The 144,179-nt window shown below is 38.4% G+C and overlaps 1 protein-coding gene across 2 annotated transcripts; it reads left to right on the top strand.

The window, feature by feature from the left end:
• The first annotated feature begins 36,386 nt into the window (after positions 1-36,386).
• Positions 36,387-108,361, top strand: foxo3.S (forkhead box O3 S homeolog). Of its 2 annotated transcripts, XM_041564629.1 has the most exons (4): positions 37,389-37,692; positions 54,748-54,832; positions 101,508-102,937; positions 106,840-108,361. In XM_041564629.1, the coding sequence occupies exons 1-3, from the start codon at positions 37,535-37,537 to the stop codon at positions 102,906-102,908; spliced, it is 1,644 nt and encodes a 547-aa protein (XP_041420563.1). In that variant the 5' UTR covers positions 37,389-37,534; the 3' UTR covers positions 102,909-102,937; positions 106,840-108,361. The 2 variants fall into 2 exon arrangements, with proteins under 2 accessions (XP_018120891.1, XP_041420563.1); XM_018265402.2 differs by lacking the exon at positions 54,748-54,832 and having other exon boundaries at positions 36,387-37,692.
• The last annotated feature ends 35,818 nt before the right edge of the window (positions 108,362-144,179 follow it).

Below are 144,179 nucleotides of genomic sequence, written 5' to 3'. Positions count from 1 at the left end.
CGCCGCGAAACAACATTTTTTTAACACCCATAGACTTTAATGGGTGTCTGCGAAATTTCGCCGGCGGCAAATTTTTGGCGAAATGAAACAGGTGAAATTCGCCCATCCCTAAAAATAATAGTGGTGTGGTGTTCAGTTAGTGAGGTCATTCATTCTGTCAAAAACAGGTGTCAATTACGGTCCTTATTTAAGGAAGGAAGACAGCAAATGTTGTGCATGCTGGTTATAGTGCATTTCTCTCTGAAAACGGGAGTAAAATGGGTCGTTCTAGACATTGTTCAGAAGAGCGTACTTTGATTAAAAAGTTGGTTGGAGAGGGGAAAACATATAAAGAAGTGCAGAAAATGATAGGCTGCTCAGCTAATATGATCTCCAATGCTTTAAAATGGCAACTGAAACATGAAAGAGGTGGAAGAAAACTACCATTCAAATGGATAAAAGAATAGCCAAAATGGCAAAGACTCTGCCAATGATCAGCTCCAGGAAGATCAAAGAAGGTTCTATGTTAGCTGTGAATACTGTTACACTAAGGGTAGGACTACATGGATATTTTCGGAGCAATACGACGCGCTGCGACAAAATGCCTGCCACAAGTTGCATGCGACTAAAATAAGGTAAGTGAATGCACTGTCGCATGGTGTCGCAGCGTTGATCCGACGTGAAACGACTGTCGGATGCAGACGCACCGTGCATCGTCTGCATCCGACAGTCGTGTCGCATCGAATCAACGCTGAAAACGTTCATGTAGTCCTACCCTAAGAAGACACCTATGAGAAGCCAAACTATCTGCTAGAATGCCCCGCAAAGTGCCATTGTTGAAAAAAAATACTTGCTAAAGAGGTTACAATTTGCCAAAGAACACTCTGTCTGGCCTAAAGAGACATAGTGCAACATTTTGTGAACTGATAAAGATTGTTTTTTTTGGGTCTAGGGGCTGCAGTTTGTCAGACAGCCTCCAAACACTGAATTCAAGCTACAGTACACTGTGAAGACAGTGAAATATGGTGGCACAAGCATCATGATATGGGGATCTTTCTCATACTATGGTGTTGGACCTATTTATCACATACCAGGGACCATGGATCAGTTTCAATATATCAAAGCTGAAGAGGAAATACCCTTGAAATGAATGTTTCAACAAGATAACGGTGCCCAACACACCAGTAAATGAGCAACATCTTGGTTCCAGACAACAAGATTGATGTTATAGAGTGGATAGCCCAATCCCCGGACCTTCATCCAATAGAAAATGTTTGGGGTGACATCAGAAATGCTGTTTCTGACGCAAAAATAACCAAATGCAGAAGAATTGTGGAATGTAACAGGTTGGTCGACCATGCAACACAGATGTGCAGCAGTTCTCAGTAACAGTGATTATACAACTAAATATTAGTTCAGTGATTCAAAGGAAAACAAAATCTTGAAACATTTTTTCAGTTTATACAGAGAATGTTTGAGTTTGTATAGAAGAATGCAGACACTGCTATTGTTTTTGAACAGCCTAATATTCCCTTTTCTTCACTTTCTGTAAAGGAATAAAACAAATTTGATACATTTTTCATCACATTTTGATTTGGAATAGAATGTGCAGTGTTCCTAATGCATTTGAGTGTATGGAAATAAAAGCTATTACAGGTGTATAAAGATTTTGAGATTTATTCACTTTTTAAAAACACTGCTTTTATTCTGAACACAACTTTATAAATGTCTTTTACTGCTCCACAGAAGTTATTGGGTCCTCCTATCCATGCTGGTTTTGATTACAAGATTGCTTGAGCTACCTCATAGAAAGTAGAGCTATGAGTACAAAAGAATCTAATAAGGTTTCTACAACAGGTCTTTATCTAAATGAATCTCATTGAAAGCTGTAATTATCATGTTTCTATCCACATTTCTCTCTTTCAGTATTTGAAACCCTTTACTGAGATGCTCGTCTAGCTAGACAAGTTATCACTACAGATAGTCTAGCAGTACAGATAGTTACCAGATACACTTTCCATATTAAATTATTAGGCTCTCTTAACAAAGCCTTGTCCTCCATCTGCAAGGTTGTTCTCCAAGCAAATCTAGTAACAACTGCATTTACTTTGATCTTAGTTCATACTTACACAGATACATGGGGTTACATTTTTTGTATAACACTGCTGGTTGGTTTTAAGTCTCATCCATTTTTCAGCAGAAAATCATGAAGATGTTTGAACTACTTTTTTGGGACATAACTACAAACGTTGTCTTAATTGGCACTCATATTAGGACTCTAGTCACTGCTCTGAGTTTGACCCAAGTAGGCCAGTTTGACAATAGAAGAACCTCTGATGTACAAAATATGGGTTATAGAACCTTTCAGTTGAGTGTTCAACAAGACTAGAAAAATTGAGAGCTAAGACAACTGAGCCACAAATTATGTGATCCCACCCATGGCATTTAAGTAAAGGCATGAGATTTAGCCTTTAAAATTCCTGAGAGAATGGTATAGGTCCAGAGCTTGTGGTAACCCTAGTGCAGTTAAGTTGAAGCTAGTGGTCCATTTAAATGTGAAATAAGCCTGTGCATTCTCTATTGTTCCCAAGTGTTAGTGCTGTCGAGTTATACTCAACTAAAAGTAGGATAAGTTAGTACCCTAGTAGTAACCAGCTTAGGGATCCAAATGTTGTGGACTCAACTGAGCAGAGATGATCCCCAGTAGTCTGCTTGATGGTCTGTACTGTAATCCATGGTCCCCAAACTTTTTTGCACCCCATACCAGTTTCATGGACCAGGTGGGGCAGGGCTGATGCATCGGTGCATTTCAGGGTCACCATAAAAACTGTCCAATCAGTATTTTGGTCCTTGTCGCAATCAGTAGCAAGTTTCCTGGGATTTGCTGTTGTCATGGCATTGGAGAGTCAGGGAGTTGGGATTGTGGGTAATTGGGGTCTTTTTAATTGTTTTTGCAGATATTATAGGCTGCAGCCAAGACCAGTTCAACTGGCTCCTTCAATTACCCCATCTTAAAACACCCCAAGGTGTTACTCCAAGATTAATTAATATAAATTAAATAGAATCAAAGTGCTGCTGAACTGGACAAAATTGCTACCATTGTCATTTGATTGCTCCAACAACCTGCTTGCATTTCTTGAATTTCCTCTTATGGTGGATTAGCAATATTGCCATTATAGCATTGTAAATCTGTCTGTAACATGGAGATACTATGATAGGTCAAAGAGACTTCCATATTATTGTCACCATTGTGCAATCACTGGAATTAACCAGTAACACAAAGTTAGTGTAAAAAAATGGCTGGTAAGCAGGACATAGGTTACGGTAAGGACCTCGTAGCCCAATAAGCAGAGAAGTCCGGACCAAGGAGGAAGCACTAGGAACAAAGTCCGATACGTGGTAGCCAAAGGGTTAAACGAGGATCAAGGTCAAAGTTCAGGCAGAAGATTCAGGGGCAGGCATCAATGGATCTTTGTCAGGTACAAGGCAGAATGTCAAGAGTCCAGTAAACAGTAAATATAGAATAGTAAAGCTCCCAGGAACACCAATCAATGTGTCCTATATTCAGGCATTGAACCTGCGTCTTGGCTTTCCTTTCTTGGCTTTTGAATTTTTGTGCAGTTTTTCGATAAAATGATGTCATGTACATGGTCTGGCACGATGACATCCAACTTAGATGCGAAGCGGAGTGCTTCGCAATGGAGAAATCCTTTCTGTGAAACAATTGTAACCATATCTAGGCTAGGCTAGACCTTCCCTGGCTAGGAAACAGACAGAGCACCTGTTACATTTGACCCTCTCTCCACAGGATGGGCTTTTGCTACATAAAAAGGATGAAGAGTAGGTGCATCTCACTTGTGCTGCGTGACTAAATAAGAAAATTGGACACTTGAACAAAACAATAACGTAACAGGCTTTATTCTCTTTAAGCATAAATCAGGGTTTTCATACTCCTAATCCATGAGGTATTCACATACATGTCAAGTAATATCACAGCAAATTCAGAGCCAGCACCTTGTGACATTCCTGTGGAGATAGTGTACCACATTGCAAGATCTCTGTACTGTGACCTGGATCCTCACACGTTGGATCGTAGGAAAGCACTAAACCTAAATCCCTATTAGGCTGTTATCCCCACTCTATAGGCCAGTGCTGCCTGAGGGGAGAGCTACCCATTTGCTATCCCTCCTGGTCAGAGCACAGTGCTCTTGCTCACTAGTTCTTTCTACCTTACTTTCCTAACAAAGTACTTTACAGATACTACACGACCTGACTACACATTATTCATGGGGTCCCTGTATCCTCCGACTTCACCAAGGGCTTCACCACCCTTGGGGCCTTCCTTTACTGGGAGTCACAGGCTCTTAGCAGCATTCACTCCCTCCTTGAGTGGAAGGCAAAAGAGGAAGACCAACCTTCTGCCCATCACTATACTGAAGTGAGACAAGAAATGGTCAGCAGCCTCTGGGCCTCTGAGGAAGCTGAGAACAACAGCGAAACGCGTTAGGCAAGGGTGAACACACATCGGTCCAAGAGAAGCACCATGAGAAAGTCTAAATCGAGCCGGCAGGACCATCCTCTGGGACTTCTTGCAAACATTTGAACTGGACTGAATGCGAACATCCTAAGGGGGTTAAATGTGAGTGTATTTACTGCTGATTTTAATTATCTTTTTAATAAAACGTTATTACACTATCTTTGGTTCTTATACCTGTTCTGGAGCCTGGAGAGTGCCAATTCGGAGGAAGGACCAATAAGGGAATTTGTTACATGCACAACGCCACAGGAGTGGTTTGTAAGTAGGCAATTTACCCAGAGGGTGGAGGTGCTTCGCTTTTGGAACACAATTTGCTGCATAGGAAAACACCTTTCACTCCTTATACCTACCCCTGATATGTCGTCTTTTTCTAACTAACAGTTGCCCAAAAAAAGGGGAGCACATTTGTTAATAAGCCATTTGAAACACAGGGTGACATCCCTTTTAAATGAACGTATTACGCTATGGTGGTTTTTAATTTCTGTTGCCACAGGCGCTGATCTCCCTATATATATTTCTTTGTAAATATATATACTCGTTCTGGATCTCTGGGCCAAGGATACACATCACGTATTATGTTAATAACTCAACCTAGATACATGGGCTTCTGCCCAGCAACTAGGGGATAAGGAAGTGTATGGATTTAAAGCCATAGGGGAGCATTAACTCTATAGGTCCCTACACAATGCTACTAATCTTTTATGTCCCTGGTTCATACTGATGCACTAAAGATCCAGGAGGATAACTTTGTTATTATCGGTCTAATAACATAACTGTACAGGGACAGTCCTACCAACACAGCCTAGACGCACCGATGTGCATGAAACTGTGGGTTTATTCATTATGAAAATAAAAGAATATTCATACCATCATTATAATTTTTCTGTAATAATAGAAATGGAGATACATTTTAAAATTCAACAATCCATTTTTATTTGAAGTAGTTCAAAAACTTACTAGGAATGACTCTCTTTTAGACCTAGTGATAACTAATAATACCAAACTCATCGCTAACATTTGTGTGGGTGAGCATTTAGGGAATAGTGATCATAACATGATCTCCTTTGAGATTCTGTTGCAGAGGCAACTCTATAAGGGAGCAACTAAAACACAAAATTTTAGATGTACAAACTTTGACAGTATAAGGGCATCTCTGCAACACATTAAGTGGGAAATGCTTTTCAAAGGGTTAAACAATGTACAAAAATGGGACATCTTTAAAATGATAGTTAATAAATATACATGGCAGTATATTCCCCTTGTAAGCAAAAGCGTTGCAAAGCAAATCCTCTGTGGTTCGACAGAAGTGTTGGGGGCAAATTCACTAAAGGACGAAGCGCCTAACGCTAGCGTTAATTCGCTGATTCACCAACGGACGCTGGCGTAAATTTGCTAGTGTTACTTCGCACCCTTACGCCTGGCGAATTTGCGCAACGGACGTTACTACGCAAATTCACTGACGCACAAATTTTTCTGAATGCTACCTTTTACGCCAGACTTCCTTTGCCACCTCAGACCAGGCGAAGTGCAATAGAGTAGATAGGGATTGCTTCAAAAAAAGTTAAAAAATTTTCTAAGTCCGCTGGCATTTTTTCTTTTTTTATGGGTGATAGGCTGAAAAAGATCGAACATTTTTTTGGGGCTACCCTCCTTCCCCTCTACATTTCCTAACTCATGGCACCTTAGCTATACAGTGGGCACATATGTAGGGCAAAATAAAAAAATTATTTGTTGTTTTAAAGGTTTCCCAGGCTTGTGTAGTGATGCTACATATACCTCCATTGTAACTTCAAAATGAATCCAATATTTTTTTTTACTTTGGCAATTTTGATGACATTTCAGAAAATCACCTCAAAGATTCCACTTAGCAGCATCCTATCTCCCACATATCATTAGGTATCAAGATAAACCACCCTAAATCTGCTGAATCCAACAAAAAAAAGACACCTTTGTGTACCAAAGTACCAAACTGCACAGCTATGCTAAAAAAACACATAAGGAACGATAATGCAGTGATAAAATTACAATAAAACCACAAATATTTAGCAAACCAATGAAATCACAAAACACAGTAACTGGTCCATCAGTGTAATACTTATTCAGTAGTCAAGCTGTGAAAAACATAAGATAAAAGAGTACCGTAATATAAATAAGTAAAAAGAAAAAAACCCTGTTTGTGAGTTTTTTTACACTTCTAAAAGTTGTCTGAGTGTGTAAGTTTGTATGTAAATGTCTGTAAGTGTGTGCAAGTGAGTAAAAAACCTAACACTTTTTTTTGGAGCAGGAGGGGTGCTGGACCATGGGAGGGGGTCCCGGAGGTCTGTGGCGCAGAACGTTACACAGCAGGAAGTACATGCCCAGGGCTGGTGGGAGGAAAAAAGCCAGGAGAGCAGCAGACATGCAATCCGATCACATCAGCTGCTTGGAGGTCGGCCCTGCGATGATCGTGTTTGCGATTGCGAAATTTTATTACATACACTGCAAACGTTCGGAAAAGCAATTTGGTCGCAAGTCGTTGAGGTCTTTAATCAGTCAAAAATGGCGCACACATGGTCACTAACGTTCACAATTGTCTTTGCAAATGTTTTTTGTGCTAGAGAAACATATTACATTCCTTATATTACATATAAAATTCTATACAATTTCTGAAATAATCAAGATAATCTTGTTTCTAGAGAGTTTGTTATTTTAACAAGCTGAAGTTAATATTTTTTTATTGTGATTGTTCCCCTTCAAGTTGTGTATTCAAATTTAACAAAATGACCCCTTTCGAAGCTGAACTTAGTTTCCTTGGAAGGAAAACTGGCAGATCTGAGGCTGTATGTGTGTGTATGTGTGTGCTACTAGTGCAGACTAAGGCTAATGTAGTTGTGATATCAGTTCAGCTGCCCTGTAATTTATGAGATCTAATTATTTTTCTTGCCACATCCATCTTATTTTGTGCAAGGAAATGTTTAATTAATAAGAATGTTATGTCTCAGCATATACCAGTATGCCACACCCTATAATTAGTTAAGTGACCGCATCATTCAAATCTTCAACATGTGTGGGTAAAAAAGGGAAGTGACTGTACCAGTCCTGTAAAACCAGTTCAGCATCCCTAGCATTCCATGGGTTAAAATAAGCAACCAAATCATTCAAAAAGAGTTCGGACATGGGTAAGCACAGATAGTTTGTTGCACCATGGGCCCAGGTGGAAAACCTGTGCCCGGGTCACCCCCCTATCTGCGGTGACTGGTGGGCACTACTGGGGGGAGGTCTTTGTTGCAACCCTTCGTACACAGTAGTAATGCCACTACATAAAAAAATAAAAAGAACATAAAAGGCCATATACAAGTATGAGAAAAAAACGACTGCCCGGGCTGTCAGTCCAAACAAAGGGATCTGACAGAAACTGAAGAGGAGCAAGTGTTCCTTACAATTCCTCACTCACTCACTCACTCCAAAACCAAAGTGGTTTTGTGGTATATCAAAATGCACAAAATTAGAATGTTAAAACAGAACATTTCAGGATGAAATTTTCCCTTTTATGAAGTATAGGCATTAACCAAGTCCGATAAAGTAGTAGTGTCAGCCACCAAGAAACTTTTCGTTAGCTTATGTGTGTAATAAAGCAAATATTGTTAATTTATTCAAAAAACAATTCCTTTACACAAAGTCTACTTAACTGCTAAGGACAAAGCATTCCTAGTAGAGCAGGGGTCCCCAACCTTTTATACCTTTGAGCCACATTCAAATGTAAAGAGATTTGGGGAGCAACACAAGCATGAAAAAAATTCCTGGGGGTGCCATATATGGGCTGTGATTGGCTATTAGGTAGCCCCTATGTGGACTGGTCTGTTTAGCAGTAGATCTTGTTTTTATACAACCAAAACTTGCCTCCAAGCCTGAAATTAAAAAAAAAATAAGCACCTGATTTGAGGCCAGTGGGAGCAACATCCAAGATATTGGTAAGCTCACGAGCCACTGGTTGGGGATCACTGTACTGGAGGGTTGATATAGTGCCAGTATGTAGATTATTGCATATGAAATATCAACTACTGTGTGAACTTTGTTAGTGTCTGATGAGGTTGACAGCCACAGTCCAAGTGGGTATAATGATCCCCAAAAATGTTATATCCCTGACTGAATTTGAATGTTGGAAAACCTAGCATTATACAATAAATTGTATTGTAGGGGGATCGGCTCTATGATGTATGTGGAAAATACAGAATTAAACTGAATTCCTGTAACATAAATATTCCAATATATTTACTTTTGTGGAACTGGAAGGTGAAGCATCCTGGTTTAAAGGGGTGTTCACTTTCCAAGCATTTTTTCTGTTCAATTGTTTTCAGATTGTTACCTAGAAAAACTTTCTTCAGTTGCTTTCCATTCTATTTTTTTTTAACCTTTTTCCAAATATTAATTAACGTATAGGGGTAGATTGATCAAGGGTCGAAGTGAAAATTAGAATTTTCAATTTGTTTTTGGCCAAAACTGTGAAATTTGACTAGGGAACTGTTAAGATTCGATTCAAGTTTTTTTTAAAAAAAAAATCGAATTTGATTTTTGAGATTTATCATACACTGGCCCTCAAGAACTCAAATTTGACTATTCACCACCTTAAACCTGTCGAATTGCTGTTTTAGCTGTCCTGGAATTAATTTGGAGTTGTTTGCAGCCTTCCTGACATTTCAAGTTTTTTATGGAGAATTCGATTCGCGTTTGCAGGTTGATCCTATTCAAAAATGCGAATTTTTTTTTAATAAATTGCAATTGGTTGAATTTCAAGTTCACGGGAATAACTTCCATGAAATCGAAATTCGACCCTTGATAAATCTGCCCCTTAATGTTGCTGGTGTCTCTGGTGTTTCAGTCTGGCAGCTCAGTTATCCAGGATCAGATTCTGAACTGTTACAATTTGCTGCATTAGTTGTATTTTCCACATTTCTCAGCAGTATCTGTGAAATATCAGAACCCTCTTCTCCCACAGGAGCTACTTTAGAAACAAATGAGAAGGGAAAATTAACTTTACATTTATCCAATGGGTTTTTTTTGGCCAACAATTTCTGACAGCACTCAAATCACTTTATAATGAGCAGTATCCTTTATATGCACTAGATCTAACAGCTTCTCTATATTATGCTGTTCTCCTGGACAGGGCTTAAGACTATCAAAGCCTATTCTACCATTTCCTTACTTATCTAGGAGGTTGACTTACATATTATTAATTAATTAATAATGTGTGTTACATTTGTCTGATGGGTGTGAGGAGTGTGTGCCTATAATTAAATGCCATTTTGGATTGCACGAGTAGTCACATAAAATGCACACATTGTATAATTCAAATATTGCAAATATGCAGTACCTTGGGATTGCTTTATTGCATGATTATTATTTGGCTTAAAACATTGCAATTTGCATTCAATTGTGTTTATACCAAATGCTTTGTATTGTGTGCAGCTTTTTTCAATGGAACTTGAATTGTCTTTATACTGTGTAACAAGTATAGCTGGGATTGTCGTTGTGTCTACTGGCATGTATACGCAATTGGAGAAAATGACCCTTGTGCCGAAGTTTTCCTTCACCGTTGCAATTTGTCAGACAGATTCTGCAGAATAAAAAGATGATTAGACTAAATTGCATGATGAAATGTTCCTACAGGGTTTTTTTTTTACACATTTTGCAGTGAATGGAAATGTTTGAAATAAAATCTTGTGTTGCATCACTGATGATCTGGCATAGGGTTGTGCTGTTTTCTTAATTTTAATTTGCTTATTGTGTTTGTTCTTTGTGTCACAATTTTTACAATTTCTCCATTATAACTGCCTGCGGTCTGCCTGCAAAGAAACACGGTGGCTGAATAAAGGTGGCCCTACATAGGCAGCTCATTTTATCAAGCTGTTGCAGCTTTTGTCGGCCGTGTATGGCCACCTTAAAGGGATACTGTCATGGGAAATCCATTTCTCAAAAGAGCAAACAGATTTTTTTATATTCAATTTTGAAATCTGACATGGGGCTAGACATATTGTCAATTTCCCAGCTGCCACAAGTCATGTGCGTCAGTGCACCCAGAGACATCTTAAGGTGGCCATAGATGCACAGATAATATCGTACAAAACTGATTTTCATATGATATTCGGTGCGTGTATGGTGAGAAAAGAGCCAACCGATATCGGCAGAAGACTTTGATATCGGTCGGCTCGTAGATCGGGCTGGACGGAAAATTTTAATTGGGTGCCTTTGAAGGCACCCAAACATCAGCCATTGTTAGTGCTGAATCGTCAGATACAGGTAGAATTATATTGTTTCTAACTGTATTTCTACCTGTATATCTGACAATTCAGCTCTACATGTGTGTACTGAAACGAACAATCTTTCTTGGAAAGATCTTTTCCATGAAAGATCGTAATTGTTACCTGGGTCCCAGGTCAAGTTGAAGTTTTGGTAGGCAGCGGGGACAAGTAACTTGAGAGCAGGCCAGCAGTCTGGGTTTGCTTGTAAATTGGGTCTGGTTTGGGCACAGGTCTGCCTAACTGGACCCACAGGATACTATAATGATGTGCCTATAAAGCCACAATAAGCGAACACTTGCAACTATAAAGAAAAAGACAAAAGAGGAACTGCACAAGGCACTCCAGCAGTAAATGAATGTTGGAATACAAGATTAAGCAACAGCCAACACAAAAAATTTCAAAAGAAATATCAGAAATTAAGGAATAATAGAAGAAACCGCTATTTATAATTTGTACATTCAATCTGTAAAATACATATACAGTACACCAGTAGAGCAATAGGGCTACTGCCACAATGAAACATCAGCTAGCAGCAAAGCTTCAGTATATCCATGTGCATTTTAAAGCATTGGACCACTACAACTACAACTAACCATTCAGATGAAATAAAGTAAAAAATGAACAAATAAGTCAATGTTCAGGGCATGAAATGACAGACAGCAATTGTATGAAAGTTATGTCTGGCAAATAGTAGTGAAAGTCACCCACTGACATAGTCAGATAAGCAATACATACAGGGATATTATTATTAGCGGATATAAATCTTCTAACCTGTCCGAACGACTAAGCGATTGATCGCCATGGCACGTTAAATGATCGTCATCAGACAGATGAAAGAAATATGTCAACCATCTGACTGCAGAATTGGTCTGTTTGCGAACACCATAGGAACAGAGCCATCTAACGCCACAAAAGCTCTACCTGAAGTAATCACAATGTTAGATGAGTTTAGTAGAGTCTCAAGCTGTAAAAAAAACACAGGCTATTGGTAATAATTCCTAGAACTGTAGAAACATGTCTCAATAGGAGCTTCCACTTGTGAAAGCTGATCATATTTATACAAATCTTTTTAATACTCTCCCAAAGGTTGTTCTTTAATTTCCCCTGAAATATAAAATCTCTTGGCAATGTAGAATAGGAGCTATAAAAATTATTTTTTTTAATAAAAAAATCTTTATTTGCCAAGACCCCTACCCATTTCTATACCTAAAGCCTTTTAAAGGAAAACTATACCCCCAAAATGAATACTTAAGCAACAGATAGTTTATATCAAATTGAATGACATATTAAAGAATCTTACCAAACTGGAATATATATTTACATAAATATTGCCCTTTTACATCTCTTGCCTTGAGCCACCATTTCGTGACTCTATCTGTGCTGCCTCAGAGATCACCTGACCAGAAATATTACAACACTAAGGGGCTGATTCATCAAGCTCGAGTGAAGGATTCGAAGTAAAAAAACTTCGAATTTCGAAGTGTTTTTTGGGCTACTTCGACCATCGAATGGGCTACTTCGACCTACGACTACGACTTCTAATCGAAGGATTCGAACTAAAAATCGTTCGACTATTCGACCATTCGATAGTCGAAGTACTGCCTCTTTAAAAAAAACTTCGACCCCCTACTTCGGCAGCTAAAAGCTACCGAAGTCAATGTTAGCCTATGGGGAAGGTCCCCATAGGCTTGCCTAAGTTTTTTTGATCGAAGGATATTCCTTCGATCGTTGGATTAAAATCCTTCGAATCGTTCGTTTCGACGGATTTTATCGTTCGATCGAAGGAATAATCCTTCGATCGTTCAATCGTAGCATTTGCGCTAAATCCTTCGACTTCGATATTCGAAGTCGAAGGATTTTAGTTCCTAGTAACCCTCGATATTCGACCCTTGATGAATCGGCCCCTAACTGTAACAGGAAGAAGTGAGGAAGCAAAAGGCAGAACTTTGTCTGTTAATTGGCTCATGTGACCTTACATGTGGTTTGTATGAGTGCACAGTGAATCTTACGATCTCAGGGGGCGGCCCTTATTTTTTAAAATGGCAATTTTCTATTTATGATTACCCAATGGCACATACTACTAAAAAAGTATATTATTATGATAATGGTTCATTTACATGAAGCAGGGTTTTACACATGCGCTGTTTTACTCAGTATCTTTTAATAGAGACCTACATTGTTTGGGGGGTATAGTTTTCCTTTAAGAAAAAGCACCTAAGCTATTGAACAGCCTCATAAGTAAAGGATACAAAACATAGCACCGCATTAACAATCCTGCAAAGAAGTATGGATATGGGTGGCACAGGAGTCACCAGCACTACAATACTACAGCATGTATCTTGAATCAATTAGCTGCAAGAAATGTAACAAATCTAATAAAAATAACTGGGTGAATAATGAAATTTGCTACAAATATACCTACTACCCCCTTACCATTGTGTGAGAATACCTGGTGTTCTTCAAATATTTGAAGTGGCCATGGGCAAATACTCACTACCCAATGTAGGTCTACTTTCGTTCCTGGGTGCTATTTCTAGTTGTCTTGTCTATTGCTGATCTTGCCTGTCCTTGACCATTCCTGCCAGCCCTTGCCCGTTATATGACTACTCTCTAGGATCCTGTTTCTGTTCTTCGATATTGGTGTATTTGACCTGGCTTGTGACCTTGACTACTCTCTCGTCTCCTGAATTTGTACTGATTCTCCTGATTGGTACGACCTGGGCCTGTCACTTGACCATGATCCTTGTTCCTGTTGTAAAGGTTTGGTTCCCTTGTCTGCCCAGAACTCTGTCCTTGGTCTTCTCACATTAAGACCTAGAGGAATCTAAATAGTGGAGGGCTCCTCCCGAAGCGAAAGGCGGCTGTTATAGGCGGAAAATTGAGCCGTGACCAGGACCTTTGCGTTAGTTCTGGGTTTGGGATTCCGTTTGTAACATTGCCTACAAAATTAGACACAGGGAAAGGATTGTCTTTATCCTTCTTCATCCCATATCTACAGAAACCCTACAGTGTGTATTATAGCCACACATCTAAGCAGCTGAAAAGATTTGGGAGTTCAAAATTATGAGCACAGGGAAATGCACAGAGACTGTATTTATTATTGGAACTGGATCATAGCAATAATTCACAAGGCATTTGTGATTTCTGCAGCAATATTTGTACAGGTATGAGATCACTTATCTTGAAACTCGTTATCCAGAAAGCTCCGAATTACACGAGGGCCATCTCCCATAGACACCATTTTAATCAAATAATTTTTTTTAAATGATTTCCTTTTTTTCTGTTATAATTTAGGTGTAATGCCCCCTAGCCTTCCCTACTATACATAGGACAAATGGGGATTGCCAGAAATTACCAGTCCTCAAACATTCTTAACATTAAACAAATTAATTTGTCATTGGCAATTTTATGTGCAAGTCCTGTGCCTCTTACATTATGTGCATGTGCGTGACATGATTTAGTTGACTCATTATTTGATGGATTCCCTTATTCTACGTTACACACGTGTGCATAATGCAGATCACTCCACTACAGTAGCCTACCTTGTCAGTGAAAATAATTGACTATTTTTAGTTTTTCAGGAACACATGCTGTGCTTAGCAGACTATAGTTACAGTTACAGTATATTTTATTACAGGTGCAAATGACTTTTGCACTTCTAAACCAAAATGATGAATTTACCAGAGGTGATATCAGCAGCATTTTAAGTTCTGCATTATAGTTCCTACGAGCGTTTAAAAACATACTGGTAGGTTAATTGGTTTCTTATGACTAGGGTTGCCACCTTTTCTGGAAAAAATACTGGCCTTCCTATATATTTATTTTTTTCCCTATTAATAACATTGGGATCAGCCATAATTTTTACCGGCCAGGTGGCAACCCTACTTATGACACTGACGTTATGTCTTCCTGTGGTAAGGATTAGAATGTAAACTCAACTAGGTCAATGACTGATGTGAATGATTACACATTCGCAGCAGAATTTGTTGGTGCAATAAATAATTAAGGATACTATAATGAATCTGGTATGCATCTCATGGAAGTCAGTAGGGTAAATCACATGCCATTCAAAGCAAATGTAATCAGAATTAAAATAAAAACTTTTTTTTTTCCTTCTCTATTTTCTGAATTCATAGTACATTATTTCATGTGTTGTGCCCAGATGCCAGCTATAAATAAGCTCCACGTGTTGTTGTAAATAATCAGGAGTTGCCATCAATAGCCTGCTGGCTCTTTCCAGCATTCAAATACGCCCACTAAAATGTGTTGGCTTTTAGGAGGCGTGAAGGAATGAGGGAAGGGGGGTGGAAAGAGAGAGGTCTTGCGAATGCATTAAGACATCTTCAAATGTATTAAGCCGTGTTTTGGAAATGTGAAATGAATTCATGAACACTATGCAAAGGGCATTGTGCGTGTGTATCCAGTACTGCTGAGATAACATAAAAATAGGGGTTGCAGAGCAGCTGAGAGAGCTATGTTGCTGTATGGCTCCCCTCCCACAACATGTAATATGTCAGCATGAGATAAAAGGACAGTGGCCATTTCTGTTAAGAAATCTATGCGAGCTGCGTGGGGGAAGGGAATCAAGCTCCATAACTGCTGCTAATTTCACACTGTTCTTTGTGCTCCTGCAAAAGGCAGAAAAGAAAAAAAGATCCCATCCTCACAAGATAGAAATTATACAAGTAAATATGTGAAGTGTTAACTGTTAAACCAGGGAATATATGCAGGAAAATAGGCAAAACAACTTCAATTATTTCTCCTTAACTGTGACACATTCGTAAGCCAGTCAATGATTTTCATAGCTCCATTGGCACAAGCCCTTGGCACTGAATTCATGATAACAGGCACTCACTGCTGGATGGTCTGTGGCTCCACTTTTTCTTTATTACTGAAGTAATTACTACTGAAGATAGATTTTACAATAGTATTTTTACCAAAGTCCAAAGTCAGCCAAAGCACTTTGGTAAAATGCGCCGCACGTGCCATGCCGCAAGCGATTTTACATTATAGCTGGCGCAAGACAGAGGTAAGGCGTTCGGGGAGATTGGTCGCCGCAAAGACAGGACGATTAGTCGCCAGGCGACTTAATTCCCCCCAAATCGCCCAGAGTGCCCCTACCCTTAAGTAAATTCTCCCTGTCTCTTCAAGTCCCAATAATCTGTAGTCTGGACTCCACAGAGATAAAGCTAGCCATACATGACAAGATAAACTTGATCCTGGCCTGATTTAGTTACCGACATGGTGGACAACCAGATTGCTTGGACTCCAAGCCAAAAAGTGTACCATAATATGAGCCTATGAAGACTTGTCAGGAGAAAACCACATCAATACATTGATGTGGTTCTCTCTCAACTGAAATGTTAAACCTGCCCAAACAATTGGCCAGATACTGGTCAGGTAGGCCCCATACACAATCCATGTCACAAAGTTTTCCTTCGTGACATTCGGCGCATGCGCAGTAGATCCGTACCGGTAACTGTTCCTACTGCGCATGCGCCAGAAGACGCTGGTCAAAGCAGGAAGAAGACGCGCGTGGGAGAAGATGGCGACTGTGAACTCCGTGGACAGGACCTGCGCAGAGGGGTGAGTAACAAGTTAGGGGCATTTGCCCAGGGGGACAGGTAGGCCAGGGGGAGGAGGGCAATACAGGGGAGGGGTTTTGTGCCGAGGGGGTTTCCTTCTCCTTTATTGAAGTTGTTTGCACATGGATAGGAAACTGGCTACATGATCAGGTATAGAGGGTGATTGTTAATGGTACATTCTCTACTTGGAGTAAGGTTCTTAGTGAGGTCCCCCAGGGCTCGGTATTGGGTCCACTTTTATTTAACGTGTTTATTAATGACTATGGGGAGGGTATTGTAAGTAATTTATCAGTGTTTGCAGATGACACAAAACTATCCAGCCCAATTAATTCCATCCAGGATGTGACATCCTTGCAACACTATATTGACAAACTGGTAATCTGGGCAGCTAAGTGGCAAATGAGATTCAATGTTGATAAATGTAAAGTCATGCACCTGGGATGTAAGAATATCCAAGCCACGTATACCCTTAATGGGACTGCACTAGGAAATCCATTATGGAAAAGGACTTTGGAGTCCTTGTAGATAGATAAACTTGGCTGTAGCAAGCAATGCCAGTCTGCAGCATCAAGGGCAAATAAGGTCTTGAGCTTTATTAAAAGGAGCATTGATTCACGGCAGTCATTCTTCCACTTTATAGAGCACTGGTAAGGCCACATCTAGAATATGCCGTACAGTTTTGGTCTCCATCACTCAAACAGGACATTATTGTATTAGAGAGGGTACAGAGAAGGGCAACTAAGCTGGTAAAAGGTACCGTATATACTCGCGTATAAGCCGAGTTTTTCAGCACCCAAAATGTGCTGAAAAACTCAAACTCGGCTTATACGCGGGTCATACCTCCTTCCGCGGCCCCAGCAGGACTGTCTGTGACTGACTGTGTCGCTACCCACGTGGCGGCCATGGGCGCCGCCATTTTGGGAGCGAACGCCGGCAGGGAAGGACGCGCCGCCCGGAGCTCCTGGACCTGCTCCGGGCGGCGACACAGTCAGTCACAGACAGGCAGGGAAGGACGCGCCCATCACTAATAGCAAACTGTGTGAGACTTTCCAGTGACAGAGGGATCATTAATTACGGTAATTAGTGAAAAGTAGATGCCCACAGTTTTGAAATTGCATCAGTTGTCGCTGTTTTGCTAATCATGACATTTTTGCCAATTTTGTGTCACTCAAGCTAGATCTGCTTTTAGCATGATTTGCTGGCAAACTGGCCTGATTTGCACATCCGAAATCAATATAATCACAGGCTATTCACACATTCCTAGCAATACCCAAAAGTGATTTCCAGTTTCATTATTTCATTTAATTGCTGATCATCATTATAGCTAAGTAAGTGGCTGTAAGATATAAAGCACCCACTTTGCAGTTTAATGACAAAGTCATTGATAATGATATTTGAACTGAAATTAATAATGGTTTAGTTCTAATAGCTTTTCCATTATTACTATTTGAAAGAGCAAACAAAAAAGTAATAACAATGACAATCTCACCAGGCTTAAATGACCTAGGCTTATACACGAGTCAATACATTTTTCCAGTTTTCTTAGGTAAATTAGGTACCTCGGCTTATACACGGGTCGGCTTATACACGAGTATATACGGTATGGAAAATCTTAGCTATGAGGAAAGACTGGCCAAATTGGAGATGTTCACACTGGCGTTTAAGGGGTTATATGATTACTATGTATAAATATATAAGGGGATCATATAATAATATCTCTGCTTTATTTACCAGTAGGTCTTGCAAGCTGACACAAGGTCACCCATTCCGTTTAGAAGGTTTTGCCTAAATATTCGGAAGGGGTTTTTTACAGTGAGAGCTGTGAAGATATGGAATTCTCTCCCTGAATCAGTTGTACTGGCTTATACATTAGATAGCTTAAAAGGAGAATTCAACCCAGTAGGGAAAACAACCCTGTACCCCCAATCCCAGGTAGACCTCCCCCCAGGTTAACTGCCCCCCGGAGAAATGCCCCATACTTAATACTCTAATCCTCTCAGGGCAGATTTTGTCATCGGAGTTCCATGCATCTATCTCCCGGGTCCTCGGTAAGCTGACTGGGAGATTGGCATTCTGGCGCATGCACAATTGACGGAGATTGTCGATCTCCCAGTCAGTTTACAGAGAACCCGGAAGAGGGAGGCGCAGAACTCCGCTGGCAGAATCTGCGACGAGGGGTAAGTATAAAGTATGGGGCATTTCCCCGGGGGGCAGTTAGCCTGGGGGGAGGAGGGAGGTCTACATGGGGTGGGGGGTACGGGGGTTTTTCCCACAGCATTGAATTATCCTTTAAGAAGGGGTTGGAAGGCTTTTTGGCAAGTGAGGGAATACAAGGTTATGGAAGATAGCTCATAGTACAAGTTGATCCTGGGACTAGTCCGATTTGGCAGTTAGGCAGGTTAAAAAAAAGTTAAAAGGTTGAACTTGATGGACGTGTATCTTTTTTTAACTTACTTACTATGTTACTATGTAAGGATGTCAGTTGGTTGTGTTATATTTCTTATACTGAAAACAAAAATTGGGCTCACCACTACAAATATGTGCAATGCAGATGTAAAAGCAAAATGTTATTAAAAAAACTCTACAGTGATTATTATACAGGTATGGGATTGGTTATCTGAAAACCCTTTATCCAGAAAGCTTCGATTTACAGGAAGGCCATCTCGTATAGACTCCAATTTATCCAAATAATTCAAATTTTTAAAAATTGATTTCCTACACAGTACCTTGTGCTTGATCCAAACTAAGATATCATTAATCCTTATTGGCAGAAAAACAATCCTATTGGGTTTATTTATTGTTTAAATAATTTTTTAACAATAGGAGGGGTTATTTACTAAAGTCGGAGTTTTAAAGGGAAAAAAAATTTTCGTTGAAAAAAACCCATAATTTTTCGAGATTTATTAAACCATGAGACTGCTAAAAGTCCAAATAAGACAATACTCCATCTCAAAACTGTTAGGGGCACATTTACTTAGCTCGAGTGAAGGATTAGAATAAAAAATACTTTGAATCTCGAAGTTTTTTTTGGCTTCTTCGACCATCGAATTGGCTACTTTGACCTTCGACTACGATTCGAACTAAAAATCGTTTGACTAATCAACCATTCGATAGTCAAAGTACTGTCTCTTTAAAAAAAACTTCGACCACCTACTTCGCCACCTAAAACCTACCGAGCACCAATGTTAGTCTATAGGGAAGGTCCCCATAGGCTTTCCTAGCTTTTTTTGATCGAAGGAAAATCGTTCGATCGATGGATTAAAATCCTTTGAAGGAAATGCGGTAAATCCTTCGACTTCAAGATTCGAAGTCGAAGGATTTTACTTCGACGGTCGACTATCGAGGGTTAATTAACCCTCAATATTCGACCAATAGGAAATGTGCCCCTTAATGTCATGTAGAAGTCAATGGCAGATGTCCCTTTTACAATTGGACATATCATAATCTGCACTGGGTTTCGTTCAATAATCCAAATAGTTTTTAGTTTTCGGCGTCAAATCTGGAAAAATCGTACTATTAGGATTTTTTTACTATTTTAGTTAGTCTTTTCCCACACCAGATTTTTTAAAGTTAACTTATTGATAAATAAGCTAAAACTGTGTATGGGAGTTTGGTCGAAGTGGTTTTACTAAAATAATGAGATGTTTTCAGATTTTAGTAAATAACCCCTTAAAATATGGTGATTCTAATTACAGAAAGATTCCTTATCAGGAAAACCCCAGGTCCCTAGTATTCTGGATAACAGGTATCAAACCTATACAAGCAGATGATGCCAACTCCTTCTGTCTATTCCTAGCATACCCCTCTGCACAAATCTATTCTCAATTGTAATAGATAGAATTATGAAAGGGGTTATTTCTTTGTACAATAACAGTTACAAACCGTTTTAAAGTGATACTGACACTAAAGGGGATATTTATCAAAGTCCGAATTTATCTCAATATTTTCTGCTACAAACTCTGATCAAATCCGCTAAGGTTTTTTATGCTTATTTATTATTACATTTTCATGAAAATTATCTTGTTGGGAAAAAAAACAGATTTTCGCAATTTTTTCATCAGATTTTCACGAATTTCACAATTTTTTCAGGATTTTGACCCGAAAACTTTGGGGTATTGCACAAAAACCCAATGCACATCAAAAAATCATTAGGACTTCGACAGGTCTGAGATGCGGAAATTCACAAGGAAGTGCTTAAAACGCCAATGGCTAAACCGTTGTTATGCCTGTAAATATTTTGATGGATTGTCTTAATGAGCAAAACAAGGGAACTTCTTTGTACAAGAGGTTTTAACTTTTTACATGTTATTGCTCAGTAAATGCAGGCATTTCCATTGTATTCACTGCAAGTGGAAAGACAGTTACATTACAGTCTGTAAATAAGTGTAATATTCAGAACATATATTGTAAAACAAACAAAATGTAAACCTACTCATAAACATGGCTTATTTTCCATTTAAATGAGCTAATTCTCTTTTTGATCAAAAAAAAATAAAATACTAGTGATGACAGTTCAAAATGCTGCACTGAAAGATTAAAACTTTAAGCTGCCAAAACTATGGCCTATCCTGCAAATAAATGCCTGGGAACTTGATGACACCGCTGAACCTTCCGCTATATGTGTTATTTGACCCTCTCTGGACCTGCCCAGTGTACTTTTGATTGCTTGATGCTTTCTTGCCTTCAGTACAGAACAGTAAAACCTTTGAATACAGTGATGCTGAACAAAGAATATATCCAGATATGCAGGTGGTATAACTACTTTGTAACCCATGATCCTTATTGACTGAGAGAAATGGATCTTTCTGAAAGCTCATACAGCATCTACATGCATTAGGCACAGTTCATTATTCCTAACCAAAACAGGAAAATTGCTTCCTTAATAGAGGCCAGTGAAATTTAAAAATAAATTCTTAAAGGGCACCTGTTGGGCAAAAATATTATCCCCAACCAAAGGTAGGGACTAAAAGAGGCCGCACTCCGGTGGTAACAGTAGTTAAATAAACACAATTAGTTTGGGGCAAGTTCAAGGTACTGTTTTATTATTACAGAGCAAAGGGAAATCATTTTTAAAAATTTGAATTACCGGTATATGGATAAAATAGAGTCTATTGGACATGGCCTTTCAGTAATTCACAGCTTTCCAGATAACAGGTTTCTGGGTTACAGATCCCATACCTATAGTTCATATTTAATTAGTAAGATAATTGAGAGGCAAGTCTCTTGTTTTTTCCTGACCTCTGTATTTTAGTGCAGGACCACATACGTATAATGAAACAAGTTATCATCAAAAGATCTGCATTTTGGGCACCAAACTTTTTCTTAACGTCGGATAAAAGTCGGATAAAGTTTATTAAACTGATCTGAATTGCTGATCCAGTTTTCAGTTAAAATTATTTATTATTATTTTGAGACCTATGAAAGGTCTTAATGGATTTCTACAATACTGAAGCAACAATATTTTAATCCAAAATCATCTGACAATTTAGGAATTTACCTTCTGAATTAAACAGTCCTATTGAGGTTAGGTCAAAAGAAAAAGAACAGCTTTGATGCCCGCACAGGTACAGAATGTACTAGTAATGAAATACAGTACACTGGACTCACAGTCATCATCATTTATTTATGAAGGGTCAACAAATTCTGCAATGCTGTACAATAAAATCCTGAAGACATAACACAAATTTGATGGTATGGTAAAATAAAAAAGAAGAAAGATATTTCTTAGACATATCATGCATACTAGCATCTGAGGTTTGTTGGTTGGTTGTGGTCTGCCATTTCACAGGGAGCACTACACTGTCATTGCCACCTTTTTTAGATAAGTTCACCTTTTAATTAGCTTTTACTAGGATGCAGATTAGTAGTATTCTCAGAAACGTTGAATCTGGTCTTAATTTTTCATTTTTTCCTAAGGACTAATTAACTTGAAATATGGGTAGAGGACCTTAATACAACTATAAGCATTGCAAAAAATTATAACAATAAAAAATAAGTCATTCAATGTTATCATCACACACAAATTATCACTGCCATAAAACAAATGAATTGCAGCTTTTAGGACATTTGTTGATTACAATGAGAAGCAATTTGTGACAGTTCTCCACATGATCTCTGAGGCAAATCACCAAGTCATATGACCCTACTTGTTATTATACCTTCACTTTATCCCTCTCACCAAACCAATAATTATTTGTATGCAAACCCCCAGAATCTAAAAGCCTTTAACTGTCTCTCTCACCCTAGGGCCAATGATCAAATCATCCATTGGGACAGATATCAGTTGAGTAGGCCGCATACACATAGGGGCCTGAATCGTCATCTTAAATCTGCCCTTGTAATTGTATGGCTACCTTAGACATTTTTTGTGTGTTATTTATTAAATAGGATATTGGATTACCTTGCCCAGCAGCCTTCAGCTTTGATGGATGATATAAGCTGCAGCTAACAAAAGATAGAGGTTATACATGAACATCACTGTCATAACATAGGGAGGCACATTTATCAAGGGTCGAATTTTGAATTCATGTGAGTTTTTTAAACTCCCTTAAATTCGATTGAATTCGATTTGGGGTAATTTGTTAATAAAAACAACTTGTTAGAACTCATTTGAATGTTGTGAAGGCTACAAATATCACCAAATTGATCCCTGGACCTCTCCCATTGACTTATACAGTAATTTGGCAGGTTTTAGGTATGAATAGTCTAATTTGAATTCTTAAAGGGCCAGAGTATGATACATCTCGAAAATCTAATTTTTTAAAATATCGAATCGAGTTAAGATAATTCCCTAATCAAATTTGACAGTTTTCACCATAAAAAATGTAAGACAATACCCAGCATGCAATGGGACCGAGTTGTGTAGAAGTTGGGTGTTACCAGATTTTGGGCTCTGTAGCCCAGTCTCCCGTCACTCTTAAAGGGCATGTAAAGGCAAAAATATAAAATCCCATTTTTACTTTCTTTAATGAAAAAGAAATCTATCTCCAATATACTTTAATTAAAAGATGTCTACAGTTTTTATCATAAACCTGACTGTATGCAGTGCAATTCCCCCTTCTTTTACTGCTGTTGATAGGAATTGTCAGATGGTCCCCAACTGCTGTGCAGGTAAACGATCATACTTTCAAATGGCAGGGGGAGCCCCCCCACCTTACTTCCCAGAACTTGAGCAGCATTGTTGGATTCCCTGTAGAGATTTGTATCCAGAGACGCAGTGCAGTCTCTACATTATGATTATTAATCAGTCTTGCTGTATTGGCTTCTATGGCAGATATTTGACTTGTGCTGTTTTGATAATTTATGACGATCCCTAAGCTTAACCTCCCAACTGAAGCCCAGACCACACTGAGCATGTGCGAGTCTTGATATTGCAGAAATGTCTAACAAAGTTACAAGATGACAGCCCCCTGCGCCAACTTTGAAAGCATAAATCATTTGTCTTATTAGGCTGCTGGTGCAGTAAGTTCATGTTTATATTTAGTATACATAATACAGCATTTCTAACATTATTCTATTTTAGACTTTAGTTGCCCTTTAAGCATTCTCGCATTTTCCAGTTACTTTCCTCCGCCACCAAAATGTCTAGAGGTTGACCTGTTTTACCAATATTTATTGAAATTGTATATGTATTAGGGCCTTATGGAGCCCCTATACCTCCTGGGCCCCCTCTGTAATTAAACCCCCGATGACGGGCAAATCTGGCCCATTTTGCTTCATGGGATAATTTGCGAAACAGTGAAAATTTGAAAAAGGCGAATTATCCAGGGGCGCTCCGTCAATGAGGCGAGTTGAGGAGAGTTGAGGCACTTGCCTCGGGCGGCAGCGCCCCCTGGTTTGCATGGGCGGCAAAAATGCCACTCCTGGCAACTAAGAGCCAAATTTCCGGTTTTCTACCCAAAAATTCAGGCTCTTCTAGTGCAGAGAGTGCAGTTGTGCTCTCTGCACTAGCGACGTGGACCCCTTCAACCCCCATCTGGCACTGAAGGTGAGTGCCGTGGTGGAGGGCGGTAAAAACATAGGCCGTCTTGGGCAGCAAATTGGGCAGGATCGCCCCTGCTGGTATTATTCATATATTCATTTATTTTTTTAGCCTTTTTTCACTGCACATATTGTGCTATTTTTGAGCTACTTTTGAAGTGCCTCTTGGCTAGTCTTGGGCTGGTTTCCTAGCTGACTTTGGCTGGTTGTGAAAATTAGACCTGGCAACCCTGTCTTCTATAAAACCTTGGGTGCTACAGTAGGACTGTCTGCATATGAATGAGTGTTCTTAGTGCCATAAAACAAAAGACCATAGGGCGCAATTCAGCCAGCTACTGACACCACAACTCGTTTGTTAATCCGTACCGCACGCACATGCATTACAGCATCTTTGTATATGTACTTGCCCCGCCCTCTATACGTCATCTCAGAGGCTTTGCAGCTTGCTACAACAGTCAGGATCGTCTCTAACACGCCTTTCCTTGCCTGTTACTAGATTGTTTATTATTTGGGACTGGCGGGATGCTTTGGGCGTGGTTTAGCCCCCTCTCTCTTTCCCACCAATGGCAGCTGTCTATCCTATCCGTGGGCAGGGCAAAGGCATCCAATCTGTAAGAACCCCATGGGGGTCTAGCAGGTCACGGGTTTATTAATAGAATGACATCATCTGTTTGAATCCGTCAGCCTAACTTTGGTAAGAGGGGGGTGGGCGAAGAAGAAGGACGGACGAGCAGGGAGATAATCCCCTGACGTCAATAGAGTGACAGGCGAGAACGAGAACAAGAGGTGTGAGTTAAAGGTGCAATGTATGATACTAGCGTAAACCGTGATGTATTAATTTCAGATCGTTTACTAACACTGGGTAGTAATCAGCAGCAACCTCACGGCATTAGCTTTGTTCATACACCTGTCCTAAGAGAAAGACTGTGAAACATTTTATTGCACTAATCCAGATTTTTCCATTATCACTTGAAGCAGGGATGGTTCTCCTTTGAGGATTTATATATTTATAGAAATAAATATAGAAATGTTACACTAATATTTAATAGATTTTGAGTTATTTGCCATTTTCTTCTGGCTCTTTCCAGTTTTAGAATGGGGGTCACTGACCCCATCTAAAAAAAAACATGCTCTGTAAGGCTACAAATATATAATGTTGCTCTATTGAGCCCCTCTGCTATTCATATTCCATTCTTGTATTCATATCAGTGCATAGCTAAGGTTATTTGGATTGTAGCAACCAGATTGCTGAAATTGCAAACTGGAGAGCTGCTGAATAAAAAGCTAAATAACTCACAAACCACAGATGAAAACCAATTGCAAATTGTTTCAGAATATCACTCTCTACATCATACTAAAAAAGAATTTAAAGGTGAACAATCCCTTTAATAAATCACCCTCACTAACATTACAGACTCTTTCCCCATAGCCTATAAATATCACTTGTATGTGCTGTAAAAAACAGATAATGGCCCCTTTATTCACATCAAGATGAGTTTTCCCTCTAAAACAGATTAAGGGCCCACTACTAGTTATCCATGACCACATCCTGTCCCCCTGTTTTCCTTTATTTCCTAATTTGTGTTTACTGTGATTCTTTTTGCTTAGTTCAAGTTTATTTTAGGGTTGCTTTACCTCTCATGAGGCTATTCACATTAGGCCACGAGTGCCTCATACTCAGATTAAAGGAACAGTAACATCCAAAAAATCTTTAAAAAATTCGTTAGTATACAGTAGCCGGTGGGATTAGTGCGGAGGCTTTCTAAAGGAAAAGCCCCCCGGTGGTGTCATCCCCAGTGAAGAGACTGTCGGCCGATAAGGCCAAGTACGTAAAGACGGCCCGGCAGCAGCAAAGTGTTTGCTATTTTAAAGTTAAAATTGTCTTGGTGGTTTTTTTTTTGTTGTATACTAACTAATTATTTTTAAAAAAAATTTGATGTCACTGTTCCCTTAATCTACATAGGTAAAATGGAGGTTGACCCCAGGCACTCCTCACAACTAACAGTACTCAACATTATGGTAAGGGGATAATCCAGGATATTATGTGTTAGCAACACTCAATGATCAACAATGATCTCCATGTATGGAACTGGAAATTGAAATAATGGGAATATTCCCAGTTATCACAAACATTCTACTAATGTTCTCTTTTGTAATGTATACTACAATAATACTCAGTGCACTGTTGTACCATACAATTGTTTATTTGTATGATAAGTCTCGAAAATATTTAAAAAAAGAAAACAGATAATGGCTGTTAACCTGCATGTTCTGTAGGTACCATCTGCTTATAATCTTTTTCTTTAATTTAAATATTAGGGGCTTGTTTATAATTGGGGTGTTAGAACTATAGATGGTAAAACTGAATGAAGGGGGTACTGAGAATGAGTGGGCAGCAGCCCTATTGGACCTCAGCCACCTTCAGCTGGTCCACCTGCTGACTTAACCAATACCCCATACCAGTGAGGATGTTGAATACAGCTGCTCTGTTAGAATGAAATACAAATATTGTGTAAAATGTCAGTATTAGGGCAATGACAAACAAGATTTGTCCCCTGTAGAGAATCTGCTGTAGCCATGGTCAACAAATCTCCTAAAATGTGTAATATTGGGATTTCCACATGTAATACACTTGACATGTAGGGATCCAGCGTTATTGTGGTAAAATGCCTTCTCAAAGACTTACACTGGATTGTCGCATATAATCTGTTTTACGTGAAGCGATCACAATGTTAGTTAATGGAGAGGTATTTACAGAACATTTGCTGTCTGTGGACAGTGCAGATTTCCCGCATGGAACCAATTTTCTTGTGTGCAATCACCCTAAGCATTGGGATACAGTGTAGGCTGTGTTCCTTTGTGCTCATGCTTTAAGCCTTTTACAAAGGTTATACACATTACATGGAATGCACAGCACCTATAGGTATAGATGTAAGACTGTTAACAACTACTTCAATGCACATAACATGGTGTAAACCATATTCCTACAATACAAAAATGCATATTCCTAAATGCAGACTTTGCAGCCCCTTAGTACATTAGCCCAATTAATCACCATTACAACCTTTTATAACCATTATGGTTCCTGTAGGCATAACTGTAATTGTCAGTAAATCTAATCCTATTCTATAACAAATTACTACAATTTCTTACCAAATGACGAGCCACTTTTTCAAGGGAAATAGGGATTGTGCCATCTACCATTATCATTCTCCAACCCCTCCCCACTGCAGACCTCTGCTTGAGAAAGAAATCTCTTAGGATTATAATATACTATGCTTCTGCTATTTGGAATTTCAGATGTAAGAATTCTAAGAAGCTAATCAATAGATTGTTAAGGCTTTTCAGAGACAATAAATCAAACAATAAACGGGGTATTTTTTACTTGACTAAAAATAAGGTTTACTGGCTAAACCGTAGCCAGTGGTATAACTATTGGAGGGTTGTGGGTGACAGTGCATGTGAAATCATTATGAACCCACAACGCATGCAAAATAATAGGTCTCCTGCAATTTTGTTCTGGGGGAGGGACTAATTATTATTATTTTTTTTTTGCAGTGGGGGCCTGGCCCTTGAAGTTACACCCCTGACATCAGTAAAATATTTAATGTAGTAATTTAACTGTTACAGATGAGGTTCCTATATCCAGGCAAATCTCAGGAATCACTGACATTTTTAGTACAATTTCTGTTAAATCTCATATCTTATTAAAAAGGCAAATGCTAATATGCAAACCTAAAATAATAAATCCCACCCAATATTCTTTCTGTCTACTACATGTGACAGACTACGGCATGTAACGTGTATCTAGACGTAAGTATCTTAAGGCCTGGCTGTGCAGAGCTTTCATAAGTGAACAACTATCAGGAAATGTTGGTTGGGGTTTATGGGAAACGATACATTTACTAATCAATGCAATTACCTCATTTCATTCTGTGTCACTAGTGTGCAGGCACTCTAGATGTAAAGTTACGAAGGGAATCAAAGTGGTGATTTATAGCCTTGTCACAAACACAATTTATCTGCGTAGTTGTTTTTTCAATGCAGCAGACAAGTGATCATTTTAGCACTGAAGTTGGGCTCTCTAATTCTAGCTCTCAATCTGACTCTCCATTTCCCATCTCTTCTCTAGGGATGAGAGCTGAAAATAAAAAAACAGCTTTAAATTACATTTCTCTAATTCCCTAGAAAGCAGCTTTTCTCCTTTATGACCTACATATTTAGAGTATTGACTCAAGGGCTCCCCGCGTGCATCTCATTCCCCACTAAAAATTGCAATATAAATAAAACTGTTAAAATCGGTATACTACTCTATCTTCAGCACAAAGACTTATTTACAGTCAATCCATTTTTTTAGATGAGTGCATAGTATATAGAATGAATAAAATAAAGAATTTTAAAATTCTAGTTTCCACCAGTCTAGATCTCTACATGAATTGCACAAGCAAAATGTAATGTATATCAATATGTGTACCAGTAAAAAAAAAGGCGTTAAAAGCTGCAGAGGTAGTGTGATGCATACCTTCAAGTGTTGGGGACATGCTGTAACGACCACGTTGTCAGGAACCTTGTTCGTGGCTGTACCTTGCAGACGCACAGGTGTCCACCAACGCCCTTTTGGGGCCCTGGGCTTTCTGCTGCGGAATCCAACAAGGAAGTACGTGGAAAAATCGTAAGCGAGGTACTGGCAGGGTTGAAGAAAAGACACAAAAAGAATCAAGGCAGGCGGCAGAAATTGTAGTCGAGGGTCAGGCAAAAGAGTCAAAAACCAGGAATTCAGTAAGAGTAATAAAGCTTAGGCAGGAACAGTAAACTGAAACCAGCTTGGGCAATTTTCGTCACTGAACGCCAGCGTCAATGGAACTAAGTAGGTGGAAGTTCTAAGAGAGACACGCCGGGACGTAAGGGAACGCTGGAATCTCCTGGCACTGATCTGGGTTGAGTGGGAATGGGTAAAGGTTGGAGAAGACCACACGGTAAGGAGCGAGGAGTCTTCTGTTGTGCAGGCCGAGGCGAAAAGTTTAACATCATTAGCAAGTGAAGGCAACCTACAATATCTTGAAACAAACTCGTGAATCTTCTGGCAGAAGAGATGTATTCGAGGTTTTTATGATCAGTCAGAATTGTAATCAGATCCTTAGCTCCCTCCAGTAAATGACGCCACTCCTCCAATGCAAGTTTAATGGCTAAAAGTTCCCGGTTACCTACATCATAATTCCTTTCAGCTGGAGAAAGTTTGTGAGAAAAATAAGCACAGGGATGAAGGGTCCCTTGGAACTCTGCCCATTGAGACAGAATGGCCCCAACTCCAACTTAGGAAGCATTGACCTCCATAAGAAAAGGCTTGGAAGGATCTGGATGACAAAGAATAAGAGTAGAAGAAAAAAACTTCTTGAGGTTTGAGAAAGCCTCCTGTGCTTGAGGAGTCCAGGAAGGGTTTTTTCGTGAGTGCCATAATGGGAGCCACAGTCTGGGAAAAGTTCTTTATAAACTTTCGCTAAAAATTGGCAAAACCTGAGAGTTGTTGAATGGCCTTCAAACCATTAGGAATAGGCCAGTCTAGGACAGCAGAAACCTTCGCAGGATCCATCTCGAACCCAGAGGGAGAAATGATGTAGCCCAAAAAAGGAAATAGTAGTCTTGTGGAACTCACACTTCTCGAGCTTTGCGTAGAGGCGATTCTCTCTCAACTTGAGCAAAACTTGCTTAACTTGAGCTTGATGAACTGCCAAAGAAGAAGAATAAATAAAAATGTCATCCAGATAAACAATAACACATGTTAGTAGGAAATCACAAAGGACATCATTGATAAAATCTTGAAAAACTGCGGGTGCATTGCACAAGCCGAACGGCATGACCAGATATTCATAATGACCATGCCGGGTATTGAAGTCTTCCACTCGTCCTCCTGATGGATGCGAATAAGGTAATAAGCACCCCGCAGGTCTAACTTGGTGAAGACTTTAGCTCCCCTTAACTTATCAAATAACTCTGGAATGAACGGAAGAGGTTAACGGTTCTTGATTGTTATCTTGTTCAGGGCGCAATAATCAATACAAGGCCTCAGAGAACTGCCTTTCTTCTGAACGAAGAAAACCCCCGCTCCAGCAAGAGAAGTAGACTTCCTTATAAAACCTTTAGAAAGATTCTCCAAGATATAATCCTTCATAGCTTGTGTTTCAAGCACAGACAAGGGATAAGTTCTTACCCTCAGGAGAATGGATCCGGGGATCAAATCAACAGGGCAGTCATAGGGGCGAAGAGGTGGAATTTTTCTTTTCAAAAACATCAAAGACGTCTTTGTATACTTCAGGAAGAAGAGGATTGGACACTGGAAGTAATGAGGAAACTGGGACAATGGAAGAAGACATACAATTCGAACGACAGAACGAACTCCAGGCCGTGAGCTCCCCAATGGACCAAACAATGGATGGATTATTACTCCGAAGCCAAGGAAAACCCGAAATAATGGGAGTCTCTAGACATTCAATGAGTAAAAACGAGATCTCCTCCACATGAAGGCTGCCAACTCACATAATGACTGGATCTGTAGCAGAGGTGAGAACACCTGGAGAAATTGGTCTGCCATCCACAGCCCGGGAAGAAAGTGGAATCTTGAGAGCAATGGAATTCAGACCACAGGACTTGGCAAAAGAAAAGTCAATGAAATTTCTTGCCGCTCCAGAATCCAGAAAGGCTTGGCAGGAAAACTTACCAGACAGGGTGGAAAGGGAAGCAGGGAGAAACATACGATTCTTGGGAGAAACTGGGAGTGCAGAAATCTTGCCTAGGGGAGACTCCCCCCTCACACCTAGGCTGGAGCGTGGATGGCTGGAGCGTTTCCCTGATTCTGGGGTCTAGTAGGACAAGACCCGATGAGATCTCCAGCAAGGCTGCAATACAAACAAAGACCAGCCGCTCTCCTACGTGTTCTCTCCTCAGGTGTTAGCCAAGTGGCTCCAATCTGCATTGGTTCATCTTCAACCGGCGAAGATGAGGTAGTTGGAGAGGAGAACTCAGGTCTAAAAAACGTGGAAGGCTTGCGGGTATGACACTTAAGAGTGGACTTCTCCCACATACGGGAATCAATTTTGACGATGAAGACAACAAATTCATGCAGCTAAAGTCCAGAAATTGATGGCATATTCGGAGGCAGTACTGGATCCCTAATTGATCTTCATGAGTCGGTCAGAGGCATTCAATTTACAGCCCGGGACATCAAAAATCTGCCAAAAAGAAAGCTGTAGAATCAAGTACCAGAGGATCATCTCTATCCATTAACAGTGAAGTCCAAGCAGGGGCTTTTCCCTGAAGCAGAGCAATAATATAGGCAACCATGGATCTCTCGGTCGCAAATTGGTCAGGGGCCGTATCGAACTGGATCTTACATTGCGTAATGAATCCTTGGCAAGCATCCGGATCACCTCCAAAACGAACCGGAGCAGGAATCTTGGGAGGCTTTGGAGGTAAAGGCAAATGAAGCAAAGAGGAAATTTAGAGGGCCTCTAAGCGAGAGGTAATATGCTGTAAGGCCTGAGCAAGATGAGCCTGTTGAGCCTCTTGACTGTCCAGACGTTTCATCATAATATCAAAATATCCCTCCATGGTCGCTGAAGCAGAGGCCTAGGAAGGTTCCATACTGGCCCAAGCTAACTGTAACGACCACGTTGTCAGGAACCTTGTTCGGTGGCTGTACCTTGCGGACGCACAGGTGAACCCTGTGGGTTGCGGTGTTCACCGATGCCCTTTTGGGGGCCCAGGCTTTCTGCTGCGGAATCCAACAAGGAAATGCATGGAAAAATCGGAAGCGAGGTACCGGCAGGGTTGAAGAAAAGACGTAGTCGAAGTCGGGCAAAAGGATCAAGGCAGGCGGCAGAAATCGTAGTCGAGAGTCAGGCTAAAGAGTCAAAAAACAGGAATTCAGTAGGAGTAATAAAGCTTAGGCAGGGACAGTAAACTGGCACCAGCTTGGGCAATTTTCAAAATGGAGACTGGGCCTTTAAGGAATAGATTGGCGCCATAATTCAAAACCTGCGCCTACTGATTACGTCATGATGCTGGGCGAACGCTAGCATCAATGGAACTAAGCAGGCGGAAGTGTCGGACTGGGACACCAGGGGCCCACCAAAAAACCTTAGACCAGGGGCCCACCAAAAGTTTTTAGACCAGGGGCCCACTCTCAGTACTATTTTCTTCCTCTCCTCACTCAACCTCTATTCTCCCGTTCTCTTTTCTTTATATACTATAATCTCTTATTCTACCTATTTAGCCACTTTGTTCTCATATAAATAGGGAATAACCATGAAATAAGACAAAAGTTTAGCAGCATGAGGGCCCACTGACACCTGGGCCCACTGGGAGTTTTCCTGGTATTCTGGTGGGCCAGTCCGACACTGCGCCAGGAGGTAAGGTTAAAGCTGGAATCACCCAGCGCTGATCTGTACAAGTATGTCCATGTTTTCCTCTAACTGCATTAAAGGACAAATAAAGTGAAAATCACTATTGGTCAGGCAACCACCAGTGATAACAAGCACTGACCTTAATCTCTAGACTGGTGCTTCTCTTTTGTGAAAAATGCATTTTCTGGGGGTATAGGGTCTGTACCTTTGCTGCTGGCAAAACCACTGGCAGTTCAGGGAGATTAGTAGCCCCTAAGAAGAGGAGATTTGTCACCGGGCGACTAATCTCCCCGAATCTGCCAGTGTGCCCTGACCCTTAAAGATCAGTATTGTTAAGGAAAACAAAATATCATAAACATATATGTCAAGTTTATAGATTGCTAGACAAGGTTTCGTGAGTTAATGTGTGCTAACCCTATAGATGTGTTAGATATCTGCATTTCATTATTATTACTACTACTACTACAGGTATGGGATCCGTTATCCAGAAACCCATTATCCAGAAACTCTCTAAAAAGAATTATGGGAAGGCCGTCTCCCATAGACACCATTTTAATCAAATAATTCTAATTTTTAAAAATGACTACCTTTTTCTCTGTTATAATAAAATGGTACCTTGTACCCTTGATCCAAGCAAGGTTATAAATATCACTTAATAGAAGCAAATTGATCCTGCCGAAATTAATGTTTAAATGATTTTTTAATAGATTAAGATATGGAGATCCAGATTATGGAAAGATCCATTATCTGGAAAACCTCTGGTCACAAGCATTCTGGATAACAGGTCACATATCTGTATTATTATTTATATAGCATCAAATACCTACTCCAGTGGAACTTACAATCTAAGTTCCCTACCATGAATTCAACCTGTGGGGAAAAAAACCCACACCCCCCACCCCAGGTAGACCTCCCTCCCTCCTCCCCCCCAGGCTAACTACCCCCCCCCCCCAGGGAAATGCCCCATACTTTGTACTTCCTCCTTGGCGCAGATTCTTACAGCAGAGTTGCACGCATCCATCTTCCGGCTCCTCTGCAAGCTGACTGGTAGATCTGTATTTTCTGCGCATGCGCGGTTGGAGCAGTTTGCTGGTTTGCGACAACTGCGCATGGAAATTATCAAACCCTCAGTCAGCTTACCGAGGAGCGGGAAGATGGATGCGTGCAACTCTGCTGGAAGAAGCTGCGCCGAGGGGTAAGGGAGGGAGGTCTACCTGGGGTGGGGGGGTACAGGTTTTTTCCCCCACAGGTTGAATTCACCTTTAAAAAGCCCAGTGCAATAAGGCAGCAGTGCTAATCACATATCCATCAGGTCGACCCTTCAAACTATACAAATGAAAAACGTTCAAACGTGTCTGTGTACTCTGGGCATGTCATGACTTGTTTACTCAGACATACAGTAAGTGACATGGTGTGACTTCCAACTTGGTTGTTAGCCAGTGAAATAAAAAGGCTTTTCTAAATTAAGCTGTGCTGTCAAATAACCATGCATAGTTTCAGCTTCAGCAAACTCTTCTCTGCATGTCCTTCTTTATGACAATATTCATCTATTTTTAAGTGGTCATCCAAAAATTTTTTTTTTACATAATTAAAGAAATGTGGTTCTGCACAACATTCCAGTATATAGTAAGTAAAAAATATCAGTAATTCTAATATATTAATAAATGTAATTGCAACTGAAATCCAAAATCTGTCTGGCCCTTTGTATTCTTTGGTCTGCTTAAACAATGTAGCAGAAACCAGCTGATTAACAGACCTTGTGAAGAACTTGCTTATGCACAGAAGGGGATACACAAATAACTAAGAATTTACTGAAGATTTTTTTTATTTAATGCATATTGAAAAGTTGCTTAGAATTTTCTGTCATTATAAATAAAGAATCACTATCAAATGTTTATAATAAATCTTTATAGTTATTTTTTTAGAGAAAAGGCTACATCCACATTAACAAATGATTTACATAGTAACATTGTAAGTTAGGTTGAAGAAAGACACGTTCATCAAGTTCAACCTTTTTAGTCAATATATAACCTGCCTAACTGCTAGTTGATCCAGAGGAAGGCCAAAAAAACCCATTTGAAGCCACTCCAATTTGCATCAGAGGGAGGAGAAAAATTCCTTTCTGACTCCAAGATGGCAATTGGACTAGTCCCTGGTTCTGTCTTCCATAACCCTGTATTCCATCCTTTGCTAAAAATAGATCTGACCCCTTCTTAAAGCTATCTAATCTATCAGCATGTACCACTGATTCAGGGAGAGAATTCCCATCTTCACAGCTCTCACTCTAAAAAAAACCCCTTATCTTGAATATTTAGCCGGAACCTCTTTTCTTCTAATCGAATTAGTGACTTCATGTCAGCTGGAAGACCTACTGGTAAATAAAGCTTTAGAGAGATGTATGATCCCCTTATATATTCATACATAGTTATTATTTCATCCCTTAAATGCCCCTTCTCCAGCATGAACAACCCCAACTTTGCCAGTCTTTCCTCATAGCTAAGATTTTCCATAACTTTTACCGGTGTAGTTGCCCTTCCCTGCACCCTCTCTAATTCAATAATGTCTCGTTTGAGCACTGGAGACCAAAACTATGGCACATACTAGATGGGGGTCTAACCAGTGCTCTGTACAGTGGAAGAATGACCTTATTTGCCCTTGATGCTGCTGACTGGCATTGCTTTCTACAGCCAAGTTTATTATCTACAAGGACTTCAAGGTCCTTTTCCACAATGGATTTGCCTAGTTCTGTACATTCTATACATACAGTATATATATATATATATATATATATATACAAGTCTTTGTGTGTATGCACTCTTACCACATTTAAGATCACTTCGGGGTGCGTAGGTCAATTTTGGTCATACAAGTAGACAGAAGGACTCACACACCATTTTCAGTGAATAAAACAGTGTGATTTTATTCTTAGATGCATTTCCAACGTTTCGGCCCCCATTAGGGCCTTTATCAAGGATCCTTGTTGGAAATGCATCTAAGAATAAAATAACACTGTTTTATTCACTGAAAATGGTGTGCAAGTCCTTCTATCTACTATATATATATATATATATATATATATATATATATATATATATATATATATATATATATATATATATATATATATATATATATATATATATATATATATATATGTATATATATATATAAATACACAGTATATAGCTGGATATTACTCTGCTGACACATTTTTAAAATAGCTTTTAGAGATAGCCTTTAGGGCTTAGGCAGTTCCTTTCCTAGAGAAGCCCATTTACATTGAAAGTAAATGTAATAGTATAAATTCTATAGCTACATTATAACATCATTATGTTCTACAGATCTTATCTGCTGTGTAACCTGAGCCTTTTCTCCTTTGAATGGCTGCCACCATTGCTACACAGCAGCTTATTTATATAAACAATAGTAGTGTTTCTGAAGCAAACACACCAGTTTTATCATTGCAGGCCAACACTGCATTATATTTAAAACACTTTAATTTGTTGATGTTACTGTTTCTTTAACAGCAGAGTGGGGCAGAGACAGCAGTACCAGGGCTCCTCCCCTTCTTGCTCTCTCTCCTCCCATTGGGCAATGGCTTGCAAGGTTAGGTTGTGTTCCCTTGCGTGTACCTCTCGCTCTCAGTAGGAAGAATGTGGAAGTGAGCAGAGGCGCGCAGGGTGACAGGCTCTTAGTAAACATAACCCCCTCCCCGTGTGCTGTCACTTTTCTCCCTCCTCTAAGCAGATAATCGAGAAGAGAGATAAAGGCAGTCCGCTAGCATTTCAGCAGCAACCTTTCAGCTTCCCGGTTGCTTTCGGACAGCTATGGAAGCTCTAATGCATACTCAGCCAGCCTGGCTCCCTTTTACGCGGTGAGCCTGGGATTCATTCGCTGCACTGTGTGTGTGTGCGCGTCTGTGTCAGTGAAGCCCTTTCCTCATTGCACCAAGGAAGAGGGACCTGGGAGAGGTGCGGGGGGATTGGCAAGATGGCAGCAGGAGCGAGAAGGTTATGTGCTTAGAGCTGGATCGCACCTAGGCGGATAGATCACTGGGACACTACGAATGACAACGGAGATCTGCTACGACGGGACACGCGAAGCCGCCTGTGTGAGCGGTGCTACTGGGGGAATGCGGTAAGCAAAGAAGAATATCCAGCCGCTGACAGGGGCGAATCTGTGCTCAGCGGGGCTATGGGAAGGATCTAAAGAAGAAGCGTATGTTCCCTGAATTGGGGGCCGGTGCTAGCGGCGGGGCAGGACGCTCTAGTGACACAGGCGCAATCATCCCCGTGCATTGTGTGGGCTCGAACACAAAGTCCGCTTAGCTAGGGGCACCCTTGTGGCAAGAGAGTTCACACACCATGGCAGAAGCCGTGCCTCCCCTCTCTCCGCCCGGGGACGTGGACATAGACCCGGACTTCGAGCCGCAGAGCCGACCTCGATCGTGCACGTGGCCCCTGCAGAGACCAGACTCCCAGGGTAGCCCGGGTAAGTCGAATAGTGGTGCGGGGGAAGCCGGAGACTCGTCCTCTATGATCCCAGAAGAGGAGGATGATGACGACGAGGAACCTGGTACTACAGCCACTGTGCTCGGGACAGCGGGGGACAAGGGGACAGTGGTGCTACTGAGCGCCGGAGAATCGGGACAACTGACCGTGCTGGCCTCATCTGTTGGGGGGGTGGAAACGCTGCAGGCTTCACTTGGGGTCGGAGGAGCAGGGGGTGCCCTGAGCGGTGCAACGGGACAACAGAGGAAATGTTCATCCCGCAGAAATGCCTGGGGCAACATGTCCTACGCTGACCTTATCACTAGGGCTATCGAGAGCACCCAGGATAAACGACTCACCCTATCCCAGATTTATGATTGGATGGTCCGCTCCGTGCCCTACTTTAAGGATAAGGGAGACAGCAACAGCTCTGCAGGCTGGAAGGTGAGCAGCTTTTCACAATCCTTTATAGTTGCAACAAGTTCTTTTTATATCAACTACGCACATAAAGGGCAACATCCATGTGTTTTCAGTAGGGCCTGACTGTTTTGTAATAAGAAAAAACAATATACAAATGCATTACTTACTGTCATACTATTTTAGTGAATTTTACTTGGGTGTTAAACTGGTGCCATTGGGACTGTATTTCTACAGTTCTCCATGCAACAGCTGTATGGATGATTTGGGGAGTAAAGATGTGAGTGACTTGTTCTTAGAGCATGAAATGAGTCCTGCAGCTCCATAAAACTAGTGTGTGTACTGTCCCATTGGAATCAATGTGATCTACTAGCAGTTTAGTCTGTGACCTACATCTAAAACATACATTTGGCTTTAGATATGGAACCTGTGTCTCATTGGCTGTTGCAAAAGTACTCCTTATGTTTGTATGAACTGTCAAGAGATGCTGGTTGTTGAACAGACGGAGACTCACAGATTGGAAATTTCTTTGTGGTACAGAGGCAATAGTTTCTGATACCCACTGCAGTTATACTACGTCACTTATTATGATTCCTGACCATTTCTGATAATTTCCCTGAAACTAATCCTTATCTGTTGTTAAACCCAGCTGTATGTTTCAGTAAGATTATAGCTATGCAACTGGGCTGCAGAGCAAGGAGCCCAGAGCCAAGCCTATGGCTCAATAATTGTCCTTTATATAGCGCTGATATTAAAACAGAAGCAACATATTTGCACTATTATAATACTATACCATACATGGTTGTATACCTTGATCATACACTATTACATAAGAAACAACCAATATGTGATAGTGAAGTGAAGAGGGCCATTCCCAAAAGAGCTTACAACCTAAAGGAGAAGGTATTGGGACATTAGGTGTGGGTATGGGCAAGAACAGTTGTTGGCAAGATGAGTGATGTAGCACTGAGCGTTGAATTTAGCAGCAGTGCTTTATAGAAATGGTTCATGTATCTCAGTGTATTTTCGTGGTGCCAGACTGCACAGTTACAATGTTGCACTAATGATGAAAGTGTTAGAATGTACAATCCAACTTTGTGCCTTTTAAAACATTGTTAATCATCATTTCACTGAGCTTGTCTTAAATAAATTTGAAATAAAGAAGGTCTACACAAAGAGGCTACACTTTAGCGATGTTTTGCTAACCCCACTTAGGTATTTTATAGTATATATACAGGACTTTAATATGTTTGCATGCAAATGTATGCTACACAGACTTTTTATTTGAGTATGTCGAGTATACTGAATTTGCCAAACAGTATGCATTGAATATGGATATTGTAGTTCAACCTACAAGTTAATTGAACTATAGCAACCAGAGACTTGTTTGCACAAGGTGTGCATTTTGCAGAATTTTTGTGTGGAATGTGTTATAATTTCATAGCCAGACCTAGGTAGTATATGTTATGTGCACACACATGATTAGCTTTTTGCCTCTTATGTACAACTGTACAATTTAAATTTATTTGTCCTCTGATTACTTGTGGGTGGTTATAAATTATTCTATGATTATTATTCCATTATCTGTAGATAAATGAATAGAAAACTGACTTTATGGTAAAACCTGTTAAAAGTAAAGTCTTTGTCTCAGTTTTCACTATTTGGCCTGCCTTGTTTCTGTGTAGAAACACAGAAACTTGCGATAAGTAAGTCCTTTTATTGCTGTACTTTTACTGTCTGGAAGGGTGACTTGGCAGAAGATAAACATAGCATAGTTATAGGGCTGTTTATATGTAGGAAGGCTTAGGGCTTTGTTTAGATTTGTATTTGGCATCTGAATTCAGCTGGACAGGCACATGCCAATATCCAGTGATATGGGTAGGTATGAGTACATATGTATTTTTTTAAAAATTTATATTGAGGACTGAAGAATGTTTGCAGGGTCGGACCGGGGGGGGGGGCAGGCCCACCGGAGCTGCCATATTAGGGCCCTGCTGACCTCCCACTGGGCCCCGCACCCTCTCCTCTGGCACTCCACACCCCTCACAAGGCACCCGCTCCAGCCGCCCCCCCCACCAGCACGTACCTGGTTCTCTCTTAATGTGGCCACGAGTTAGATCAGGAAGTAGCGGCAAGTGCATCTCAGGCAGAGGGTCGGGGCTGATGGGGGCCCACTGGGTTTTTTCGCATTGCCCTGATGGCACAGGCTGACCAGGGTCAGACTGGGCTGGCAGGGCAAGGGGAAAAATTACGGTGGGACACGGCTCTCGTGGGCACCACCAACTAGGGTTGCCACCTTTTCTGGAAAAAAATACCGGCCTTCCTATATATTTATCTTTTTTCCCTATTAATAACATTGGGATCAGCCATAATTTTTACTGACCAGGTGGCACCCTTACCACCGACCCGCTCCCTGCCCTTGCTGCCCCAACCTCTGTCTCCGGCCCCGGTTGCGTCAAAAGCAGGTACACGTATGCCGATGGTGGCTATGGCCGGGGTCGGGAGGGAGATTGTGGCAGGTAGGGGTTCAGGGCGGGCCCTGAGACAGCAGCCTGGTGGGCCCTGGGCCCCCAAGTCTGACCTTGAGTCCGGCCATGAATGTTTGGGATTTTACATGTAGTCTGACAGTCATATTAAGGTTGCATTGTGGTGTAGTTTTTCTCCAGCAGTCTGTGTTAAATCTTAATACTAATAACTTGATTCTGACATGTTCTGCTGTTGTAACCTAGTAGCTGCATCAGACTGACAGTAAAGACAATAAGCATGCTTGCAGTCAGAATACAGACACAAGTCCAAACAAGCTGTAAAACAGCAGGGAACCTGCATTTTTTAGCTACACAAGGATTGAACTGCATGGTGCAATCTAAAATGGCACTAGGGAGGAATGTAAGGACTCGTTCGTGCATGGGCACTACTGTATGGCAACAATTACCAACACTTTATTTGTATTTTTTTCTAGAACGGTTGTTAACTAAAATAAAAATGCACATTTAACAACAGCTGTAAACTTCTCTGTTTAGTGAAAGCTGCTTTCATATTATTTTGGCTGTTTGAGTCTACATATATCATATCAATACATGTCCCTTCCCACAGTTTTCACCTGTATAAATAACTCTTGCTTATTTGCATTACATATGCTAATGTAGTTTACTCCTTGGATTTTAGTCTGAAAATTGGCATTACATGGCTCTACAGGCTTCCTCATAGAAAACAAAATTGTAGTAAATCACCCATGAGACATTGCAGCACCCAGCTGTATATATGTGATGTAATTTGTGCCTGTCTTCACTTTGGTTGCACTTTGCTGCACATTCTAGTAAAGCATGGAAGTGACAAGGGACACTGGGGGGTTATTTATTAAAGTCTGAATGCCAAAAAAACTAGAAAAATTTGAGTTTTCGAATTCTTATTATAAAATCCAAATTTTTAGTGGGAAAAAAACTAGAATTTTTCTGGATTTATTAAAGACCAATGCTGCAAAAAGTCTGAATTCAAAAATCCGGCATCTTGGACCTGCTGAGGTTGTATATAAGTCAATGGGAGAGGTCCCTATCCTATTTAGAAGTTTCTGTGGTCTGTGATGGAATTCGCCTGAAAATCCAACTATTTCGGACTTTTCTGGCAAAAAATCGGAAAAATTCAGGCTTTTCGGGAGTCATCCCAAAAAACTTACGATTCGGGAAAAAACTCCGGAAAAATCATATGATATTATATTTCATATAAATATTTCATTTTTTGTGGGTTTGTCCCCGTTCCGATTCATTCGTACTTTTTTTAAATAAATAAGGTCACATTGTGGATTCTAGTTTGGTCTGACTTTTTTTTTTTTTTTTTTTACATGGGGGCTCAGTTTGGGCTAGTGCACCTATATAATGTGCCAGTGTTGCTTTCTGGTAGGCCAGATTCCATAGCCAGTGGACCATGAGTTGTGAGCCTGCAGAAATTGACAGGTATTTCATCTGTGCTCTCTGGTTTTAGTCTTTTTCTTTTCTGCTTATGTGTGATTGGATGGAGAGCGTATGAGGATCAGCAGGAAGCAAAGATGAGCTTTTGTCCACTTCATCATCTGCCAATACACCATGAACTGACCCACGTGGTGCATCAGCAGGTGGAATGCTGGTGCCTGAATGCCTCATCCTGGAAGCATTGCTGAGTGATGTAGCCCGCTCGCACACCCTGGCCTTCAGAGTATCAGCGCCTGGTGCACGGTGTTGGGGGGATCGGCACCCTCCACAGCAATTCAGAACAGAGTTAACGCTGGCACTCACGGCAGGTTCAAGCAGGGGTGTACCCATGCGTCTTTATTTAGCAAACGTGCAACGTTTCAGGGTTGTACCCCTTTGTCAAGCAAAGGGGTACAACCCCGAAACGTTGCACGTTTGCTAAATAAAAACGCAAGGGTACACCCCTGCTTGAACCTGCCGTGAGTGCCAATGTTTACTCTGTTCTCGTTCTGGAAGCATCCCATATCCTTATTTGATATTTTTTGGGAGCTGCGGGGCACCATACTTGTACGATACAATTAGTACATGTGTGGCCAACTTTAGAGAACATCTCATTCAGTGTCTATTTCTACAGCTTTCCATTTGTGGTTGTGTTCTTTATTGCAAATATATCAAGGTCTTATATGTAGAACTCTGTGATACTCGCAATTGATTGTTCTCATACTACAAATTCTAGTACTTTTTTATTTTTTTTTGTGTCCAGCTTAGGACAGAGAAGGAAAGTACAATGATAGACTAAGAGACTTTATGGAACTTAAAGGGGAAGTAAAGTCTAAAATAGAATAAGGCTAGAAATGCTGTATTTTGTATACTAAACATAAACTTACTGCACCACAAGTCTAATCAAACAAATGATTTATGCTTTCAAACTTGGCCACAGGGGGTCACCATCTTGTAACTTTGTCAAAAATCTTTGCAAGACCAAGACTGTGCACATGCTCAGTGTGGTCTGGGCTCCTTAGGGATCCTGTGTTGTCATGTAATCTAATTTATTTTATAGTTTTTGTATTGTTTTATACAAACTTTCTCCAACTCTGCAGAACCAGTGGCATCAGCAAAATAATCCTCCAAATAAAATCCCAGTTTATCTGTTTAAGGGTTTTGTCGCAGCATGTCGGATCTTGCCGAAAACCTCCGTGTAGTCCTACCCTAAATCTGGCTCCATGATCTTTGTCCCAGCAGTAGGAGTTGGAAACAGTAAAGGCAAAAATAAAATCCAATACAAATCTCTACACAGTCGCCGACTGCTCCACAGGGAATGAAAAACAAAGCTGCTTGAGTTCTGCATGGCTGGGAAGTAAGGCGGGGGCTCCCCCTGCTGTTCATAGGTATGATTGTTTTCCTGCAGAGCAGTTAGGGACCGTCTGACAATTCCTATCCACAGCAGTAAATGAAGGGAGAATTTTACTGCATAGTCAGGTTTCTTATAAAAACAGTGCACATTTTTTAATTAAATTATATTGGAGGTTTCTTTTTCATTAAAGAAAGTAAAAATGGGATTTTATTTTTTTGCCTTTTCATGCCCTTTAAAGGGGAACTGTCACCCAGATATAAAAGCTGTATAATGAAAGTCCTGAAAGTTAAACATGAAACCCCATTTTTTCATTGCCACATATATATATATATATATATATATATATATATATATATATATATATATATACCCATTATAAATATTTCATCTGTTAATTATATATTGTCTGCCCCACCTCTATGCCTTAGGCATTGAGGCAAGGCAGACAATTACTTTCATTTCTATTCTACACTTTCTATATTGAATAATGGGAGCGTGAACTCTGGATTGGCAGTTCTAGACAGGATTGATCTCTCTAACAGCCGGGAGACCAGTTTCTCTAGTAGAGGTTTCACAAGCATGATTCCCAACTTTCCGTGCTAGAACACCTAGAATAACCCTTCATTGACTTTAGGGATCTTTCTTGTTGTGTTTTTGTCCTGCACACCTCCCCCCCCCTTTTTTTTTTGCTGGGTCGTCATGAGTATTCCCCCATCAGAAGTATCTCTCTCCCCCCCCCCGCACTGTGTCACCACTGAAAAGATCCCCTTTCCCTCATTACACCCAGTGCTGCAAGTTTAAACTTCAGTAAACATTTACATTTTAAGGCTTAAAATTTGAGCCCTTTCTTTGCCTACTAAGTATGACCGTCTTGCTCCATACAGAATGATGTGATATTATAAGAGGGAGCTGTAGAGAATGTGTCTGGCCATTCATGTTTCATTTGTTGTATTTAATCTACAAATGGCTAAAACTATGCCAGCATAGGTATCAGGCCCGGACTGGCAATCTGTGGGTTCTGGCAAATGCCAGAGGGGCTGCTATAATGTCCCATAGAAAGTCAGTATTTAGTGGGCTGGTGGGGGCTGTTTGGGCCTCTGTGTGGGCTGATTGGGCCTCTGTGTACCTGAAATGCCAGGGCCTATTTAAATTCTCAGTCCGGACCTGATAGGTATTCCCTGTACTAAGCACAATTCAGCAGGAACAATCCCCTAAGTTTGCTCATAGTCTGTACAGAGAGATACCATAAATTGTAGTGGCTTCACAGTTAATTTTGTCTGGGATCCAGCATGTCAGGCTGAATGGTTGGCCCACACACATTTTCACCTCACCAAATCTAGCCCTCGTTGTAAAACATTTAGACACCCCTGGTATATAGGAATGGGAGACTTCCTAAGGCTGATGAAGATGGTGATATGCTGCAAATAAAGTATGCACAAAGCAGATGTCTGCAATTGTCTTCACTGTAAATTGCTTATATACGCATATAAACAATGGTCAATGGCCATTTACTGTTGTCCTTCAACATAAAATGAGAAATAAAGCTGACTCCCCTTTATTACAGTGGAAAGTACTGTCTGATAGGTGGTAGTGATCAGAAATAGTAGTAGTGAGTAGTGAATGCCATGTTAGCCTGAGTACAGTTTATTTGCTTTGACCTTGCATACCAGTCAGCAAAGGACCATTATCATTATGTGGGAGGTGCCTTAAATGTCCAAATAGGTGGAAATGGTAGCTACCTGCCTGTGTTCTTTGCAGTTTGGGTACTCTGTCTACATGAATAGTACAATTGCACATGATCAGGTCTTTTGTCTGGACCATGACTCCATTCATATGGGGAAATGTAATAAAAGGTGCAGTGATTGCAAAGTTATAGTCACCATAGCAAGCTACCAGATGTTAATAATTTCAGTGTAAAAATAAAAACTGGGTAAATAGGCTGTGCAAAAAAAAAAAAAAAAAAATTCAATATAGTTAGTTCATCAAAAAAGCAATCTATAAAGGCTGGAGTGACTGGGTGTCTAACATAATAGCCAGAACACTACTTCCTGCTTTGCAGCTCTCTTGGTTTCCACCGATTGGTTACCAGGCATTAATCAATCAGTGACTTGAGGGGGGGGAGCGGCACATGGGTCATAACAGTTTATTTTGACTCTAAGCTGCATGCTGAGGACCAATTGCAAACTCACTGAACAGTTATGTCCCATGTGGCCCTTAAAGTCGCTGACTGACTCAGAGTTAAAAAGCTGAAAAGCAGGAAGTAGTGTTCTGGCTATTATGTTAGACATCCAGTCAATCCAAATATTATACATTACGTTTTTGGCTAACTATAACTATATTAGAAACATTTTTTATTTTGCACAGCTATCTATTAACCCAGTTGTTATTTTCACACTGAACTGTTCCTTTAAGTAAAAGCTGTCTAAACCATTGTACTTCATCAGAAATAGGTTTTTGCTGTTGTCGAAATACACATGTAATGAACACATGTTTTTGCATCTTATAGATGGTAGGCAGTTCAGTTTCATTTTTACACTACAGGAGATTTATTCATAGTCACACTATTCTAAGTTTAGTGAACAGGGCTGAATGAACTAAAAGATTAAATGCGCACATGACTGATTTTAACTTTACATAAATATCAAAATTGACAATAACCAAGCAATTGAATGCTGTCAAAGTAGTTATATGATTGCCCTGGATTTTAGATCCCATTAATATGTTCTGTTTATGAAATAACAACTTTGTGAACTACCTCACCCTGACATGACAGTTCCTGAACACTGTGTATAATACAGGTATGGTATCCATTATCCGGAAACCCATTATCCGGAAACCCATTATCCAGAATGCTTCAAATTACGGAAAGGCTGTCTCCCATAGACTCCATTATAATAAAATAATTCAAATTTGTAAAAATGTTTTCCTTTTTCTCTGTAATAATAAAACAGTACCTTTTACTTAATCAAAGCAAAGATAGAATTAATCCTTACTGGAATCAAAACCAGCTTCTTTAGTTTATTTAATGTTTAGGCTAAGGCCACACTAGGCGATTTTTCGGCGCGACTTTTAAGCAATCGCTGGGGAAACTTTTGCGCTGGCGTCTATGGGAATCGCGACAAATCGCCAGCGTAAAAACACACGCGGCGATCTTTTCTCTACTGTCGCTCGAAAATTGCCTCGCTAGGCGATTTCGAGCGACAATAGAAAAAAGATCGCCGCGTGTGTTTTTACGCTGGCGATTTGTCGCGATTCCCATAGACGCCAGCGCAAAAGTTTCCCCAGCGATTGCGGATTAAAAGTCGCGGCGAAAAGTCGCCGCGAGTCAAATCGCGGCGCTATCGCCTAGTGTGGCCTTAGCCTTACATGATTTTCTAGTAGATTTAGGTTAAGGTCACACCTGGAGATTCGGGGAGATTTAGTCGCCCGGCGACTAATCACCTCTTCTTTGGGGCGACTAATCTCCTCAAATGGCTTCCCCCGTCTTCTGCCTGCTAGAATGAGGAATCGATTTTTTTTCTTGCAGAATTTCCCCATTGAGAAAGTCTTGCTTTTTATGTTCTCATTTATATATCATTTATGGCATTCTTGACAACTCTCAAATTCCTGAATAAATGTAGTGATAGAAAGATATCCATTTAGACATTTTGTGTCCATTGCTTTTAATGGATGTGAAAAATTGGATCTGTGGAAGACCAAACAAAAGTTCAAGAAATCACTAATCGCATAATCGCACTAATAAGCATATGTATGTTAAGCAACAAGTCCTATTTATTGAACTCATGTTAAATTGTTGATCTATGATGTCAACAATGATTTTCCAGAGGATCGCCAATCACATTTTTAGGAACAATCTGCAAAAGGTGCAGACACACCAGGCAAGTATGAATGCATATCAATACTCCTAATCAGAATACAGTCTGGTGAGCCAAGTTTCTAATACTGTACTCTAATTCAGGCCACATTTCTTCACATCAGTTAGATTACAAATGTATGGAGACTGCCATGGGCACTTTTCAGTGAGTTTCCTAAGTATTTCACAACTGCACAGACAGAAGCAAACTTTTAATTTATGGACAGAAACATCACACAAATCCATATGACACATGCTGTGCCTTAAATGCAATAGTGCTTGGGAGATGAAGGGGTAAAGTGATTTTGGGTGTGAGAAAGGTTGACGTACTTATTTTAAAACTAAATATAGCAGCAAACGGTACAGATACACCTTCTGTGTCAACACTGCCAACATCTCTATTAAAAGAACACTCGGCAAAAATAATTTGTTGTTTCTTTATCTCAGAAAAACCATACTGCTTTAGAGCTATGTCACCCTAGGTAGAAAATTGCTGCTATAGCCCCACGTGAGTAGTAACTGACATGAATGGGATAATCCTTTTGAGGGTTTCTGCCAGTATTCACAGTTAAGCTTTTTCTGCCCACAATCCCTCTTTGTGTGCAGAGACCAGCGGGTAACATTCATGTGAGTTACTGCACACATGGAAGGTGAGCTGGCCTTATTGGAAAGTGTTTCACAGCTGGGAAAGGTAATTTCGGTGCGGGACTGCGTTTGTTTTCTCCATAAACTGGTCATTTTTTTCCATCTATTAAGGAGGGGAATCTTTCTGGCAATACACCTAAAGATCCAAGTTTGTTTTTTCTTTGATGTTACTGTATCATAAAGCAGTGTGCAGTTTTCCTCATGATTTTTGCGTTTCTTTAGTTTTCCCAGTTCGCTTTTAAGCTGATGAAGTTTCCATGGTGCTGGTCATCATGAACGACCAGCAGCTATTGCATTCTATACACATTGAGTCTGGTTTTAAGCCACAACGCTCCACTGAAACTGCCCTGACTAGACTAACTAATGACCTTTTAAAAGCCAACAATTATTTCTCACTACTAATACTGCTTGATCTCTCAGCCGCATTTGACACTGTAGAGCACCCTCTCCTCCTCCAGTCCTTCCATTCGCTTGGCCTTCGTGACACAACCCTGTCCTGGTTCTCTTCTTACATCACCAATCGTTCCTTCAGTGTCTCCTACAATGGAGTAGCATCTCCTCCCCTACCTCTTTCTGTTGGAGTTCCTCAAGGCTCTGTTCTGGGACCATTACTATTCTCCCTCTATACTTCCTCCCTTGGCAAATTAATCAACTCTTATGGTTTCCACTGCCATCTCTATGCTGACGATACTCAGATCTATCTCTCATCTCCTGATCTCAACCCAGAACTCCTAACTCGCGTCTCCTCCTGCCTGTCCGCTATCTCTACCTGGATGTCGCAACGCTACCTTAAATTAAACCTCTCTAAAACTGAAATGGTTCTCTTTCCTCCAACTAACACCAGTAACATCCCGGAAGTATCCATCATAGTTAACAATTCCACTATCACCCCCTCTCCCCAGGCCCGGTGCCTTGGGGTTATCCTAGATTCTGCCCTGTCATTCACTCCTCAAATCCAGTCACTTATTAAATCATATCACTTCCACCTAAGGAACATATCCAAAATACGATCATTTATCACCCAAGATGCTGCCAAAATTCTTATTCACTTTCTCATCATATCACGTCTAGACTACTGTAACTCTCTTTTAATTGGCCTTCCCCTCTCACCTCTCCAGTCCATAATGAACACTGCTGCGAGGCTCATATACCTCAGCAACCGCTCCTCCTCTGCCTCGCCATTCTGTCAATCCCTGCACTTGCCTCCGTTACCTTCAGAATCAAATTCAAATTAATGACACTGACTTTCAAAGCACTTCATAACTCTGCCCCACCCTACATCTCTGAACTCATCTCTATATACTCACCCAACCGCTTACCACGCTCCTCTACTGACCTGCTACTCAACTCTTCTCTCATTACCTCCACACATGCTCGCATTCAAGACTTTGCAAGGGCTGCACCCCTCCTGTGGAACTCTCTCCCACGGTCTGTCCGACTTTCTCCCAACCTTTCAGCTTTCAAGAAATCTCTTAAACACACTACTTTCGAGAAGCCTACCCTCACTCTGCTTAACTACCAAACGCAACACCACATACAGTACCACATTTCTCATCCACTTAATTCGATCTTGCCCACTCCCACACCTTGTGTATTACTCCCTTCCCTTTAGACTGTATGCCTATGCATAGGGCCTTCCTCACCTTTTTGTACCTGTATTGATTGTGATGTATGTAACTCCATATGTTCTATGTATATAATTCATGTGATTTAGTTGTATAATCACATTTACTTTACAGTGCTACACAATATGTTGGCGCTTTATAAATACATGTTAATAAAATAATAAATAAATGGCACACAGAATTATTCTCTGTCCGTGTTTTTTAGATAATGCTCTAATGTTCTCTAGCCACTTTCCATTTTTTTCTGGCTAAAATGTTCCAGCTGCTGTGCTGCATTCCCTATTTTGTCCCCCAACAAGGAAACCAGAAAGGACATGTCTTAGCAACTAAACAGAGCTGTAAGTGAATCTCTCCATACTGGCACAACTTACTACAAGGTGTTCTTTTTGCCTGTACAGATAGATACCGCAAAATTCCAGATAAGGCAGTATTCCCTTATGTAAGCACGATTCTGCAGGAATTCGAGGGTATGGTGGTCCAAGTACAGACCTTAATAGTTTATGCTGAATTTGAAATGGTTTTTCTTTAAGTTCTTCATCCAAATATATTCTAGAGTGTCTTTACACAGTAAGAACTCTTCTGTAACATAAATGGTCATAAAAACTATTCTGCCTGGCAGTAGTTAAAGTTTTACTGAATATCATTGACTGTCATTTGTCCTTGTAATAATTAAAGGACAAGAGAAGTTTGGAATCAGGTAAGACTTGTTTTGTGCAGAGTTTTTGTTTTGTTTTGTTAAGTTACCTTTCTTGAACAAAGACTATTATTAAAGAGCATACCAACCTGTTATAAATGCTGTGTAGTTAGCAGATATAGATGGGTATTTATAATATGCATGTTTTAAAGAAGTCACTTCGTTTTTATAGTTGTAAAAATAGGAAGAATATGTGCTGTTAAAGATTATGGATAAATCTTATCTCATATGTGTGTGTGTGTGTGTATGTAATAAAGTACCCCCTCTTGTAAAATATAAGGATATTAAAAGTTACAGAGGAGCCGAGTGTTTTTATACAGGTCATGGAACTCTGAGGTAACTTCTAATATCCTCATATTTTACAACTGGGGGTACTTTATTTATTATAATACACAAATTTCAGTGAGTCATGTGACAGAAATGACATCAGAACTCACCGTTATAAGGATATAATTTACAAGGTATTCATAGCTTTTGTGTATTATTTATATATATTCCCAGCTATAGTCAGGTGATCCCACTTGTGTCTAATAAAAGGGCAGCCAAGTTTGGGAGTTTTACTTTGAAAGCAGCAAGTAAGTTGCGGGTAAAACTTAGTCCCTTTGTAAAGTGTATAATGAAGCAATAGAATTCTTAATGAATCAGTTGAAATTTGAGCATAGGACTGGCCAGATATGGGATGACTTTGACGTAGTTGGCCAGCTTAAATATATTGCAATATATGGACAAACAATCCTTGTTTTGTTTAAAGGGTAAGGCATTTTTCAGTAGCAGTATGCACAAAATGTCTCTGTCTTAAATATATTGATAATGGGTTGAGTGCAGAGGAATCTTGTATTTTTCCATATATAGAGAGAGAGAGAGAGAGAGAGAGAGAGAGAGAGAGAGAGAGAGAGAGAGAGAGAGAGAGAGAGAGAGAGAGAGAGAGAGAGAGAGAGAGAGAGAGAGAGAGAGAGAGAGAGAGAGAGAGAGAGAGAGAGAGAGAGAGAGAGAGAGAGAGAGAGAGAGAGAGAGAGAGAGAGAGAGTATTTAAGAGCACTCACGGGATATTGTGAAAAAAGGCTTTTATTGGAGTATTACAATCTACCCCACATCAACGCGTTTCGGTTCTCTCTGAACCGTCGTCAGGATGTGACTATATATATATATATATATATATATATATACACACACATATATATATTTAATTTTATTTAAAACTACATTCCTTATATATTATGCGTGTGTGTATATATAAATATATGTATATATAAAATATAATCTTCAAATGTGCTATGCTTTTACTTCTCAATAATTCAACATGAAAAAACTAAAAAGTTTACGGGTCTTATGCCCTTTTCTCAAATCCAAGGTAACCATTTAAAAAGTTATGTTGTGTTTGACATTTGTACAGGGCTATATTTAGGTCCAATGCTGCCCTAGGCACCGGATCTAAACATGCCCCTTATGTCGTACACGTGACATCCCGTGCCATATGCCACGGAAGTGACGTCACTTCTGTGTGATTCCTCGGGCCCCACCCCTCAACCACCCAGCTCCGTCACCGGATTTCTTATGGAAATCCAAGACAGAGGGTGGGGGAATTTAAAAAAAAAAACATACAACAAAACCGTGCCTTAATGTAAATATGCCCCTGCATAGCTCTTTAAGCCTTGAACTTAATAGGCAGGTGTGTCCAATCATGAGAAGTATTTAAAGTGGCCAATTGCAAGTTGTGCTTCTGTTTGTCTATCTTCTGAAGAGTGACTGCATGGCATTCTCAAAGCAACTCAAGAGATCTGAAAACAAAGATTGTTCAGTATCATGGTTTAGGGGAAGGCTACAAAAAGCTATCTCAGAGGTTTAAACTGTCAGTTTCAACTGTAAGGATCTTAATCAGGAAATGGAAGGCCAAAGGCACTGTTGCTGTAAATCCCAGGTCTGGCAGGCCAAGAAAAATACAGGAGTGGCATATGCGGAGAATTGTGAGAATGGTTATAGACAACCCACCTCCATAGACCTGCAGGAACATCTTGCTGCAGATGGTGTATCTGTACATCGTACATTTACATCTGTATGGCAGGGTAATGAGAAAGAAGCCCTTCTGCACTCACGCAAACACAAGTCACTTGTATGGAAAAGCTCATTTAGACAAGCCAGTCATTTTGAAACAAGTGCTTAGGACGGATGAGACAAAAATTTAGTTATTTGGTCATAACAAAAAGCGTTTTGCATGGCGGAAGAACAACACTCCATTAAAGAAAACACCTGGTACCTACTGTCAAATCTGGTGGAGGTTCCATCATGCTGTGGGGCTGTTCAGGGACTGGGGCCCTTATTAAAGTCAAGGGTTGGATGAATTCAACCCAATATCAACAAAGTCTTTAGGATAATGTTCAAGCATCAGTCACAAAGTTGAAGTTAAGCAGGGGTTGGATATTCCAATAAGACAAAGACCCTAAACATACTTCGTAATCTACAAAGTCATTTATGCAGAGGGAGAAGTACAAAATTCTGGAATGGCCGTCACAGTCCCCCAACTTGAATATCATGGAAAATCTATGGGATGATTTGAAGCAGAATGTCCATGCTTGGCAGCCATCAAATTTAACTGAACTGGAGAGATTTTGTATGGACAAATAGTCAAAAATACCGCATTCTGAATCCAGACACTCATCAAAGGCTATAGGAGGTGTCTAGAGGCTTCTACATTTGCAAAATGAGGCTCAACTAAGTATTGATGTAATATCTCTGTTGGGGTGCCCAAATGTATGCACCTGTCTAAATTTGTTATGATGCATATTGCATTTTCTGTTAATCCAATAAACTTTGTCACTGCTGAAATACTACTGTTTCCATAAGGCATGTTATATATTAAAAGGAAGTTGCTAATTTGAAAGCTCAGCCAATGATAAAGAAAACTCCAAAGAATTAAGAGGGGTTCCCAAACTTTTTCATATTACTGTAAGTTGATTCCTGATACATAGCTTCTGTAGTCTGGCAAACTACTAAGAAAATAACATAGTATGGACAGAAACGGATTTCAGTGCAATTTAATTTTCAATTAACAATCAAATTGTAGCTCATATTGGTAAACTACACAAGAAATTTTGTTAGTTGATGCTGAATTGACAGATCGCATCCTACAAATCGGATATAGATGGGTCAAAATATAATGGGAAGAGAAATATAATCTCAGAAGAGAACCCTGCCAACTGTGTCTTCATCCAGCGGGAGAAAATCTGGTGGTTTCTGACAGATGCATGAACAAACCACACTATCTGATCTGACTTAACATTATAGTTATGGGGATAAGAATTTACAGGATCCAACATAATCTTGTGGTGTTCCATGAGCAGATCAGATAAAATATGGCCCACAAAAACCTGACAAAATGTCTCATGTAGTTTAGCCCTAATTAGGAAGATATGGAAGCAACACATTTTGCGTGCATACATTACAACAAGTGTTAGACCTTTTGGTTGGTTGATTCAGTACAGCTTTGCTGTAAATTCTTGGGTTCCAGGCAATTTGGATACTTGCTATTTAAAGACCTGCTGCCTTTTTACTTTTTTGTTACCTTCACAGACAGATGAGCCAGAAACAACTTCTTCTCATTGGTCTGACATTCCTGTCTTGGAAAATTTCCTGTCAGTGCAGAACCTTTATAGAATCCTCCAGCTCTTTCAACACTGGAGGAGGGAGTGTTTGTGTGTCAGATGGTAGACATCTGTTTCTAATCCTTCCAGTGCATTGGGCTCCTAAAAGGTATATAACTTGAATAAAGTCTCTTAAACAATCCAATAAATTAGGCTTTGATTACATTTAATTAACAAAGCACTGGCTAACTTTTGGCACCCCCAAGTTTATAATGACTTTCCCTCTCCTTAAATGTATATATTTTTCATACAATCATGCATTTAATATTGCCAGAGCTTGGTTTCCTTGTACATTACTTGGCTTGCATATCTCAACAACTGGGATTGCCTTGTGGCATACCTTTTAACGTGACTTTTCTCCCCCTAAGAAGTAGTAGCAAAAAAGCGCTAGCCGGCTCAGACGCCGAGCTTAGCATACCTTTTTACGTGACTTTTCTCCCCCTAAGAAGTAGTAGGAGAGTCCCGACATTTTTCGTCCGGTGTAGATCGGTCGTTTGGTCGTTTGGACAGGTTAGAAAATTTCTGTCGGCTGCCGATAATATCTCTGCATGTATTGCCGATCGTACGATTTTCAGTGAGAGACTGTCACTAGCTTTGGTTGGACATAGATATCGTACGATTGCTGTCAGGGGCAGAACATTGCTGATCTGTTCTTTAACTAATCTGACTGGTAAGATTTTGATCTGAATGGTTAGTGGCGGGTCGGGAGATGGGAAAGTCTGATCGTACGATGATTCATACGATCGGATCTTTGCATCTACGGCCAGCTTAACCACAGGCCTGCTTATTTCACCACCCAGTCCGCACATTTCCACTCCCATCCACCTTTCTTTCATCCAACCTGCCTGTTTTTCCCTTTCTAAACAACATTACGGCCCAACCTGAAATCCGGTAACAGACAAGCAAAAAGGTGGCAACCCTATTAAGAACCCAACAGTTCTGACTGGATTCACTAATTTTGCTAAATTTGCAGTGTCAGTATTTGATGAGGAGCAAAGTGCAAGTGTTTTCACTCAGGAAATAAATAATTCAGATTAGTTTTTAGAATGCTTAGCCTGCTGTGTTATTCCCACATGCAGATAAAGTAAAACTAAATTTAATACGTTTTTACATTTGGTACTTTAAATATTTTTTTGTTTATGGGATGACCCAAGTCCTTTCCAATGATTATATTTTGATAGTAGTGTTTCTTTAAAACTAGAAATAAAAGCCAGCTGGTAATCTGATGTTCCTTCCCCTTTTGCTATGATTTAAGGAAAAACTTGTGCTGCCAAGGTAAAGTGCAGACGCTTGCTGAACTAAGCCTCTGTTACCGTTTTCTTTGGCTAGGAGTCAACTGCAGCTAGCAACTGGGGACCTTTTGACGTATGCCTCTCATAACTCAAGTGGAAAAAAAATCTGCAACCTAGCAAAAGTGAGTCTTTGCACATACAACAACCATGCTTACATGTGCAGATCATTGTTTACTTCCTATTCAAGTCCTGGGACATTCAGTACTAAGAAATCTAAGTCGTTCACATAAACATTAATACCAGAGCTGCAGTCTAATCCCATTCTATAAAAAAACAAACTGTTAATGTGCAACACACTTTTGTTCTTGGAGAGAATTTTATTTTTCTTTGTTTTTTTTCCATGTGGGAATGTTTTTTTCTGACTTCAAGGATCAAATTAAGGCCAATGAACTGCTAGAAGAAGGGATAGTTATGGTTGTAATGTTAAGCAAGGGCAGGTATGTGGTTAGTCAATGCTTATGTTACAATCTCTCCTGGCATGAAGCTGACCATACATGCCAATATTTTTTAGTTATAACTAAATATGCATGATCTCTTTAAACTGTTACAATGTAATACTGTACATTATTTGCTGTCATGTCTCAAGTTTTACTTTAGTCTATTGCAGAGCAGCTTTTCCAGTCTGACATTTAGATACAGCATGATTAGTAGAGGCTAAAACTGTTGCTGCTGAGAAATTTAACAGTTTAAACAAATGGCAACAAGGGTTAGTGAACTGGTACTGGAAAACACAAGACGAAATAAAGAGAATTCATTTTTAAAATGTACAACTTCAGTTTCAAGTTTTGTAAAGATGAAATACTACTATAATTGTAAAGATCAAACTGGTTAGTCAACACAGGATGTAAAGCCTTTGCCCATATTAGATCACTATTTCTCTTTTACACTGAGAAATGTCATATTTACTGGTTAATGAACTATCCTTTTTGCTTTGAAATGTCCCCTTCACAGACAGTCATGTCTAATGACAACAACATAGTTGGTGATGCACAGAGTTCCTGATTCAGTTCAGGATCCTACAAAATCACAATTTTTTTTTCTCAAAGTTCAGCTGTTCCTAGTATCTATCTATCACTTGATTTTTAATCACTTGGGGGGGGATTTTGTTAATTTGCATATCCAAGTTAGTTACTTAGGGGATGGATTCAGTTCAGGATTCAGCCCCAATCATTAAAGATGAATTTAATATTTGGCAGAATCCTCCGTTCATGGACTACGTGCATGCCCCTAGACTTGTACATAAATGTACTATATGTATTTTAGCTATAGCTCTCCTTTACATTTTAGCTGGAATGGCTTTGTCAGCAGTATTCTGAAAATAATACATTTGCAATTTGTGTTTGTGTATTTTATGGGGCCACTAAATATTCTGCAGACAAATTATTTGTGATCTATAGTAATAAATACATATGGCATAATAACACAGCGTTAAACTGCTCTGAAATGGAAAACTACACAATGTTACCTTTGCCTGTTTAAAAAACAAAAAAAACAAAAACTATAGCATTATTAAATAGTATTATTAAATGGAAAATAATGGGATGCTTGCATTGTTTAACTAGGCCAATAATGCTGTGTGTGATTTACAGTGAGTGGGGGGAGAAGGGGAAGAAAGCTGCATGTTTGTGTGTTTCTGTCTGGCCTAATGTTTCTGGAATAATGAGGAGTGGTTGGTGGAAGACAAGGTGTAGGGTTACAGAATGTTCTCTGCTTGTGAAAAAATGAGAACAAGTTATTGGCTTTGCATGGACTAGCTGCCAGTGGCTGATGCAATAGCTGCATGCGTACAAGGCCACACCGAATATTACTAAATTGCTTTTCAGTTTGCTTAGTTTTCTATGTAAATGTTCCTTCAGGTTTAGTGTACACTACATTTGAATCTTGTGTAATCCCAGACCACTAAAGTACACAAAATATTTAAATGGATATATTAAAGGGATAGTTCACCTTTACATTAACATTACATATTTTGTAGTGTCCTATTCTTAGCAACTTTTCAGTTGATCTTTTATTTTTAATAGGTTTTAATTTTTTAATTGGTTTTCAAGACTAAATCTGTTATTCAGCCTACTGCCTGTTTGCTATGGTAAATTGGAACCTAGCAACCTGATGCTGAAATGCCAAACTGGAAAGCTACTGAAGGAAAAGTTTAATCAAAAAATTGATGACCCTTTGTATGTTGTCTCAGAATGTTACTTTCTACAGTAGACAAAAAGTTAATTTAAATGTGGAATAAGTTCATAAGTTTTCTTTATGAATAGAATGTATTATTTTTAATATTTAGCTTTGGCAGTCTGTCTAGGGATTAATTAGCACATTCATGTATTTGCTTGTCTGTGTTTCTTTTGATTTGACTTTAAATTTGCAGTTTATATCTCTGAAATGACTCCGCTTTTCACTATAATGTTTCAGAGATTTTTCTAGTGGACATTTATAATGTCTTTGAATCTGGGATTCTCCTAGGTATATGACTTATGGGTATTTTAAGAAAATCTTCGGATTTTGTAAAGCATTTTGCAGCTGCCCTTGGCTAGGCACATCTGCGTTTCATTATCGCATATCATGATTGGTATTTTTATCTAGCAGAATTTCTGTTGCATTGATAATCATAGCAAAAACCATTACAGAAAGTACTATATAGTCTAAAGTAAAATTATTTGTAAGGTAAACGTCTTTTCTAGTTTACTTTGCCTGTGCCCACAGGTCCACACTGAACCATTGAAATGCAGGTGGCACAAAATTCAGTGGCTCACTAGCTTTTACTGGTTCCTGGTTTATGTGAATAAAGTGTTTCATGAACTTGTGTTTCTGTGTAATAAATGCATAAAAAGCCACCACATGGTAACATCAAGAAACAACCAGTTTAAGAACCCTAACTGGCCATATTTCTGAAACTAAAAAACATTAATAGGTGCAGGTTGTGTTTAGCAGAATGTATTTTTTCCTTGTCTGCCTAATAATTATATCCTGGCCACTAATATGGAAAAACAGGCTTTGTGTTTTAATAATATATCCTATATATTATTAAAACACAAGTCAAGCCCCTGTATTGGTCATGATCATCTAAGTGAATTTCAACAACCAATGCAGCTGCTTAGTTTTTATCTCAAAACCTGCCTATATATTAGACATACCCAACTAGGATCTCATGCATTTGTGTGTGTGTTTTATCAGTTTGAAGTGATTTATCAGTGTTTTATCAGTTGCAGCCTTACCATCATAAGAATCTGTATCTCCACTGAGCACAGACAAATAATTTTTTTAGTTTGATTAATCACATCCAATATTACAATGGCAAAATGCTTCACTTTAATAATTGGTTCTAGTTGATTTGTTTGAAAGTCACATGAAGTAGCGTGGCAGTTTTAGCAGGGCAGTTGCATTAAAAGTACAAAAGCCGATGGGCATGATGCTATAGGGCAGACATGATTCTTCTATTACTTATTTCTTCCAAAAAGGTCTCCAAGCATTGTAAAGTGAGAATTTACCTCTTAATTTAGGAATTGTGTCTTTTTGCATCTTGATTTAGACCAAAATGTATTTCTCCTTCCCTTTCTGCATTGCCTCTGCATTCACTGTTAACTGGAAAACCCTTGCATGCTTGGCTGTGCACTGTTATGCAATATCCTTCAATTCTGCAGGAGTTAACTGAAGCTTATTTTTTTTTGCTGTGGTGGCTTATGTTCCATAGGCGGTCCTGCCTTCCCTCCCCCTGTCCTGATTGGCTCAGAGCTCTCAGCTGACTAGAAGTTAATATAGGTCAGCACAGCAATGTGGAATTGACTGGTTGTCTTTCTGCCCGAATCAAGCAATGTTTAATCTGGAACAATTCCAGCACTTTCTAAATACTACCCTAAGCATACAGGACATGCAACGTGACCGAAATAGGCCATGTCAGGGCAAAGTTTACCACATTCTTTGTGCTGAAGCTCCTGATACCTCACATTAGCAACAGAAATTGAAAAAGAAATTGTTTTGGCTGGTGGTGTACACCTTGCATGTTTAGATATTACTTAAGTGCATAGGTGTTAGAAAAGCCGCAGGCTGTTATAGAAGCACTCTTAGCAGTCAGAATGAACAGTGCACATCATTCAAACTAATTATTCCCCTATCACATTTACTTCACTGTCAGTATTTTCAAATGGTTTTCTTCCTCTGTTTTAGGAAACATTTGTGGCATATGCTTAACCAGTTAACAAACTGTCTAGTTACTTGGGTCATTTCATGAATCATCACTTGATTACACTTTACACCAGTGTTAAAGGCTATGGGGGGAGTTGTAGTGCAGCAACATCTATAATGGCTCAGACGGCTTGTTCCTGCCAGATATAGTTTGTAATATACCAGATTAATTGTACCTAGTACTTTTTCTGGAGGAGGAGCAAGATATATTTAGTTCTGTATCAGCCATGTTACCCTCCCCCATGTCTATATTTTAAGCTCTCTCCCTGCCTCCATTTTTCCCTTAAACTCTGATTAATCACTTTCTCTTGCTCACTTTCTCTTGCTCACTTTCTCTTTCCTTGGTTTGTTTCTCTCTTCTGTCTGTGTTTTAGATTTATATATATACAATAAGGCAATATAACATCCTGTTAAGAGAGTCTCTCAGTTGATGCACTAATTACATAGCCTGAAGGGTTTTTTAGTGGAGTAATTAAAGAGCACGCATGTCTACCAAGTACAAGTTTAGTTTACCTTGTTCAATAATTTGCTGGATTTAGCTCTGTAGCCATTGTTTGGTTATTTACTATCAAACTAGTGGTTATATTAATTGTGCTATGTATCCTGCTGGGGCTATATAAATTTTGATGGGTGGTGTTAACCCTCTCAGTAGTGAACATGGCTCTTACATTCATACTGTGGTGTATGATCCCAGCATTGACAGCAGGATTTATTATACAGAACTTTGGTGGATGGATAATTGTGTGTAACACAGTGTGTTTGTTGTCATATTTTTGGTCAAAGCATAGCATATCAACACAGTATCTTGTTGCACTGTCTCTGAATAAATGTTGGCCACGTTATGTAATACGCTTAGCAAAGCATAGTAAATGCAACAAAAGTTCTCTTGCTGAAATTCCTAGAATTGTTGTTATATGGACAGTCTGTCTACTTATTTTAAACTACCATGGGCGTTATTCCAGGTCACAGACATTTATGTCTATTGGGAATGTTTTCTAAAGGAGATCAGTATCATCTATCTAAAGCTCTCAAAGCATCTTAGGGACCAACATGTTCTCAATAAGGAACTGGCACTGATCCAGGGACTAGTAACTGAGAAACATTGTTAGAAAATGTCAATATCCCAAACTGTTTATACCTGCCCATGGTTGCATATAGCAATCTCTTTGGCTTCTAGTGGTGCTTTCAATTAAGACGGGCCGTGCTAACTAAGACTACATGATGTTGATGTTAAACTGAAGTGCTGTAGTGTCACTAATCCATTGTCTGCTAGCAATGCTAACTGGTGGACATTGGTGGTGATTTTTCACTGTGGCTACATAAAACCCCTACTGCATCTAGTTTGGCCAAATTCTCTGTATCTGTAGCTATGCACTGGCGAATCAGAATGCTTTATTGCACCATTTTAACTTTTTAAATGTAATATAATATTTTTTCATAATAATGGAATAGTTAATTCATGAACCTGTAGCAACTCAAAACCAGTCTATTTTTGGTTTGCTTGCGAGTTTTACAAGAGTTCTCATGTCTTGTAAAATCATTATTACCGTAAGGGTATATGACTTCTCTTGTAAAGTGATTTCTGTAATCATATTTACAATATGTTAATAAACTGTGTGCAGTATAAGTATTGATAGGTTTTCTGATGCAGGAAACAATGCACAGTATGCAGAGAACCCATTAGTGAACAGCTGTTTGTGGCAGGGCACGCTACTTATTAAAAGAAGGGAAGGGTTTAAAAACAGATTCTGTATACATTTCTGGTCATTATTCCATCTATCATTTGTATACATGATATGCATAGCACAGATCAAAAAGCCAACAGCTGCCATAGAATACATGGTTTCATACATCTCATTAACGCCATAATGACACACAAACGAGAATTATTTTGCATACGTTTTTTGCGTGTTTGTGCATATTACTATAGGTATAACTGTATATTAAAGTGGTAGTTCACCTGCAAGATAAATTTTAGTATGTTATAGATTTATATATAAATAGATATAGTATGTTAAGCAACTTTTCAATTGTCCCTCATTTTTTCTTTTTTATAGTTTTTGAATTATTTGCCTTCATCTTCTGACTGTTTCCAGCTTTCAGATGGGGTCACTGACGCCATCTACAACCCAAATGCTCTATGAAGCTACAAATGTATAGTTATTGCTCTTTTTATTACTCATCTTTCTGTTCGTGCCCTCTCCTATTCATATGCAGCGTCGGACTGGCCCACCAGGATACCAGCAAAACTCCCGGTGGGCCCAGGTGTCAGTGAGCCCTCCTGCTTCTAAACATTTGGCCTATTTCATGGGAATTCCCCATTTCTATGAGAACAAAGAGGTGAAATATATTAAATAATAGATTATAATATGTAAAGACACTAGGAGAATAGAGGTTGATTGAGGAGATGAAGAATAATAGTACTGAGAGTGGGCCCCTGGTCTAAGGTTTTTGGTGGGCCCCTGGTGTCCCAGTCTGACACTGTTCATATTGCAGTCTCTTATTCAAATCAATGCATGGTTGCTAGGGTAATTTGGATCTAACCAACCAGATTGCAAATTGGAGAGCCGCTGAAGAAACAACTAAATAACTCAAAAACCAATTGCAAATTGTCTCAACATATCCCTCTCTACATCATATTAAAAGTTAACTCAAAGGTGAACAAACTTTTTAATGTTTCTCCTGTAAATAAAGCACTTCAGTAATGTCTTATCCCATGGATGTTTGTTGCTGCTGGACTACAGTTCACTGCATGCAGTTAGAAGCATCACAGCTACCATACAATGTCTATAGAACAAAAGTGCATAGCTCAAATGTCATTTTTAACTGATACAGACAAGGAGTTGTTCTGACACTGACATTTCATGTTGTGTTATTTATATAAACATAAATTGATAAACAAAATCGTCTGGTTTTCTGCCATTCAATGTCATGTTTCCTTCAAAGCACCTTTTCACTAATAATCTTTTGTGGTTGATGAGTTTGTGTGGACCTGCTGCACCCGGTCATATTTTATTTCAGATTTGTTTCTAGAATTTTCCCAAACTATACAGGAGCATAAATTATGTTGTTTTTTTTTTTTGGTCTTCTGTGTATACAGGGTCACTGATGACCTTATAAATTGTTTCTTCTGGCAGGCCCTGGATCAGAGCTGGCTTTAGATTTGTTCGAAAACTAAATGCTCTATTTTTTAATTACACAAGGTAGGTAGGCATGGATGGTGGTCAAAGACATACACACACACATATATATTTGCTACTAAATCTGAGGTCTGGTCAGTTATTTCTAAGCATAATAATACAGTGTATATATATATATATATATATATATATATATATATATATATATATATATATATATATATATATATATACATATATATACACTGTATTATTATGCTTAGAAATAACTGACCAGACCTCAGATTTTAGTAGCAAATACTTAATTAACAGTACTTAATCAATTGTAAATATTAGTCATAAATTCATCTTTTGAATCAAAAGTTCTGACTGTTAAGCCGTACCAATAGCCAGGCCCTTGGAACTGCTGATGCCAAATTGTCCTAATTGTTTCAACATTGCACTGGCCAAAACTGTCAGCCAACACTTTTAAATCACTTATATTCATACACAATAAGCCACTGCTTCATTGCAACTTTATCGAATACCAATTTATTAATGCTTATACAGAGTGGGACGCAGGATTGCACTTGTAGTCCCCAGGCTACAAACAGTTCCTCAGGTCATAGGCCTTTTATAGCTTTGTTTCCTGGACTTATGTGGCAGGGTGCTGCTGTTGACCAATCCCATCCAGTTGCAATTCCAAGTATCTGGGCAGAAAACTGTCCCTGTCAGCAGCAGCTGTCACAGCATTCTAACCCTGCCTTTAACTGGAGCAATCCTAAGTATCCCACCATCCCATGCACTGCTAAAGGGGGGATAGTTCCCACCCCATATACTGTGTCTCGGATGCTCTAAGTGACTTTGTGCTAACTTAACTAAACAAATAAAATTGTTTTTAGCCATTCCTAGTTCTATTATGATCTAGCACAGGGGTGTCCAAACTTTTTGCAACAAGGGCCAGATTTGGTGAGGTGAAAATGTGTGGGGGCCAACTCAGAGTTTACTGTACTGGCACCTCAGTACTATTGCACCTTCAGCCCTAAAGAAGCATGTGAATCGGTGCGTCACTACGTTCCAGTACGTGTCTATTGCTAACACCTTCAGCACACAGACAGCAGTATAGACCAAGTGGCAGATCATTTCACTAATGTGCCCAAATATTACTGCTACAGCTACGCAATTCCTGGTCGCACTGTGCTGGGGGGCCACATTATTATTAATTTCATGATGGATTCTGAGGGCCGCTGTAAATTTGAAATGGGCCACAATTGGCCCCCGGGCCTGACTTTGGACATGCCTGATCTAGCATGTGTGCATGTATGTAGTGCATGTATCATTTTGTCTTCAACACAAGGATTCTGAAATTAGGTGCTCTGCACAAATAGCAGCAATTCCTCAAAATAATTATAGGCACATGATTCTATCCTTAGAATCCTATCTATGCTTTGTCTATCCTACAGTTACACTCCAGAAATCTGGAAAACAAAAGGGTTCTCTCCCTCATGGAGCTGACTAGTTAAAGGGATTGTTCACCTTTGAGAACTTTTAGTATGATGTAGAGAGTGATATTCTGAGACAATATGCAATATTTTTTCATTATTTAAAGGGGACCCGTCACCCCGATGTCCATCCCCATGCCCTGGCTACACAATTAAACAGTGAAGAGAATGGGGGAATGTATGGAGAGCTGAAAGTGCTGAATGGATAGTGAAAGTAATTGTCTGTCCCGCATAGTGCAGACAATATTTGATTGACAGCTGAGATTTCTAAATGAGTTTACAACAGCTATGAATGCTAGAAAATGGATTTCATGTTTAATTTGAAAAGGACTTTTATTATACAGATTTGTGTGTCTGGGTGATAGGTCCACTTAAAGGAGAAGGAAAGCTACGGTGCCTGAGTCTCTCCCTGCTCACTTATAGCTCTGGGCTCAGATTACAGCAGAGAAGGGGGGGAGAGGAGCAAACTGAGCATGCTCACACCCAAGGCAAGGAAGTTTAAGCTAAAGGCAGGAAGTCTGATACAGAAGCCCATGTGTACACAATAGAAGGAAAGAAATGCAGTGTTTCTTTTGACAGAGGACTCAGAGCAGCATTACTTTGAGGGTTTACTGTTATATTTAGGTGGACCTTTCTGATAAGGCTTACTTAGTTTTAACCTTTCCTTCTCCTTTAAAGGTTTTTTAGCTTTTTATTCAGCAGCTCTTCAATTTGCATTTTAAACAATCTGGTAGCTAGGGTCCAAATTACCCTAGCAACCATGCATTTATTTGAATAAGAGACTGGAATATGAATAGGAGTGGGCCCGAATAGAAATGAGTGATAAAAAATTAGCAATAACAATACATTTGTAGCCTTACAGAGCATTTGTTTTTTATAGTGATGCACCGAATCCAGGATTCGTCCTTTTTTTAGCAGGATTCGATTCGGCCGAATCCTTCTGCCTGGCGGAACCAAATCCTAATTTGCATATGCAAATTAGCGGCGGGGAGGGAAATCGTGACTTTTGGTCACAAAACAAGGAAGTAAAAAAGGTTTCCCCCTTCCCACCCCTAATTTGCATATGAAAATTAGGATTCGGATTTGGTTCGGTATTCGGCCGCATCTTTCACAAAGGATCCAAAATAGTGGATTTGATGCATCCCTAGTTTTTTAGAAGGCCTATTTGAAAGCTGCAAAGAGTCAGAAGAAAAAGGCAAATAACTATAAAACTAAAAAAAAAAAACAATGAAAACAAATTGAAAAATTGCTTAGAATTGGCCATTCTATAACATACTAAAATGTACCTAAAAGGTGAACCACCCATTTAAGAGTGTTTCTGTAAACCTTTAAAGGGGGTCAGTCACCCAGACATAAACATGTATAGTAAAAGTCCTTTCCAAATTAAACATGAAACCAAAATTATTTTTGTTTTTTTTATTAACACATCAATACCAGTTATAAAGTTATTTATAAGTCTCAGCTGTCAATCATATATATGTCTATGCCTCATTTACTATCACTTTTTAATAGGCCCTTCTTAGATGCCACTGCACTCCTCACATGCCCCTTCTCTTTTTACAACCTATAATTGCGTATCGAGTGCATGAACATGGGCATCAGGTCCCCATTCTCGTACATAAACAAGATTTTTGGATGATAAAAAAAGATTGCCTTAATCAAAAATAAATGTCACTTGCCTATGTGTAGTAATTATGGATTTATTAAAAAAAGAAAACAATATTGAAGTTTATTTTGCTTGAAAACACAATAGAAAACAAATTGGAATACTTTTGTAGGGTCCCTGTTAAAGGAGAACTCAACCCCTCCACCATTCTCCAGCTCTCCATTAGGCTCCCTCCCCACACAGTCTTATTACACTCAAAAGGGGGTCCCTATTTGTGACTTTGCTATAAAAATGTTGTGTAGCACAGCAGAATTTAAAAGCGCCATCTTCTCAATGTTGAGACCCCACATGTGGCTGTACTGAAACACACATCATACTTCAACATACATTTAAGTGTGAAAGGATACTGGAACTTGTAGGAGAAAAATATGTGGGGGCCCAGTGTTCAGAAAAGGGATTATAGGTAGACTTGATGTTTTTATATAAAGTTATATTTAGCAACATTTTACCTGTAAAAGTAGAAACTAAGATAGTTCATGTAATAGATCATGACAACCATAACACAGTTCCTTTGTGTAAGTGGTCAGTATTCTATTTTTATACCCGTAAGATGTTTTAGTGCTCTAAGGAAGTGATTCATTGCCTGGTTTATAATATTTTTAGCAAATGAAGCTAAAAATGTATGTATGAACATTGGTCATAAACGTTTGTGGCTAAATCACACTGACAAATACTACCTTGTACCTCTATATTATTACCATGCAGCAGGCAGTAAGAGATTTGACCAAAAACATACTGGGATTCTGGGATGTTCATCATGCAGCTGTCTACATCAGCAACAAAAGAATTAAAGGACAAGCCAACCCCCAAATCCAAATTTGCATAATAAAAGAAACATTTGACGCAACTTTCCATTATACATTTATTATATTTTCAGTGCTTTTGAAATTATGTGTTAACAGTTGCTATTGCCATTCCTAGTTCTTACTTTTTAAACAATGTTGCAAAAGATTTAAGCTGGCCATAGACGTGCAGAGTTTATTATTTGCGCGACGAACGCCCGTTCATGTCGGTCGGTCGCTCTACAACTAGCCATTCAGATTAAATAAGTAGGAAAAATAACATATCAGACAATATTCTGCCCATTAACAGACAGCAATTTATAAAGTTATGCCCGACAAATAGTAGTGACAGTCACTCACTGATATTGTCAGATAAGCAATACATGTAGAAATCATATTGGTAGCCAACATAAATCTTCTAACCTGTCCAATCAACTAAACGACCAATCCCCATAGTATGAAAAATGTTGGGACACTCTACACACGATCCGAAAATCTTACTAATCGACTGTATCTTTGCATTTACAACCATCTTTAAGGTGCCCATACACTGAGAGATCCGCTCGTTTGGCAATGTGGCCAAACGAGCGGATCTCCCTCCGATATGCCCACCTTGAGGTGGGCAGTATCGGGCTGATCCGATCGTGGGCCCTAGGGCCCAACGATCGGATCCTAACGATGCCTAACGGGCGGTCGGATCGCGGGACCGCATCAACGAATAGATGCGGCCGCGATCCGACGGGATTTTTTGTCCCATCCGATCGAGATCTGGCCGACTTTCGGCCAGATCTCGATCGGTGAAGCCTGTCGGGTGGCCCCATACACGGGCCAATAAGATGCCGACACAGTCTGTCGGCAGATTTTATCGCCCCGTGTATGGCCACCTTTAGTTCCTCAGCTCTGTTAATCAGCTGCCTTGTCTTACATTGTTACAACAGTCTGAGACATCAGAGCAGAGAATAAAAAGAGACAGACAAACACTACTTTCAATAAAATACATATAACTTAAAAACCATATAATATATATTTATTTCATAGTCGCTTAGAATTCGGTTTTCTTTTATTAGGCAAAAAATAAATTTTTGGATTTACATTTCCTTTAAAGGCTTTGAGTACAATTAACTTCAGTGTTAACAGTATATAATAAATACCTTTGTGGTATAATAAAGGCCTTCGTGGTAGTGGACAAATAATATGTCAACTGTCTGATAATCTGCATGGATTAAATTAAGATATGACAAGATAAAATGCTTACCCATCAGTGCTACTTAAAACAACATTGTTTTAAAGATACATGGATCTTAAAGCACAACATTCACCTAAAATTGCTTCCCCCACTGGAGGTGTAGGCAAGCAGAGCCTGAATGAGGGAAACAGAGATATGGGATCTGGAAACACCTTATCCAAAAAGTTACAAGTTACAGAAAGGCCATCTCTATTTTTTTAGTATGAAGCTCCAAATTATGGAAAGATCCCTTATCCAGAAACCCCTGAGCATTCTGGGTAACAGGTTGCACACCTCAGTAATTTCCTAAGAAAAGCCCCCCTATTGAGCACTCTGGCCCCCATACTGACAGGGAACTCTCTGTTCAGGCGCCATGTGCCAACATGCATTCACATAATGAGTAATTGTAATGTATTTTGGTTTGTAATGTTGAAACCTTTACTAAAAAAAAGTAGGTCACATTTTTTTTCCTACTACAGGTATGGGACCTGGTATCCAGAATGCTCTGGGGTTTTCCGGATAACAGATCTTTCCATAATTTTGATCTTCATACCTTAAGTCAACTAGAAAGTAATGTAAGAATTAAATAAACCCAATAGACTGGTTCAGCTTCCAAAAAGGATTAATTATATCTTCGTTTGTATCAAGTACAAGTTATTGTTTTATTAGTGCAGAGAAAAAGGAAATCATTTTTAAAAAATGTAGTTATTTGCACAAAATTGAGGCTATAACAGATGACATTCCCGTAATTCGGAGCTTTCTGGATAACGGGTTTCCAGATAACGGATCAAATACATGTACTTTACAGCAATGTGCACCAATGTTTCCTTTTTTCTACTATTTTCTATATCCATAAAACGGACTTTATACATCCAGGTAATTATATACTGTATCTAGTACTGTATCTAGTAGTGATAAGTCTAAGGGTAGGACTTAGACTTATCGGATGCGATAAAAATAAGGTAAGTAATGGAAATGTCGGATGGTGTCGCATCGTTGATCCGACGCGACACGGCTGTCGGATGCAGACAGTACACGCTGCGTCTGCATCCGACAGTCGTGCCCCGTCGGATCAACGCTGCAACACCATCCAACAATGCATTCACTTACCTTATTTCCGTTGCAACCGATTTGACGCTTGCGTCGGATCGCGCGGAAATTGTACGTTAAATTCTACCCTAAAGCAACAGAACTTGCTGAGTATTCTAGAATAAGTTTTACCACTCATCAAGTGGCTGCTTCAGTTCAGCTGAGTGGTAGGGTGTATCCTGGCATTTTAAACCCTTAAGGGTAATGCATTCACCAACACCCAATCACAATGATTCCATTGAACTCATTCAGGTAGGTGAATGTCGCAGCTGTAGTGAGTAAATGCTACCAATTATTACAAATCAAACTCTCAAGTGCTGAATTTATTCAGATTTTTGTAAAACTAAGGAAATAGTTTTTCCCTCCTTCACAATGTTTCCAGTCTCTGAGACTGTGCCTATTTATCTTGGAACCACTGTGGTTCTTGATCAGACCGAGAAATATTTTCCAACATTTGGAATGTAGCGTTTCCTCTGTTTACTTATATAATCCTAGGGGCATGGTAAAGAACTGGCAGCTAATGAGATCTTTCTTGCACTATTAAAATTCCTGAAACTAACTACAGTGCAATTTATATGTGAAAGAAGGGCTTAATATGGGCATTTTCTTACTGTCATAAATTATCTCCTGGGAACACAGTGAGGCCAACTTCCTTATTACACCTGATTTTTATTACATTTCATATTTTTATTCAGGCTTTTTTTTTTTTTTAAACTAGAGTTACGAACACATAACTTTTGCCCATCTCTGTGGTAAGTATGCACACCTGTTAAGATATGGTCACAAAGGCAATATTATTTTTGTTACATTGTTAAAAAGATTTGATTTTATTTGTGACCATTACAACTACCAGTTTTAACATATAAAAGGGCAGTTATATAAGGGCTGCTTATTTTGTGTTTGTCTTGAGGAAATATTAACAGGTTAGTTCCTTTTTATGTCTCGGCTATATATATATATATATATATATATATATATATATATATATATATATATATATATAAAAATCTAAATATATATATATATATATATAAAAATCTAAATATATATATATATATATATATATATATATATATATATATATAGAATCCAAAGGGCTACCAGCACTCTCGACAAAATCAATTTGCATGCCTGGGTGCAGAAACATCATACTTCACGAAGGATCTGCACTCTCAGGACTTATAAAATAAAATAATCACTTTGAGAAACGCCTTGGATAGGACAGAAACGTCAGATTGGAGTCCTGTTAATAAATTATTTTATTTTACAAGTCCTGAGAGTGCAGATCCTTTGTAAAGTATGATATATATATATATATATATAGTGAATAAAGTACCCCCTCTTGTTTTTATACAGGTCATGGAACTCCCAGGTAACTTCTAATATCCTCCTATTTTGCAACTGGGGGTACTTTATTTATTATAATACACAAATTTCAGTGAGTCATGTGACAGAAATGATATCAGAACTCACCGTTTATAACTGATGACAGAACTCGCCGTTTATAAGGATATCATTTACATGGCTTTTGTGTATTATGTATATATATAGATATATATAGATATATATAGATATATATAGATATATAGATATATATATATATATATATATATATATATATATATATATATATATATATATATATATATATATATATATATATATATATATATATATATATATATATATATATATATATATATACAGAGGACTCTTGTATTTGTCCATATGTATTTTGTGGTCACAGCCTCATTGCACCCCCGCCTAATGTTTTTAAAAATTAGTGGTGAGCACAACTTTCCCTTGTTTGTCATAGTTATACAGGAGCAGTGACCAGCTCCATGTTGTAGCTCCCACCCTTCCCATCTACAGTCAGGTGATCCCACTGGTGTCTAATAAAAGGGCAGCTAAGTTTGGGAGTTTTACTTTGAAAGCAGCAAGTTAAGTTGCAGGTAAAACTTAGTCCCTTTGTAAAATGTATAATGAGGCTATAGAATTCTTAATGAATCAGATGAAAATTGAGCATAGGACTGGCCAGATATGGGATGACTTTGACGTAGTTGGCCAGCTTAAATATATTGCAATATATGGACAAACAATCCCTGTTTTGTTTAAAGGGTAAGGCATTTTTCAGTAGCAGTATGCACAAAATGTCTCTGTCTTAAATATATTGATAATGGGTTGAGTGCAGAGGACTCTTGTATTTGTCTATATGTATTTTGTGGTCACAGCCTCATTGCACCCCCGCCTAATGTTTTTAAAAAGTAGTGGTGAGCACAACTTTCCCTTGTTTGTTGTGTGTGTGTATATATATATATATATATATATATATATATATATATATATATATATATATATATATATATATATATATATATATACACACACACATACACACACAACAAACAAGGGAAAGTTGTGCTCACCACTACTTTTAAAAACATTATTTATATATATATATATATATATATATATATATATATATATATATATATATATATATATATATATATATATATATATATATATATATATAGGTCATGGTACTCAGAGGTTACTTCTAATAACCTCCTATTTCAATAAGGGGTACTTTATTATAATACACAAGTTTTCGTTAGTCATGTGACAAATTACATCACTAAGCTCTGTTTATAAATGATGACATCACTAAGAGCCATTTATAAGGATTTCATTTACAGGATATTCATAGGTTTCATGTATTATTTAAAAAGTATGGTAGATGTCTCTTGGGTACAATGGTCTGAAAGCGGCCTAACATGTAAAAGGAACGAACATTTTGTTCTACAGTACTTATAGATGTATTATAACTTGTAGCTGTATTTCATCTTGATGAGTATATTTGTTGATGAAGAAGATATATATCTATAGGGCAGGGCAGAAAACTGTTTTTCTGTGCCACTTTTTAAGCTCTTAAATATGCCGGTTGGTGTTTTTTTTTTGTTTTATTTTGACTTTTGACTATAGTCATGTTACTTCTGATATGCATGCTATACCCCAGGTCATGTAGAGAAATTGGCTAAGGTGTTGCTTACAATTGCAGTTCAGTTTGTCATGGTGGTTGTATTAGATCTGATGCTGGTGGCTGACTTTTCTGCCAAGGGGTAAACTACTTGATACACTTGCCCTTCATTAAAATGGGCAGATATGCAGTCCTGGAACTGCATTCCATGATCTTGTTGTTATGATCATTACTTGCTGACCTTTGAGCAGTGTCCCAGTGACTTCATTTAATGACTGACTGTGCTTTTTTTTCCAAGTTATTATAAGGGTTGTGTAATAAATGGTACAAAGTTTGCTGCAGGTCTAATTTCCTATAGAATTCAATCAGCAGGAAGTACTTAATGGTCACATATTTATTGGGCTGGCCTGGTGTTTTGTATCCTCATGGTGTTTTTGTCTCCTCATCCCCCACCTGGACGATTTGCTTCTCCAAGCCTCCTCACAGGGATTTCTCCCTTCTTTACACTAACAGAAAGTATTCTTACACTTTCCATTGTTTTTATTTTTGAATTGGGTCCTCTTTGATTCCCTATGTCGGCGAGCCTTTCTCACAAAAAGCCAGTGGCTTGCTCCACCATTTTCCCGACTCCCCTCTATAAGAGATTTCATGCATCTATTGGCCCATGATGGCATCCATAAACATACTTCCCTTTGCACAAGTGGATATGTGAGATCTCCAACTAGAGCCACTTTGAAAGTGTACAAAGTCTATTCCTTTCTTTATTTCCAATAAAGCACTTGCTTTAACAGTGGGCAAAGGATCCAAACTAGGGTTGCCACCTGGCCGGTATTTTACCGGCCTGGCTGGTAAAAACGATGGCTGATCCCAATGTTATTAATAGGGAAAAAAGATAAAAATATATAGGAAGGCCGGTATTTTTTTTCAGAAAAGGTGGCAACCCTAATCCAAACCTGTCACCACAGGGGCAATCCTCTTCAGCAGGCAAGGTGAGGATATAAATGGGTTCACTTTAATCTTTTTTAGAGCCATAGCCCAGACTCTATGTGTGTCCTTCAGCATTGGGTGGTCAAACCTGAAGTTGCATACTTTCCTGTATTGTAAAGTTGCTATAGAGCCTGCAATGGTTGCTTGCAGGGCCATGTTAGGGTTGTCCGGATTAGGTTTGAACCACCAGGAGAGGTAGTACAGTTGAGAGGCTATGTGATATTGGTATAGGTCGGGCAGGCCCAGGTCTCCATCCTCCATCCTAGCAAACCTAGGGGCTTTGTAGTTCCACACAAATTAAATTTGCATACTTTCAATTTCTAGTATTTTTTGTTTGGGTATGAGCCTTGGGGAATTGTGTAATATATACAAGAATTTGGGAAGGTACACCATCATTAGCATGTTCACTCTACCCCCACATTGTCAGGGGAAGTTTAGACCAAACAGGTTATACTATTTTAAGAAAGCAAGTAATTGGCTGCAGGTTATCTATATTGTACTGGGTCATGTCTTGCTTTATTTTCATGCCTAGATATTTAAATTGATGTATCCATTTAAGCGGGGAGGGGCGAAAAGTTCTGAGGGTAGACATTGTCGTCAATACGGAAAATGCTGGATTTATCCCAGTTGATGTGTAGTGATTGTGTAGGGAGTTCCTCTACGCTCCCCATCTTGAGGCCTGGGATGTTGGGAGCCGTTCTGAATTGTATGGAGATAGGCTATATAGCCAATTCAAACAGTAGGGGAGATAGGGGGCACTCCTGCCTTGCCCCCCTAGTACTAGTGAAGGTCAGTGAGCAAGTGTTTTTTACTCTCACTAGTGCCTATGGGGCTTGGTACATCAGTTTGGCCCATTTGAAAGTTTTCTCCCAAGCCAAATCTGTGCAGCACTTCCCATAAGTAGGGTCATTCAATTGAGTCAAAGGCCTTATCAGCATCCAAAGATAATACCACTCGTGAGCCCCGATTTGTGTGATGTGGAAGATTTTGGTGTATAACCTGCGAATATTTATATTTGTGGATCTGCCTGGCATGAAGCCTGATTGATCAGGATTGGCAATGTTAGTAATAACTTTATTTAACCTGGTGGCTAGCAGTTTTGCAATATTTTTGCATCTGTGTTCAAGAGCGAAATGGAATGATAGGAACTACATAGAGTTGGCTCGTTCTCTTCTTTGTGAATAACCACTATCATTGCTGAGTTAAAGGAGTCTAGGAGATTCCCATGTTCTATGGAATAAGAGAAAACGTCTTTTAAATGTTTTGCTAAAATCTCTTTCTTGTTTATACCAGTCTGATGGAAGTCCATCAAGTCCCTGTGTCTTCAGACCTCCCAACATTTTGTAAGTAAAAAGAGGGACACAAAATATGTTTACACACGTAGAACAGCAATTCTTTGACCATGCCCCTTTCTGTGGCCACACCCCCTAATTACCATGTTCATTTTAGGTTATGAAAGTTTGAAAATATTTCTCCTTATCTAAACTGTTTTTTTTGTGTCTCAAAATTTTTATAAATCTTATGTTATGTATCTTATTTGCACCTGTTAGCTGTTCTGTGATCTCTGCTAAAAGCCAATTAAGTGAGAAACAATGTTTCAATTTCTGGCTGTTCAGTGCAGAGAAAATAGGGACTTTCCAGTACAAATGAGGGACTGCAGGATGAGCTGTCAAGAGGGAATGTCCCTCCGAAAAAGGGACAGTTGTGAGGTATGTGTCTTATTGGAGGATAGGGAGGCTATAGCATCAAGTATCTCTGCTTTAGTAATCTGAGCGTTGAGTTGCTGTTGCAGCTGGAGTGGCAGAGTTGGTATATCTATATCGTCTAGATACGATTTAAGCTGGTCTGGTGTATACCGTATGTGACCCTTGTTGTGTATCGTGAGGCATAGTGTTGAGAGAATGTGGCAGCTATTTGCCTGGGGCATGTGGTGGTGTCTCCTGTAACTTGGTTAATTGTGGCTATGCACGTTTGTGGGCTTTGCATTTTAGAGAGGTAAGCGAAGGTGCTCCCATTCTTTTCCCCCTTATCAAAGGTTCTCTGCATGGCATAGAGAAGCCTTTTCCTAGTGGTTTCAATTTGTGCTTTATGAAGCTCAGTACGTTTTGCTTGAAGCTGTTTAAGTGTTTAGTTTGTGGGAAGTAATATATGTTGTTGTTCCTCTATGGTGAGGTCTTTTTGGGCATTAGTTACTTTTTCATTTGATGCTTTTCTCTCTCCGGCTACCTGTCAATGCTACCTCTGAGGGTAGCATTACAGGCGTCCCAGACTAGGTCAGGGCTTGTGGAGTTTTTGTTAATATTCCAGTACTCCTTAAGGGACTTGAAGTTGGCTTGAGAGACTGTCTCTTGGCATAGCCAGAGTGGGCTGAGTCTCCAGATTTGTAATACCCCTTTAGGGAGCATATGTAGTTGTAACTCTAGTGGGGAGTGATCTGATATAGCTCTTGGGAGGTGTTGATCAGGGTTACCTGTGGGAGAAGGTCAGTAGATGCTAATGCTAGATCTATTCTAGTAAGTGTATTGTAGGTGGTGGATTGACAGGAATATGCTTTAGTAGTTGTGTGTTCCACCTTCAGACATCTGTGAGGCCCATGGCTGTTGCCCACTGCGAGAGCTTGTTGTAGACTTGGGTATTATGAATTAGCCTGTCTAAATTGGGATCCATGAGTGCATTAAAGTCACCCATGAGGCACAGTGGGGCAGCTGGGAATCCTGCTATTACTCTAATTATCTGTTTTAGTGGAGGGGTTTGGAAGGGTGGTGGTATACTTGCTAAGGTTAGCGGCTGGTTAGCTATTGTACAGGAGGTAACTACAAATCTGCCTTGTGGGACTGAGCATAGGTCAAGTAGCTTAAAGGGGATTTGTTTCCTGGCCAAAGTAGAAACATGGCCCAGGTGCTCCAGCCCCAGGCCCTCAGCTCAAGGGAGCAGACAATCCGTATGCAGAGAATAAATGTTGGTGCAGGGCACACTGGTAACTCGATCAGACCAAATGGATACTTTATTTATACAATCATCTCTTGCCTGATGCATTTTGTGTCACTAGGACATATGTGGAAAATGTGGTATGGTAGGAGTGAGCTACCCAGGGTTTCTTTAGAGCCAGTATACGCTGGCCCTCCAAGTGGGTTTCCTGCAATAGGAGAACACAAGGCTTTGTTTTTTAACATAGTCGAAGACTAAGTGGAATGTTTGATTTTAGAGTTTAGACCCCTCACATTCCATGAGACAAGCACCAGAGGTTTGTTCTCAAAATCAGCTGGCATTTGCAGTTTGTGGTTGTAGTGGTGTGGCAGTTAATGCACAGCAGGTGACAGTGGTCTGTTCTTGATCTAAGAGTAGCAGTGCCAATCGATTGTAGTACATTATAATTGTGATACATTGCATATAAGAATGATTGAAAAGGTAACATTTTCACTTTTTCAACCCCCCCCCCTCCTTCCCTCCCTGCCCACCCCCCATACTGTAGAAAATCTGAGAGTCACTAAGTCTCTTCTTAACTGCAGTGAAGGTTGCTCTCTGCTTATGGATGGCTGGTGAGTAGTCCGGGTAGATTGATACGTGACACCGGTAAAGGAGAGGGGCCCTTTAAGTCTGGCAGCTCTGAGTGCCGCATCGCGGTCTCTGTAGTTTAGCATGCGAATGAGAAACGGGTGGGGAGGGGCACCCCGGAGGCAGGAGTCTGGTCAGGACCCTGTGTGCCTATTTCAAGTATGTTTAACTGAAGGCCCACAGTTTGGATGTGCCCCTCTGAGAAATTGTTATGGCCCCCATACTGCTCAGTCTCCAGATATTGCAGCGGCCCCAAGCTCACAGCCTCCACTTACCTGTTTTGATGACATAATCAGTTTATTATACTCTCACCCTAAACACATAGTATAGCAAACAATTGCTCCACTGTATGGAAAACTGTATAGTCCTATGAGAAATGGCACTCCCCTGTGGTGTTGCACATTATGGGGTTTAATAGGATTTCAGTTGAACAAACATTGTGCAATTACACATCAAGGGGCATTTATATATTGAATTTACAGCCTGGAGCTGCTGTTCACATTTGAGATCTCTGAATGTTTTATATCTGCATTAAAAGTATTTTGAATGTTTTTTTCTCTTTTCTTGACCCAAAAGCAGAGCAAAGGTGACAGAAGGGTGGGAAGGGTGAAGATGCTTCTGAAATTGCTGACTGCTGCTGTATATTCGTTTTATAGCAGCTTACTGCAACAAGTGTTCCCATGAAGTAAAAGGGGTTTGGCCAGTACCTTTAAAAAAAAAAAGGGGTTTGGCCAGACTTCACAAATGTCTTATACCCTGTTCATATCTTAAGTTGATGTCTGCTGCAGTTATCTATGATGCACCAGAGGTTAACATAAGGCAGTAGAAGGTTAACTGGAGCATGATATTCTGCATGTCCAAATATGTGAAAAGGCAATTTGGGTTTGGCTGTTATAAAAAAGGCCTTTTGTGCTTATTCAATATACAGGGGGAGAGCACAGCAAACACTAATGCATCCCTCGCTTTCTTTGAGTGCAGTTGTCAGTGGAGATTTGTAACTATTTTTTTTTTTGGTTCATTGTTACCCAGCCAGTGTGTATTCTCCATTGAGCCTTGCCAGAATTAAGATGGTCTGCTTGCTTCAATAAGCTTCTTTGTTGTCGGAATGGCAGCACTTGTGTAAAATTTGGACTCCCTTCAGAAGAACTTGCACGATACACTACAAAACCATTGTTATCTGATACTCTGGTCTCAAAGCCTGTTATGTAAAAGGACAAAAAATACCTCTTTTTATTATTTATATTCATTTGACTGCAGAGATTTATGATAAATAATTTAGTGTACTCTTGTAAATACCAGGCAATAAAGTAAAGGTAGAAGTTGAAATGTATTATTTCCCCCCATTCACTTCGGCCTTATTTTATTAATGGGAATAATAATAATACAAACCCCTTGTGCAACATATAGCTAATTTTATTGCACAGAAAGGAGATACAGTATTACTGGGTTATTTATAAGTTAAATTTTTATATGGTGTTTAAATGTTTATTTTTCTTTTAATATGGTTCTAATTTTCTGTGATGTTTTAATGTGTGATTTTATATTTTGTATTGTTTGTAGCACTTTATACTGCCTGCTCCCCCCCCCCCCGCTAAAATCTACCCCTTCCTGTGCCCTGTTAATCTAGAACTCCCAGCATCAGCCAAAGGCCTTTAGGCGGTATTAGTTAGTAGTTATATGATAATACTTCAGAATATTTTTGGAATCCTGGCAACCCGTGTGAGGTCATGAAGCCACAAACCTATAGTACTTCTATAGATGTACCAATATGGTTGAGCAGTTTGGAATGTTTTGACCAACACGGGCCAAAACTGTTACTAAATAGCTTTGTTCCACCAGCTGCATGTGGAACAGTGAAAGCAAATAAATAATTTTTCTAATGTATTATTGCACAGGTGCCTATTTGCCCAATTTTATGTTGCTCTATGAGCCAAACTGTGGCTGTATATATATATATATATATATATATATATATATATATATATATATATATATATATATATATATATTTATAATCTGGTCTCACAATGCTTCCCATCGTAGACCTATTGTTTGAGCAAAGTGTACAGCACTGGTTCCCAAACTGTGATGGTAAGGTAATATCTCATAGATACTCCTGTAAATCTAATTTGAAAAACACTGAAGCATATATTATGATTGCTGTATTGCTAGCATATGTCAAGGCACTTTGACCTAGGTTTAGGGCAACATATGTGCTATTAAGAACACCAGGTTAGTTTCAGAATGCAGACTTGCAGTTTAGTTACTGGCTAAACAGCTGATTGATTGCGAGATCAGTAATATGTCCTGATGTTGGTAATTGAAACCAGGTTTTTATCCTCAAGATTCCTTCACACAACCATTTCATAGAGCAAGTGGTGCACACCTTAGTGAGAGACTGCAGGGGACTGTTACTGGTAACCTTCATAGTAGTTGGGGAAATGTCGACCCTCCCTGATGCCAGATGAATAAATAAGATTGAAATAAGGTTTATCTTCTGGTTGATATTGCGGTTTTATTTGAACTGTCATGTGACATTATAAAACTAAATTGTTCACGGTTATGAAAACAAGAGATCATCATGGGGTGAGGATTAAATTAGCAAACACTGAAACAAACATTATTGACTATTAGGGAATGAAGCATAGCAGAATCTCTCTACACCCTTTGTAGCTACCTAGCTAGAGGGCCACAGTACTAAAATAGATAATGTTTGTTGGATTATACATGCATGAATTCAGCACCTACTGTATCGCTGCATATCTTGCACTGGGACTCTATAGGAGTGGAATGGCCAGATGGATGCTGAAGACATCTCCCAGAGTGATTGGCCTTTTGTCAAACTATTACTAATTATAAAAGTCAAACTAGTAGTAATACCATTTTTATTCAACATGAGTTCTGTGAATAGTTCTGCTTCTGAACATACTTTTCCCCTTTATTTATGATGAAAAATCTATTTTTGTCATTTATTGAGCTAAAAAAGGTAAACAGGGATTAAAGCTACTTCATGTTTGGTCCTTGTGAGGTAGATAATTTAAATTACAGTACACGCATAATTCCCCAACATGAACAGTCTCAACAAAGGGAGTCGGTAGGGGGTTTATTCACCTTTAATAGCTGTGATGAATTAAAAAAACGTAATATAATATTATTTTATTATTATTATTTAAATATTAATTTTATTTTGTGTGCTTCCACAAAGCTTCATGAGTCGTTGTTTTTTTTTTTTTTTTTTAAGGAAATTATTTTACTGTGCAAACTGCAATGTGATCTATTACACTTTTGGATATATGTCATGCATAAAAAAATAGCAACCTTCCATACTACATGTCTAGCCTCCTCTGTCGGAACATACTGTACTACAGCTATATATCAGTATGTGCCACTATGTGTTCTTGTCAGGCTGAGCATTTCTTTCTGGAGTGTCTGCGGGTGGCAATACTGACTTCTGGTATTTCTTATTACATACTATTAAAGTATTGGAAAATTTACATGTCAATTCCAAACTGCTACTGCTTTGCAACAAAATGTAAAATCTTTTGTAGCACGGAATAGCATTTATTTTGATCTACATTCTTGAACATAGGGTGAAAGAGTCCTCATTATAAATTACTGTTATGGATAGAGTAGTGGCACCATGCAATGCAGAAAAAGGCACGATTTCAGAACAGCCTGGAATAAAAATTTGATAATTTCATCCTTCAAATGTGGTTGAACTTCAAGTCCCTTAAACATGCGCATGCACTAACCCGTTATGATACTTCAACAATTGCTTATAAAAATAAACAAAAGGCCAAGGATCTTTATGTAGCATATTGCAGCAGCACAAACATAGAAAGCGCAAGGTATACACAGGTTTGTGGGTGATTTAGAAGCCTGTGTGCAGTGTGTTCCCAAGATACCTAACTGAGCTAAATAGTTTTTTTCTTGTCCTTTCTCCTACCTCACAAAAACATGTTGAAGCAGTGAAAGAGCACTGCACTGTTGTAGCTGGTCAATCAAATATTTATAGGAGCTTAACAGTCAACTAGTAAAATATTTATAAACACTAGTTTGTACTGAGATTTTGAATCTTCTATATCTCATCAGCATGAGGTTGGGCTATAGAGAATTTGCTTCTTTTTACTTTTTGTTTTAAAAGGTCTACATGACCTTTATGGGATAAAAAAAAAAGTTATGGAACCTTTTATCCAGAATGCCCATGATCTACGGTATCCCGGATAAGGGATCATTCTGTAATTTGGATCTTCATACCATAAATCTACAAGAAAATTATGTAAACATTAAATAAATCCAATAGGCAGTTTTTGCTTCCAACAAGGAATAATGATATCTTAGTTTGGCTCATCAAGGTACTGTTTTACTATTACAGAGAAAAAAAATTGGCTTTTTTATAAAAAGTGGAGTCGATGGGAGACAGCCTTTCTGTTATTCAGAGCTTTCTGGATTACAGGTTTCTGGATAAAGGATTCTGTACCTGTATTTAATTTTTAATGAGATATTTCTCCCAGGGGGAAAGTGCTATTATTTTAATTAGATGAAAAATCACTACATCTTATGCGTATTGGGAAAAACTGTATTTTATTCATAATAAACCGGGAGGTTAGCTCACCTTTCAAATAAATCCAGGCCCATTATACTTAATGTGAAGTCACACCTTTTTTGATATTTGCATCCCAGTTACCCAATCATCTAGTCTAGTTCACCATGTATTAACCATATCTTTAAGGTGACATGTTAAGTGTTGCTGAGAAGATCTGTTCAGGGATATTAAATACTGTATGTTACTGAGGTATGTTGCAACTTTGGATTCTTAAAGTGATACTGACACATTCCTATAAAAATAGGAACGTGTCGGTATCGGTGAAAAGAAGCTGCATGCGAAATATAAGCAGCTAAAAGCTCCCCAAAGCCGCTCCCAACCTGGCACGGTGAACCTTCGACACCATTAAATCATCTTCCTGAGTTGTTTCAGTCACGCTGGGCTGGGGGCGGAGTGATCCTTCCATAGGCTAATAACAAATGAAAACAGGACTGCAGTCTATGGAAGGATAGCTCCACCCCCAGCCCAGTGTCACTTTTAGCAGTGTTGGAGGGTCAGGTTAACTGTTTGCGGGGCTGGGGCAGCTTTGGGGGTCTTTTAGTTGAAAATATTCGGTGTGCAGCATTTCCTAGATATGAACACGTTCCTATTATTTTTATAGGAACGTGTCTGTATCGATTTAAAGGCACAAAGTGATACTGTGAATTATGAGATTTAACAATAACTGTTAACTTTGCAACACCAGCTCCTGCCACAAAAACAGTTATAGGATAGTTTTTCCTCCAGTAGGAAGTAAATATCTGTAAGTACATGATGTATTATTCACATGTGGTGCCACTCCAAGTGCTGTGCTATGTTTATTTGTTTTTACTTGATAGTGTATTTTAATTAAGTGTAGTTTAAACAAAATGTATACTTTTTTTTTATAATGCATATAGTTAATCACTATGCTGAGATATTCAGAACCTACAGGAATATAGTCTTTATTTGGTGTGATATTTTAAAAATACTAAAAACAAAACAAAACATTGGACAGATCTTTTCTTTAAAACAATATAACTTAAATGTTATACCAAATATTATAATAAATCTTTTTGGGCTACATGGTTCTTTTTAGACTTTGTAACAAAACCATCCTTACATGACCTCTGGAGAACCATGTAATCATTTGTTTAACGAGGCCTTGATATGGCTATACTTAGTTATGGATGTGCGTACCCAGTGCTAAAGTCCTTCTAAAACGAAGAAATCTGGATTAGACAGTATAATTAAGCAGTTCATACATTAAGTAACATTTTATTGCCAGTGTAAAATTTGTCATGTAGACTGTCATCATTTCCAGTGTAACACTAAGTTCTCTCACTTGGTTAGTATCATTATAGCAGATAACGGTTAAATTGCAACATATCTGTGGAAACAAGATACACAGGCCAATTTTCTTAGATACTAATCACCCAGGGCAAACCTAATTTAGGGTTACAGTAAGGGGCAAGAAAAAGTGGGTTAGTCCTAAAAACCTGTTATGGCATGCTTTGTGTGGTATCTTTGAAAATAAGAATTTAAAACCAAGTTCTGTGACGGTGCAGATACAGATATGGGACCTGTTATCCAGAATGCTTGGGACCTGGGGTTTTCCAGATTATGCATCTTTCCATAATTTGGATCTTCTTAGTCTACTAGAAAATCATGAAAAATTAAATAAAGCCAATAGGCTGGTTCTGCTTCCAATAAGGATTAATTATATCTTAGTTTGGATCAAGTACAAGGTACTGCTTTATTATTAAAAATAAAAAGGAAATCATTTTTAAAAATCTGGATTATTTGATTATAATGGAGTCTATGGGAGATGTTCATTCCGTAATTTGGAACTTTCTGGATAATGGATGCCATACCTGTATCTATAAAGCCTTTTCAAATCTCCCTTACTAAATGAGAATGTTACAATAAACTTTCCTTTTTTTACCATCTGTCTGTTTAATACATCCAAAATATTGTGATACAATCGGACTTTGATAAATAACCCCCCTTAATGCACAGTAAGAGGGCAAAGCTGGGCTAATTGGAATGTTATCATCAGAACATCGTGCAAAGATTGCTTGTAATTACTGATGTTGAAAATGTAATGAAACCATGTCAGGCTCCTCAATTCCCAAGAAGAATTACACATTGTTAAGCTGGCCATGGACATACAGATTTCACCCTTGTATCAGACGAACGATCGGACGTCCCAATCTTCCGACCTGCCACTAACCAAAGTAGTAAAAGAACAAATAAGACGATGTTCTGACCTTGATAGCAATCGTAGGAAGTTATGTCCGACAGATGCTAGTGTCGAATATCAGATTGGCAATACATGTAGAGAATTTTTCTATGGACGATCTACACACAGTCCGAAAATCATACGAAACTTCAATTTGTAAGATGATATCTTTGCCTCTATGGCCAGCTTTAGTGATTATTTGGCATGTATTAACTGGTAACCATACTCTGCTGGGATTATTAAGGATCCAGTTAAAATTACTTTGAAGAGAAATTATTTAGCAGATTTCTTTCAGATGCCTGGAAGCTACACTATCCATTTCAGGCCCCTCGTGCACTTTTGCAGTGTATTGTAGGTTTCAAAAAGGTGGAATTCACTAAACAGCATCTTGTGTCTGTTTTAGCTGAGGCCTCACAGGTGTGGCATTCTCTACATGTCTGTGTGATTATTTTTCTTATATTAATGCAACAAGTGCTGCATTCTTTTTCTGACAAAGCAAGAGAAACTAATTAAAGTTACTGAAATGAGACAATGTGTCTGTGTTCCTTAGCAGTGCAGAAACACAAACTAGGGTTGGACTTAGTTTTATGATGTTATTTCTAAACTACTTTGCTTTATTTGACTCATGATAAATGATCCTTCTACATATTTGCTGTGGTATTTTGTGTGTGTGCGTGTGTGTCCTGTGCCTCAGATAAATCGCAATTGTTTTAATATAAAATTGGCCAATTTATTTGCTGTATTAAATAAAAGCTCTCAACCAAAAATGATGGTTTCAGCTTATCCCTAAAAAGAGGAGCAGTATATTCTTGCGAGGTTGATCATTAAATTACCAGTGCACAGACAATTCTCTGGCACATTGAGCTCCTGCTAACAAGACAGTCACAGTAAAGGCTGAATGAGGGGTTTGTATAATGGTTATTTAATCATTACCTTGAAAGGACCAAATAAATTAGGTTTACCTGTTTGCCCTGTTTAGCTCAAGAAGAAATTAAAAAAAAGATTTTTTGTGATTAAAGCAAAAGTCAATAAAAATGTGCAGCAGAAGCCCTTTTCATTGAACTCCTGTTGAACAAGGAAGCACTGCACTAATATACTATATAAGTTTATGGGGAAATGTATTTTCAGCATTCAAGCAATGTTTTGGCTTTTGTGTGTGTTTTTTTTTCCTTTGATTTTACATCAGCCACAATTTCTCAATTTGCCTGAAATGTCACAGCTCCTCTTCTCTTCCTGCTGTTCTGATCATTAGCGATGTTTGCAAGAACATCCAAACAATAGAAAGTGACTTGTTAGGTGAACTTAACATATTAGTAATGCTTTTACTGAGAGTTGGCCTAGAGTATTATGAGCAAGCATTATACTTTTCTAGAATAGCAAATTTCCAATATTCTCATATCCCATTATATTTAAGAGTGGATTATGATCCCTTTGCATCATTAATGCATTGCAATACACAAGAAATGAAAAAGATTCTTGTATGTATATGACAAGCGGCCCCTTAGAGATCTGCTTAAACTTTTCATTTGTACTACTCCAGTTCTGCACATTAGTAATCTGCAGAGTTGTACCTTTGATATATTGCATATTGCATATATTGTGTGTGTGTATATATATATATATATATATATATATATAGATATAGATATAGATATAGATATAGATATAGATATAGATATAGATATAGATATAGATATAGATATAGATATAGATATAGATATAGATATATAGATAGATATATAGATAGATATAGATAGATAGATAGATATATATATATATATATAGATATATATATATATAGATATATATATATATATAGATATATATATATATATAGATATATATATATATATAGAGATATATATATATATATATATATATATAGAGATATATATATATATATATATAGAGATATATATATATATATATAGAGATATATATATATATATATATATAGAGATATATATATATATATATATATATATATATATATATATATATATATATATATATATATATACACGTTTTTTTTCCATTGGGGAATTAGTCATATTATTGGTTGAAATATGAAGATTTTTAGACTTCCAGATATATTGATACATCCGGATTGTATTAATAAAATTAGTGGTCTTCTGGAGGGCGTAGTCCCCTCCCAAATCTTAAATACCATAGGTTTGTGGGTAATACATTAGGCATTAGGCATCTAGTTCTGCATGCAGATTCTCCAATATGGATGGGTTGGGTAAAAGCAGAAAAAAACACATATAACTATTTAGTGGTGGACAACTCTTTTCTGGTGGCAAATCATTTTTTAACATGCAACTGCATTATTTTTTTATCCTGTCTACTGAGAGTCCTGACATTTTTCGTCCGTCAGTCGTTCAGTCGATCAGACAGGTTAAAAGATTTCTGTCGCCTGCTGATAATATCTCTGCATGTATTGCCAATCCTACGATTTTCAGTGGGAGACTGTCACTAGCTTTTGTCGGACATAACTTTCGTACGATTGCTGTCAGGAGAAGAACGTCGGCTGATCTGTTCTTTTGTACTTTATTTGATCGGAATGGTTAGTGGCAGGTCGGGAGATGGGAAAGTCTGATCGTACGATGATTCATACGATCGGATCTTTGCGTCTATGGCCAGCTTTAGGCCTTTTGCATGATTCTGGCTTTGATTTTAGCTAGATGAATTAGGTGCAATGACAGCAAAAGGAAAAGTTGCATTAAATGACAGAGGAATGTGTTTTGGGGTCATGCATTTAATTTCAGCCAAAAACTTCAGTTTACAAATAGGTGAATGTATTTTTTAAATTAACTGTCCCAGCAGCCTGTTTTATCCTATTGTACAAGTAGTTTAGCAGTCGTTGCACCCTACTCAATAATTAACGCAAGTGCAAAAAAGTGTTTTACCTGTATTTTTACTTACCTACAGTTTTCCAAAATTCAAGTGTAGTTGTATTTACACAAAACAGAAGAAAATGAAGGCAAAACATGTACATATATCTGTACACCTTGACATTTTTGTCCAAATTTAGCACATGTGGGCGCATTGCACAATGGGAACCCTATACTGAACACCAGTAAGTGCAGTTATAAAGTATAGGGCTCTATAAAACATTGGTGCAGCCACTTAATGCAATAGTGGTTAGTAATTGAGACCCTTTGTTTTAAAATATTAACTTTTAAAACTGCAGTAAAAAACATTCGAGTTCAGATGGGTCCTAAATGAGAGTTAATTAAACTGAGAATGTTACCACAGTAATTGGTTTGAATTATTTTCTACTTAGAGAAAAAAAGTCTAACAAGGTAATACAGTAAGATTATAAAATAAAAGATGGCATAGGCTGAATGAAACGGTAAAATCAAAGTCTCGTTTGCCCTATTATTTAAATAAATGCTTTAAGTCAGGCATGTCCAAAGTGCGGCCAATTGCGACCCGTTTGCAAATTTACACCGGCCCTCAGCCTCCATCATGAAATTAATAATAATGAGGCCCCCCAGCACAGTGCGATCAGGAATCCCATAGCAGTAATATTACGGCACATTAGTGAAATGATCTGCCACTTACTGGTATGTAGAGACGTGCTGTTTTCGCAATAGACGTACTGTCGTGCCAGTACAGTAAACTAAAGCAGTATGGTGTCACTATGTTCCAGGACGTGTATATTGCTAACATCTTCAGCATACAGGCAGCAGTATAGACCAAGTGGCAGATCATTTCACTAATGTGCCCAAATATTACTGCTACGATTATTAGATTCCTGTAATTTAATGTTAATGGATCAAAGAATGTCGGGCTGAATGGTCGGCCCCCACACATTTTCACCTCACCATATCTGGCACTTGTTGCAAAAAGTTTGGGCACCCCTGCTTTAGGTTGTCCCTCAGCCTTTTGACATACAGGGAAACTAGTGTGTCCTCAGTTGAACTTATTTGTTTTCTCCTTAACGTATTTTTCACTGGTAGTACAACAGTAGCAAACCTACATTCCAGATTTAAAGAATGTTGCTTTATATAAGCATGTCTCTCCAATCCTTTTCACACTGAGTGACTTTAAATTGATGAAAATAAAACAGAGGCAAGTCTCCTAAACAGAGGCTGGTTGCTCCAATGAAGCATAACAAACAAGCTAATATCGTCTGTGACACACTCTCAATAAAGGAATTGTCAATGTAAAAATAAAAGCTGGGTAAATAGTTAAGCTGTACAAAATAAAAATAAAAATCAGTGACTTCAGGGGGGCCATATGGGTTATTACTATTTGCTTTTCAATGTGACCTTCATTATAAGAATCAAAAGCAAACTAACCGAACAGTTATGCTCCGTGGCCCCCCTTCAAAGCACTGGCTAAGGGTAAGGCCACCCTGGGCGTTTTGGGGAGATTTGGTCACCTGGCGACTAATGACCTCGTCTTTGCGGCGACCAATCTCCCCAAACGCCTTCCCTCACTCTGCGCCGGTCAAAATGGGAAAAAAAAATGCCGGCGTTAATCACACGCGGCGGTTCATTTTCCGAAGTTGCCTCACGAGGAAACCTCAGACGACTTTGTAAAATGAATCGCCGTGTGTGATTAGCGCCAACGTTTTTTTATTTTAGCCGGCGCAGAGTGGGCGCCGCAAAGACGAAGCGATTAGTCACCAGGCGACCAAATCTCCCCAAAACGCCCAGTGTGGCCTTACCCTAGAGGTTAGAAAGCTGCAATGGAATAAGTAGTGTTATAGCTATTATAAAAAAAAATTAACTGCTCCCCTCACCACTCTGACCAAAAGAGATCTGCTTTCTGATAGCAGATAGGATTGTGTGCAAATATAGGCCGCAGTCCTACCTACTTCTGTACTGTACATTTTTTAGGAATGATACATTTTGACAAGAACTATGTTGTTATTATGTAGGTGTATATTGCCACCCTTAAATATTCTGTAAAAGTAAGATTGTAAAGCTTATTGTCTGCTTCAGCTGCTTGTTTGGAAATACAAACACCAGGTGTGTTTTTTTGTCTAAGCCGTTTCAATTTTTGTTTATTTTTCATTATCTGCTTTCAGTTTAACATTTGCTAAGTATTCCATTACATCAGTGATCCCCAACCAGTGGCTCATGAGTAACATGTTGCTCACCAACCCCTGGGATGTTGCTCCAAGTGGACTTAAAGAAGGTTGAATTCTTTGCTTGGATTCAAGTTTTGGTTGCATAAAAACCAGGTGTACTGCCAAACAGACCCTTCTATAATCTACCAGTCCTCCTAGGAGATGAGCAATTATTTGGCTCCCCAGGGACATTTTTCATGCTTGTTTTGCTCCCCAACTCTTTTTACATTTGATTGTGGCTCATGATTAAAAAAAGTTGAGGACTTCTGCATTACATAAATGGTTGGAGGGGTGAATAACCATCATAATTATTATGCAGAAATAAATAAGTATATAAAAAAATATGTAAGATTCCATATTTAACATATTTTTATGAAAATGCATCTGCTGATTATAATGCATGTGTATTGAATTATCCCAAAATAAAACCCCTTCATTTACGTAGTGAATAATTTGGCTCATATGCAGCAAAGTGCACGTCAACAACAAGCATATATGTTCGATAGACCAAGAACTGAATGAGGAATATCTTGTACTGCCACTCCTGTTGCAGTTAAAACCAGGGCCGGATTTACATAGTGGGCGCCCCTAGGCCCACTGCTATTCGTCGCCCCTGTCCCCTCCCCTTTATTCGAGAAATTTTCATCATCTGCATTGGAGCTATGGGGATTTAAAAAATGATTGTATCTCCAGCGCATCCCCAGTGTTTTTGAAACAATGTGGGTGTGGTTGGGCAGCATGCCGCCCCCCTCAAATCCTGCCGCCCTAGGCCCGGGCAATCAGTGAGTGACACACAGAACATCACAAAATTCTGCCTCAATGAAAAATGGAAATATGTTTAAAATTATTTTATAACATTCTTTCATATGTCAAATTAGTACAGTGTATATACATTATTTATTGGTTAAATATTCTTGTAATTCTTATAAATGGCATTTAATTTTTTGAATAGTAACATATAATAACTAATGCACATTCAACCTTGAATACTGATTAGAACTGATGTAATGGTTGGCACCCAAAACCCAGAACCTATGCCAAGCACCATGGTCTCGGCTTGTGCTTCTGCCTGTAGAAGCCGCCTTTGGCTTCGCGAGGAGCCCTCAGCTACTTAGATGCCGCCAGGCCTTAATAACGAGAGGTGTAAGGCGAGGGGTCTGGACAGACAAAGGGGCACAACTGTAAGCAAAAGTCTTTGGGCAGAAGGTCGTGGTACAAGGAGTTAGACAGAATCGTAATCAGATCAGGCCGGGTCGAGGCAGGCAGAGAGTAAACGTAGTCAGGCAGGCATGGGTCAAACCAGGAAGTCAATCAGAGGGTTAAGCAGAATCAGGCTCGGTAATCAGGCAAGGGGTCAGGATACAGAATGTAGAATCATCAAAAGCTAGGCAGGGGTCAAAACAGGTAATCCGGTTCAGAACAGAATAGCAACAGCTAACAGCTCCAGGAAACAAGTCCTATAACGGGCAGGGAAAAAATACAGAATACCCCTTTAAATACATTTGAATTTCGCGCCACTGCACACTGACGTCAAGACGTCATCGCGCATGCACCTATAAACATAAAAGAGAAGAGGGGGCGGCAGGCGTCGCTGCCGTCCCCCCTCTAGACCACCAGGGTAAGTTGTTACAACTGATTTGTCCTCCTATCTTTTGTATTGTAATATCCATTTTTCATTCCTGAATGAGGAGTATTTTGGCTGTTTTGTTGCTGAGAATTCAAGAAAGGGTTTTATGTGGTTGATATTCTTGACCCTCCAGTTTAGAAACCTTTGCATCAGAAAATGCCATCAATTCCAGAACAGTTTTTTAAATGATAGGGGACAAAGATAAGTGGTGGTCCCCTTGGGGATATGTTTAAAACCAACACCTTTTATTAGAAGTTCATATTTGAGCTTCAGCATATAAAATTATCTTGCATGAATATGTCATGTTACATGTGGGTCCCTGATTAAAAAATTGTTGGTTATTGTCTGTGGAATGCTTTGCTTACATATTTTGAGTGCTTTTCACTGAGCCAGTTAAAATTTGTCAGTAATCCACTCTGACATTCACAAAATGGCATGTAACTATTATTATTATTATTATTATTATGGCGTGTAGTCATTCTGTCACTGTTTGAAAAGGGACTTTAGACCAATTTATACATGCAGCTTGATTTCTTCATACATACTTTATTTTATTATTAATGTATACGCTTGTTGACTGCATATGTATTTTACGGTTTCATAAGCTTTTTCTCTGTTTATATTAAAATATTAAGAATTATTAAAAATAATAAGAAGAGATTTCTTCTGTCAGTCCCTTGTGGTACAATGTCTGGCATTTTCCAGCAACAAAAACAACTAGTTACAGCAGCATAAACTATTTTCTGGAAATCAGCAAAAGATTTGCCTTTATTCCAGGAAGGAACTGGGTTGGAGCAGTTAGTATTGCTCAGTATTTTGTTTCTTTTGTTGGGAAAACTATCAAATTTGCAAGATCAACAGGGTGTCATTTTGATGAATAGTAGAAATGAACTGCAAGCACTTGGCTTGATTTATACTTTACTTTCCCTGTTATTCTGTTTTTTTTTTTTCTATTTCAAGTTCTTCCACTTGACATTAATTTTCAGTACAGTTTGTCGGTGTGTTTTCTTATGAAAGTTTAATCTAAAATTCTGCTAAAAATGAAAATAAAAAACAAAGTTTCAATTTACCATGAGCAAGGATTGCTGCGATCCACAAGTCTTGATGACAATAACTACATTACCAATGCTAAAGGGTTATTATCCAATGCCTAGTTTATTCTGAACCCACAACTTTAATTAAGATCTGTAAATAAGACCTGTTTGTGGCAGTGCAGATGAATGCAATCCATGTATAAAAATCACAGTACTCCCTCAATATACAGTCACGCCAAAGCTAGCATAGTTGAGAGGGTGGAACTTCAAAGAGGCCATTTAATTGGCTTGATTTAGGTTTTTGAATATTTGTCAAGGACTTTATAGGGGTGCACAATAGGAACGATTCTCCCAAGCCCAGTAGTATTTGTTTACAGATGGCAGATGCCTTTTTTAATGCTGCACTGCTCACTATACACTAGTGCCCACCACAGAACGGTACTGTGTAACTTAATTAATGGCTCCCAGTTGTAATGTACATTATCATGTGAAAATGTGTCCTGCATTTTTACAAGATCACATGATTTGAATGGCTATCTTTTCAAAACAGAGGTATTTTCAGGTGATTTGTTGATCATGGAGAAGGCTATTTTGCATGGGTGACTAAATGTTCTTTGTGGCATTGACATAACATATCTGATATGTATCTTCTTACAAGAAAGAATATTCACAGGGAAGCCAAAGTTCTATGCTTCAAATGTTATTGCAGCAAAATTTCCTTATACTGTAATCTACTGGTTCCAGACAGTCAACTGCACCAATCAAAATGCCTGGTGAGTCATTGCACTATGCAAAAGGTAGTGGTTAGGTATTGGGTCTGTTTCTTTAATAAACTTGGCATTGAATGTATGTTTGGATTAGATAAGCAGATGTGATTCCTCCCAGCTATAAGCATCATACAGACAGCATGACACAGGGACAAGCAGATAAAGAGACACAACCAGTAGCACAAGACAGCACAAGACATGGCATATATTTCTAATAACAATTTATTTATTGGTATAAGAGGGAAAAGTGAGATTCTGCAGATCCTTACAGAATTTAGTCTGTCAGACAGGTAGCACTTTTCTTGTTATGGTAAATTAGTGCTGGCAGTTAACACTAAAGGGCAGATTTACTAAGGGTCGAAGTGAATTCGAGGGAATTTTCAAAGTAAAAAAATTCTAAATTCAAAGTTATTTTTTGGATACTTCGACCATCGAATAGGATACTACGACTTTGACTCGAAGTAAAATCGTTTGAATATTCTACCATTCGATAATCAAAGTACTGTCTCTTTAAAAACACTTAGACTTCGCCAAATTAAACCTGCCGAAGTGCTACGTTAGCCTATGGGGACCTTCTAGAGCATTTTTCAAAGTTTTTGGAAGTCAAAGTAAAATCGTTTGATGGTTCACTGAAATTTGTTAGATCGAACGATTTTACTTCGACCGCAGGATACCCAAATTCGATGTAAAAAACTTCGACTTCAATATGCAAACAAAACATAAAATATTTGTCACAGACCCAAGCACAATATTTGTTACAGACGTATTAAAGGGGCAGAGGTGCATGTAATAGGTCTAATAAATGCTATTTTGATTTATTCCTAACTAATAATATTAAATTGCCACTTATTTTGTGTGTTGTTGACTTGGTGATTATTCAGTGCTTGAAATGCCACGTTTAAATTATTCCTTTTTCTATTTTTTGTTGTGTTGTTGTGATTTAGTACAGTAGGCAGGAAAAGGTTGAACATTAACCCTGTCAGGTGTCACATGGCAAAATAAATAAAGTGCTTGCCAAACATCATGCCTCATCTTTAAAGGGGATGTTCACCTTCAAACACTTTTTTTTTTTGGTTACAGAATGTTCATAAGAAATAAATACTTTTTCTATCCACTTTCTATTTGTGACCGTTTTCCTAATATTGAAGTATAAAGTTTCCTTCTCACCTTCTGAAACAGCTCTGGGAAGGGGGGAGGGTGACCAAAACTTTAACTGTTCTAAATGGATAGATTTAGTTTAGATACATTTGTTATCTTTGTCCCTGCTGAGCAGAATCCCTGAGTTTCATTAAAGGTGGCTGTTAGAATTGATACAATAGTTGCTAATATTCCATTGACACTGTTGAGACATGTATCAACTAAATGTATCAACTAAATGGAGCAAATTGTAACAGTTCAGAATCTGCACCTGGATCACTGAGCTGCCAGACTGAAACACCAGAGGCAGAAATGTTACATTTTAAACATACATTTTGGGAAAAATGTAAAAAATAAAAGATGGAAAGCAATTGAAAAAGCCTTTGTATATGGTGAACAATCTGAAACTAACTCAACTGAAAAAAGTGTTTGGAAGGTGAACAACCCCTTTTACCAAGATATTCCTTGCCGTCCTGAAAATGCATTGGATTAGCGTTTACCTTGGTGCTGGATGTTTGTTTTGTATTGCAGTAATTAATTGTTTTTCATGAATATGAATACATAAATAAAATGCATCGTTTGCTTCTCAGTAGATTGTTTTGCCATGTTCTGTCTTTAGGAGAAGCACATTAAACAATGTTCATTGCAGGACCAAGAGAGGTTTTACAAACAAGAACACATCTGAACACATCTTGTGCCATAAGGGTTTGGGAGCGCTTTTGCCCAGAAAGTCTAGAAACCTCTGTCCAAATGAAGATCATAAGTGGCATTTATAAAATCACTATACCTACATGGGACATGTCATTTCCATTTTAAGGATCATGTCATCCCTGTTTAACCTCCTCCAGCCCTGGCAACAAAATGTCAGAAAATACAATTAAATGAAAGAGCAGTTGGAAAATCATATTTAACATTCATCAAGTCATGTGCAGATCAATGGGTTCTTATACTGCACAGCCATCGTGTCCTTAAAGAATAGTAGCACCAAAAAATTAAAGTGTTTTAAAGTTATGACAATATAATGTAGTATTGTCCTGCACTGGTACAACTGGTGTGTTTGCTTCAGAAACTCTACTATAGTTTATAAAAACAAGCTGCTGTGTAGCCATGTGGGCAGCCATTCAAACACAGGTTATACAGTAGATAACAGATACGTTTTGAAGAACCCCATTGTATACTACTGAGCTTATCTGTTATCTGCTGTGTATCCTGTGCCTTTTCTCCCTTTTCAGCTTTGATTGGCTGCAGGGCAACATTGCATTATATTGTCATTACTTTAATGTACTTTCATTTTTGTTGTTACTGTTCCTTTAAGGTTTATTTTCACTTTTAATATTTTTAAATGTTTTTTTTTAAGATATCTGCACATGAAGTCAAACTTCAAAAATGTTAGTTTGCCGCGTTTGATGTAAATTGTTATGGTTTTGCTATATTGTTTACTTTAATACAAACAATTTTTACATTATTCTTGGTGCAGTTCTGCAAGTTCTAAGATTAGCTTTGATTAAACACAGTAACATAACAGTATGTCCAGACCTGTCTGTTTGGCCAGAATGCTAGCTGATTTTGACTTCAGGGCAGTGTCGGACTGGGGGTGCCCGGGGCCCACTGAGGCTGCTGCTCCAGGGCCCCCCTCTGGACCCCTCTGCAGTGCCGGCGTCTGGTGCGTCTGCTCATGGCGCTGTGTCTGTATGCATGTGCGCAACGCTGAAACTTCGGATGACTTTGGAAATCCGACGCAATCCCACCGGCGATTTGAATTCTTGCCAGCAGGAAGGCTTTGCAGGGAGATTAGTCCCCGCAGTAGAGGAGATTTGTCGCTGGGCAACTAATTTCCCCGTCTGCCACAACCCTAACCCTATTGGTGTAAAAGCCTCATTAACAAAACAAGTAAAACACTGATTAAACAAAAAAGTGTATTTAATACAATTTGATATTTGACCCAAGATAATAAAACGTATTTCTGATACAAATCCCAATGATATGCAAAATAGCATATCTTGTTACAGAATTGGAACTACACAAACATGTAGGCAGATTTAGAAAGCCCAGGTTATCCTTAAAAAATTTCCTAGGTAAAATGAATCCCTCCCCCAACAATTCCAATTTGATGGCTGACCGACAGGTGTTGTAAGAGTTAAAGACAAATTCAGAAAAAATGTCTTTAAAATGCTGTGCAAAAGACACAATCTGAAAACTGTTTAAAAGACAAATTTACAAAAGTGGAGGTTTGTGAATTTGGTGGGAAATCTGACATTCAATATCACCAATTTTTGTGAATTCCCCCTATGTGTTTTCCAGTGAAAGGTGCTCTGACTGATCTGTAATACAAACTGTGCCTACTGAGTTGTTCAGTTGTGAAGAGAAGGAAGCAAGGTATGAAAGAACAAAATACTAAGGAGCATATATAGGAAAGTGTGTAAAATATTTTAGGCCAAAAATGACATATTTAGAAATGTTTATTGTCCTTGTGCAGTAGAAGTTCACAGCAATAGTAGAACCAACACCTAAAATTACGCCATTTACACCATTCTAGAGTTGTTGTAACGCATTGTCATCCCTATAAATATATATGTTGTGTTTAGTGTATTTCCCCGCCATCTGTTCAATCACTTTTCTATTTTGAAGTGTACAGTGCTATACAAAGGACAATATAGATGCATCAGTCATAACTGATTCCTTGTCAGCCTGGAAGGCCGATGGGATACATTTTGTTGTTCTGAATATATAATATATCATTTTGTGTGTTTTGTAATGTGATCCTTTGCATTGTTGGCACAAATAGACAAAACATATCCCCAAGTGGTTAAGAGATGCCAGGAGTTTGTAGGTGTGACATCCAAAAGCTTTAAATAGACTGTTAATGACTTATTTCCAATTACATATTCCAATTCTCATTCAGAGATATGCCAATTTTTTGACAAATCTTAATGGTGTTCTGAACTAAAATATGTTAAGTCACTCTGCAGTACATCGCTGGTAATTTGTTACTCAAGGCTCATTTATCTTCTAAAGAGGAATATAGTCACTACAATATATAGAGCATGCAGGAGTATTTATGTAGACTGATATTCTTGTTTGATGTTTCAAGGTTATTACAGGTAAATGAAACCTCACAAAGTTTAATTTTTGTAGCATTGTGCTAGAAATTATTTAACCTGATATAAAAGCCCTTTTGTTGTTATATAAATTGAATTGACATACACAAAGAAACCTGGAAAAAGCTGTTGTGTGACATTATATCTTGACAATACATAAAAGTCATGTGTTAAGCTGGCCATAGATGTTGAGATTTTTAAAAGATCAGATCCTGATCGCGAGACCACGATCTTCTCAGAACGATTGTACGATCGTACGAATTTACCATCAACTAAAAAGACCAATTTGCCAGGAAAACAAAGGGGAGCTGCCTGCTTGGCCCTGCAAACATAGATAGATTGCACTGGGGCCGACAAAGATTTTTTGACCTGGCCGATCAATTTCATGACAGATGTCGGCCGAAAAATCGTAAGATGTACGATCGTTCGAATCCCACTAACCGCACGATAAATAAGGATTGGTCGGGCTTCCCTAAAATCGTTCATTCGGCAAGAAGAATCGTCGCGTCCATGGGGAGCTTAAATGATGTTTTATAATGTAGCTTATCACCTACACAGTTTTTTATGTCAGTAACTTAATATAATTTTGAGGTAAACTATCTTGAATTGGAGGAGTAGCTTTTTATAACTGTATATTACATGAGTAGGGTGATTGAGAACATACTTTGCAGTCTTTTGCACTTGTGACATGTATTCAAGTGCAACCAACTGAGGCCTGTAGTTAAAGGGGACCTTTCATCCTACAAAATAATTACAAATCATATTTTGTGATGTTAGGCAAGCAAAATAAACTTCACTTACACTATATAAATTATTGCAATCTTGATTATTTTAGTCTTGGAATTCACAATAAGATCAAGCAGGCAGGAGCCATTTTGTGGAGAGTTATTAAGTCAAGCTTTGGATCTTGGCAAAATCTTGTTTATGCCCCCAAATGGGGCATCTGCAGTTTCCACACAATTCGATGTTATTGATGGAGGGGAAAGAAGTGCTGTGACATCTAGGAGGGCAGAATGGAAAGTTAAAGTAGTTGCCTGCCTCATCTCTATGGCTAAGAAATAGAGGAGAGGCAGACAATATATGATTGACAGCTGAGAGTTTTAAACCAGTTTATAACAGGTATGGATGGTTTAATTTTTTTTTTAAGTGATTTTAATGTTTAACTTTTATTGAAAAATTTTTTAGAGGAAAAACTATTTATACCCCGAAGCTGCTAACAATTAGAATCTGAAAATACTCCCACTAACACCTGTCTAAATCATGTAAAAGTCAAGGGCAGATGGTCCCTTTAACCTTTTATGCCTTCATGGTTCTTGAAAGTTTCGGCTGTTTGTGCTGGTTTTTGTTCAGTAATCCAAATTATTTGAGGTTTTTGAGTGGCAACTTGAATAGCGGAGTTGTCTGAGAGCCAATTCAAAATAATTGAGTGATTCGCCTTTACATCACCTTGACATCAATTATTGATAAATAAGGGGGATTCAGGTTTGGGAGTTTGGTCAAATGTTTTTTTCTTACTAAAAGTTTTAGGAAATTACCCCCTTTATTTTATGTCTGGGTGACAGGCCCCCTTTCATTAGGGGCATGGAAGGCACACTGTCAATTCTGTTTTAATGCTATACTTCTGTGAAATGTTTTGGGCATTTCATGACGTGTCTAAATGCTCTTGTATATGTAACCTTTTAGTTGTACACTTAGGGGCAGATTTATCAATTAAAATTTTCGAGTTTTTTTTATGGTCAAAACTGTCAAATTCAACTAGGGAGTTATTCAAATTCGATTTGAGTTTTTACATACACTACTACTATTCAGCCACCTGAAACTTGCCGATTTGCTGTTTGTCAATGGATAAATCTGCCACTTAGTGTGCATTTAAAAACACATCTGACATCTGTTGAGAAGCTGTGCTTGAGGGTTAAGGCAGAAATTAGGTTCACATGTTATATAAGCCGATACTACGGGGAATCTGCAAAAGAAGAACAAGCTTTAGTTACCCCTTTAAGGCTAAGGTCAGTTTTTGGGCCCAAATTTTCAGATCAGAGCAGAATAACGTTTTCTTCACTGGGATTCTCTGCCAGCAGATTATACCCCACCCCCCAACAGTTTTTCTTCTTTTACTGAATTTTTGGAATATTTTACACTAGTCTTCTAGCGTACTTGTACATAAGTAAGGTTGTGACACGTAACACAACTCTAGGAAGTATGTAAATAAAACAATTATTGGTCCGCTGCAGCAGCTGATATTTACATTCCATCTAGCTGAGGTTAGCACATGTGGGTATTATGTGCCTGTCGCAAGTATAAACTATAAATGGCTTTCGCTATATGCTAGAAGTAAATGTGTTTCTGTGTGGAATGGAATGTTCTAAGTAGCTCTCCAGCGGGCACAGATACCAAACAGCTGGGAACATCCTGAAAGGTCTTTACCAGAATCTGCATTTGCTTGCACACAGTGAGGTCCTGGAAAGCAGCTATATATATATTTTGCTAGACAGTTTTTACTACTTCTTATTTACTGTTTTTTTATTCTGTCAGTACTGGAGGGTTTTATAGGGTTTGCTACAGGAGAACTCTTTTTTTTTTTCCTTTGATAAAGCCCATGCTTCAGGATGAAATATGTGTCAGTTGTTCCCATGTCATGGGACATAGTTTTAATATTTGTTTAGTTTCATGGGGTGTCAAATCCAAGCTTGTACCTTAAAAATGTTAAGGTGTTCGGCGAACAAATTGCAAATGCAGTTAGTACTCTCCTCTACTAAATAGGAGAGAACTTTAGTTTCTATGGGATGATTTGAAGCAGGCTATCCATGCTCGGCAGCCATCAAATTTAACTGAACTGGAGAGATTTTGTATGGACAAATGGTCAAAAATACCGCCATCCAGAATCCAGACACTGATCAAAGTCTATAGGAAGCGTCTAGACTCTAGACGCTTCCTATAGACTTTGATGAGTGTCTGGACTCTAGAGGCTGTTTCATTTGCAAAAGGAGGCTCAACTAAGTATTGATGTAATATCTCTGTTGGGGTGCCCAAATTTATGCACCTGTCTGATTTTGTTGTGATGTAAATTGCATATTTTTTGTTAATCCAATAAACTTTATGTCACTGCTGAAATACTACTGTTTCCATAAGGCATGTTATATATTAAAAGGAAGTTGCTACTTTGAAAGCTCAGCCAATGATAAACAAAACTCCAAACAATTAAGAGGGGTTCCCAAACTTTTTCATATGACTATATTGTTGCAGAGCCAGCAACCTGAGTTTAGTTACTTTTGTAGTTCATAGTCACTCTTCATTTCTTTTTTTATTTCTGTAGCTTTTCTGTCTTCCTATATTAATGTGTAAAAGTTTACATGAGAGAGGCCTACTGAGGAGCATCCCCTAAATGACAAATGGTGTTAAGGGAAGGGGATAGCAATTGGAAGGTCACAGGTTAGATCTCTCATGTACACCATGGGGCATATTTATTATGCTGTGTAAAAAAAACAATGGTATAAAACACCACACGTCAGCAGCCTTTTCTGTGTAAAAAGCAGTGTACATTTTTTACACATTTTTCTTTGTGACTTTCGCCGATATCCATGTAAAGTAATGGCATCAAATCTGGTGTTCACGTAGTGTAAAAATACACACACCTTGATAAATTCAACATTTTTTTTACATCACATTCTACACGTTTTTTTCTGTGAATTTCATTTTGCTCAGATTAATAAATATGCCCCCATGTATATAAGCCTATTTAATTTTCATCAGTACTGTTGAAGAACCTAATATTGCCAGTTTACCAACCCCAACAGTGAAACAGTAAATCAGCTAGGGTGAAAGACTATGCTCTAGTCCCCTTACTTTTGTGGAAACAAGGGCAGAACTTCTGATATAGAAACATAGTTGGTTTATTGCACATAATACAGGGATGGAGAATAATTGATTATTATAGTTGGCCAATAATGTGTTTACAGACGTGGGTTATATAAACTTTTTGGAACAAGTAGTGTGTTTTACCTTTTCTTGAGTGGGTTTTCTTCAGGTACATTTTTTTGATTTTGAAAGTTCAAGATACTTGACTTTTTTTTCTTTGTTAAAATTGTTTTGAATAAATTCATAGCACATGTTTTGCCTGAAGAAAAATCTGTCTGTTTCTGAAGAAGTGCTTACATCTGGTGTTCAGATTAACACTCCTAGTTTACAAGTTTTGGAGTGTGTGTGTGGAAAAGTAGCATGTATATAGAGGAGCGGGAACTTTAGGCTAAAAAATGGTTTCCCAGCATCATTCTTGGACTCATGAGTAGCAGAGCTATTTAAGTGGTTGTTTGCCTTCAAACACGTTTTACGGTTCAGTTGGTTTCAGATAGATGACCAGAAATAAAGACATTTTCCCATTACTTTCTATTTGAGACTGTTTTTCTAATATTGAAGTGTAAAGTTTAATTTTTCACCTTCTAAAGCAGCTCTGGGAGGGGATCGCCGACTCTTTAATTGTTCTGAATTGATCCATTCACTTGATATGTTTAGTTGATAAATTTGTTATCTTTGTCCCTGCTGAGCTGTATCCCTAAGTTTCATTACAGGCAGCTGTTAGAATTGATACAATAGTTGCTAATACTCCAAAGGTACTTCTGAGAAATGCATCAACTAAATGTAACAAAGTTTAACAGTTCAGAATCTGCACCTGGATCACTGAGCTGACAAACAGAAATCTCAATTTGGGGAAAACTGTAAAAAATAAAAGACTGAAGGCAATCGAAAACAGTCTTTGTTTATGACGAACAATCTGAAAACCACTAAACTGAAAAAGGTGGACAACCCCTTTAATAATTTTCACTAGTCAAGCAGCACTTTACCATTAGCATTGAATCAAACTAAACTTTGTAAAGAAAAAAAATTCTTAAGAACTGCAGGTATCTGGTTATTGCTAAAAAAAAGATAAAATATTAAAAGTGTGATGAATGAATACTTTACTACAAAACAGTATATGAGTATGGGATCCATTATACAGAAACCTTTTATTCAGAAATCTCCGAACTGTAGGAAGATCATCCTTCATAAGGTCCATATTAAGCAAATCATTTAAAAAAAAAAATTTTTGAAATATTATTTCATTTTCCTCTTTAATAATAGAGCTTCCCCATGCCTTCATTGAAATCCACCCATTATAAAATGAGCAAAACGTCTTTTTTTCTAAAAAAAAAAAAAAAAAAACCGCCACGCTGGAAAAATTTTTTTTTTTCATTTTTTCAGTGATTTGACATAAAAAGTATCTCACAGAACAATATTTTAATTTAGGATTTCTTGTTCAGTAAAAAATTATTAATAAATAAGTCTTTTGCAAGGCACTAAAATATGTGATGAATTCCATAATAGCTGCCTTGCTATAAAGGAGGTAATGAAGGAATTCCGTTCTTTAGAACAGGAAGTGAAAACTAAAAAGTCATTTGCTTTTCTTAAAGGGGAACTCTGGCCCACATAACACAGAAACCCCTAATATACCCATCACTGTTTTTTTCCCAAAAATCCAGCTGTTGAACAGTTCTTCTCTTTCTGCATCATTTGAAATTCTGGAGGGAAGTAGGGACTAAACACTGATGTTACAAATTGTAACAACTTCTCCACAGCTTACAGACAGCATGCAGGAACTACATAACCCACAATGCATTGCACTGTGATGTTCTGTTCCTTGTTGAAATCGCATGAATTTTGAATTTTGGGGCTTGGAGGATGTAGGTTGAGGACAGCTGGCAGTTGATACAAAGTAATAGTAGTCGGCCAGCTCAGCAAAGTAGTCAGACAGATCAGAAGGAGAGCAGGGGGCTTAGGGAACTGTTCCAAACCATTAAAAATCATGAAAAGTCTGCATATTTTAAAATTGATGTGAGCTTGTTATGTTTTTGTGGAGTTTCCCTTTAATTGAAAAGGACCTGTGAAAGTCAGTGGTCAATATTGTGGAGCATTGTTTTGTTCGAATTCTGTGAGCAGGCAATGGCCTGCATTATTTATGTGGCAGTCGGGCCGGGGGCTACTTGTATTCTATGGGAATTGATTTCTGACCTTCTGAATGCTGCTAGAGTTCAAAATGCCTTGTATACCATAATCTTATGTAACTATTAAGCTATTTTAGAACATTTCTACCCATCTAATATAATTCCTTTTTCTTCTCTTTACAGAATTCAATCCGGCATAATCTGTCACTACATAGCAGGTTTATTAGAGTTCAGAATGAGGGCTCTGGCAAAAGCTCTTGGTGGATGATCAACCCTGAAGGAGGAAAAGGGGGAAAGGCACCAAGAAGACGGGCTGTTTCAATGGACAATAGTAACAAATACACCAAGAGCCGTGGGAGAGCAGCAAAGAAAAAAGCATCCTTGCAGGCATCTGCTGATGTTACAGAAGATAGTCCTTCACAGCTGTCAAAGTGGCCAGGTAGTCCCACCTCACGTAGCAGTGATGAACTTGATGCCTGGACAGATTTTCGATCTCGTACAAACTCTAATGCCAGTACTATAAGTGGTCGTTTGTCTCCAATTCCAGCTACCACTGAACTTGATGATGTTCAAGATGATGATTCTCCCCTGTCCCCTATGTTATACAGCAGCCCAGGTAGTTTGTCCCCATCCATAAGTAAACCATGCACAGTGGAAATGCCAAGAATAACTGATATGGCTGGAACTCTGAACTTAAATGACGGATTGTCGGAGAACCTCATGGATGACTTGCTGGATGACATTTCTCTCACTTCTTCACAGCAGCCATCTCCCGGTGTCCTCATGCAGAGAAGTTCCAGCTTTACATATGGCACTAAGGGCTCAGGCATTGGCTCTCCATCTAATAATACTTATAACAACACTGGTAGCTTCAACTTTCCCTTGACATCTCTACGGCAGTCTCCCATGCAAACGATCCAAGAGAACACGCAAGCTACATTTTCTTCCATGAATCATTATAGTAACCAGTCCTTGCAAGATCTGTTGAATACAGACACTCTCAGCCACAGTGATGTGTTAATGACCCAGTCTGATCCGCTCATGTCACAAGCCAGTACTGCGGTAACTGCTCAGAATACCAGAAGAAATATAATTCTGAGAAATGATCCTATGATGTCCTTTGCAGCCCAGTCTAACCAAGGAGGAAACTTGGCTAATCAAAACTCGCTGCACCAGCAGCAATCTCTTAACTCTTTCCAAGGTGGCAGCCGTGCCTTGTCAAACAACTTAAGCAACACTGGTTTAAATGACAGCAGCAGCTTGGACTCAACCAAACACCAGCATCAGTCCTCAGTGAGTCATTCTATGCAAACCATCTCAGACACGCTTTCAGGATCCTTGTACTCCTCAGGCGTGAACCTTCCAACACTGGGACATGAAAAGTTTCCCACTGATTTGGACCTGGATATTTTCAATGGGAGTTTGGAATGTGATATGGAGACCATAATTCGCAATGATCTCATGGATGCAGATGGGCTGGATTTTAATTTTGACACCCTCATCTCGGCCCAGAATGTCACTCTATCTGTGGGCAGTTTCACTGGTGCTAAGCAGACATCATCACAGAGCTGGGTGCCAGGCTGAAGAAAGCCTAGGAGGACAAGAATTGCCAGGTTAGTATACAGCCATGGAAACAGAAAAATTTAACAAGGTCAAGGTATATTTAGGATCTTGTGTAAGATACATAATACTACCATTTGTGTATATTGATTTATGTACAATATAGGAATATAGGATTTATGTATAATAATGTCTATACATTTATTACACGAATAAGCTTTTTTTGCCATCTCACAGGTAAATTCTTTACAAATGCAGTCTGTGCTTTGTGAGTTGTAAGGGTAAAGGACCAAGGTTTTGATGACTTGTAGCTTTCAGCATGTCATGTGTTACATATTTTTCAACTAAAATACATTGTGTGTTTATATACAGTGCTTTTAATTGTTTGAAAGAGTGACAAATTATGACCCTTGCTTTGTGAAGCTGTCCTTGAGGCAGGGTATATAACCTAAAACTAAATAAATTACTGAATAAATGAGCCACATGCAAAATGGTTATTTAAATTTTTTCTTGTTTGCTTAAAGTTAATATGGCCTCAATAATGTGTATGCAGACATAACAGAAATTAATCATTTTTTAGGGCTTGTTTATCTTAAGGATTTCGTAAGAGATTTGTCACATGTTTAGCAAAGGTTAACATTTGTGTTTAAATTATGCAATTTTTGAGCCATCACTTACCTTGTTGCTACAATGTCATAAATGCTTGGCAAATTCTGCAGACATTTTTCAACCCTCAAATTGCATCACTATGACGTCACAGGTAGATTACAATCTGTATGTTCCTATTGCAAAATTTGCCAGATAAATATTCTTGGTATTTCAAGTGACCAGAAATCAAAAGGCCTGCTTGCATTTATGCACAGTGTTAGTCTGCACATTATAGTAATTCATTAAGTAATTTCTAGAAAGCATGATATTTTTCTTTGAACATTCATTTAGTTTTTCATTGTGAAGGGTCTTCTCATCCTAATCATGAATATGTATTGTCTAGAGATTACTCTTCACTGCAGTCACCTGACAAAATCATGGTCTAGACCTACATCCTCACTCATTTTGAAAGATCTAAGTGGCTGAGTTCCACCCCTGACCAAGGAGCGGTCACTTCACTTTCCCTTGTCACGTCCCTAAGTACTTCTATTCAGCCATTCAGTAAACTGTAACTGTAAACTCTCCTATTGTCTCTAGTGAGGTCGATTCTGCCATGAGGCAAGGAGAGAACCTTTTCCTCAGGTGGCAGCACCCCAGGGGTGGCATGAAGGTGCTCCTGCTAACGTTAAGGTCCAAATTTCCGTTATTAAACCAGAAATTTGTACTTGTCTAGTGCAGAGAGCACAATTACCTCCCCTTACCCCCTCAACCATGTAAAGGTAAGCGTGGGTGGTGGTTGTGAGGCATCAGGAAAGCCCCTCATCTGTACTTCAGGAACGCACCTTTCCTGGTAGTACATTTTATTCTTCCCTTTCTCCCCTTATCCAGACAATTTCAGGTCCCAAGCATTCTGGATAATAGATTCTATACCTGTTTTATATAAGACTCCCTAACACTCCCTGAGTTCCTTCATGTTGTGTTGTATGGGATCAATAATAATGCTTCCCATAGAAAGGGGTGTTTCATAGAATCAAACATTGCAATTGGCTTTAAAGGAGAAGGAAAGCCTAAAATTAAGTAAGCTTTATAAGAAAGGTCTATATAAATACACCAGTAACCCCTAAAAATAATGTTGCTCTGAGTCCTCTGTCAAAAGAAACACAGCATTTCTTTCCTTCTATTGTGTACACATGGGCTTCTGTATCAGACTTCCTGTTTTCAGCATAAACCTCCAGGGCTAGGGCTTGAGCATGCTCGGTTTGCTCCCCTCTCCATTTTCCCTCCTCCCCTCCCTGCTGTAATCTGTCAAGAAGTGATGTCACAACAAGCTAATATGGCAGCTGCTATCCTAAACAAACAAACAGAGCTTCTAGAGCTGTTTACTCGGGTATGGTGAAGCATTCTGCAGAATAAATATAGCGTTATAGCTTGCACTATTGTGGCTTATCTATTGGCAATAAACTGCTTTGGTAGCTTTCCTTCTCCTAAAAATGTATTTTGTCTTTAGTGTAATTTCTTTACATCTACGTGAAAACAATGTAAAATATTTTGTAAAAAATTTGGAAACAAATGTTATTTTACAGATTTGGTAATTTTCGTGTTTACATTGGAGACTTTATTTCTTGGTACTCAACTGATGATTTCTATTATTTTTCTGGGAAACAACAGTAACCTCTGGAAAAAAACACAGAAATATGTTCAAACTTTCATTACCTGCCAAATTTTGTAAAATGAACATGGTAATTAGGGGGTGTGGCCACAAAAATGGATGCACAGCAACTATTTTGTCCCTCCTTTTATTTCCAAAATGTTGGGAGGTATGCTTGCGTTGTGGAAGGGATTTTAGCTATATTCCCAGAGCCACTGGATCCAATACCCTTTATCTGAATGGCTCATAAACATTTACTGCACTACTGCATTTAATTTGTGTGCTTTGCTTAATAACAGTGGCTTACAGAGCTTTTGAGCCAATGTGTTTTAGAGGGCACCCTCAACCAGCTCAGCTCCCACTGATGTGAATAGAAAGTAGGTTATTTTTGAGGGGAGGGATTAAGCCAGACCAGATAATGGACCTGACTAGAGGCTATCTGACTGGAATAGGGTGTGTTCACACTGCTGTAGTAATCTGAATAAGATGTATGCCTAAAGCTGGCCATAGACGCAACGATCCGATCGTACAAATCGTTGATTCGTATGATTTTCGGACCGTGTGTGGAGAGTCCCGACATTTTTTGTCCGGCGGAGATCGGTCGTTTTGTTAATCAGACAGGTTAGAAAATTTCTGTCGGCTGCCGATAATATCTCTGCGTGTATTGCCGATCGTACGATTTTTAGTGGGAGACTGTCACTAGCTTTGTCTATCGTACGATTGCTGTCAGGGGCAGAACATCGGCTGATCTGTTCTATAACTACTTTATTTGGTCGGAATGGTAAGACATTGATCTGAATGATTAGTGGCAGGTCGGGAGATGGGAAAGTCCGATCGTACAATGATTTGTACGATCAGATCTTTGCGTCTATGGCCAGCTTTAGACTTGGTAGGGGCAGTTCCTCCTCTACCCTCATAGCTAAAGTATATGTAACAGGTAAACCTCCAAAGTTTAGTCTGTTGGAACAGCTTAAGGCAAGTAATGGTACAGCTATTGCACCTGCTTTAGTATTTAATTAAAACCAGAAAATGTAGATTGTGTTTGGGAGGTTTTTCTGGAGTGTGAGTAACTGGTAAAGGACATTAGTTTATACATATCTAGTAAGTGTTTGTGGTGTATTAATATCTGGTATGAAATATTTTGACTATGTATATGTGATAGGTGTACTTGTATATGATTATTCTTTAGATGCTGCTAGAGTAAGAATATCTGGTTCGGAAATGGAAGAATGAAGGTTTAGTAGTTGTAATCTGATGGTTGTACTTGATGATATTGGATTCTCTTTATTCATATACTGAAATATCTGTATAAGGAAAGGTTGGATGGCTGGACAGGTGTCCTTTATAACTGGAATTGTCACCTGTTTAATGTTCAGCAAGACACCTGGGGCATTGTTATCAATGTTACCCTCTTCTAGGTTTAAATCTGGACACCATACCAGAAACAACTTATGCCATTAAAATTTCTCAATGGTTTCAAGTTATTTATTAAAGAAATAGCAATAACAAGCAGTTTGTCTGTGCGTTGCTGTTGTCTTCTTTGTTTGGCAGTGGCAAGATCCTTCTGGAATGCTTTTTCCTATTTACTGCATGTTGGCTGGAGATGCTTGAATTTGTCTTTGACTGAACTTAGTTCATTGCATGGAATCAAGTTTTACAGGTTTTTAATAATGAAATGCCTGGTACCGTTAAACATGTACTTTCTATTTTTTTTTCTAGGCTTGGGAACTGACAAAACCCCTACAAACAAAACCCTTTGCCAAAACTGCTGTCAGCAAGAGGACAGTGATACTGTTTACAGCTTATGACCTTTTTTGTGAAACCTGCATCATTTTTCTCACCTTAAACAAAGACTGTTAGCAGAATCCTCTCACACCCCAAGCAAAGGTCCTGGATTTTTCCTTTTTCCTTTTTTTTCAAGTATGCAAAATTGACTACATGGGATGATAAAAGTACCTGCTGTGGAGACTGTGTACTATATTCTCCTTTTGTGAACACTCTGTAGCCTGTTATGCAGTGGTGTTAGTCTGTTTGCAGCTTCTAGGGTCTGCCTTGCATTGCATAACCCCCTGCTCTAGAGTGGTTAATGATAAACATTGTGTTAACCTTTGGGGTATGCTATTTCATTTTATGTAATACATATTTCTCTTATTTCTAGCTTTCTCTGGCAGAAATATTCTGCTAGGCCTCAACCATTCACATAAGCTAACAAATGTCTGCTGCATCCATCTTTTTGTCATGCTGGAAAACACAACTGCCCAAATGAAGACTTTCTGTGACACTATCATTTCCGTTTGAAACCAGTTTGTATTGCTTTGAAAAAAAAGTGAAGACACATCAGGGATAAATATTTTGCTGACATTGTACCTAAATCCATGTACACTGCTGTATTTTACTAAGATTTCCTTTAAGTAGTGTAAAAAAAAAAATCCATACTCTATTCTCATGCAGTTTGTTCAGGTTGTTCTTTTCCATGATTTTCGTCACCAAATGCACCATCAGAAATACAAATCTCCAGTCAATCTTTTAGCTATTTTATATGTTTTACTGACCTAATTGAAAAGTACTGTACTGAGTTGTTTAGTTTGGTTTTACATGGGTCTTCCATAGAACATTCAATATGGATCTATCTGCCTTACAAGGGAAAAAACCTGCCTTACGCCAACTGGAGATATTTTGCTTAGGGTGATAGGTAGTGTCTGATGATGAACTTACATCATCATAGGTGGTCAGAGTTTATCATATGTGGTTTAGTGGCAGGGCAGGTTGGGGATTGAGTGGAATATCAGGGTACCCAGAGGAAAAACCTTTTCCCAGAGACAAAAGGCTTTTAAGTTCTGTAGTCTCCATCACTAAGCATAGGACTTCACACAGGTAATGCCACCTAAATCCCAGAGTGATTGCTGCCCTCTACTCTCTTAAGTATGTTAATAATTTAACCCCACCCGTGTGCAAGTAATTTGTTTCACTTCAACTCATAAAAACCCTATACTAGCATACTATAACATGAAGGTGAAGTTATCTAATTTTAGATTTTAAAAAATCCATTGGTGCTAAATATGGCCCTTATGTACCCATCTGCATGTTTTGTTTTGTTTTTTCTTTTTTGTTCTTGAGGGTAAAAGGGGTTGTGAACAAAAACAATGGTACATTATTATTATTATTATTATGATTATTGTTATTATTATGAAGTACAAAAGCTTTTAATTTACTAATGCATTCATACAGTGCTTCTCAAGAATCAGGGACAAGTTTGATGCTCCAGCTGTTACAGAACTACAACTGCCAGCAGCCCTGACCAGATTATCTGGGAGGCTGATTCTCCCACTTGCAGTTTTTGCAAGATAGATAGAGACCCCAATGTTGCCTATCTCTGTAAAGAATGATGTTTGAATGATCCCCATAACATATGGCATTCAAATATAAATATATAAATATATTTTGTTATGTACAGAAATGAATCATTATGCATGGGTGTTCAGAAAACAAAAAACAAATGCGCATTTCATCATAAAGTCTAAGCGCATGTGTTCCTATGGACATTTACACCATAGATTTGTGCTTATACTATACTAATACTACTTTCTTCCTCTATCTCCTCTTTCATATTTCCTTGGGGTGTGTATAAGTAGGAATAACCATGCTTATACAATGAGCGTCTTCGGGGATTGTTTAAATATCTGTCGCCACCCATGTACCCCGCTCCTTTTATATCCCAGGGAACATACTCTGTGGAACTTAAACCACAACAACACGAGTGATTTGTTTCCGTAAGCAGATGCTGGACATGTTTCACCATGCAACAATTATTTTATTAATTTGTGACTTAATTTAACCCTTCAGAGTACGGTAATTACAAGTAAGTCCTTTATGCAGTGGTAGACGAGTGGTAATTATCAAAATTACCTTTTTTTTTTTTAAATTTAGACTACAATTTTATTAAGATATTTCCAGGCCTTGCTGGTTTTCAGTATGTTGCCTGTCGCATTTAGTTGGATCAGTGTTCAGCAGATGACACAGTAATATCTTAAGAGGAGAGTAACATCAGAAAAGATGCGGCTCTGATTCAAGAGAAAACTTTTTAGGGCCTTCAAATTAGGGATGCACTGAATCCACTATTTTGGCCGAATCCGCGAATCCTTCGTGAAAGATTTGGTCTAATACCAAACTTAATCCGAATCCTAAATTGCATATGCAAATTAGGGAAAGGAAAAAGTGGAAAAAACGATTTTTATTTCCTTGTTTTGTGATGAAAAATCATGATTTCCCTTCCTGTCCCTAATTTGCATATGCAAATTAGAATTCAGATTAAATCGCCAGGCTCAAGGATTCAGCCGAATCCCAAACCGAATCCTGGATTCGGTGCATCCCTACTTCAAATCCCAAGGTTTGAGAGTCTTCGCTGATTGTGATCTCTGTGCTGACCTCTAAAATCTAGTATAAATATTTGGTGTTAAGACAGTAAATAGAAACCCCATCCATCTTTGGGAGAATGTTGTGCTCAATTACAGTTATGGGGTTCACTTTGTGACCCCTAATGCAAATGAAGAGGCATCAAAGAGGTAAAAAGTGCAACCCAAAATAAATATCTGTCTAACTCTAACACAGACCAGCAATCTTTCTATAATGAATTATACTGCCCTTTTCATTAAAATTTAACATGCACTTATTTAAAAGAGTGTGTTGTTTTATTTGTTCTCAGTAACAGTTTTGCATTCTAGCGTGCTAGGAATAACGTGGTACAGGTAAGACTGGTTTCCTAATGTGGTGTAGCAAGCATGTACATGATAGCTCTTGGGGAGACTTGATTTTAAAAAAAAACACGTTCCATTAACAGAACGTCTGGTGCCAAAGCAAATACCAGCTATTTTATCTTCATTTTCATGAGTGTTACAGTAATTTTGACTCTCCATTTACTGTAAATGTGCTGGGAATCAGCTGTATATTTACCGAACAAAACAGGTTCTTTCCCATGTTTATGCTCCTCAAAGCTGCATTGTTCTTTTTACTCTGCAATTTAACAAGGACAGATGTTTTGATTTTGCTCTGGGCTATAAGACTTGAAGGTGGTGCTCAGTCAATATTTTTACCAGCCAATTGTCTCTGTGAGGTCAGGGAGTTAATAGGATAGCCATATTCCTTCCTGCAATTGATAAAGCAGCCGCATAAAGAAAATATGTACATTCCCAGGCCTCTTTAAATAAGCTATTCTAAATTATTTGTGGATGCGGGGGGGGCTTCTCTAGTTAAAGGGCAAGTAAAGGGTAATACACTGATGAGAGGGAGGTGATATAAGCAACCCCCCAGTGTATTGGGTGCTTACTTTTACACCAGTCGGGTGCTGATCTTTTTTACCTAGTGATGTGCCGTCATATTTACCTGTATTTCCCAAAGCTTCCTTGAGGCTTATTCACGTTCCCATATTTGCCGTGGAAAACACTGAAACTATGGAATCACAACACTGGGTCAGAAACATCCCTGTATGGTGGTGCAATGGTTAACATTGCTGCCTTGCACTGGTGTCTGTCATGTCATTTTAGGGCCTGGGCCCTGTCTGCAAGGTAAATACCTACTCCTCATGCGTGCAACTATTCCTCTTGCTTCCCACACTTCAAAATTATACTCGCAGGTTAACCGGCTTCTGATAAAATTGGCCATAGTGTGTGTGAATGTGATAGAGACTTTAGATTGTAAACTCCACTGGGCCAGGGACTGATTGATGGACTGAATTATGTATAATTTCTGTAAAGGGCTCTGAAATATGGAGGAAATTAACAAACACTTGATACAGCCCAAAAATTCTTAGGTTATTTTTCAATGAAAAAGTTAAATTTTTTTACAAATCGCAATGTAATACTGTGCATAAGTTGCATTATTGTAAATTGCTCAATTTTACATGCCTTAAAGATGTCATGGATTTCATTTTTTCAGTTGACAGTAGGGGGAAATTGTTTGCTTTGTGCATATTTTTCCATTAAAAGGTTTGTTCACCTTTGTGTTAACTTTTAATATGACGTAGAGGGTGATATGCTGAGACAATTTGCAATTGGTTTTCATTTTTTATTATTTGTGGTTTTTGAGTTTTTTTATTCAGCATTCTGGATGCTGGAGTCCAAATTACCCTAGCAACCACACATTGATTTGAATAAGAGACTGGAATATGAACAGAAGAGGTCTGAATAGAAAAATGAGTAATAAAAGTAGCAATAACAATAAATGTGTAGCCTTACAGAGCATTTTTAGATGGTCAGTGACCCCCATTGGAATGCTGGAAAGAGCCAGATGAAAAAGGCAAATAATTAAAAACCTATAAAAAAAAAATAATGAAGACCAATTGAAAATTTGTTTAGAATTAGCCATTCTATAACATAAGAAAAGTTCTTAAAGGTGAACTGCCCCTTTAACAACGCCTATAGTTTTTTCATGTATTAGTATTAGTCATCTATGGCCCTTGGAGAACTCATGGATAACTCAATAGTCCAGGTCTCAGTGTTACAGTGCAACTGCTTTGGGCCATAGAAAAATGACCTAATATCTCACTGTTTTTGACAACTGTAATCTCTAATTTATTTTTTACAAAACCTACCTGTGAATGATTCTGTACTGTTAGATCAAGCTAGTTAATGAATATGTTAATTACAGAAAATTTGCAAACACTGCCCTTTCGCTGCCCTTGAGGCGTGTGCTCATGATTACTGATCTAGTTAAGTGATGCTAAAGACTACATGTCCACAACAGAGACAGCTGACAGCAGCCTTTGCCACAAACATAACTGATGTTAAGGAAACTGCTCATAAAACAAAAAAAAAAAAAAGATGGAGATGGTTAGTGCTTATTCTCACTAACCTATCTTTGAGGGACAAGTGGTGCTAGAACTTCTACATGAAATGTTTATTATTATATGCATATCTGTTAGTTTCTTTAACTAAGCATTTATGAAAGTCCCTGTGCTGATTAGCCAGGGAAGAGTTCTATGATTAACGAGCCATTGCGGACACATAAACTGTGAGTCCCAGACATGCATCTCTCCAGATGTCACCAAGGGACCCTTCCCAAGGCTGTTGGGTAATGCTTGGTGTCTGGTATCATTAGAGTTGCAGATTAAAAAAAACATTCTTGCTGAATATCTGCACTCGCACAGATTTAGAGGGTTGCCAAATACAGACATTTACTACAGAACTTGACAACCTTTACTCTGCTAGGTGGTGTTCGCATATCACGAGAGGGGTTCCTGCTATTAAAGTTTAGCCTGCCACCTGCCCAAATCTGCACCTGCAATGGTGTTTTTCTCCTGGCCTGAGAGAGAACCTTTGAGTCTCGTGGATTTGAGATGTATAATGCCTCCCACCTGCTGTAAACATTAAAATTCCAATTACCTGTTAAAGTAGTCCCTTTCTGCTTTTTCAAAGGGAAACAAGGTAAAAAAAACAAATCAAATGATAATCCTGTATAATCTGTTGTATGGTTGTTGAATAATAATTCTAATAGGTTCCAGCATCTCTTGTGCAAGAGTGGCATAGGGCTTTTCTAAAGGATTATGAGGAAGACTACTACTCCCCTTCCTGTTTGATTATTGATCTTCCGGAAGCATAAAGTTTGTTTTGGAATCCTACCCTGCAGTATGTATATAGAATTGTGTACAGAATAATAGCAATGTGTTTTTACAAAAGTGAATAAAGCTCAAAACGCTCAAAATAGCTTTTATTTCCATACACTCAAATGCATTAGGAACACTGCACATTCTATTCCAAATCAAACGATGAAGAAAAATGTATGTTATTACTTTAAGTGAAGAAAAGGGAATATTAGACTGTTCCAAAAATAGCATTGTCTGCATTCTTCTTTAAAACTTAAACATTCACTGTATAAACTGAAAAATGGTTTAAGATTTTGCTTTCCTTTGAATCACTGAACTAATGTTTAGTTTTATAACCACTGTTTCACTGCTGCACATCTGTGTTGTATAGAGTCAACCAACTTCTGGCACCTATTACATTTCACAATTCTTCTGCATTTCTTGGTTTTGCCTTAGAAACAGCATTTTTGATGTCACCCCACAAGTTTTCTATTGGATTAAAGTCCGGGAATTGGCTGGTCACTCCATAATGTCAATCTTGTTGGTCTGGAACCAAGATGTTGCTCATTTACTGGTGTGTTCGTGGTCATTGTCTTGTTGAAACATCCATTTCAAGTGCATTTCCTCTTCAGCATAAGGCAACATGACCTATTCAAGTATTTTGATGTATTGAAACTGATCCATGATCCCTGGTATGGGATAAATAAGCCCAACATCATAGTATGAGAAACATCCCCATATCATGATGCTTCAGTCCACAAAATGTTGTGCTATTTCTCTTTAGGCCAGTCAATGTGTTCTTTGGCAAATTGTAACCTCTTCAGCACTTCTTTTTTTCAACAATGGGACTTGGCAGGGCTTCTTGTCAGTAGCTTGGCTTGACATAGGCATCTTCTAATTGTAACAATCAACTTTTTAATCAACCTACTCTGTTCTTCTGAACAATGTCTGGAACGGCCCATTTTACTCAGATATTCAGAGAGAAATGCACTATAACCAGCATGCACAACATTTGCTGCTTTCCTTCACTTTAAATAAGTGCCGTAATTGACACCTGTTTTTTCATAGAATGAATGACCTCACTAATTGAACTTCACACTGCTATTATTTAGAACAAGCTATTATTTTTTTGAACACTGCTATTATTTTGAAAAAGCTTAAATTAATGATTCAATTACACAGAATGAGCAGCATGCATGTCATGACTGTTGGGTCTGTTCTATTACTCTGCTACACCTACTAGTAAATAATCTGCTATACAGAAATATAATTTCTACAAAAAACAGTGATCAGGTTAGTGATGTTAGACTGCTGTTATTCTGAACACAACTGCGTGTGTGTGTGTGTGTGTGTGTATATATATATATATATATATATATATAGATACACATTTTTTTTTATCAGGGCAGCACTCCGCTTCTGTATCATCCCCGGGTGCACGGTAAAAAATTCAAATATACTAAAGACCAGCAACACTGGGATTTGTTATGATAAAAAATAGTGTATTAGAAGGTACATGTACATCCAACTTGACCTTTCGGTGTTGCTGGTCTTCTTTAATAAATATATATATATATATATATTTAATACCCATATATATATATATATATGTGTGTGCCGAGGGTCTTGAGAAAGGTCTTAGGCAGAGATTGAAACGTTGGGCAGTTCCTTTTTAATGTAAATTATAAAAAAATATGAACTTTTAATACATTGAAACCCCAGTGTGCACCTAATTATATCAATTAGTGTGTATATATATATATATATATATATATATATATATATATATATATATATATATATATACACACATATATATAGATACCAAGTTGAGTTACCAGCACTCCAAGGAGGTGCCTCACAAGGAAATTTCGGGCGACTTCTGAAATTGAAGCGCCGCGAGTGTATTGGCACTGGCGTTTTGTCATTATAGCAGGCGGCAGGCACAGCAAAGGCAGTTCGGGGAGATTGTCGCACCCGCAGAAGAGGCGATTAGTCGCCAGGCGACTAAATATCCCCAAATCTGCCCATGTGCTTGAGGCCTAAGTGTTTCTCTTCACCTTCTTATTAAAGGTTCTTTCTCCCCGGCTAATTAGCAAATAATCTGGATTCCAAAGGAAGGCTTCACTGTAACCGTGTAGTCTGCAGACTGCAGCTGAAATCAGTGCTAGTTCGCAATGCCACGTGTGTATTAAAAGGGGATGTTAAAAAAGACAACTAAAATTGACTTGCTTTCATTTAAAGAGGATGTTAAAAAACTGACTTGCAGTTCAGAGTATTTTGCCATTTAATTTCTCTTTTTGAACAGTTTAAAGTATATTTGCAGTTTTATACTGCTTAGTGGGGTGTGTGGTTCAGCAGCTCTGTTTGTGGACTGGAATTTGATTGAAATCACCCAGTCCCCAGCAGTATTACAGCTGTAATGCAATCACAGGGACTGCCAAGCACCATTCCAAACTGAGTCCTCTCCTGTCAGTGTTCTCATCTGAACCAAATACTTTATGTGCCTTTTTATAGTATGTTAACTTTTAAAGGAGTATAGCAATTCTGTTCTAGCTTAGGGGGCATATTTATAACCATTGAAGTCTATCATCACTGGTGATCTTGCCCATAGCAATCAATCAGATACTTGCTTTTGTTTTCTTATTTCTAGGTGATGTTTAAATCTAATTGCTGATTGGTTGGTATGGGCAACATCACCGTTTGACCATGAAACCAGAAATGAATGTGTTGTGAAAGGCGAGAATTGATTAAATAAATTATATTTGGTGGTCATTTTGGAAAGATGTGGGAAATAATGAGTTTCTCTGCCCATTTGATAAAAATTCCATACTTCTGGTACAAAAAAGTGTTTATTGTTTTGGTTTCATGAAGAATTAAGAATGTTTGTTTTTGTATAGGAGTGTGCATGAAGTAAAATCATGTTTCTCTACATGTAACAAACTTCAGGCCATCTTTGAGCATCAGCAATGGTTAATGTTTGTCTTCTGTTTTGTAAGAGTCAGTTAATATTTACAGCTAACATCCCCAGTGTTTCCTTATATATTATAAAGACTAAAAAAGACTATTATAAAAACTAAGGATTGATGCCCTAAGGCTTGCACTTCCAGGGGGATTCTGGTAGTTGTAGTTTAGTAACAGCTATATTGGAGAAGGTTGCCAACATACAACACTTTTGGAAAAATCCAAAGAATCTTTCAAACTCCAAATCTGTCTCAGAAATATCAAGAAATGACTGGAAGTCTAATTACAATGCAATGGTAAACCTTTTTGTTCTCCATCCATTAAAATATGTCCTGGCTTCTACTTTTGATATGTTTACGTATTTGTAATGATATAAGTTGTCCATTAGTGGATTAATGCATGTCATTTAATGACATAACCAGTGGTCCTTTTTAAACTTATGCCTATTACAATTTCAGATATTTCCCCTCTTAGGGTCTGGGGATAGTGTTCTACCTAACTAACTAGATGTTTCTCTCTAGCCGATGCATAGTTCCCCAACAAGCAGAACTGTATACCTTCAAATACTTATGTATGGTACCTGGTATCCAGAATACTCAGGCCTTGGTTTTTCCAGATAAGGGATCTTTTTGTAATTTGGATTTCTAAAAATCATTAAACATTACATTAATTAACCCAATACTATTGTTAGTTTGGAGCAAGAACAAGGTACTGTTTTTGTTATTGAAGAAAAGGAAATCATTTTAGACATTTAAACTATTTTATTAAAATGGAGTCTATGGGAGTTAGCCCAATTTCTGGCGCTTTCTGTATAATATGTTTCTGGATAACAGACCCCATACAGGAATTTGTTGTGTTTCATTATCAGTAAATAGTAACATTTGTTATGTTTTTTTTTGTTTGTGAAAAGAATACTTCTCTACAAATTTGAATTTGTCCAGACGTCCCTAGGAAGCAGAGGTAATGATGGCACAAAAAAAGAACTAGGAATTCCTCCCAGACTCCTCCTCTTCCCCCACATTAACCCCTTCTCCAACAGTTATTTTGCTGTCCTGCTTCCTGGAGGTGGGAGGCTTCTCTGCAAATTTATATGAGCTATTTTACTTGGATTGGGTTGTTCATGGCACCTGTGGTGTTCTGTCATAATAATAAGCAAGGGCCTCACATACTGTCTATATTAGGAAAAATTATATGTCTTATAAATATGCATATATTTCCAAAATTAACTATTGTCATGCCAATGACATGTTCTGAACTGAATGTGCACTTGACAAGCACAGTGCGTTGGTGTAAAGTAAGGTACATTTTTTTAGCAGAGGGCATGTCAAACAGTGAAGTATTGTTTTTCTTGTCTATTCTGTTTTGTCTATAAAGTCACAGACCAAATAATGTTATTTTACCTGATGAATAAAGTGGCAGGTGTTCTGTCTCTGCTCCATTACATGCACTTCCAACAAAGCACATTGTGAACTGTTCATGTAAGTTCTCACATTTGTCTTCAGTGAAGGTGATAACTGATAAACAATTTTTACTGGCTGCTGCCTGAGTAACTGTATTACAAGCGGAACACAAACCTGAAGGGCTAAATTATCTACATTATCCATTGGTGCAGAATCGAGGTGCAGAGCATGTATAAGCGGAAGGATTTTTGCACCCCAAGCTGTGGTACAGACAAGTCTGAGTTCATCCAAGTTTAGAGCAAGGATGTTTTTCTATCTATAATAATGTACTTTGTATCCACCCCCTTGTTTTCACATGTATGAACAATGTCGGAAAATACATTTCACAGATCTTGTGTATAGTAACTGGCATATTGTCAGCGCTATTTCATTTACATTTTGTTGATGGAAGGAATTGTATATGCAGTTTACATGGGTGAGTCTTATGAACTGTTGAAGGGTACAATTAGTCTGAAGGAATTTCTTCTACTTAACCACAAAAGCAGCTGCCCCCACGCACACTTTACCTATCGCCCCTCCTTCTGAATCATGTTCCATTTTAATGGAAATAGAAAAGCAGTGCTTTACTCCATGTGATGTTAGCAGGTATTGCCCTGTGTGATTCCATTTGACATTGTAATATAGTTTGTAAAATAGATGGTGATGCATGTAAATAAAGCATAAAGGATCTCTTAATTTATTTTTGTATGACATTTATTTCCCATGCAACTCGACACAAGGATATGGGTATGAAGGTTGGTGTGACAGCTGATGGGATGGCTGTTTATATCTCGTAGTCTTATAAAAATTATGAAGTGTTTTCAGTTTTATTGTTCAGGTATGGGACCTGTTATCCAGAATGTTTGGGATCTGTATTTTTCTGGATAACTGATCTTTCCATAATTTGGCTAAGTCTACTAAAAATAATTTAAGCATTACATAAACACAATATTTTCCCACCAAAAAAGATTAAAAAAAAAAAAGTTGAATATTTCATATAGTATCTCTGACCCATGAGATTAACTTTTTAGGTCTGGAAGCTGGAACATGAGTTGATGAGACCATTTATTGCAAGAAGGTCTACTCAACTATGTAGAGAACATTCTGTTGTTCGTAAGTGGATCTAACAAGGTTTCAATAATACAAAGCTTGGTCGTATTATTCCTGCACTTGTCTGTCGGTTTATTTCCTGCTATCTTTTGAAGATCACAGTGTAGGACAGGTAGGGTTTTTAAACCTGCCTGATTGACATCTGGCCAGATATGGGTCAGGGAGGGCACCATACACAGGCTGCTTATAATTGCACTCTGTGCCGCTCAGTCTTTCGCAAGGGAACCCTGGAGCTAATGCCACCTCCTGACCAGACCCCCATGGTCCCCACAGTTTGTTAATCGCAAAAGTGTTTGTGGCAAAAGAATAGGGCATACAAGCCACTTACATGTCAGACACTGGACATGATGCCATCCAAACTTTGCACCCACAATGATGCTGGAATTCTGTAGGAAAAAAACATGGTGATTGCAGTCTAAATTGCACTTTGCTCACTGCACTTGCAGACATAAATAAGCCCTTTAGTGACTATATATTTATAAAAAAAAAAAAAAAGCCAGCAAAAAATTTGTGGAACACTGCATCCCTTTTGTTTCCTTTTCCAGGAACAGCTTAGGGTGAAGATGTGAAACTGAAAATCCTTACATCATATTAGCTGTGTCTGACAAGCTGGAGGCTGTGGTTAGGATGAAGAGCAGAACTGTAGCAAAAGAAAAAAATTGGAATCAAATTTCAAAGCTTTCGGCTATTTCCCTAAATTCTGTTCAGATTTTGCACAAAGATACAAATGAAATTCTGTAAAGTTAGAATGTTTTGGTGTCATTTCATATTGGAGGATTTTATAATGAACACAGGCTGTTTTGCTAATCATTCATTATCTGTATCTTTCTCTTTTTTTCAGTAACCATTTTTTGCTTTCTCAAACTTTGTGGTTGAGTGGAATATGTGCACATTCTCAGAAAGCTACAGGCTCACTTTCACAGCTTTTAGATGATGTCAAGCAACACATGTAATCATGAAATTACACATTTGGCCCCCAGAGACCCCTCTACATTACTCCTCTACATATTTCTCCTAAATGAACTACAATAAAACATCTACCAGTGGTGCAACAAGGCCGGGCCCCCTTTTACCTTGAGCCTTCCACGAAGCCCCTGAAGACAACACAAAACTTGAGTATTAATATACTGTACAGTGGTGTGAAAAACTATTTGCCCCCTTCCTGATTTCTTATTCTTTTGCATGTTTGTCACACAAAATGTTTCTGATCATCAAACACATTTAACTATTAGTCAAAGATAACACAAGTAACACAAGTAAACACAAAATGCAGTTTTTAAATGAGGGTTTTTATTATTTAGGGAGAAAAGAAATCCAAACCTGTGTGAAAAAGTAATTGCCCCCTGAACCTAATAACTGGTTGGGCCACCCTTAGCAGCAATAACTGCAATCAAGCGTTTGCGATAATTGCAACGAGTCTTTTACAGCGCTCTGGAGGAATTTTGGCCCACTCATCTTTGCAGAATTGTTGTAATTCAGCTTTATTTGAGGGTTTTCTAGCATGAACCGCCTTTTTAAGGTCATGCCACAACATCTCAATAGGATTCAGGTCAGGACTTTGACTAGGCCACTCCAAAGTCTTCATTTTGTTTTTCTTCAGCCATTCAGAGGTGGATTTGCTGGTGTGTTTTGGGTCATTGTCCTGCTGCAGCACCCAAGATCGCTTCCAGGTCCTGAAGCAGCAAAAAAACCCCAGACCATCACACTACCACCACCATATTTTACTGTTGGTATGATGTTCTTTTTCTGAAATGCTGTGTTACTTTTACGCCAGATGTAACGGGACGCGCACCTTCCAAAAAGTTCAACTTTTGTCTCGTCGGTCCACAAGGTATTTTCCCAAAAGTCTTGGCAATCACTGAGATGTTTTTTAGCAAAATTGAGACGAGCCTTAATGTTCTTTTTGCTTAAAAGTGGTTTGCGCCTTGGAAATCTGCCATGCAGGCCGTTTTTGCCCAGTCTCTTTCTTATGGTGGAGTCGTGAACACTGACCTTAATTGAGGCAAGTGAGGCCTGCAGTTCTTTAGATGTTGTCCTGGGGTCTTTTGTGGCCTCTCGGATGAGTTGTCTCTGCGCTCTTGGGGTAATTTTGGTCGGCCGGCCACTCCTGGGAAGGTTCACCACTGTTCCATGTTTTTGCCATTTGTGGATAATGGCTCTCACTGTGGTTCGCTGGAGTCCCAAAGCTTTATAAATGGCTTTATAACCTTTGAAATTGAACTCAGGTGTGATAAACCACAGTTAAGTTATTTTTTAACAAGGGGGGCAATCACTTTTTCACACAGGCCCATGTAGATTTGGAGTTTTTTTTCTTCCTTAATAACGTAAACCTTCATTTAAAAACTGCATTTTGTGTTCAATTATGTTATCTTTGACTAATAGTTAACGGTTTTTGATGAGCAGAAACATTTAAGTGTGACAAACATGCAAAAGAATAAGAAATCAGGAAGGGGGCAAATAGTTTTTCACACCACTGTATATTTACATAGATATAGTTTGTTTACATGACATTTATTTTTTAATGTTTTTACATTTTTCTAAATGTATGTGTTTATCCACAAACACCTGAAAAGACAACACACACACACTTTTCACAATTTTTTATTTCCAGAATTAAACTTCATGAAGACTTCATTGCAGGGCATAAATTGCAAATTCATCTTGCATTGTGGTCAGTACAGGGGAAAGCCTATCTGTGTTGGCTTCTAGTTTGTTTCTATTTTACAGGACCAAGTAATTATCTTTAGCTGGTCCTACATAAACTGATTTAATTGTACAAAGCTGTACAAAGCAAACTGGAAAATGAGGTTCAATGTTGATAAATGCACTGTGGCAAAAATAATATAAATGCAAGTTATACACTAATAGATCTTGGGGTTTTTGTAGATAACAAGTTGTCTAATTCTGGGCAGTGTCATTCTGTGACCACTAAAGCAAATAAAGTTCTGTCTTGCATAAAAAAATGGCATTAAATCAAGGGATGAAAACATAATTATGCCTCTTTATAGGTCCCTGGTAAGGCCTCATCTGGAGTATGCAGTTCAGTTGTAGGCTCTAGTCCTTAAAAGGGATATAAATGAGCTGGAGAGAGTGTAGAGATGTGTAACTAAACTGGTTAGAGGGATAGAAGACTTAAATTATTAGGGTATTATAGACAAATATTTGGGGGACCTTTTTATCCATAAAGAGAATCATCACACCAGAGGTCACCTCTTCAGACTAGAAGAAAAGAACTTTCATTTGAAGCAACGTACAGTAGGTGGTTCTTCACAGTCAGGACAGTGAGGTTGTGGAATGCACTGCCGGGTGATGTTGTGATGGCTGATTCAGTTAATGCCTTTAAGAATGGCTTGGATGATTTTTTGGACAGACATAATATCAAAGGCTATTGTGATACTAATATTTATAGTTTGTGTATAAGTATATACAGTTTATGTGAGTGTATGGAGGGGTCAGTGCGAGTGTGTGTATGGATGCTGGGTTTCATTTGGAGGGGTTGAACTTGATGGACTTTGGTCTTTGTTCAACCCAACTTAACTATGTAGCTATATGTAACTAAAAATATATGCTCTTAATATGAATGTTTGGACCCATGACCATGTTGCAAAATTTTACTGATTTCATACAAATTTCATACAAATAAAAATGTCATACATAAAGCTGTCACTGAACCATACAGTACATATATTCATGCAGTTTCTATGTAATATTCACATCCATTCTAGCTGAGCTGACACAAGGCTAAAGCTGGCCATAGATGTTGAGATTTTTAAAAGATCAGATCCTGATCGTGAGACCACGATCTTCTCAGAACGATCGTACAATCCTACGAATTTACCATCAACTAAAAAGACCAATTTGCCAGGAAAACAAAGGGGAGCTGCCTGTTTGGCCCTGCAAACATAGATAGATTGCACTGGGGCCGACAAAGATGTTTTGACCTGGCTGATCAATTTCCTGACAGATGTCGGCCGAAAAATTGCAAGATGTACGATCGTTCGAATCCCACTAACCGCACGATAATTTCGAAGGATCGGTCGGGCTTCCCTAAAATCGGTCGTTCGGCAAGAAGAATCGTCGCGTCTATGGGAAGCTTTAGGCTCCCAAAGCAACTCAATAAATACTGGGAGCCAAAATTTAGAGGAAGAAGGCGTTGCTTTGCTCCACAGAAATTATTACATTTTATATGAAAGAAGGCCAAATGCCCACAATCCCACTACAAGGCTGTATATACATACTTTTCATATTAACTACAGAATGGTCTGATGCTCATCTGTTAAATGCTGCAGTCTAGTCTCATTTTGTGATGACCAATATTAAGGAGGAATGTCAGTGGGCCTCAGTAGGGGTGAACCTGCCCTGCTTGATGCATATTTGTGACTGATTGAATATTCATAGTTGAAATGCATTCCATTGTTAATTTGCCTCATATGGAAAAAATACACAAAGAGAAGTATTTAAACTATGTTTAATCACATGTATTCTGAAAGCACATATTTCTATAGGAAAGGGGTAAACCAACTAGTCCCCATAGTACAATACTGTCCAACATTTCCTAGGCTATGGGTCAATAATCTGCTGTTTAACATGGTTGGGACAAGATTTTTACAAAGAGATCTATAAAGATCTTGGGCATGCTGTGGACCATAAAAATCTCTTTAAGGGCCACATCTAGACTTCAGGCCTCCAACTGGACAGATCTGCCCTCTCTTGCCCTATGAGAAAAGATTGAAAAATATATAACACTACTTTTACTTAATTATTGTGCCATTATTTGGCTTAAGAATATATTGTGTTTAAAATTGTTATTTTCATTGTGGTAAGAATGTTTTGGTAAATTTGTTTTCCCAACTGTACTGCTAAAAGAAAACCGCAAAATCCATTATCTTTGTGAGCCCTTTTCCTAAGCACCCTCATGTTTCAGCTAATTTTCATATGATAGAAGCTTTTATACCGGGTGATATATTTTTTAAAAATCTTTGGTGTTGTTCTGCTCCAATGGAGTGAACCACAGGAAGAATTGTATTTGTTGTGTTTTAAATGTACCGTATATACTCGAGCATAAGCCGAGTTTTTCAGCATCCAAAATGTGCTGAAAAATGTGCTGAAAAAGTCTACCTCGGCTCATACTCGGGTCAGCAGACAGTAGCTGAGATTGCAGTCACTTTTAATCATTCCTATACCAGCAGTTCACTTGGGGAGAGACTGCAATATCCCACAATGCCCTCTGTTGGTTATATGAAAGAATAACAGTGCGCCCTCTGTTGGTTATATGAAAGAATAACAGTGACTGCAATATCACTCAGCGCCATCTGTTGGTTATATCAAAGAATAACAGTGACTGTAATATCACACAGCACCCTCTGTTGGTTGTATGAAGGATTAACAGTGATGGCAATATCACACAGCACCCTCTGTTGGTTGTATGAAGGATTAACAGTGATGACAATATCACACAGCGCCCTCTGTTGGTTGTATGAAGGATTAACAGTGATGGCAATATCACACAGCGCCCTCTGTTGGTTGTATGAAGGATTAACTGTGATGACAATATCACACAGCGCCCTCTGTTGGTTGTATGAAGGATTAACAGTGATGGCAATATCACACAGCGCCCTCTGTTGGTTATACAAAAGATTAACAGTGATGACAATATCACACAGCACCCTCTGCACATGGTAGTGGGACAGTGGGACAATGCACACAGTAATCCGTTTGGCAATTCTCTGTCACCATCAACTTTGCAAAGAAGTCCAGTTGATCACTGGGGGGGGTCTCTTTGGCGGAATGTGCGCTGCTGGGAGACAGGGCTGTAGTTGTGTCTAGGCTTATACTAGAGTCAATAAGTTTTCCCAGTTTTCGTAGGTAAAATTAGGTACCTCGGCTTATACTCGGATCGGCTTATACTCGAGTATATACGGTAATACATGCAAATAATAAATCATCAAGGCAAACTATATAGTGTGGCAACTGGGCACTTTCAATCCCATATCCAACACACGTTACATTTTAAGCAGGTTTCCTGTTCTTCTAATGCATATTCCTTATGCAGCCATCATGTACACAATTTTACACAATGTACACAATTTTAGGGGGTTATTTATTAAAATCCAAACTTTTCTGATTTTTTAAATAATAAAGTCTGAGCAAACTAGAATCCACGATTTACCCTTATTTATCAATAAAAAACCATGAAATAAAATCGAAACCCAGCACAGTAAAAAATGTCTTCAAATTGCAAATAGGACATCTGCCATTGACTTCTACATGACCTTGACAGGTTGAAGATGGATGTATTTGTACTTTTTGCAGCCTTGAAAAATGTTATTTTTTTTTTCACTAAAAATTTGGATTCTATAGTAAAAAAACTAGTTTTTTTCAGGTTTTTAGCATTCAGACTTTAATAAATAACCCCCTTAATGTAACTTATATGTCTGACTTCTCAAAAGACATACAGGACAGCGGTGCTTAACATTCGTATTGTCATATATTTAACTATTTTGCTGGAAAGTCACTTAACAAATGATAAACATTTGACAAAAGTCAAAAGTTTATAAAGGCTCTTTAAAGCCAGTTCCCTGCCCCCACTCCCTGACAAGAGGGATCAGGCATGGAGATATTTTAGATGGAACACGTCTGGAACAAACAGGCTATAGAAAGGAATATACTATAGCAATTATGACCCCAAATTAGCTCTGACAGACACTTATTTTATTTTACTCAAAATTTTTAGACTTGCTGAAAACCAGTTTGGTCTCACTTGCTAACTATATGCTGTTTTGTTTGTTGTCATTATCATCCTTTATTTAGCGTAAAGCCTACTAAACAGCACTGAAAGAACTCAGGCAAGATTAAAAAATGGCATTCTGAATATTATAAGAAAGGGGAGCACATAATGTGTTGACACATTAATATTATCCAGTTATCAACAGCACATTGTGAGCATTAGAAAATATTCTGCATCCCTAGACCCAGTAGAACAAACTGCTGTGAGTATGATAGAATGTATGTTTGTTCTGCAGATTTTATTTTAATTATTAAATTGGAGCCCTGTTTATTGGGCTAAAGTTGAGCAATTGTGTATTTTCTGGATTGAAATATGATCAGTAATCATAGCTGGCCTAGTTAAACTATCATGTTTTCTAAGAATTTACATTTGGTATTTTGGTTATACAGAGGTCTCACTTAGAAACAACGAAGTGATTAGCTTAGTTGCCCATTAGATTTAAGAATGAGAACAAGGCATTCTCTTCATGTTTCTGTTCTCAGCCAGTTATGACCATTGTTACTCAAGTAACCAATCCAGGTTAATGAAATTAAATCTCTGAATAAAGAACTATAGGATTATAAAGGAAATTAATTTGTGCTTTTAGCTGCCAATTTACATCTGTTTTAGAGAAACATTCCATAAGATGTGGAGACTTCTTCCCATATTCAGCATACTAACATTGACCATTGTGCAAGCAGTGCATATACTCATGCCCGTTGATAGAGAAAAACAGGACCTGGGGAGCCTTCAATGTAGTTAATTATTCTTTATTATAGCACTACATGTTTTGGACGTCAAGGTCCTTCCTCGGGTGCATGTAGATCTCAGGTTAGTAACTGTTTACTATACATGTAAAACTAAGTAACCTTTGAAAAGGTTACATTCTTTATTCTATAACCAGTATTCTTATTCACTAAATGCCATAAATGTGTTAAGATTGCAGTCTAGGTAAATTAGATCAATGCATTTTAAATTCCGTTACATTCAGTCATCTTATTGGAATAACTAAATAGGGAAGAAAGTGCAAATAAAGAATTTCCACAAACTTGAAGAAATTAAGAACAGATTTAAATAGGTTTATACAGTTCTATTATGTAGTGTATGAATGCCATTTAAATCTGAACACACATATTTGCAGAATTTAATGCATAATTTTGGGTGTAATGCATATGTATACATTCAGCTGCTTGTTTAGCTTTTCGACAAGGTCAGAAGAAACTCTTGTTTAGTTGAGTTTTGGGGTGAATGAACTCAGAAAAGAGACTACAGAGTGTACACCTGCATCAGTGAAATGGCATGTAACATATATTAGGTACTTACTGTTAAAACACAAGGTGGAACTGTCGGCTAAATTGCAGTGGATGTTTTGTAAACATGGGTAATATGGTGGTGCTGTGTATAACACTGCTGCAAGCGCACTTGGATTCAGCAAGGGCAAGCTCTGCAAGGAGTTTGTATTTTATCCTAGTGTTGTGTAGGAGACACAGGGAAAACATACTAATTCCATGCAGATAGTGCCGTAGCTGGAAGTTTTGCACCATAGACAGAAGGACACTAGTAATTCAACCAATGGTCCAAGTTAGATACATATATGTATGTATAACTGCTCCAATCTGATGAATCCGTCTGAACACTCAAAGTGCATGGAAATATGCTTGTGTGTAGGTAACATTAGAGAGTGCTAAAATCTTCTTCCATCTCATGAGCATTGCCCTTCAGCCTTGTAATTTTATGTAGTTACAAAGTTAGTTTGGGTTGAAAAAAAGTCCAGCAAATCCAATCCTCCAAATCAAAAACCCAGCGTACATACATTTACACACACTCACATAAACTATATACAATAGAATCCCCATTTTACGTGTTTCAGGGGACCAGGAATAAATTATGTAAAATCTGGGAAAATGTAAATTCAGGGAAATGTGTTAAAGTAACTTTTTCTACAAGTACTGAAAGGATATAAACACAGGAGTCTATTTTACTTTGAGATGCAATATTTACTGTGTTAATAACTAGGGTTAAGCATTGCAGTGTTAATGTTACACTATGGGGGGCACGTGCAAGGCCTCTCTGTCAGTCACATACACAACCTAAAGCAATTAGTGATTAGTGCAGGACTGTATAAGGGGCAGACTAATTGGAATGACTATTTACAGGCAGAACCATGGCAAAATGTACATCTGGTTAGTATTTTAAACCTCTTTATTTCAGAAATAATAGCATTCATAGAGGGAAAAAAAAAGCAGTTTTTGGTACATCAGGTAAAAATTTGGATGTAAAATCCAGGAAAACATTACTTAAAATCAAGGCAAGGCACCCATTGAAATGCATTATAAATTGGTGGGACCACTAATAAAAAATGTAATATGCGGGGAAAACGTAAAATCGAGGTTTCACAGTATACCAATATCTATATGAATTGTAGATTTTAGTATCACAATAGCCTTGGATATTATGCTTGTCCAAGAAATCATCCAAGCCACTCTTAAAGGCATTAACATAATGACCTTCTGATGAAGAACCTATGCTTACCTATGGTTGTGGAACTCATCAATGACTGGGATATAGTATCATATATATATTATATACAATTATTTATAAAGCAACTTAATGTAATGTGAAAGTGACCATGTACCTTTAAATTTAGAAAGTCTGCCCAGCCTCTATGTCTATCCTTATGTGAAACAATCCTGCCTCCAAGCATTTGAATACGTTTTATGCAATCTGCTTTCCAAGTGAAGATCATATGAGTCACATTTTCTTCTGTCATCTAATTGTTTTTCATTTTCTAAAGAGGAAAACAAATATGTACGTTACCTTTTGTTCTATGTCGAAATCCCTGAAAGCCATGAAACAGTAATGTGGTAACTGGAACAGTCACATATAATGAATACTGAGTTACACAAATGAAACCTTAAAAATGAAACAGTGGCCTTCTAGATGCTATAAAGACAATTCTGCACATAAATAATATTTACAGTATTTTTATACTGACCAGAACAAAAAATATTGTGAAAAAAATGAAGTTAAACATATATAAAATTTTCAGCTTAGTCCTTAAATAAGCTGTCTAGTGAATTCCCCCTTATCTGCAAGCCGAGGCATAGGCAACAACTAGGGAAAAGGAAGGGCTTTAATGTTGAAGGCATTAAGGTTATACAAAACAAAAATCAGTCAAGTGTTTAATAAAAATAAAGATATTTTTATGAAAAAAATAAGTTCTAGAATAGAATATCAGTTCTAATTATTTTTCTTATAGTCATGTTGAACACAGTCGAATCTGCCACCCTTTAAAGAGAAAATTATTACCAGTAATATAATTCTTATTATAAACAAACAATTCTTAAGTACAGTATAATATATTTTATATAGAGGTTGATTTTTTTTTATTCCTTGATTTGTGCCTGACTATTGTTCACACTGGAAATGCACCAACATATAAACCACTTGTCTAACTTTTATGGGGTTATTTATCAAAATCCGAATTTTTCTGACTTTTTTATAATAAAAAATGTCAGACCAAACTAGAATCCACGGTTATGCCCTTATTTATCAATAAAAAAACTAAAAACAATTTCGGGCGTCAAACTTTTCAAGTTTGAGGCAAAAAATCACAAAAAATCTGAGTTTTCGCTGAAAAACCAGTGTCAAACTGAAAAACTCCAAACATTTTGTGATGGTTAAGACATCTTCAGATGGTTAAGGGGACATTCACCATTGACTGTTACATGAATTCTGCAGGTTTTAGATGGCATATTTTTGGATTTGGCACATAATAAATGGCGAACAAATCGCTTCTTTTGTTACAGAAATTTGTTTGGGTTTTTGGAGCCTTAATAAAGACCCCTAAATGTACTCACAGATACCAAACCTCTGAGAGAAATAACCACATGGGAAGATGTTATTGGTTTAATTGAACTATAGATGCATAACACCGTTTTTATATATCTATTGTAGACAATGGTGCTGCAGGGTAATTTCAGCATTAGTATTGATTATGGATTAGTGTATATAAAATAGGAAGGAATCTAGTTGTTTTTTTTAGTTTTGCAATCAGATCACTTTATACAGTAGGGCTGATATTCCCACACTGTGGAAGTGGATAGGCGACCCAATGCAAATATAAGTCAGAGCAAAAACAGAGAGGATGCTAATTCTAAATACCCTTAGAAGACACAAGCATTGTGACTCTAAAGTTATTATCTGTCTGTATCTCCATGTGATTCAAATTGCACTCCATACAGATAATATACACTTAGGGGCACATTTACTAAGGGTCGAATATCGAGGGTTAATTAACCCTCGAAATTCGACCATCGAAGTAAAATCCTTGACTTCAAATATCGAAGTCGAAGGATTTACCGCAAATACTTCGATCGAAGGAAAAATCGTTCGAACGATTCGAAGGATTTTAATCCATCAATCGAAGGATTTTACTTTGATCAAAAAAAGCATAGAAAGCTTATGGGGAAGGTCCCCATAGGCTAACATTAATGCTCGGTAGGTTTAAAGTGCCGAAGTAGGTAGTAAAAGTTTTTTTTAAAGAGACAGTACTTCGACTATCGAATGGTCGAATAGTCAAACGATTTTTAGTTCGAATCATTCGATTTGAAGTCAAAGTCGTAGTCGAAGGTCAAAGTAGCCTATTCGATGGTCGAAGTACCCATAAAAAAACTTCGAAATTCAAAGTTTTTTAACTTCGAATCCTTCACTCGAGCTTAGTAAATGTGCCCCTTTGTGTGTGTTTACATTGTCCAATCAGTGTCAGACTGGCCCACCGGGATAACCGGAAAACTCCCGGTGGGCCCAGGTGTTAGTGGGCCCTCTTGTTTCTAAACAATTGGCCTATTTCATGGTCATCCCCTGTTTCTTAATGGGGAAAATGCTTATTAATGGGAGAATATTGTAAGTATATATATATATATAAGACCAGGAGAATAAAGTGTAGAGGAGGAATAATAGTTTGGAAAGGTCCACTCTCTAAGGTTTTCTGGTGGGCTCACGGTTTCAGGTTTTCTGGTGGGCCCAAGGTCTAAGGCTTTCTGGTGGGTCCCTGACATCCCAGTCCAACACTGTGTCCAATACACCATGTTTATGGATGAACATCAAAATATAAACTGTCACAGACTTCAGAGTCAGCTCCTATATTCACTCTGTCTCAACCCATCACCGGATATATTATAGAACATACTGTATACGGACAGCACCTCTTCAATATAGTATAGCAATAAAAAGCCTTTTTTTTTTAGAACATCTCCTTCAGGTTATCATTGGCCTTAGACCTCAGACATCAGCATTGTTTCAGGCCACAATTTGCCTATTTTCAAATGTGTAAAATGTGGCATGTCTATTGTTACTTATGCCAATGGCACACAAGTCATTTAAATCATCACTAATAAAATGACAATATTAATGTTGGTCACGTTTTACTGTGGGTTAAATGATTTTCACATCACAGTTCACACCAGCTCTGTTTTGAATGATAATTCCCGCATAAAGGTTGCTCTCATTGAGGGAGCAGTATTTTGATTGCTGCCATAAGTAAGTGTGCCACTTTGGTGCTTACTACTGAACCACCATCTGCACTGGAGGCCTGATAGCAAACTTAAATTATGTTTGTTATCTTGTGTGTTGTTTCTTCTTAGCCTGCTTTATTGCTGTTGTAGTATTTCCCTTATGATCATCCCACAACTGTAATGACAAATACCAGAAAAAGATGACAATAAAAAGGTGTGAAAGCGTTATTTAATGAACCATAACATGCATTGCATCTACCAGCTTTAATTTTACACTGTTGTCAAATAATTTATATGTGTGTGAATGAACCCAAGAGGGATTTCTATTTTCTGCATGCTGTAATTTCTTCACCTGTAAGGGAACTTTAATTATTCCCTACACACACTACTATACCCACAATAAATATTCAATTCACAAGAGAGATGATTATTACAACTCCTAGTACAACGTGATGAATGATGATTTACAAATATGTCACAGGGCCCTCAGTGAAAAACTGTGAAAGCAAACAAACCTGGTAGTGAAGAAGGAATTGGAAGTAAAATGCAGATATAGTGATTGCAATATTTAACCTTTCAACACAGTGGGAAAATAGGTGAAACTGACATAATTTGTATTAAAAGTTATTTAAAATAAATAGGCATTGTTTGAGCTGACACAAGCAAAAATTTCCTTTTATTAACAAATGATCTACAATTCTAGACCCTGTAATAAACCCCTCTCTAATAATCTCTCTTGTGAATGGAATAGTTATTGTGGGTATAGTAGTGTGTGTAGGGAATAATTAAAGTTCCCTTACAGGTAGGGCACATGGAGATGCAAGTATACAATTTTTAACTTTGTTAAATAAAGATATATTTTTTAACTTAAACTTTTCTGGTCCTGTGGAACTGTTTGCCAGACAGCCCTGTTCTTTTTTTTTTTCCGAATTTTCTGGTGTGCCGCTCCCTAAAGCTGGAGGTCTGGGGCTGGAGCACCCGGACTACATCTATTGCTTGGTGAGATATTTACAATATATTCTGGGGCACCTTGTCTCTCTAACCAGAGAGACATTTTACTATATAGCTACTTCCTTAAAACTAGGCATGGGCACTTGGGCCAGAACACTACTTCCTGCTTTGCAGCTTGCTTGGTTTCCACTGATTGGTTATCAGGCAGTAAGCAATCAGTGATAGAGTTCTGCGCGGGTCCATTTTTTGGAACCCATACCTGCAATCCGCAACCCGGACCTGTAACCTGCATTCTTTCCTGCTTGGACCCGCTACCCGACCCTACCCGCAAGTACCTTATCCGCAACCCAGACCCGCAACCCGCTGACCATTAAGAATCAGGAAGTGCTGTCGTAAACCGGAAATGACATCATCGGAAGTAGGCATGCTCAGAAAAAAGGAGTAAAACGGGAAGTGCTGTCATTGTAAACTGGAAGTGACATCATCGGGAGTAGGCGTGATCAGAAAAAAGGAGTAAAAATCACTTTTGAGACCTGCGGCCCGACCCACGTCTATACCCACACCCGGAACTTTTACCTGCAACCCGCAGGTTTTTGCGGGTAGCCCGCGCGTACCTGACCCGCTGCAGGACTTTAAGGGGGGGGGTCACATGGGTCATACCTGTTTGCTCTTGCATCTGAGCTGAATGCTGAGGATCAATTGCAAACTAACTGAACAGTCATGTCCTGTGTGGGCCCCCTTAAAGTCACTGAATTTGGGTTCTTTTTGTTAGACATCCAGTCACTCCAGCCTTTATCTATTTTTATTGTTAAACTGAACTGCTTTTTTTAAGATGGGAAACTTGACGTACCCTAATGGATTAAAGATCCCCACACTCTCCTCCATTCACTCCAGGGACCCTACACCCTCTTTTCATTAAGATGGACAAGGGGAAAAAAATACTTTCCTTTTTCTCAGTTCTACTCTAAAATTCCCTTAAGGGCTAAACATAAATAAAAAAAAAAAAGGTTCCTCCTACAGTGCAAAGAAGTCTCTGTGCAAAGAAGTCTCTTATGCAAAAATCCTGCTGGAAAACATCATCAAGGAAAATTCAGCACCTTTGAGTTAAAGGATAATTAAAGGATAATTAAAATACACAAAAATAACCACAAACAATATTATTCATGTGTCGTAGAGCTAGATCATTCCTGAAGCAAGTCTGAGAATTATCTCCTGGTGAAAGACGGTTCTTGGGAAATGCCTGAGATTTGGGATTTTTTTTTTGTTGCATTGTGTCGAGAAACCTCATAGCTGCATGAACTTGCCATTCATCAACAAAAAAATACTACATTTTGTTTAAAAGCATTTATATTTGTAACTTTCAGCACATATGCCCATGTGTTTTTTTTCTCATTGCTCTTCAGTCATTTGTGGCCGATGTGAGGAGAGAAATTGTCATGGTTATTGTCGCACATTAGTAAAAACATCACCTATGTTTCCAATTAAATTGATGAATAGCAACTAGTGACAGATCAGTGATGGGCGTCAGGCCTCTCTCTCAGCTCAGCTGCTGCCCCCCATGCTAGGGGACCCTCTAGGAAACCTTAACTGCCTGCACAGAAAGATGTGTATATCTGCATATAACATAAAATAATATACATTACCACATTCAGTCGAAACTCAATACCATGCATTTGTTTTCAAATAAGAATAACATATTATACAGTACCTGCAAGGGCAACCCATTGTCCTGCACACACATTACACACTTTTTAATGGCAAAGCAAACAAGATAAGACAGTTAGGCCGTTGTATCTGGGATTATGTGGCTGTGACAGCACAAATGATTAGATATTACGTGAGTAGGTAAATGTGAATGTGTAAAGGAATTAAAGATGAGTGAATACGACCCATTTCACCTTTGCAGAAAAATTTACGTAACCACTGGAAATTTTACAAACCGTCACTGCCCGTTTTTTTTCCACAAAATTCACTGAAGTAACTTTTGGAATGGGCAGCTGTCTTCACCCAAAATACATTGGAGACAATGGGTGTTTTTTCCAGCAAATGTTTTTTTTTATCACAAAATACAATGGAGTCACTTTGTTTACAGTGAAAAGTGTTAATTGTAAGCATCGCTCTAAAGGGAAAGTCGGGCATTTAAACAACATAATGCCCTGACATCATCTTCTGGATGCCTCCCATCTGTAAGAACATCTGGATATTTATAAACACAACATACCCGCTGAGACAAATGTAATCAGGGCCACAGATTCACAATCTTTAGGGGATATGTTTCCTTGGAGATTAATTTGCAACAGCAAATGTTTATTTCAATTCCCCTCATATAATATGACTCTGCTAAACCATAAGTACATCACTGATCATATTTTCAAATCACCCATAGAAAAACAGGTGCTTGGTTATGGGATATTCAGGATAGGGACAGGCAACAGGTGGCAATTTTTGTGGAACTACAACGCCCATTATGCCACTTGTACTTTACTAGCAGAAAAATGCCAGTAGCTATAGTTCAGCAGCAGCTGGGGTGCCATAAGGAATATATTTATAATTTAGACATTCTTTGTTAAACCAAGACACTGGTTGGCTGTTTGAGTGACTGAACATACATTATTCCTTACAAAATCACAGATGTTTAGCAAAGTATTCTTTATGGTGGGTCTAAATTACTAATTCCTCCCAAATTACTAATTCTACAGTTCTGGATTATCAAACAGAATAGCATGTTTAGCAAAGTATTCTTTATGGTGGGTCTAAATTACTAATTCCTCTCAAATTACTAATTCTGCAGTTCTGGATTATCAGACAGAATAGCATTGCTTGGGGCGTCTGAATCTGCAAGTGGAGTGAGGAACACCTTTATTGAAACAAGGGAAAGACATTTCATTATCTGATCTGTTATCTGGAAACAATAAACCGTTGATCATTGTTCTGCAGTAAAAATAAAGTAACCACACAGTCCTCTAATTTCCTCTTTAAAATGGTACCTATCATGGAGTTAAAGTAAAGCCCAACCTTCAGCAATATTTACATATGAATATTAACCCACTCCTTGACTGGATGTCTAATACGCTGAAAACGTGGACTAACCTCCCCATAGGCCCTACAGGCCGGGTGCAGCTTATTAAAATGCTTTTCTTGTCTAAACTCTTATATGTGCTCCAACATGCCCCTGTATGGGTACCCAAGACCTACTTTTGTAAAATAAACGCCATTTTCCATCAACTAATATGGACCCATTCCAGACCCAGACTAAGGTTGGAAAAATGAGTGCGCTCTAAATCCAAAGCTGGTCTGGCTCTACCTGATATATACTTGTATTACTGTGTGGCTCAGCTGGGGCATCTAGTCACCTAGGTAGAAAATGCTCACCGTAAAGTCCTTCACTCCCTGATAAGCTGGATATTGGGGAAATTCCTAAACATACATTCTCAGATTTTGCTTCTGCCTATGTTTCATTCACTCAGTAGAGTCTGGCTGTTTGCAAATAAAGCAAATCAACAGCCACAGATCCACTTACACCACTATGGAATAATCAGGACTTTCCATGTGTCACTAAGTTAGGCCCTATGCATCAATGGGTAAGATGTGGCATTACCACACTAGGAGACGTGTGGCAAGACAAAAAGCCAATTCCTTTTGCACAATTAAAAGACCGTTACCATATCCCACAAAATCAGTGGCTGAAGTTCTATAAGCTTAGCTGTGCCCTGAAGGCTACTCACAAGCATTGCAACCTTTCACTTAGCACTCATCCCTCTTGACTTATATCAATTGGGGTCATACTAAAGTTCTGGTTACCATGTTGTATGCTAGATTACAACAAGATGTTCATGGCAATAATTTGCAAGGGTTACACCACAAATGGGAAGCTGATGTGGGTATTAGATGAGGAATGGCAAGAAGCGCAAGAATCAGTTCAGCTGGTATCCCCCAACTACACGTTATGCATTATCCAAACAAATAATGCAAGACACTTGCAATGTTGAACAACTGGTATATATTAAAAGGGGAGCCCTCACCAAATTCCATAAAATCTGGGGTCCCTGGATGGATGTGTATTCCCTTTACCAACAACAACCTATGGTAGTGCAATAATGGTAAATAAAGTATGCTCGCAACTTTGGTTATACTGTTTACACTGAATTGTTTCACTATGTTGTGTACTAATTATCATTATCATTGCAATGAAACTAAGCTTTAGTAAAGAATATTCTGCACTGTGATCATCACTAATGTAAAACCAAATGTATTCTCTACTGTCAATGACATGTTGAACAGTGATATGTTTTGTATGTTATTTTTAATAAACTACCTGAATTTAAAAAAAAAAGTAGGCATAAATTAATATTATGTCTACTATCACAGAATAAACCCACACTAATAACAAAAACTCAATGTCTGTTTTCATGTAGCAAATGCATTACTTTCATTATTATAATAACTGAAAAAACACCAGATCCAATCAGATCCTGTAGCTGTGACATACTTAAGATGTCTATTTGAAAAAGACTACATAATAAAAATATTTTTTCAACACAAAGCTTAAAATACACTCTTATAGCCACCTGTAATAATTCACAGTTATCTTGTATGTTTTCCCTATTCCATCATTACAAATATATCATTAAAACTGTCCCAAAACATCTGGAATAAATCTGGGAAAATGTTTGACACCTTATACACTTTGTTTTCTGTAAAATTAGCCGTATTCTCTGCAGACAAAGTGAAAAGTTCAAAACCCCACAGACTCTGACTGTTGCTTAGGGAACTGACTCTCTTGCAACATATACAGAATAAAATCGCAGGAGAGTATGTACACCATGAAAAACATAGGGACATTTACATTTAATGAAGGAGTTGTAACATCTCATCAGATGTGACTGTTGAGCTGAGTGAAAACATTGCAACTTGAGATGTTTCTGTGTTCTGAAGAAGTATTTTTATATTATTGAATCATGGGTTGTGTCTCATTAGCTGGGTAATATGATGCTAGATAAAACTCCCCTGTAACATGAAAACCACAAAACCAAGCCTGTAAACCTCTTTTGAGTTTTCTTTTGGGTCTCTAATGTAAAATTGAATTGAATAGTTGTGTTATATTGTTAGCATTATTAGGCTTCTAATAGCTTTTATAGAGACACATTCTGTTAATCCTGTCTATCCACATCCTTGTGCCATTTTATTCAGATGTTCCTACAAACCTACTCCCAAAGCATGTCAGAAACGAATGGTTTAAGAATGTGTCCTACTGGATGACCATGGTTTCATGTCATATGGTTTTGTAATCATGTTTATTTAACAAGGACACTTTTTTTTTCTATGGCACTACCCTTATGGTAAAAATGGAGTCAGGGCTGAAACTTGGTACCTTCCTAGGATGTGTTCATTTTGGCAAAAGAAGAGCAGTAAATGTTCATTACAGGTCTATACTGCTTGTCTATTATCTCTTGTAAGTTGATCTGATTTACACTAACTCTGCCAAGTGGGTAATGGTGTGGTAGTAGCAATGAACCATGCACAGACTGACACCCATGCCTTGGGTGCAAAAGCAGCTAATATTATTAATATTAAAACTCATATATTTCAAATAGGGGGTAATTTTGAACACCACAATACAATTTATGATGTAATAATTGTAATAAAATACTCTAGCCATATGTCTTAACCCCTTGAGTATGAAACTGGACCAAAACCCAATGGCTGCAGCATAATTACACATTTGTTGACTGCTTACAATGAGGCATAAGTGGCTCAATTATAAGCTGCGTGTGTCAGGACCACTCATCCAGTTACTACCATACATGGGTTGCTGTGTTGACCCACTGATTTAGAATTATTTGGTATTAAGCACTTCCTATTTGCTGATGACACACACATGGTACAGTGCTTTCAGGGGGATGAAGTACAGTTAAATAACTCATTTTTGTAAATCCACAAAACAGATAACTGATTCATTCAGAAATGGTTCTCATGGTTCTTCCTGTTAGATCAAATGGGTATGAACTGGATGTAAAGCACAAATCTTGTTTATATGGTGTAGATACTCTCAGTACATAGATATTATTTGTGGAATATAAAGAAATAAAATTCCCCCTGCATCCTACTCATTTTCAAATTAAAGGGGGAAAACATGCAGGTGTTAGGACAGGTAGTGACTTTAAGGCCAGCTTCAGCACAACAAAAGGACTATAAGCATCCTGCTGATAAAAGCAAATAGCAGTCATCCATAACTAATCCCAGCATAGATTGGATTCCTACAACAGGTGCTGCCAAGATCTTTATTACCTTTAGGATTAAGGTATTTGTTTTAAGGCTTTAAATAAAGGCATCTAATGGCAGGCATAAAAAAACAATATATTAAGATCACTAAGCTGTGCAATATACACAGTTCCACCAAGAGTCAGAATTGAATATGCTTCAAAGAACAGGCATAATGCTGAAAAAGCAGAACAAACTTTAAGGGGTAAATCACCACAAAGTTGGGTGGTGCAAATAATGGATTAGGCAGAAAGCTATACAGTCACCCTCCACTTTCTGGGCCTATCCATGTCTATGCACCATTTTTGTTCTGTGTTTAACCCTGTGAAAAGCATTTCCCACATAATATGTTGCAGAGATGCCCTTATACTGTCAAAGTTTGCAGGTCTAAAATTTTGTGTTTTGGTTACTCCCTTATAGAATTGCTTCTGCAACAGAATCTCAAAGGAGACCATGTTATGATCATTATTCCCTAAATGCTCACCAACACAAATGCTAGAGATAAATTCAGTTTTATTAGTTATTACAGGATCCAAAAGAGACTGATTCCTATAGGCCCGGATTTCTAAATGGGCTGCCCCTAGGCCAGTAGCTTCTAGTGCCCACTCCCCCGAGCACATACATATGCGTGGATTCCTAGTTGGTTCTTGAACGAGCTGAAATAAAAAGTTGTCATTCAGCATATTTGCAAACCTGCTAGCTGTCATGGCAACCCCATTACCCCAGTCAATGTCTGGATAAGGAAACCCCCTGGGCGCAAAACCCCTCCCCCCTCCCCTGTGTTGCTCTGCTCCCTCCTCCCCCCAGGCCTACCTGTGCATGCGCCGAATGTCACGAAGGTGCGCAGTAAAGCTGTACCGGTAAATGTTCCTACTGTGCATGCGCCAGAAGACGCCGGTCAAAGCTGGAAGAAGACGCGCGTGGGAGAAGAAGGCGACTGTGAACTCCGTGGACAGGACCTGCACAGAGGGGTGAGTAACAAGTTAAGCTGGCCATAGACGCAAAGATCCGAACGTACGAATCGTGGATTCGTACGATGTTCGGACCATGTGTGGAGAGTCCCGACATTTTTCGTCCGTCGGAGATCGGTCGTTTGGTCAATCGGACAGGTTAGAAAATTTCTGTCGCCTGCCGATAATATCTCTGTGTGTATTGCCGATCGTACGATTTTCAGAGGGAGACTGTCACTAGTGTTGTCAGACATAAGTATCGTACGATTGCTGTCAGGGGCAGAACACTGGGTGATCTGTTCTTATTTGATCGGAATGGTAAAGACTTTGATCTGAATGGTTAGTGGAGGGTCGGGAGATGGGAAAGTCCGATCGTACGTTGATTCGTACGATCGGATCTTTGCGTCTATGGCCAGCTTTAGGGGCATTTGCCCAGGGGGACAGGTAGGCCAGGGGGGAGGAGGGAGGGGGGCAACACAGGGGAGGGGTTTTGCGCCCAGGGGGTTTCCTTCTCCTTTAAAGTCACCCATAGTAATAAGTTGACCTAGTTGACTTAATCCAGAATCTGTAGGGATGTATAAACCCTGGAGCAGCCTCCCTTTTCCTTTTGCCCACACTAGATTTTCTGTCACCCAGCTAACTGCCTCATCATCCTGCTGTTATTCTGTTCCCCCAAACTATCTGACCCCGCTAAGGTCCTGCTCAGTGAGCAAAAGACTCCTCTTAAAATTGTCAATCCACGCAGTGTTGCAATTTTCTGCTCTAGTGCTCTAACAAGAGCCTCGAAAGGCCTAGAGGTAAGCAGTTTGGAACTTTTGTTCCAAATCTGCATACATATGGCAGACTGTGCACTGAGTCAGACCATCAATCTTGATAGCACTCATTATCCCAGTTACAGATCAAAAAATATGAATAAAAAAATTAAGGTTTACAACAATCTTTTGAGCTAGTTTGAACCTCCTTTAGTTTGAAACTCCTGTTTTGCAACTCCACTTGCAGAGCACTCACTTAACTCCTGTGTTTGCAACTCCACTTACAGAGCACTCACCACAAGGGGCATATTTTTTAAGGTTTGAATTGGAAATTCTAATTAAAATTTTCGAGTTGGGAATAATCCAAACTCGAATTTGAATTCAAGATTTGGTTGTTATGTTGTGGGAAGCCACAGTCTAATAGATACAACTGGCACACGGTGCCGTGTGCCAGTTGTATCTATTATACTTACCTGTATTGGAGGATACCGAAGCCTTCTTCCGAGCACCAGGCTTTCACGACACGGAGAGCCAGGGTGTGCAAGCTGGTATTACTACACTATTGTGAAGCCACAGTGCCCATATTCTAAATACTCTCATTATTACATCATAGCACCAATCTACATTCTCTCACTATAATTATTCCAAAACACCATTCTACATTCCATAATTACGACGACCGTAGCACCATTCTACATTCTACTTACTCCCACAATTACGCAATAGCACCATTCTGCATTCTACATTCTCTCACTGTAATTACTCCACAGCACCATACTAATAACGCCATGGCACCATTCTACATTCTCTTACTGTAATTACTCCATACGACCATTCTACATTCTCTCACTATATTTACTCCATATGACCATTCAACATTCTCTCATAATTATTCCATAGCATTAATCTACATTCACTCACTATAATTACTCCATGGCACCTTTCTGCATTCTATTTATTGTTGTTATTATAATTACTCTATAGCACCATCCTACCTAGTGTCATACTATTTACTCTATAGAACCATTCTACATAATTTCATTATAATTACTCCATAGCAGACATTCTACAGCTCACTATTCACTTACATAGGATTGCGAGCTACACATTGACCCTTTGATAAATACTTCTATTAGTATTAAATATCATGGCTTTAGCAAACTGAAAAATAAATTGTCCCTTTAAAAACAAATCTAGCAATATAGAGACAAAAAAGGCATACAATATATAGATTACATAATTCAATAACATAACATTTCTATATGGGAAAAACCTGAGAACTGTTACTTACTACAGGATTTGACATATAATTACATAAATTATAAATATATTAGTGTATTTGTTCTGTCCAGATCAAACATTAATTGCACCATCTCCATGGCTTGTCTTTAGTCTTAAGGAAAATGTAAAAATGTGTTTCTGAATTAATCTAATCTAAGAAGCCAGTAATCTAGAACAAGGGATGGGCCACTGTTGCTAGGCAACAATTTCTAGCAGAAAAAATTAAGTAAAATATTGTTTGTTTTTTTTAACTTTTGGAGTCTTGCCACTTAGCAACAACTGGGAAGAGCCTGACTTTCATCTCTTAATCTAATAAAATCTAGTCTATAAAATAAATGAGAAAATTCTGTGTCTGGTAATCTCAGATAATACCTGGCAAATACACATATAAATGTATGTGTTATATTCCGAATCAGTTGGTATGATAATATGTGTATCAGGGACACATGTGACACTTTCCAGGAGCACTATTTCTCTACACACCTCTCACCATTTTTCTAGGTGCTTCCTCTTTCTCTTGCTTAAATACAAGAAACAGAATGAATGAGCCATTTGACCCAAAGAGATGTGGCAGACCTATATAAGTAGTCTCTGTCAACAATTTTGCAACCTTATTCACCTGCTCATTCCTTGGTCTTTTCACAGGGACATACCTTGTTTAAGTGTTTATTCTGTATTGGCCACTGTTTTTTTTGTGGCAGGTAGGACAATTAAAGGGAGAATTCTGTGTTTGTCTCAGTATGTAGGGAAGGAATGAGTGGTCGAATATGTGTTATGGTTTCCATTACCCCAAGCCTGAATATTTTTCACGACAGTTTAAAAAACTACTGCTCCCTGTTGCCCACCAGAAAATGAACTGTTATATAATATATTATATATATGTATATATGTATATACCAACCTGACTGTCCCTTCTTAACCTGTCAGTTAGAGTTTCTAATGCTAATGGCCTCCTGCTGCACGAATATGGCAGTCCCCTCATAGAGGAACAGGATAGTAAGAAAGGTAATATAAAAGCATCCGGCAAATACCTTTATGGCAAAATTATAAATAGCATTCAAAGGCAATGTTATGATAGATAATGAAAAAAGTTATTTTCTGATGTCAGTATCTCTTTAAGTCATTGACTGGATATAGATTCTCAGAAAACTGTAGGCATTGCTGGCATTTAATCTCCTGGTGTGCCGTTGCCCTTAATGGTATAACGTTAAGGAAGAAAGTAACTGATGAAAAGTGTATGATAACATAATTCTTAGTAGCATAAACTATTAAAATCTACATACAAATTATTTCTAGTATAGTGGGTTTTAAAAGTACAATGAATTGTGAAGTTCCGGTCAGTGATACACAAGCACTGTTATGTTGGTATATGAAGGACAATTTGGTACAGGGAGAATCAACATTATAGCTTAGAGAACATGAAGTGTTGTATGCTTATTGTATCCCTGTATGCATCTTACCTGTCCCCAGTTTGGGGTCAGGCTCACTTTTGGCTGTTTGGTGTAACTAAACTAAGCTAGTAAAAACAATTTTATATGAGATATGCAACAAAACAACTGTATACGACATTGGAATACAAATAGAAAAAGTTATATGAAATAGAAGTCTTCCCCATCTAGTCTCCATTTTTGGTAGCTAAAGACTAATTGATGGATAAAGATGTCAACAAGGCAGCATAGTGCAAGCAAACATGGTCTCTTTGTTTTACAGTAGTTTAGACTTTCTTCCTCTCTTGCCCCATCAAAGTCATTAGATAACCAGTCACACCATAAAATTGGCATAATGGCAAAGCAAACTGAAGGAAAACTGGCAACCTAAAGGTTATAATAAACATCAATCTGCTTCCTTCAGTTTGGATAGTAACTATTCTGGCAGGAAAATGCCCCGGAAGGTTCTCAAGTACTGGATGCCTCTAGTATGCCAGGGGTTTTGAGGTTAGAGTAGGTCCTCTGTGTAGACAAATATGCTCCATGTGTGTTAATCCTGTCATGGAAAGTCCTGCTTTTTTCAGATGGAGCATCCAAGGATTCCTTAAGAGCAAAAGTGTCGTCATCATCTATTTTGTATAGTTTTTGAATTAGTTGCCTTCTTCTAATGACGCTTTCTAAATTTCAAATGGGGGTCACTGACCCCATTACTGCTACTTCTGATTACTCATCTTTTCAGGCCTCTCCTATTTATATTCCAGTCTCTTATTTAAATCAGTGCATGGTTGCTATGTTAGTTTGGACCCTAGCAACCAGATTGCTGAAATTGCAAACTTGAGAGCTGCTGAAAAAATAAATAACTCTTAAACAACAAATAATAAAAAAATTAAACCAACTGCAAGCTGTCTCGGAGTATCACTCTCTGCATCGTATTAAAAGTTAATTTAAAGATCAACAACCCCTTTAAGTGGGACAGGAGATGTGAAATGACTTCTCAGAGAATTGGCTAGGTCCTGATATATTTCAATAAAATCATCCTCAAGGCAAAGATGCAATAGTCAAATAGATAACCAGAGGTTCCGCCCTATTCTGGTTCACTGTCTTCCATATTGTAATTGCTTTCATGTGTGTGTGAGGATTTACTTAAAATTGAAATCTGATTTTTTAACCCCAATTAGCTTTTATGCATTGTGCAAAAGTCTTTTGTGTTTTCCCCATCTCTAGTTGGTTTGTCAAGGGCCAAATGATCAAAAGCACTGAGGAAGGGGAGCTAAGCAGTAACAGACCTTTATATCAGAACATGTTTCCCCTCATTTGACCAGTCTAGAATTAGTTTTAGTAGATTTACGGCTAATATTTTATTTTGCTGTTGGTGCATTTCTTTTTCTTTAAAAGGATTCCCTGCCAGTTATTAATGTTAAAATTGAAGCATAGCCTGTTTGGAGGGGAACTGGAAAGATTCAAGCTTGTATTATATTGTTTAATAATTATCTATAGATCTAGGGGGTTATATACTAAACCTCAAATTAAATTAAACTGGAATAACTGCTGAGACAATTGTCTCACCCACCTATGTGATGAAAAATTTCAAATCAGTTAGATTTTTGCTGAAAAATTTAAACTAAGATTATTAAGCTAATTTCTGATTGGTTGGTATGGTTGGTTATTTCCTTGTTGCATATCACTTAGGGGCAGATTTACTAAGGGTCGAATATCGAGGGTTAATTAACCCTCGATATTCGACTAGGAACTAAAATCGTTCGACTTTGAATATCGAAGTCGAACGATTTAGCGCTAATCGTACGTTCGTACGATCGAAGGATTATTCGTTCGATCGAACGATTAAATCCTTCGAATCGAACGATTCGAAGGATTTTAATCCAACGATCGAAGGAATATCCTTCGATCAAAAAAACACAGGCAAGCCAATGGGGACCTTCCCCATAGGCTAACATTGAGTTCGGTAGCTTTTAGCTGCCGAACTAGGGGGTCGAAGTTTTTCTTAAAGAGACAGTACTTCGATTATCGAATGGTCGAATAGTCGAACGATTTTTAGTTCGAATCGT

Source organism: Xenopus laevis, chromosome 5S (genome assembly GCF_017654675.1).
Source record: "Xenopus laevis strain J_2021 chromosome 5S, Xenopus_laevis_v10.1, whole genome shotgun sequence".
NCBI classification, from domain to species: Eukaryota; Metazoa; Chordata; class Amphibia; order Anura; family Pipidae; genus Xenopus; species Xenopus laevis.
This window is presented reverse-complemented; position numbering and strand designations above follow the sequence as displayed.

What these genes read in the sequence shown, in the direction of transcription:
- foxo3.S (XM_018265402.2), top strand. Translation starts at nt 37,123, where the DNA reads ATGGCAGAAGCCGTGCCTCCCCTCTCTCCGCCCGGGGACGTGGACATA. An exon ending in ACAGCTCTGCAGGCTGGAAG is followed by an intron (nt 37,693 to 101,507) that starts GTGAGCAGCTTT and finishes TTCTCTTTACAG; the next exon opens with AATTCAATCCGGCATAATCT.